The following is a 121,491-nucleotide window of genomic DNA, read 5'->3' on the forward strand; positions in this document are numbered from 1 at the left end:
CAGATAAGGACACTGAAGCTGGCAGAGGATAAGAAATATCCCCCAGCTCTAGCTGGTTTGGCTCAGTGGAAAGAGCATCAGCCTGCGGACTGAAGGGTCCTGAGTTCGATTCCAGTCAGGGGCACGTGCCCGGGTTGTGGGCTCGATCCCCATTGTGGGGTGTGCAAGAGGCAGCCAATCAATGATTCTTTCTCATCATTGATGTTTCTATCTCTCTCTCTCCTTCTCCCTTCCTCTCTGAAATCAATAAGAATCTATTTTTTTAAAGAAAGAAATATCCCCAGGGTTACATGATGGGCAAATTATAGAGCTCAGTTGGAACTCAAATCTATCTGACTCCTGTTTTGAAATGTACTCAGGTACATTTAATCAGGTATGATAAGAGGACAGACACACAGACGGCCTTTGAAAGAAGAGTTTATTACTCTCAGTTTTAAGAGGAGGGAGCATGCCATTCAGGGAGTCAATCAGATGGCAGGAGTGAGGGGAAATTATGGGCAAAAGCCTGCATTGAGCTTTCCAAGGGTAGTAAGAACAGTTAGATATGAACATATACCTGTCTGTTTCCACCTGTCATTGAGCCACCTGAGGGTTGGCATCATGACTGAGACATCTTTATACCTGTGGGATGTGACAGAGAAGGCACTTAACATTGTAAGATAGATGTGACTGGAATTCAGTGAGATGACAGAAGTGGGCCTGAAAAGGCTAGGTTCAGAATATTATTTGGCTTAAGAGAAAGGAATAGAGATAGAGGACTGATAAAGGTCCCCTTCTCTGACAGTACTAGACATAATCAAGGACAAGAGGGAAATTTCTTTCAAGATAGTGGCTGAGGAGTCTTGTTTGCACCTCCCTGGCCATAATAACTCACCAGTGGATTCCTTAATGTCAAGTGGTCTCTGGGCACACTGAGCCTGGTTTTATCAAATGAAAATACATCCCTTATTCTCTAGAACTTTCTGCCAAGACAATACTCGGTGAAAAATAAAAATAAAAGGATGGATGGAGATTAAGTAGGGCATCTTCTACAAATGGAGGAAGGAAACTAAGATTTTTTTTGCTTCTTTCTTCTTCTCAGCCATCCCCAAATAAGAGAGAAAAAGAAGAACTGGCTGAAAGCGAGAGTCCACCAGACACTGTCACCCATCTCTGTATCCGTAAGCCACCTTATCAACTGGGCAGATTGCTCAGGGTGTTCCAGTGGCCTCAGCTCTGAATACCAAGCAAGCAGCCAGGTGGCCAACTTCCTTCATACATTGAAATCTACTTAAGGAATAGGCAATGTTTCTTGTTTACTGTAAGATTTTCAAATCTCAGCTGATTACTTTCAGTTTCCTAATGCATTTGAAAGATTTTTACTCCAAAAGAGCTTGTTTATCACACTATATTTGCCATTATTCCTCCAAACATAGCTTAATGAGTACTCCCTGTCCATATTTTTAAAAATATAATGTAGTTCCTTAAGCCCACTCCTACCAGAGTACAAATGGAGGTCCATAGACATAGCATTTATTTGCTTTAAATATATTGTTATTGCTTTCAGAGAGGAAGGGAGAGGGAAAGAGAGATAGTAACATTAATGATGAGAGAGAGAGTCATTGATCACTGCCTCCTGCACACCCCACACTGGGGATAGAGCCCACAACCCAAGCATGTGCCTTAACCGGAAATCGAACTGTGATCTCTTGCTTCATAGGTCAACATTCAACCGCTGAGCCACACCAGCCAGGCTCCACATAGTATTTCAAGCTGCACATCAGGCTACCAATGTTAAATAAAATACAGTCTCTCCTTCTAACTTGGAAATATATCTCATATCCATCTGGAAGGCCAGGCTCCAATTCTAAATTCTCAGACTCTGTGAAGTTCCATGCAAAAACACGGAAGCAAAGGACTCAGCCCACTCCCCTTTCTCTGCTCACACCCCCACCCCCAGCAGCACCTTCACCATTTCCCAGCCCCTGGAGCTTGAGCAAAGTCTTCCATCAGGATGATGGGATAACTGAGAAAGATACACCCATGGGCCCTAGAAGTGGGCTCTGAGAAATTTGGACACAAAATGTCAAGTCTTACACAAACTATTCTAGAAGGGGAAGTAGGCACATCCCCATGGCACTGCAGACCCGTCACCCCATGGTGAGGAGCAGAGCCAGAGGAGAGCCGGGGTGAAACCCTCTGAAACCAGGTCCCAGGGCAAGGCCCCTTTTGTCCAGGGCTATGGGCAAAACTGGAGTCTGCATCACACAGATTACAATTTAAATCCTTTTGCATCAAACCTAACCAAATAGATTTAAACTACAAGAATTTTTTTTTTAAGCAGAGAAATACAGATCTCAGAGGTTGGGGATGAGCGACCTACTGCAACTTAGGACTGTCACAGCTAAAGCAAAAGGAAAAGACCTCAGTCAGGTGTTCTTAAAGCAATTTATACAAGTTCATTTGTTTAAGGAAACAATATTTTTCAACATGTCGAATTCCAGGAATATTTTATTGTGTTAGTATTACATAAAATTCATCAGGTGGTATATGAATTCCAAAAATGTAATACATTATATAAACAGAACAGTAGGTAATAAATACTACATTACACAATAGGCTGACTCACCGATATTCTACTTGGAGTTTACAGCTCCTCTCAAAGGCTAAGCATTATTTAACTGTAATAATTCCCAATCATATCCACTCAGATGATCAATTCTGTTTAATCACTGACAGTCCTGTAATGGTGGAAAAGGCTGGATTATTTTTGTTTGAAGCTAGTACACCAAGTCCCATCGTATGGTATAATTAAGAACAACTGTTTACTTTTTCTTAAATTCAACACCCCTCACCCCCACCTCAAAAGCTAGACATTAAAGTACTAAATATAATGATCCTGGTAAACCAAATTGCTATGTTCCTGGCAGCCCTTCCCTGCTGTTTCCCTTAAACATTTCTATCTGAAAAGATGAATAAAAAAAGAAAAAAGAAGAAACCTGGAAAATATACAGCTTCACTGCATCTTCCACCTAACCATCAGAGTTTCTGTCCAAGTGCTTTAAAAACACTCCCTCCCTCCTTTTCCTGTCCTTTTTTGGCCATTTTAGATTGTTACTTGCATTGTTTTAAGTATCTATGGGGCACACCATGCAGGATCATGAGAAACCAGCCCACTATTTTATATCCATGAGTAAGTCTCCCCAAATAGATGCGGGGGTCTTCTTGAGGACCTTCAGTCATCTTGGTTCACTCGGTCCCCTTGCCAGGACCTAACACATAGGAAATATGCAATTCATATGTTTAATAAGGGGTTAATATCCAAAATATTTAAAGAACTCTTAATATTTGATTCAACAACAAAAACTTAGTTAAAAAAAATGGGCAGAGGATCTGAATAAAGACTTTTCCAAGAAAGATATACAGATGGCCAACAGGCACATGAAAAGATATTGAACATCACTAATTATTAGGGAAATGCAAAACAAAACCACAGTGAGATATCACCTCACACTTGTTAGAATGGCTATTATTAAAAAGACAAGAAATAAGTATTGGAGAGAATTTGGAGAAAAGGGAACCCTTTAATACTGTTAGTAGAACTGTAAATTTGTGCAGCCACTATGGAAAACAGTGTGGAAGTTCTTTAAAAAATTAATAATAGAACTACCATATGATCCAGCAATCCCTCTTCTTAGTATTTATCCAAAGAATATGAAAACACTAATTCAAAAAGATATAGGTACGCCTGTGTTCAATGCAGCATTATTTACAATAGTCAAGACAGAGGAACAACTTGAGTGTCCCTCAATAGACGAATGGATAAGGAAGACCTGGTACATATACACAATGAAATACTACTCAGTCATAAAAAGGTGAAATATTGCCATTTGTGGCAACATGGATGGACAGAAAAGGACAAAAACTGAATAATTTCACTCATATATGGAACGCAAAACAAAAAAGAAAAGAATGAACAAACAAGAACAAACTCATAGATACATACAATAGCTTGGTGGTTACCAGAGGGCAAGGGGTATGGGACAGAAGGTAAAATAGGTAAAGGATGTCAAACGAATGGAGATAGATGCAAACTAGATTTTTGATGGTGAGCACGCTATAGAGTTTATGGATATCAAATTTCAATGTTGAATAATTAAAAATTATATAATGTTATTAACCATTGTTACCTCAATTAAAAATCTTTAAAAAGCAAGTAATGTACATGGGTCCTGGCTTAACACATTTACTAGCATTTAAATAGTTCCCAAGAAACAGCTTTTTTACGGGGGGTAGACTGCACACGCTAAAGTCCACAAACTTATCATTCTTAGGTATAACTACCAAATTTGATAAAATATTTGATTCACAGCACCTTCAGAAATTTGTTATAATGCAGTTATTTAGCCTTTGAGAACTGCTCCCACATAACTCAGCTGTTAATTCAACTGTTTAAATTTAAAGTTTAAAAATAAATTAGATAGTGGGCCATCATAAAAAAGTTTCATCTAGACTGTGATCAACATCTTCTTCCTTTTTATAATATTACAAGATACATTATAATCCATTGGTATTCTGCAGCCACTTGCATATCTCTTTTAAAGTACATTTTTGGCACAGCCCCACCAACTATCACCTTCTCCAAGTGCAAAAAAGCTGTTGGACCCAGAAACAGGCACATGAATAAATGAATAACTTAATGTAGGACAACAAATGCATTTTAAATCATTGGGGAATGAATGGACGATATAATCAAGGGTACTGGGACAAGTGCTGATCACAATGGAAAAAAATTCCCTCACAACTCATAGCATAACCAAAACAAAACAAAACAAAAACACCCTTCCGTACATCTTACCAAAAAGAGGTTGGGGATGGGGGAGTGGGGAATGGCAGATAAATGAAAGACCTAATTATGAAACGTTTAAAATACTGAAAAATATTAACTTAAGAGAAAATTAGGCTAAGCAAAGATCTCTAAAATGAGACAATAAATACAAACATATAGGAAACAGACTGACAAATTTGACTATATTAAAATAAAAACCTCATGTGCATCCAAAGACACCATTAATAAATGAAAAGACAAATACAGCCAAAGCTAGTCTCCTGATGGTTATAAAACATAATTAAAACAAAATGCTTCTGAGAAAGATTTCAGAAAGGCAGGCTGGGAGTAGATACTTGTAACTAATAAGCAACACAGGGTTATTATACATCATAGATCAATTAGAAAATAAAAGTTCAATAGCCAATGGACAGAAGACAGGTATTTTTCAAAATAGGAACACTGGCTGGCCAAATAACTTATAATAATATGCCCAGCCTCATTAGTAATCAAGTGCATGGAAATTTAAACCACAAAAAATTACCATTTCACACCTCCAGAGAGACAAAAATTTTAAAGTCTAACAATGCCAATTTGTTATAAGAATATTGGCAATGGAGCAACCTCACTTCTCATGCTCTGATCATAAGTGTATAAACTGGTACACCACTTTGGGAAGCAGTTTGGCAACACCTAATAAAGTTGAAGCCTAGAGAAGCAAATGTGTGGGAGGGTACTGGAAGAACTGGGGATTTTTGTTTTTAAAGAGTCTACCAGGAGGTGCCATTTATAAAGAAATTGCAAATTTAAGGCCAGGAGCAAAACAGTGGGGGGGGGGCGGTAAGCAGATAAGAAAAAGGATACAGTTCTAGGTCTCCTCTGATAAACTTTGCCAAGTACCCTTCTAACTTCTAGAAGTAGTAGGTCTAACTTCTGATAGCTTTGGTTTATTAGCCCTTCAAGTGCAGTAATGTTTTAAAGGAGTGATATTTTGAAATGAGCTCTTTGATGCATAACAAAAACCCACAGTGGCCCTAACCGGTTTGGCTCAGTGGATAGAGCATCGACCTGCGGACTGAAAGGTCCCAGGTTCGATTCCAGTCAAGGGCATGTACCTTGGTTGCAGGCACATCCCCAGTGGGTACTGTGCAGGAGGCAGCTGGTCAATGTTTCTCTCTCATCGATGTTTCTAGCTCCCTATCCCTCTCCCTTCCTCTCTGTAAAAAATCAATAAAATATATATATTAAAAAAAAATCCCACAGTGATGTTAACATTTTCCCAACTTCTCCACTGCTTTTCTCCAGTAGCATTATTGGAGCCTTCTGAGTCTTCCTTGAAGATGTTGACATTAGTCTTCTAAATTTTGAAGGCCTGCCTAGTCAAATGCATTCATTCCATGAAAGAGAAGCTGGCCATCATTTTTTGTTCATTTCTTTCTCAGTGCTAAGTTAAAACATAAAGTAGTCACTATGCTTACCGTTATGCTGAATGACCCGAGCCCTTGAATAAATCTCATTTATTGCTAGCCAAAGCCTCCTAACTCTTTTGAGCTGGGTCAACACACCTTACACCACATATTAACTGTGTGTTCCAAGCCTCTGTGACACTTCTCTTATCTGTCTCTTCCTGTGTCTGCATCATACTTCCTATTGGATTACAAGAGGGCAAATCTCCCTTCACTATGGTTATTTTAAATGTTTTTCTTGGCTATTCTTAGAAATGTATTGTTACAAATGAACTTCAAAATCACTTGGTCTAATTCTAAAAACTCCCTTGGGATTCTCTTTAGAATTATTTATCATTAGGAAGAAAGATATTGTTCTGATATTTTCATCCAAGAAATGCAATGTCTCTCCACAGATTCAAACTTCAGTTGCTGTCTTTCAATAGCTCTTCCATAGCCAAACTGCCAGATGTTATCTTTTTGATGATTTATGTTACAGTATGACTTTGATCATTTCTATTTTCATTCTGTCATTATTGAGTAATAACTCTGTGCCTGGTAAGCTCCGAGGATGCAAAGCTCAATAGGGAACGGTCCCTACTCTCCAAGAGCTTATGTAACATAAACATCAAACTTGAACCAATTTTAATACACAATTGGAAGATCGCCGAATCACCCATTCAATGAGTCCTTCCAGAACACATCAAGAACATCTAACCTGAGGTTGGGGGGACGAGAAGAGATAAACCAAAGAACTTATATACTTACTAGAGGCCCAGTACACAAAATCACACAAGATTCAGAGTCCCTCCTGCTGCCGCTGCGGGACCCATCAATGCACCTCCTGGTGACCGGTCGTTTGATCGTTCCAGCGTTCTGGCCACTAGCCTTTTATAATATAAACTAGAGGCCCAATGCACGAAGATTCGTGCAAGAATGGGCCTTCCTTCCCCTGGCTGCCAGCACCGCCTTCGCTCCAGCCTACAGCTGCCTTTCCACCTTCAAAGATTTCACCCTCTTAACCTAGCCGATGTGGCACAGTGGATAGAGCACCAGCCCACGGACTGAAGGGTCCTGGGTTCAATTCCAAACAAGGGCACATGCCCAGGTTGTGGGCTCGATCCCCAGTAGGGGACGTGCAGGAGGCAGCCGATCAATGATTCTCTCTCATCATTGATGTTTCTACCTCTCTCCCTCTCTGAAATCAGTAAAAAAAAAAAAATATATATATATATATATATATATATATATATATATATATATATATATATATAAAAGATGTCACCCTCTCTTTGCTAATAAGAGGCCATCTGTTGACCACTTCACTTAAAGTGCAATACAGGGCTCCAAGGTTCTGTCTTCCCACATTTGTCACAGTCAAGGTAGATAATTTGTGCTGCTGTCTCTCAGTAAGACAGTTTCCTCTTTCCTTAAATACCATGAATTCTGAACAGGGGGCATTAAGCACTCCTTGAATTTTACATTAAGTTCTGAAGTTAAATGTGTTAGATTGAATTACTGTTCCCAATTCTTCACTCCCCTGTCATTCATATGCTGGCTAGAGGCCTCACTGACAGAGCAGACTTCCTTGCCTCTCAGCCTTAGGCTTGGCTAAGCAATGTGCTTTGGCCAATGGGACAGTGACAGACATGGCACAGACAGAGGCTGAAAATGTGGATGCATCATTGTGCTTGCCCTCCTGCACTCTCATCTGTCACCATAACATGTCTCAGGCAGCCACTGGTCCAAGGGAGGTTGAAAGGCATGTGAAGCAGACTTAGACTCAACACACAGCTTGGACAAAGCCTAGCAGAGCCCAGCCTGTATCTGCTGAACCCCAACCAACTCATAGATGGGTGAGAGAGAAATTAACACGTACCGATCTAAGCTGTTGAAATTTCAGTCTTGCTCATGTTATATAATATTATGGCGGTAATAGTTAATAGATAAACCCTCCTCTATCTGCCATCTATTTGGAAGACGGTATGTATTAGTTTCCTGGGGCTGCTGTAACAAAGTACCACAAACTGGGTCGCTTTACACAGAAATGTATTGTCTCCCAGTTCTGGGGGCCAGGGTTCTGAAATCAAGGTGTCAGCAGGGCTGGTTCCTTCTGAGGGCTGTGAGGGAGGATCTGTTCCAGGCCCTTCTTCTCAGGCATTCCTTGGCTTGTAGGATGGCGTTCCCCCTGTGTATTCACATTATATTGGTCCAAATTTCTCCTTTTTATAAGGATACCAGTCATACTGGGTAACAGCCCACCCTAATGATCTCTCTTTAACTTGATCATCTGCAAAGACGCTATTTCCAAATAAGGAAATAAGGTCACATTCACAGGTACTGGGGTGGTGGTGGTTAGGACTTCAACATTCTGGGGTAGAGGACACACACAATTCAACCATAACACTATCCCAGATGTCTTTCTGGCAAGGGAGAGATAAGACTGGAAGGACCTGATGGCCTTTCAGTTAATGGAAAATCTAAGTTTATCTTTCCACATAGCTGTAGCAGGAATAAATATTAGGTCTTTCTGTCTTCCAAATGTTTGCTGTTTTACAAAGCACTTGTAGTAAATCACCTCTAGCCCTACTCTCTTATGCTTACTTTATAGCCTTTGCCTTAGTAAATCTACATTTACTCCTGCATGCTTCTATTTCCAGCAGCCCTGATAATACCCTGTTGCTTTGAGCTGGTATTTCATGCTGCTTTTTTTTTCTGCTGAAGAGGCTGCCCACATGTTCTTTCCCTCATACACTGCCCTTAATGTATCTCATTGTCTTCTCTGACCCTCTACAGAGGTTGTGGCCAAAGTGGCCGAGAAGTGCTACACAAAGCTGTTCTAGCACAATGTCAAAACTGAATCACATAACCTCTAATCTTTCCCCTTATTATTCTCTGTATTTTCAATAAATCCGAAAAAGACCCAAGCACAAATTGAAAATTTGTTCCGGTTTTACTCTCCACAGAAATAAACAAACTTACCTAAACCCGTGAAATCAAAGCACAATCCAAGCTTCAGTGAGTTGCATGTTTAGTTGAATAAAAAGCATAATCCCTTATCCTGGTGTTGAGAACCTTCTAACTGTCAAGGCCACAGGGTCTCCACAGCCTTTCAAAATTGCAGGGAGGACTCGAACATTTCTGCACTGCTCATTACTTCAAAGTCTCCACTAATTGGTTCCATCCACCACCAGTTTTGTCATTTTTCAAATGCTGGGGGGATAAAAGCCTTTGGGGGAGTATTGGGAGGTTAAAAATTGAGCCACAGATTAATGGTTTATCCAATTGCTTTTTAAACAAAAATCTATGAGGACATGTCAAAGCCTTGGACATCAAACACAAACTCATTTTAGCATTACTAGGCCAATATCTATTGCTTTGGAGGTCGCTGGTAACAATAAGTTGATATTTCAAACATTTCATGTCAGCAGTGGTTCATGCAACAGCTTTCTCCATTTTTCTCCAATACAACCCATATGATTTCCCAGGTCACTCTAGCTCGGTACTATTCAAGGCATGGTCTATAGACTGGCAACATCAATGCCAGCTGATTAGACTGTTAGAAATGCGGACTCCTGGGCCCTGCCCTAGACCTACTGAATCAGACTATTTTAAGAAAGTCCCCAGGTAATCAATTCCTATGCACACTCAAGTTTCAGAAGCACTGTCCTCGTGTTTTTTTATTCCTATTTCTAAATAGCAGGACAACTACTGTTCCAGCTGAACCTTTTAAAGTCCTCAGCCAGTTTTCTCATAAAACTAATTGAACAGCTTTTTAATGTGATCCTATGTTCAAATTTAAACTATCACAATTCAGCCCTGGCTGGTGGTGCTCAGTGGTTAGAGTGTTGGCACAAGCACCGAAGGGTCACAGGTTTGATTCCATCAAGGGCACGTACCTGGGTTGCAGGTACCTGCGGGAGGCAACCAGTCAATGTGCCTCTCACATCAATGTCTGTCTGTCTGTCTGTCTGTCTGTCTGTCTGTCTCTCTCTCTCTCCCTCCCTCCACCCCTTCCACTCTCTCTAAAATATAATCAATGGAGCCCAGCTGATGTGGCTCAGTGGTTGAGTATCAACCTATGAACCAGGAAGTCACAGTTCAGTTCCAGGTCAGGGCACATGCCCGGGTTGCAGGCTCCATCCCAAATGTGGGGCATTCAGGAGGCAGTTGATTGATGTTTCTTTCATGGATGTTTCTCTCTCTCCCTCTCCCTCTCTCTCTCTCTAAAAAAAAAAAAAAAAAATCAATAAAAACATTAAAAAGAGATTTATATAAAAAAGAAAAAACTACCATTCCTGTTCCAATTTGTCAATTTATACAATAGTACCCTTTTAACAGCATTTTTCCTCCAATACAGGGTCCAATGTAGGGTTAGGTACTGCATTTAGTTGCCATGACTCTTCAGCATCCTTTAATCTGGAAACCTGTTCACAGCCTTTTGTCTTTTTAACATTAATACATTTAAGGAATTCAGGCCTCTTGCCCTAGCTGGTTTCGTTCAGTGGATAGAGCATCGGACTGTGGACTAAAGGGTCCCGGGGTTCAATTCTGGTCCAGGGCACATGCCTGGGTTGCAGGCTCAATCCCCAGTGGAGGGTATGTAGGAGGCAGCCGGTCAATGATTCTCTCTCATCACTGACGTTTCTATCTCTCTCCCCCTCTCCCTTCCTCTCAAAAATCAATAAAAAATATAAAGAATGCAGGCCTCTTTTTAATAGAGCATTTTTCATTTGGGGCCTAATGTTTCCTCAAGATTACATTCAAGCAATGCAGTCTTACCCAATATTGCATAGCTGCTGATGGACCCTCCTGAGTACTAGAGGTGTGATGTCCATCTGCTCTTTGATTCTGATCACCTGGTCAAAGTGTTGCACAATTCCTCCATTGTAAGTTGACTTTCCTCTTGCAATGGGTCCTAGAGTTAATAATGCCCCCCTAAGGATGTCCACACCATACTGTAATTCCAGAACCTTGTTACCTTATATCGCAAAAGGGACGTTGCAGCTGTGGTTGAATTGGGGAGATTATCATGGATCATCCAGGTGGACCCAACAGAATCCCCAGAGGGGCTTACAAGGGGGATGCTCAGGGGTCAGAAAGAGAAGGCAACGTGACTGCAGAGGGAGAGAGATTTGAAGATGCTATGTTGCTGGCTTTGAGATGGAAGAAAGGGCAAGAGCCAGAGAAAGGCAGACAGCCTCTAGAAGCTAGAAAAGGCAGGAAACGGATTCTCCCCTGGAGCCTCCAGAAGGAACCAGCCCGGAGACACCTTGATGTGAGCCCTGCAAGACTTATTTCAGACTCCTGACCTCCTGAAATGTCAGAGAATAAATTTGTGTTATTTTAAGGAACTGTTTGCGGTAAATTTGTCTGAGCAGCAATAAGAAACTGATACGCAGCTCATAAGCAATCTGTGGGAAACAAAGCCACATAAATATGCTCCTTGTCAACATCTCCAAGATTTTTTCACCAGTGGATGATTTTTGCCTGATTCAGTCTTCACTGTGCCAACAAAATGCTAATTTTTCAACTGCAGCACTCCCTCCCCCTTAGCTAGTTGGTAATCAGCATTCTACAGTAAGCATCTTATCCGTTTTATTTGTCCCCCATTTTTTTGTCTATTTGTTTTCCATGCACCCTCATGACTTCCAATTTTCTTGCAGCCATTTACTAGTACAATTCACTACTACGGTTAAATATTTTAGTGCATAAATCTATCCTGGATTTACCCAGTTGGAGCCTAGGGCCAGGCTCAGACTAATCACAAGCATCCAGGATCAATCAGAGTCTCTTGCTATCACATCCCTCGAGCAGCCTTGCTGCCTGACCTGCAGGGACTGATGGGAACCCCAGCCACAGCCCACGGTAGGCCTGCGAGGACCAAATTGGAGCCCATGTGCAAGCATTCTGTCCAATGGGTGGGCCATCACCAAGGGTAGCTGACAGTGGAGCGCAAACAAACAGGAAAGAAAAAGAGAAGATACAGAAGTGGCTGGCGCCAAAATGGCGGCAGATCCTACACTTCCGGTTTTTTGGTCTGAATGTTGTACACAGGAGTTTCTGCTCCTCTTCAGGCCTTGGGTGCAGCAAGAAGGAACCCCAAAAGACTTGAACCCAAGTGAAGAGACTTCCTTCACCTACACAGTGCTGTCACTCATACTGGGACCGCAGTCTTGCTAGGGCACGGGGGACATTCTTGCTCCTTGATGCATGAAGATGCAGGTACATCTCCCTTTATCATCATAGGCTATTTCTCTTTTTTTAAAAAAAATATATTTTTTTGACTTTTTTTACAGAGAGGAAGGGAGAGGGATAGAGAGTCAGAAACATCGATCAGCTGCCTCCTGCACACCCCCCACTGGGGATGCGCCCACAACCAAGGTACATGCCCTTGACCGGAATCGAACCTGGGACTTTTCAGTCCGCAGGCCCACGCTCTAGCCACCGGTCAGGGCGGCTATTTCTCTTCTTGAACATGCCCAACTCCGTGTAATCTTTTCACACCAGCCTATTTCCCCCATGTCCCACTTGGAAAACAGAATTCTAAGAATTGGCCTTTACAGTGCACTTTAACTCCTAAGTGCCTACGACACACATAAAACATTAGACAAACAATCCTGGGCTTCCGGCTCTAGGATACACCTCTCCGGATATTGGAGGGCTTCTATCAATATGGACTGGACTGGTTCCGCTTGCTTTACCTGGGAGAGCCCCCGACTCACTGATTCTGTTCTGTTCCTGTGTAGAGTTGCAGAGGGGCCTGTTCCCTAATGCTTCATCATGAAGGGATCCCGCACAGAAATGATCACCACATCACTGGATGCTGCCAGGGGACACCATCTGCATTAATGAACTGGCCAGCGGATCTCCGGGACCCCAGCACAGGAGAAGAGCCTACTTGTCCAGTCACATTTATCATCTGATTTCCCAGGAAAATCACATCCAAAGAGTACTCAAATAGCTTTCCAAAAGCACGGAACTATTTTTTGCCCATGATCTATTTCTCATTTTTGAAATAATGAATAAAGCAGAAATTGGTGGAATGACTACACCAGGTAATTGAGATTTTAAATGATCCTGGCCGAGGAGAACGGATCTGCCAGTACTGATTTGAGGTTCTGACATCAAGGTGAAAAGTACCCAGCTACCGTGGCCCACCACCTAAATACTATGAAAGCAAAAACTATAGGTCAGGGGTTCTTAACCTGGGATCTATGGACAGAATTCTGTACATCCCTAAACTTGGATGGGGAAACATTTTTATCCTCATTTTCACTAACCACTCACTGACATTTTGCATTTTCTTTAAACATGAACGTAGGTGGCAAACCATGTTAGTATTGGCAGTACCTATGACTTTGTGTCATCATTTTTTCAGTTGCTACAGATCTTATAAATGTTTGTGCTCGTTACTACCTCAAAAATATGGTAGTCAGCCCGGCCGGTGTAGCTCAGCTGTTGAGCATGTGCCCAGGAGGTCACAGTTGGATTCCCGATCAGGGCACCATGCCCAGGTTGCAGGCTCCATCCCCAGTGTGGGATGTGCAGGAGGCAGCCGATCAATGATTCTCTCTCATCACTGATGTTTCTCCCTCTTTCTCCCTCTCCCTTCCTCTCTGAAATCAATTAAAAAATATATTTTTAATATGGCATTCAACCCACCACTAGATCCAGCTGTGTAACAAGTTATTAAGGCACAAATATTAAATCATAAATTTTTGAAAAAATATAACTTGTTTCCTTCTAATTATTTCTTCTTTATATATTAAAAACATGTTTCTGAGGAGGGGCTCACTAGTTTCACCAGGTTGCCAGAGTCCGAGGAGCAAAATAGGATAAGAAACCCTGATGTCAGCTTTCAGAGGGCAAATTCCAAATGCTGGAACCTAGACTCAAAATGGTTACTAGCCATGGGACCCCAGGCATATTTTACATTTTGACTGCTGGCCTACTCTGTGACATTAACACCGAATTCACAAAGCTAGTTTTAGGCTGAGCAACCTAATGTAAAGGAAAGTGGTTTATTAACCCAAAGCACAGGAAAGTAAAGATTATCTGATACAAAAAGACACTCAGCGACAGGATAATAGGAGATGATTTTCTCAAGGCCACACAGCAGCCCCCATCAAATAATGTGGCTGTGCACCGGCCAGTGTGGTTCAGTAGTTGAGTGCGTCAACCCAGGAACCAAGGGGTCCCAGGTTCCATTCCAGGTCAGGGCACGTGCCCAGCTTACGGGCTCGATCCCCAGTAGGGGGCATGCAGGAGATGGCCAATCCATGTTTCTCTCTCATTGATGTTTCTCTATCCCTCTCCCTTTAAAAAAAAACACACAAAAAATATTTAAAATATTTTTAAAAAATAAATGGTAACATTTTTTAAAAAATGATGCAACCCAACGGCAAAGTGCTATTCTAAGATTGGATAAGGCACTTGAACCACAATCAATCAATGAACTGCTTCCTTCACAGAGAAAGCCTTGTCACGAACAAAAAAGTTCAGCAGAAGTAAAAAAACAAGTGCTTAGAAAACAACTGAAGGACTTCACTTTTAGCAGAACTGCTCTAGAACCTCAAATACAGGCGAATCCTATATAATAAATAGCTAATATGCAAATTGTCCCCTCGACTGGAAGTTCGACCAGAGGGTGGGGCTAGCCGGCCAACCACCCACAGCCCCTCCCCAATTGGTCTTGATCAGGGTGGGCCTGCCAGACCCCACCCATGCACAAATTCATGCACCGGGCCTCTAGTGATATATGACATCACTTACACACTTCCTTCACCCTGTCCCACAACTCATGGGAACAGAATGAAATGTATCAATTTATTGAGAGCAATGCAAATTCTATGGTAGCAATAGCTAACGCAAGCAAAGAGGGGACTATTCAACTACATGGGAAACAGTAGCACATTTTCACTATGACATCTGCGCTGCTCCAGCCCAGTAAAAGCACCATCAACCAGCCTTCCTCCAGCCCAGTCACACCCCAATCACGTTTTTAAAATATTCGATCACACTTTCAAGAGAAAATAGCATTTTCTTTTTTTCTTTATATCTGCTGAGTTGGAAAGAATTTAAACTACAGCCATATTTCTTGTCTTTAAAAAAACTGAATATGCTGTGGTATCTTCATACTACAGCATATCCAATTTTATTTAAATGTATTTTTATTTATTTCAAAGAGAAGGGAGAGGAAGAGAGAGAAACATCAATGATGAGAATCATTCAACGGCTGCCTCCTGCATGCCCTACACTGGGGATCGAGCCTGCAACCTCAGCATGTGCCCTGACCAGAAATCGAACCTATGACCTCCTGGTTCACAGGTCGAAGCTCAACCACTGAGCTACTCTGGCTGGGCCAATTTTAGATTATAAAGGAGACTACAACACTATAGCCATTAAAGTGAAATAAGAGTGCTCAGATCTTATCACATTTCCTTAAAAAATACAGCAAAAGTGGACGTTGTTTTTAATTATCAGAATTCAGAATGTGCATGCTTTTCTTTTTAAAACAATCAGGCTAAATTGTCCTTTCTTCAATACGGAGAAATGGGTAGGGTCAGAATTTACCATTCTCACCCAAAGTAAAAAATATGTATTTCCATTCCTTTCTTCTTGCCCTACTACATTCCTTACTCTGCCCTGAATGCATCTTCCATGGCCTGGCACAACCTGATCCACCTCATTTCTATCTCTAAGCTCTTGGCAGGACCTGTATGTCACCAGATTTATCAGTGGATTGAGCCTTGGCCTCAAGCATAAAGCCATGCCCACGTATCAGTAAACACTATTTCCAGACACCAGATATACTTGGATTCTTTTCTCAAGTGGGAATCATCCCATTCTATTAACCCAAAACAGAATTTGAACAGTAATAGCAGCATTATTTTTTAATTTTACAGTTTACAGAGCCTTTGTAAAGCATTATAGAAGCATTTGAGGGGTGGGTAGGATTCTTAATTTCTATCAATGCCATTTTTAACTTCTCTAGGCACAAGGAATGTACTTGCTGAAAGCCAATCTAGTTCCAACATGATTTTAACTCCTCTTATTATATTACTGTTTCTTCTTCCATGACAATCTAATAGAAAGAAAAAAAGTAGGCACACACTCATTTTTAAAGACTATCTGCCAGATACCATAAACCTATCTTGTGAGGAAGAATGCTCTGGTTTGTCACTAATTCTATCTCAAAAGGAACATTGAATATTTCATTTTTAATGTTTTGCTTACTGTGAATTCACCATAAATGAACTCTATTGATAAAGCATAAACCTTTTGTTTTAAAACAACATAATTTAGTTGTAGAGGGCCCCCGAAGGAAGACACATGGGCATGTTTCCTATAATATTGTCAGCTGAACCTAAGGTGACTGGCAGAGCCGATCCTTGGATACACATCTAACCAAGATGGCGATGTGTTCTCAGCATTGACGCTTATCTTTGCTGCCCAGGTGTCGGGGAGTGGGTTTTATTTATTGTAAATCCAGCCAAGCACCAAGAATGAATAGGACTCCTCCCTCTGACTGGCACCGCCCTGTGGGAGGGGCCGAGGTGGAGCCACGCCCCCAGGTTCCTGACTGCTCCTCATGCCCACCAGCTGGCCTGTCCAGGACTGAGGTAACTTCCTGGTATATGGGAGTATAAATTAAACACGCAGTTCAGTGCTGGCGCTCTATTCATCTATCAGAATGTAGACGCCACACCCAGGCCCAGCTTTTCCCTCTATTTCTGTCTCAGTCTCGTTTTTCATTCTTCCTTAGCCCTCGTCGCGTTCTACTCCAGATTCTTGAACTCTCCCCCCACCCACCGAGTTCTCTCTTTCGGCGCTGGTCACGGGAAGAGAGAACGTACCCCCATACTCAGTGATATCTAATCAGCCAAGTCAACATACCCTCACCTCTGATGTGGGTTGTTTCCCACAAACACACCAAGCTAGTAGTTACAAGCACTTCCTTAGGCGAGTTCAAGTTGTTCTGGTTGCAGGTCTCTCTACAAACTATCATCTATTTGTGCATCCAAAAATCTTCCCCAAGCTTCACAGCAGCCATCCAAACTGATCTTTGTTTCCACATCTAACACACAAGAAAGATGGGGGACAGAAAAAAGCTTCTGACTTTCAACTTCACAGGAAGGCCAAATCTTTTCCTACCCTCAGGTCAATTTTATAATGAAGAACTGGTGAATGTAATAGGCTGTGTGTATCATTTACCACAATGGTAAATGGAAGTCATTACTACTGTTCAAAAAAAGGCCCTAAGGCCATCCTATTGTAAAGAGATAAATGACACGGGGAGTGATAAAAGAGAACTAAAAAAAGACCAGGAGACACCTTTGTTCTGTGCAGTAGGAAGTAAGAAAGAGGAGACCTAACTGAAATAAAAGAACAGACACATGAAATTTCTCATTTTTAATTTTAATCAAAGCATTGCTGATTAACTTTTTTTAACTTTCATAAAAGCACCAAATTTTAACCACGTAAGTCAATTCCTTTTTTGGGAAAGAAACACCATCAAGAACTCCCCTCCAGAATAAAACAGTGATATTCATTCCTCCAAACAACCAAATTCAAAGTCTACCAAAACAAAAACAAAAACAGCCCACACACAAAAAAAAAAGTAAAAAAAAAATCACATTCTAGGGTTCAGTGCATTTAGCAGCCTTTGCTATGCTAGCTAATCATCCTTCAGCTGACTTTCAAAAAATAACACCCTAGGTCATCAAAATATACATTTTCCATTTGCCTTTTTTTAAATTAAAAAATAAAAAAAGAAAACTTGAAGGAATTCACAATCAATTGCCTGACTCGTTTTGATGGCATATACAGCATGTGCAGGTCAGGAAGGCTATTTGTAGCACACATGATGAGGGGCTATTGATCTTCAAGGTTTAGCTTTCTTCCAAACAGTGTAAAATACCCACCTGGACAAGGAGTCAAGGAATGAGAACAGGTAATTCGAAGAACAGGTTATCACTTAAAATGTGGTGGACGAAAAGGGGCCACATGCTAAACTGCCTAACCCAGGAAAGGCCTTCGTGGCGGCCTTGCAAACTCAAGAGACCTAAAGTAACCACAAAGGATGGTCTGAAATGAAAACCTTTAATGAAAAAAGCAGCTTATAGTGGGTAGTCATGTCCTAGGCCAGTATCTTCCCCGACAAAGATCAACTAAGATCTTTACTGAGCCTATTGACTTTTTGAATCCAAGATAACTTACCTGTGAAATGTCAGGGCTACTCGTTAACTTCCCTTTTTCCGGACCCCTCAGGACACACCTATGGTTATTATCTTGCTATTTGTTGACTGCTAACTATCCTTTATCCACCTGTGTAAAGGAAGCATGTCTATCATTTTACTTTCTATCCAATCCCAGAGGTCTGGCGCTTTGCTTTATCCCGCCTCCCTACTCTATCACCAATGAATTTCACTTAACCCCACTTATGTCTCCTCCTTTGATTGTAATGTATAAAACAAGGTAAAAAACCCACCATTATAAGAGGCACTATCTCAATACGTTGAATTCTGCTTCCCTGCAACTGTCGACAGTATGGCTCAAATTAACTCACAAAATTCTTTACAGGTTTAAATGTTTTTTACGTTAACAATTTGCTGGCCTACAAAAATCGCTTAGAGCAGCAATTTTCAATCCTTTTCATCTCATGGCACATTTTACTAATTATTGAAATTCTGCGGCACACCAAAAACTATGTTATACTTTTTGCCGATCTGACAAAAGAAGTATCATTTCAATTCATTCATACCAGATGGCTACTGTTGTGTTGGCTGTTGTCATTTTTTTACTTGACAATCTAAGGGAAAAGAGGTCAGTGGCCCTGACTAGCCAGGACTGCAGGTTTTAAAAGTTCTTGCAGCACCCTGGCTGAAAACCGCTGGCTTAGAGCATTGAGGCAATGAGAATGAAGGCCTCTTCCATAACCCACTTGGCAGCCTGGACACTCACCAACCTATGACACTGAGTCGGGGAGGGGTGTGCAGAGAAAAGGTAATAGTGCTGCTTTCAAGATCTCTAAGATGTTTTAGGAAATTCTTACAAGGGTGGGAGGAAGAGACACAAACAAGAGGGAGGTGAGAAATGGAGTGGGGAGAATGTGGGAGGTGGCAAGAAGAGGAAAAAAAAAAAAAGGTGGCAGGAGGGAGAAGGAAGAGCCGGAGCCCAAGCTGAAGCCTTTTTTCCAAATGTTATCAACTGATTTCTCAAGTCTTTCTGTTAGGGGCAGAAATAGAATATTGGAAACTAATTATAATGATAAGAAATTTTCATCATGCTCTGTTAACCGTGATGGTTCTGTTCTGAGTAGAGAAAACACATTCTAACCTGGCAGGGAGTTGTACGCCCTGGGACAGGGGAGCTAACACCAGAATGCAGTCCATCCTCCTGTCCTGAGAACTGCCTATAGTTATGGAAAGATTTACAACCTCGTGGCTGAAGCAATCTAGTCCTGGAGGCACCTGCTCTTTACAACCCCAGCCTCTATTGCCTGTAATCTGGTCCAGGGGCACCGTGAGGCGCCTGCCCCCTGTGACCACACACCCCCACCCCCCCGCAGCCCCCATGACTTGTATGATTATCCCGTGCCCACTTTCCCATGCCTGTAATTCCTACTTTCCCACGTAATCTTTGCCCTTCTACCCAATATAAGCAGCTGGCTTATGGTGGGGGGCAGAGCAGATTTTTGTAGATGACCTGCTGCTCTCCCATCCTGCCAGCAGGATTGGAATAAACACTCATATATGATTCAGCCCTGTCTCTGCTGAATTGGCTCATGTAGTGACAGGCAGCTCGGACCCCTTGGTTGTCTGGTTGCATTTCCAGAGAGAAACACAGACCTGACTGTAAAAATGCTCTAGAGAAGAGCCCTGATGAAGGTGGATGGTTGGTAGGGGGAGAGGTGTTAAAGTCTGCCACAGGCAAGGAAGAACATGGCCCAGCAAGCACAGAGCACTCAAAGCATCCCAGGGAGGACCCTGCGGGGGGGGGGGCAGGTTATGGCCTCCTGTCTGTCAGAACCTGCCCCACCTTGCAGGCCCGGGCCTCACTGCAGGCCAGCAGCAATCACAGGAAACTCCGCCACCTCAAGAAAGCAATGCTTTGTCTGCACCCTCCAGTGTGCCTTTGAGGAGGAGGAGACCCATTATAAATTTCCAGTGACAATGCTCTCATTCTGGTCTGCCCACCCCCCAGTTCTTTTCTTATTTCTAGGGATTAAATTTACTAAGTGGCCCTAATAGAGAACACCAACGTTAAGTTTGAGACCCCGACATTATTTCTAGCTCTCGATTTCTATTGCAAATCAGAATCAAGTGTAGAAACTGATAGTAAAGTAGGATCATCGTAAGATAGAAGTAGAAGGCATGTCTTTAGTCTTTTTGCCGGCAACAGCTGGGGTTCTAAAGCTTCAATGTGCACGTCAATCCCCTGGAGGATCTGGCTACGTAAGGCCAGTCACCAGCTCCAGCTTTTCTCATTGGGCAGCAGGCCGGGTGGGGCTTAAGAATTTGCCCATCTAACTATTTCCCAGATGACGCTGCAGGGCTGGGGACCACCTGTCAGAACCAGTGGTGCCTGAACATGAAAACCAACTGGGAGCTGTAGCAGGCCACACGCCAGAATCTGAGGGCAGGACCCAGGAATCAGGATTGTTTTAAAGATCCCAGGGGCTTCCAATGTGCAGCCGCGCTTGGAAACTGGGGCCTCATATACTACAGAGAATTCTGTTTATTCAAAATGTTAAGCTGGCATGGGATTGACTTGGTGTTCTGATCTGGCAACACAACGATCAGGTCAAAGGATACAATTCCAAGTATGAAGGGACACAGACGATCTCCTTTGAGAATTCCACAGGACAATACAGGTGCCCGAGCTGTTCTTCATAGAGTGACAGGGCTTCTGTCAAATTGACACAGTTCCCCTAAATCAAAGAGAGAAAAGCAAACAATGGGATACTGGAGTCCACTGAGGGTCCCACTCATTTGAAGGTCGCTAATAAATGGGACCAATTCTAGCTTTTGGTAAAAGCTCGTCTTTGAAAATGAGATATGGTTTCTGTACTTTCAAAAATTGCCCTGAGCTCTATTTATAGATCCATTAGTTCATTCTTCTTCTACCTCATTTACCAAGCCATTTCAAATGATTAGAGGATGAGACAATACAAAACAAGTGAGACCAATTTCTCATTTAGGGACACAGCCTTTGTATCAACACCATGCAATAGCAAAGATTCATACACAAAACCCATTCAATGTAAGTTTTCCCAGTAGTCACACTGCGTTTAGAATAATGTGTCAAAAATATATTCTGGTGGGTGGCGGCAGATGCGGCCCCTTTCCCAGGGGGGCTGAGGGCCGGCTCCCTCTCCCGTTTTTTCCAAATTAAAAAAATGTGTGTGTGTGTATGTAATATTATCTGTTTCTAGAGGGCTTAAACCAGTGATGGCAAACCTTTTGAGCTCGGCGTGTCAGCATTTTGAAAAACCCTAACTTAACTCTGGTGCGGTGTCACATATAGAAATTTTTTGATATTTGCAACCATAGTAAAACAAAGACTTATATTTTTGATATTTATTTTATATATTTAAATGCCATTTAACACAGAAAAATCAACCAAAAAATGAGCATCACTGGCTTAAACTATGACCATCATAACAGTCTAAGATATTGGCATAGAACTATATTTACTCCCCATGCTTTCCCTGAAATTTGACTTAAGGCATAAGAGAGCAAAAGTTCATTCACGATAGATACACTAAGGGTATTGCCCAGTTCCAGTCCTTATCAAACATTTTCTCTTGACTTCATTGTTCTAAATTTTCTGCCTTTCTTGCCACCTCTGATCTACTTCACAAGCAGATCAGGGTGGTCAACAAATACAGTAGACATCTGCTAGGGGGCTACTGGAAAAGTATTTTATTCTGGACAATCAAGAATGAACAGTGGCCCACCCCTTCAATTTTCTTCTAGCCTATAACCTAGATGTAACATTTGGAGCTGCAGCAGCCACTGTGTGAGAATAAAAAAAAAAAGGTGAAGAGAATCAGAGATGCTGGCCAAGAGACATGGTAGAGCTGCTAAATGGATACCTCATCTGCATGGTTCTACAGCACTGCTTCTAAACTTTATTTTTTCATCACAAGTTGCCAACAGCAACTTTCTTTTTTCTTTTCAACATCCTGTTCTGAGGCTTCCTTGGCTTTTTCTGCCCAGATGCCAAAGATCTGGGCACTGGTGCGGGCCATGCAAAGACTGGTGAATGCCTTGAAGTTCTCTTCCTCCAGTGATGACCCTGACTTTCTCCTTCTTGTAAACATTCCTTATGGGCATGACTGATCCTGTCTGGGTGGCCAACTTGAGTTCTTCAGCAAAACTGTCTCCCTTCTTGGGGGCCTCGGGTTTACTGGGGAAGAGTATGAGCTTGGAGCGGTACTCCTTCAGGCCGCAGCACGTTGGCCTGCAGGGACTCCGTGGACTTGTTCTGCCTCCTCGGATCCACCAAGATCCCAATGGTCCGGGCCACCCTTTTTATGGATGCCAGTCACTCTAATTCCTCCAAGCTGAAGCCCCTGCTGGCTCACACTGTGCTGAGGTACCTCACTGTGGGGCATCTCTCCATGGACAGTATGGGTCTGGATACAGGGCATGCTTTGGCTTGCTGGGCCTTGCACTGTTGGATCCCACATGTGGTGGTTCAACCATGTGACAATGCACAGCTGCCAGACCTTGTGGAAGTGGGGCTTCAGGATCATGCCATTGTGGGCCCTCTCTGAAGGAGAACCAGCACTGGAAAGCAGTGGCTCTCAATGTTTAGTGTACACAGGAATCATAGGTGATCTTGCTAAAATACAAATTTTCAATTAGTAGGCTGGGGGTAGGGTCTATCATTTTAGCACATTATCTCCCCAAGTGCTTTCATAATAGACTTAGAATATAAGATAGGAATTTAATGCCACCTGTTTTCTTTCTTTTTTTGGCCACCTATTTTCTTTTTTTTAAACATATTTTTATTGACTTTAGAGAGGGAGGGAGAGGAAGAGAGAGATAGAAACATCAATGATGAGAGAGAATCATCAATCAGCTGCCTCCTGCAAGTCCCCTACTAGGGATCAAGACCACACAACCCGGGCATGTGCCCTTGATCGGAATCGAACCATAACTTCCTGGTTCATAGGTGAATGCTCCATCACTGAGCAACACTGGCTGGGCACCACCTACTTTCTTTTAACCACTGAAGTTCATAACATTCAGAGGGCTAATGAATGTATGTGCTGATTCTATTTCTTCAAAAGAATCTCACTGTCAATTTGCCAAAAAATAGGCATATACAATATAAGATGAAAATTATTCACAAGTTAAGACAGCCTGTGATGTAAGCATTTTTGAGGATAATCTTTCAAAACCAATCAACCAGCCAGCCATGGGCAAGCCGGTAGACAGAACTATTCTGAGAACTGGCCTTGGTGGTTTTAACTTAGCACATTCGCTCAGCATGACGTCATCCTTCAGTGCCAGCCAGTTTAGTAACCCATCATCTAGGTCCTGCAGTGGGATTTGGCCAAAGTGCCCTTGGCCAGCATATAATTTGGTTTCAACATCAAGTTCAGCATGAGAGCATATAAACACCACATGTGTAATTTAAGACTCACAAATAGAAAACACTGCCTGGTTGTTTTTAGAGCACATCACCCCTGGGGAAGCTGTAGAATAGAAATGCCACCGACATACACAGTTCAATGGTTTCCCTTGCCATCCTAAAATTGACACCACACTCTCTTCACAGAGGGATAACAGGAGAACCTCCTCACAGAGAATGTGGTAAGGAAATAGGATACTTTCAATTTGTTCTTCCCCAACACTGTCAAAAAGCAGCTTAAAAAAGAAAATAAACTCACCACAAATAGAGACCTACCCAAAAAAGTAACATGATGCATTCCACTTTCCTGTTTATTTAAATAGAACTACTTTTTTTAAAATTTTCTTAAGAAAGACACATGGGAAATGCAGAACAAAAATCTAATAGCAAAGAATTAAGCACTTATTAAGGATGAGAGAAAGGGAATAATGGGGCCATGGGGGGGGGGCTGCACTCCAAGGGAGTAAATCCCAATTCAGTAGCTTCAGTTCTAGAAAGTTCTCCTTGACTCATGTTAGATGTGGGTAAGTGAATCTTAGTTTTTTACTTTAGATTTCTGTAGTGCTTGTGTCTTTTCAACTTAACAGTTAGCATGTATTACTTCTGTAATGTAAAAAGCAGGTGCAAAAGTATACATCCTTAAGGACTCCGTTTTTATTGAGTTCAAAAGCAAGGAAAACTACACAATATAATGATTTAGTATATCACAAATATGTGAAACATCTATAAAGAACAGCACAGGAATAAAAAACCCAACAACACTAAAGGTAGTTTACTTCTAGAAGGTGGGCATGGATTAGGGAGGGATGGAGATGTGTCAGTGGTACTGGCAATGTCCAATTCTCAAGTTAGGGGAGTCAGAGTTTGCTTATACTTTGCATTATAATTTACATGAATGTCGCACACATTATCAAAAAACCTAGACTTAATGGGGAGTGGGGAATAAAGGGAGGGAGGCCAAGTCTCAGGATATGCCTCCTAGTCCTGTGAAAGCAATTCTCTCCCAGCTTCAGATCAGATCCCCCATCCAGCAGAGCCCAAATCCAGGCACTCCATGATGCTTTCCCCAGCTTTGTGGCACAATGACAAGGTCACAGCGACACCAATGACATTATGAACTCGGTACTGTGATACAAGCAATTTTAAGCAGAAACGTTTAGCTTTTGTCAATCACCAAGCAACAGGTCAAACAACACTTTCATCCCATCTAAACCTTACTCCAGTTCTTTTCTTTTTTCATCTTTATTGTTGAAAGTATTACATATGTCTTCTTTTCCCCCCACTGACCTCTTCTAATATGCCTCCACCCTCTGCCCCAGGCCTTCACCACCCCATTCTATTGTCTTACTCCAGTTCGAAGCAACACACTTGAGGAAGGGAGGTGGGTGTAACACATGCGGCCCACAAGGAATATTTTTGCAGCCCAGCCAATATAACGGTATGTAAGAAACATTTTAATAAAAATTTCGTAACTCTTGGGGGGGGGGTGGTAAGAGATCAACCGAAGGACTTGTATGCATGCATATAAGCATAACCAATGGACACAAGACCCTGGGGGGGCAGGGGGTGAGGGCATGTGCCAGGGGGTAGGGGAGGCCGGGGAAACATCAATGGGGGGGGGGAAGGAGACATATGTACTACTATCTGTAATAATTTAAACAATAAAATAAAATTTGCCGAAACCGGTTTGGCTCAGTGGATAGAGCGTCGGCCTGCGGACTGAAAGGTCCCAGGTTCGATTCCGGTCAAGGGCACGTACCTGGGTTGCGGGCACATCCCCAGTAGGAGATGTGCAGGAGGCAGCTGATCAATGTTTCTCTCTCATCGATGTTTCTAGCTCTCTATCTCTCTCCCTTCCTCTCTGTAAAAAATCAATAAAATATATTTAAAAAAAATAATAAAATTTTTTAAAAAATTGTACCTTAATTTTTACAATATCCTGTTATACATAATTATTAATAACAAACTACAACGTTTGCTAATGACTGATGACTAGAATCGTGTTGCATTCACTTCCCTTATGCATCTTACACATAGGCGCACCACTTCTCTCCACTAATACTAGCAGCGAATATTTTAGCAGTCGATGACCACATCATCAGTCTTGGACTGACCTGTTTGGTGTGCGCAACAGGAAATATTTCACTTTCGGAGAACAAGAAAAATAGGTTTATTTGAGTTATACTTATTAAATTTGTGCAGTTATTCAGTGTCTGATAAGTTAATGTTCAAGAAAAAATATTAATTTTTATTAAAATGTTCTATTATTTTATGTTAACGATGACTCACTTATTTCAGCCCTTTGTATTCAGCATGTCTCTATTGAAATAAACCTACATTTCTATGAAAATTGAAGCTTCTGTTTTTTTGAGGCCCGCATAAACTTAAATTTGTTTATTTGGCTCGTGTTATTGTTAGCCTATGAGTTGGACATGCTTTGGTGTAAACCAAGGGTGTCTTCTGAGCTTATCACCTGGCAGTAAAAAAAAATATTGCACTGTGGCAACTATATCAGTACATCCAGAATCAAACCACCCTGCACTCTTGACTTGACCACTGCTTCTTCGAGGGCCTACAGCCTCCTTAGTCCATGTATGCCATCACACATTCAACCATTTATCAATCCTGGGTATGATCAAATGAGATAGCCTGGCATCTCTAACTGTAATGAATGCAGGGACAGGAAACATGTCCTAATATAGCTTTTGAATTTCTTGGAAACTGGCACAGTCCTGAGCATATAATGTGATTTTTCATAAAAGTCAGTTGGCAAAGGCAAGTTATCAAGGCCTGGATCATTAATATTTAATGAATGGGCCATGGTGATCTATTAAGGTAGTGTTTTTATTAATCCTCCGTATTGAGATATCAATTCTCCGAGAAGGCAGTCCACAGGACAAATATTCTCAATGAAAGAAAACAGTTCCACTTTCCTCCTAGCTCCACTTGTGAAAGTTCCCCAACTCACTGAATGTGGGTTGCTTTTATAAGAATAAGCTGACTTTGAGCAGGTTTCATTGTAGATTTCCTATAAAGGGGGAAATCACAATCTCTGTCTCCATCTCGTGGCAGCAGCTCATACTACAGCCAGAGCCCAAGGTTGATAAATCCAGTAACAAACAGAATACAAAAGCTGATTAATTCCCAATAGATGCCAAGTCGGCTATTTACAAACTTACTGCTTCAAAGATCATAATCTAATTATGTTGTTCTATCCTTACCAGACATAAATTGCATGAACATGCATTCACATTTCAAAATAGAAAATGCTTATTAAGAGTTAGGGGGGTGGGGAACAGTTAAGAAGCCTACCTGTGTAAAATATTTCCCATCCTGTTTCAGTACTTTCATGGAGAGATCAAGAATCAGTCTGAGAAACTCCCATGTGGAATCTGGATGTTGAAAAATGTAGGTTTATTAAATATGGGTTTGCATGCATCAGAAACAAAATGCATCAATACTCAACAATACCAAAGAAAGAGCCTTGAGCTTAAGACCCAATATTGGAGAGCTTATTAATCAATGAAAATGTATTCTCACTTATCTATACTAATAAAATGGTAATATGCTAATTAGAGCGAACATCCATCCGGACAAAGCCACAGCGGCCGCAAGGGCCTAGATCAGGGGTCCTCAAACTTTTTAAACAGGGGGCCAGTTCACTGTCCCTCAGACTGTTGGAGGGCCGGACTATAGTTTAAAAAAAAAACTATGAACAAATTCCTATGCACACTGCACATATCTTATTTTGAAGTAAAAAAACAAAACGGGAACAAATACAATATTTGTATTTGCATGTGGCCCGCGGGCCGTAGTTTGAGGACCCCTGGCCTAGGGCCACCACGGGAGCGGAGGCGGGGCTGCCGCCACAGGAGTGGGAGCGAAGGCGAGGCCACTCCTGCAGGAGCCCCGCTGCTGCCTCCTTTCCTGGTCCCGGCGCCACGCCTCTGCAGAGGTTAGATGGGGTGCGACCTGCTGTGCCTCAACCTCCCACAGCCCTTCCCCCAGCCAGCCTGGCCCAAGATTGCCCCCTGCCCACCAGTGGGCAGGGGGCAGGGCCAGCACTAAGAAGCGAGGGCCTACTGGCTGGCAGTGGCAGCAGCAGTGGGGTGATGGGGTGCTGCCTTCCCATGATCGGCCTAGTCGCCTCCCACAGAAGGAGGCCTGACTGCAGCTTAAGCCTGCTCCTCATCAGTAGGACATCCCCTGATGGCTCCCAGACTGTGAGAGGGGGCAAAGGGAACTGAAGGACCCCCACCCCCAGTGCACGAATTTTTGTGCACTGGGCCTCTAGTGAATATATAAATTGGGTATCTTGTACACATGTGCACATACCCAAGTGGGTCAAAAGCAAATGTGCTTTACTTAGCACTGTTCTCACAACACCAATAAAGATTCGACACAAAAGGCAGTGGCTGAAATCTGCAAGAGGACAGCTTTAAGTAAGGGGGATAAGCAGCAACATCCCAAGAGAGAAACTGCAAAGGTCATCAGATAGGGATCCAGCCTGAAAACTCAGCAGGAAGACAAGGTTATAGAAAAATCATTAACACTCAAACCCCAACCCAGCAGTGCTTTCAAGCCTGGGGTTTGAGAAAGGAACCGTCTCTGGCGTTGTTTAGGCAGGTCACCAGTTTGTCCCATTACAGGTTAAAAATCACCTAGGGCAAATTATCAAACAAGCTAATGTATTAGTGATGTAATTATGAGTCATTTTATTTCATGTTTGTTTCAAATGACAGTTAATTTGCTCATTTAGGAACAGGACAGGATTTGACCAAAGCCAAATACAGCCCTCTTTCCACCGTGGACCTCAGTTTAACTACCTTTAAAAAAAATGAAGACACTTAACTAGATAATCTCCAACATCCTATCATTCTCACATGGTGCCAAGAAAAACATTTCCATGAACATTTCCGTTCTTGTGGTTAAAAACAAAACAAAATCTACCTTCTTCCGGAGATGTGGAGATTGGAACAGCTGTCAAATCATTAATCACATAATCAAATTCTCTCCCTTCTTTGGCGTACCTCTTCAGTACCGGAATACAGTCCTCTACTAGAACCTTCCAGAAAGAACAGAAATAATGCGGGTGAGCCAACACATGTGGAAATAGTTAAACACTTGTAGAGGAAGAGGAAAATTCAAGCTGGAGCTGACATCCCACAGCACCTGCCACACAAATAAAAATGACTTCCACCCATGCCTATAAGAACTAAAATTCAGTGCTTACTACATGTTTCATGTGCCATCTCATTTTATCTAAACAACTCTGCAAGTGCTATCATTATCCCTGTTTTACAAATGGAGAAAACAAACTCATGAGGATACAAAGTTTATGCAAAGGCACCCAGTAACAGAGCCAAGAAGTACACCTAGAGTTATCTGAAACCCTAATCTATATCGCCTCTGCTACTATCTGTATTTTCTTCTACTTTTAGTTTTTCTTCTACACGAGTACTGAATAACTTCATTGTCTATTGATGTATTTTTGCACTTTACTCCAAACTCTTAACCTAAGGTTTTTCAATTTCCTCTAACATTTATGAGTACTGACGGTAATAAAGCCATGTAATACATACCAGCTCCCAAAACAGAGTTATTAAGGAGGTAAGTATAGCAGCTAAGAGCTGGAATTCTCATCGAGACACTATAGTAAATTCAGGAACTGAGTTTGGGGGTTGCCTTATCTTTGAAGTGCTGGGGACACATCTGGCTCTAGGCAACATCCTAAACTAGGCAAGAGTTATTCCCCTTGTCTTTCATTTTTCTAGCTGCAAAATACGTATTTGTGTAAAAAAAAATCACAAATAACAAATAAATCAGAAATCAAGGTTAGCCTGGCTGGTGTCGCTCAGTGATTGAGCATCAACCTATGAACCAGGAGGTCCCGGTTCAATTCCTGGTCAGGTCTCCATCCCCACAGGAGGCAGCCGAAAATGATTCTTTCTCATCATTGATGTATGTTTCTTCCTTCCTTCCTTCCTTCCTTCCTTCCTTCCTTCCTTCCTTCCTTCCTCCCTCCCTCCCTCCCTTCCTTTCTCTCTCTCTCTCTCTCTCTCTCTCTCTCTCTCTCTCTCTCTCTCCCCCCCCCGCCCCCCGCTTCCTCTCTGAAATCAATAAAAATATATTTTTGTAAAAAAGAAAAAAAAATCTACCTTGCCACAATTCCCTAAAATAATCTATTCCAGATTTGCTCTTACACATATACTCAAAGTCACATCTTTTTTTTTCTTAATTAAGGTATTACATGTATTCTTATCCCCCCTTTGCCCCCCCCACCCCCCCACTCATGCTCTCACCCCCCTGGTGTCTGTGTCCATTGGTTGGACTTATATGCACACACACAAGTCCTTTGGTTGATCTCTTCCCCTTACCCCCACCCTCCCCTGCCTTCCCTCTGAGGTTTGACGGTCTGATCGATGCTTCTCTGTCTCTGGATCTATTTTTGTTCATCAGTTTATGTTGTTCATTATATTCCACAAATGAGTAAGATCATGTGATATTTATCTTTCTCCAACTGACTTATTTCGCTTAGCATAATGCTCTCCAGGTCCATCCATGCTGTTGCAAATGGTAGGTGTTCCTTCCTTTTTACAGCTGTGTAATATTCCATTGTGTAGATGTACCATTCATCTGCTGATGGGCATTTAGGCTGTTTTTTTAATCCACTCATCTGCGGATGGGCATTTAGGCTGTTTCCAAATCTTAGCTATTGTAAATTGTGCTGCTATGAACATAGGGGTGCATATGTCCTTTCTGATTGGTGTTGCTTGTTTCTTGGGATATATTCCTAGAAGTGGGATCACTGGGTCAAAAGAGAGTTCCATTTTTAGTTTTCTGAGGAAACGCCATACTGTTCTCCACAGTGGAATGTCACATCTTTTAAGGTAACTAAATCTTATGGTCCTAATCTATCTATATAAAACCCTAATATGCAAATCGACTGAACGGTGTAACAACGGTTTGCTATGACATGCACTGACCACCAGGAGGCAGACACTCAAAGCAGGAGCTGCCCCCAGCCCGCAGGCCCCCACCGGCAGCAGCAGGGAGTGGGGCTGGCGAGCGGGTGATGCCAGGCCAGCCTAGGTGGGTGCGAGCGGGGGACCCAATCACCCTGCCAGTCGCCCCACAGATGGGCCCTGATTGCCAGCCAGATCTAGGGACCTTACCTGTGCACGAATCTCATGCACTGGGCCTCCAGTGTTTTATAATGTGCTTCACTTAATACATCATTTAACTGTAACCATGCAAAAACAGTAAAGACACTAACACTAACACCCCAGCTGCCTTCAATCTATTTATCAATCCCATTTAAGTGCTTAAAAAATCTCAAGTTTTTTCTCTGTGCTCATAAAGATTCTTGTAAAGTCTCACCTGCAAATAAAAACAAGTGCTTGTTCTTTTGTAAAACTAGGATCACACACATTGTTCTAAACTTGGAAATATTTACCTAGCATCATTCCAGGTAATGATGTTTGTAAAAACTGTATCATTCCATTAAAATGTTCTACACTTATCATCTTTGAGCCTTGGCCTCTACAAATACAGCCATAATAAACCTCCATAATAAAGTATAGATGTTTTTCTGTCTGTGGGCTGGATGTTCAAACACGGGATTGCTGAGACAAAGGCATGTGCATTTTAGTTTTTAAGGCAATTCACACTCCAATCATCAATGCATGTGAACAACTATTTCCTTTCATCCTTCCCAGCATTGGCTGTTGTCCCCCTTCTTCTATTTGTATCAAATCCCTTGCTAATATTTTCACATGAACTTCTTGTACCACCAATAGGGGTGAACATCTTGTCTTAAACGTTTTCAGGTTATTGACTTCTGCCTTCTGAGAAGTACCAATTCATATGGTTAAACCAATATCACATGATCTCACTCATTCATGGATAATAGAGACCATTATAAACTTTTGAACAATAATAGATACAGAGGCAGAGCTGCCTCAAACTGGTTGTCAAACTGCAGCAGGAAGGCCAGGGAGGGTTGGGGGGCAGGAGGGACGGGGGTAAGAGATCAACCGAAGGACTTGTACGCATGCATATAAGCATAACCAATGGACATAGACACTGGGGGGTAGGGGAGGCCAGGGGATTGTCAAGGGCTGGGGGGGAAAAAAGGACACATATGTAATACCCTTTGTAATACTTTAAGCAATAAAACAATTTTAAAAAATGTTGTAGGGTCTCTTTATATATTAAACGGATTAAGTCCCTGTCCTGTTTGTTAGCAGTATTGTTTTCAGTCTGCCTTTTGGTTTTGTTTACAGTATTATGTTGTCATTTCAATTGCTGAGGTTCTTGTCCTTTTTAAAAATGTTTCCCAACTCCTAAACTTTCCTATAAATATTAGTTTTATTTTTGTTTTTTAATATATTTTTATTGATTTCAGAGAGGAGAAAGGGAGAGGGAGAGATAGAAACATCAATGATGAGAGAGAACCATTGATAGGCTGCCTCCTGCACACCCCCTACCGGGGAATGGGCCTGCAACCTGGACTTGTGCCCTTGACTGGAATCTAACCAGGGACCCTTCAGTCTGCAGGCTGACTCTCTACCCACTTAGCCAAACCAACTAGGGCCATGTATTAGTTTTTATAGAGAGAGCTTAAACCATCTGAAATTGATTTTTCTATGGCTTCTAAGGTTAATTAGCTTTGTTCTCATGCATATACTAGTATACAGTCCATGATGCCAGCATCACTTATTAAATCAACTCAATCTCCTTTACCCAAGCAAAATGATTAGTAGAATGAAGGAATGGAGTGAAGAAACAGAATGAAGAAATAAAATGGAGTCACTATGGTCAAGCTGCTAAATTATCAAAATAAAGTAAGCTGAGGCACAAGTGACTGTATTCTTGCCTTAACTATCCTAGGAACTAAAACTTCTGAACTTCCCAGTCCTGCGTCAATGCCTGCATACACATCTGCTGGTTGTGCATCAATACCTGCACATACATCAAACCCTCAGATGACCATATGAATGACCTCCAGAAGAAATTATTCCATTGTCCAGATCACGGGACATGTGAAGCTTACCATCCTGAACCGACTCATGGGCTAAGAATGCAGGATGAACTCTACTTAAGAATGTACTTTTGCTATAAAAACTCTCAGCTTTTCTTTCTGCTTTGGAAAACTTTTGGCATTGCCTACCTGAATGTCCCATTTGTAAACCCTAATACCCTTGAATAAATCTCATTTATTGCTAGCCAAAGCCTTCTGACTCTTTTGAGCTGAGTCAACACACCTTACACCACATATTAGCTGCATGTGTTCAAGCCTCTGTGACACTCCTGTTATCTATCTGTCTCTTCCTGTGTCTACATCATACTTCCTATTGGATTATAAGAGGGCAAATCTCCCTTCACTACAGTTATTTTAAATGTTTTTCTTGGCTATTCTTAGAAACTTATTGTTACAAATGAACTTCAAAATCACTTGGTCAAATTCTAAAAACTCCCTTGGGATTCTCTTTAGAATTATTTATCATTAGGATGAAAGACATTGTTCTGATATTTTCATCCAAGAAATGTAATGTCTCTCCACAGATTCAAACTTCAGTTGCTTTCTTTCAATAGGATCTTAACGTAATTCTTATCAGTCTCACAATACTCCGGATTTGTGTTAAACTTATTCCTAGGTATTTAACAATTGGTTACTACTCTAAATAGGATTTCCAATCTACCCTCCACCCCAATTTCCATTCAAACTGTTTTGTGGTTAGCATAGCAGGAGCTTTTAAGTCTGCCTTTCTGCAATCACTTTACCAAATTTTCATGAATTCAACTAGATTTCTAGATGAGTTTCCTAGATCTTCTAACCAATTGGCAAATAATTTCTTTCTATATTTATATTCTTTACATTTTCCTGCCTTACTGAAGTACGTAAAGCCTCAAAAAGAATGCTGAATAAAGGGAATAAGCATCCTCACGCTAGTTTTAGAGGAAATGCCTTATGTATTTTTCCCTTATGGATGAGAAAGGGGCCACATACTAAACTGGACAGGCTCAGGGGAGGCCTGTGTGGCTGCCTTACGAACTCAGAGACCTAAAGGAACTACATATAAGACGGTGTGGAGTTAAAACTTCCTAATTAAAAGCAGTCATGGTGGGTAGTCATGTCCTAGGCCTGTATCTCCCTTGACAAAAGTCAATCTTTACCTTAACTGTGCCTGTCGGGTTTTTTTTTGCATCTACCATAACATACCTTTGGAATGTCAGGGTAATTTCTTTTTTTTCCAGACCCCTTCACTGCACCAGAGCAGAGGCCACAAAACCCCTCATTGTTATTATCATGTTGTTAACTGTTAACTATCCTATACCCACCAATGTAAAAGAAGTATGTTTTACTTTTTATCCAATCTCAGAGATTCTGCCCCCAGTTTTACTTTACCCCACCTCCATAATCTATCACCAATGGATTTCATGTAACTGTGCTTATGCCTCCTCCTTTGAGTCTAATGTATAAAGTAAGGTGCAAAACTGCCAAGCTCCAGAGCAGTTTCTCAATCAGTTGAGATTTTGCTTCCTGGCAATTTTTGTCAGTATGGCTCAAATAAGCTCATAAAAATTCTCTACTTGTTTGACTCTTTCTTGAGCTGATACCACCCTATCTAATAAAAGAGTAATATGCAAATTAACCATCACTCTGTGACAAAGATGGTGGCACCCATAGCAGCCGGGGCAGGACGCTGGCGGCATCACTCCGGCAACGTGAGCCCAGCAGGCATTGCTGTGGTGACCCGGAGCAGGCAAGCGCCCAGCAGTGCCTGCTGGCAGTCACCCTGGCAATCCGCAAGCAGGCAAGCACTGCCCACAGGCAGCACCCAGCAGGGCCTGCTTGCCCGTCGCCATGGTGTGGAGCAGGCAGGCCCCGTAGAGAGCAGAGAACCACGGGGAGCGGGCCTAAGCCGTCAGTAGGACATCCTCTGAGGGCTCCTGGACTGGAGAGGGTGCAGGTCGGGCTGAGGAATCCCCCTATCCCTCCCCCCCCCCGTGCACAAATTTCGTGCACCGGGCCTCTAGTCTTATATAATAAAAGGCTAATATGAAAACAGACCGAACGGCAGACCAACCAACCGGTTGCTATGACGTGCGCTGACCACCAGGGGACATGTGTGGAACATGATGTGTGGAACATGGCAGGCTGTCAGCGCATGGGAGCAGTGGCAGCGGGAGTGGGGTTGCCGGCAGAGAGGGGACCAGGGGCCGCGGCAGGAGGGGCCGGGCAAGGGTGCAGAGGATGGGCCGAGACCCACCCCTGTGCCCACCGTAGCCTCGCGGCTCACAGTTCCTTTCAAGGTGCACAAATTCATGCACTGGGCCCCTAGTTTAATACAATATTATCTTTAGGTTTCTGATGGTTTCTATTATGTTTAGGTAGCTGCCCTTCTTTTGCAATTTTATTTTACCTAAAGAAATTTCATTACCCTTTGTGAGAACATCGATGGACCTGGAGAGCATTATGCTAAGTGAAATAAGCCAGTCAGAGAAAGACAGGTACTATATGATTTCACTCATATGTCGAATTTAACTAAACTACCAAGCAAAATAGAGACAGACACATAGATAGAGAGCAGGCAGACAGCTCTGGTGGGGGAAGGGAGGTTGGAGGGGGTTAGAGTGGCTGAGCAAAAAAGAATAAAAGAGAGAGAGGCCCTGGCTGGTGTGCTAAGTGGTTAGAGCACCAGTCTGCGCATGAAAGGGTTTGATTCTAGGTCAGGGGCACATACCCGGTTGCCAGTTTGATCCCTGCCCTGATCAGGGTGAGTGCGGGAGGCAACCAATCAATTTGTCTCTCTCGCATCACATAGATGTAGATGTTTCCCTCTGCCTCTCTCTCTCTCTCCCTCCCACTTACTATCTAAAAAACAACAACACACACACATAAAAAAACAATGGGAAAAATATCCTTGGGTGATGATTAACAAAAGAGAGAGAAAAAAAGAGAAAGAGAGAGAGCGAGAGAGAGAGAGAGAGAGAGAGGGAGAGAGAGAGAGAGAGAGAACTCTCATGGATATGGATAATAGTGTGGTGATTACGGGGGTAGGGATGGGGGTATAAGAGGGCATAGAGGGGATAAATGGTGATGGAAAAAAATAAAAGAAAATTTTAAAATATTTTATAAATACTTCTAAGCCAACTGGATGTCATAAGACAAATATTTTGACTTTTTTTTTAAATATATTTTATTGATTTTTTACAGAGAGGAAGGGAGAGAGATAGAGAGTTAGAAACATCGATGAGAGAGAAACACCGATCTCCTACTGGGGATATGCCCGCAACCCAGGTACATGCCCTTGACCGGAATCGAACCCGGGACCTTTCAGTCCGCAGGCCGACGCTCTATCCACTGAGCCAAACCGGTTTCGGCTATTTTGACTTTTTAAAAAAAGAATTACTATATATTCCCAAATACTTTAGCATCTATTAATGTCAATTATTTTCTCCTTTAAATTATTCATATAATAATGTTGATTTCTTTAAGATTCATATTTTTACATTTATGAACTAAACTTTCTTGCACATAATATATGTAAGTCTTTAAATAAAGTGTCAGATTTAACTTACTACTATTTTATACTTGGAAATCTTGCCCATACAGAAATCGGCTTTTAGTATTCTTTTTGTACTATTTTAATGATTCTTTTATAAGTGCTTTGGAACGCTTACTATTTTCTAATAAAAGGTTAACAGAGTAATTTTCTATTTTTCAGAAGACAAACAGTTGCAAGGTCCTGGGGATCTGTTGATGGTAGAATTTTAATGCCTAAGGGGCTTGTCTGCCGCTGCCAGGGAGACCAGCAACCTCCACCCCTTTAGAGCTGGGAAAACTGTGTGCCTCAGAAGAATTGTACAGGCTTCCCCTGCTGGTTGTTCTGTTCCAGAAAGAAGGCAGGGGAAAAAGGATATGTTCAGGCAAACAACTTCCTCAAGAGCCCAGCAATTTCAAAAATACTACTTTCCCCTTCTCTAAAATGTCCAACTGTCTGTGTCACCTTCTGCCTTCAGTGCTCTGCCCTCAGATGGATTTTCAAGTGGAAAGGTTTACTTCCCAGGCCATTAGTAAATCTTCCCATTTATATATGCCCTTCTATATATATATATATATATATATATAACAGCCTAAGCCAGTGGTCAGCAAACTCATTAGTCAACAGAGCCAAATATCAACAGTACAATTGAAATTTCTTTTGAGAGCCAAATTTTTTAAACTTAAACTATATAGGTAGGTACATTGTTATTAACTTAATTAGGGTACTCCTAAGGCTTAGGAAGAGCCACACTCAAGGGGCCAAAGAGCTGCATGTGACTCGCGAGCCGCAGTTTGCCGACCACGGGCCTAAGCGACCATTATGACCGAACTACTGGAACAACCGGTTGACCAGTCACGATAACACACACTGACCACCAGGGAGCAGACACTCAATGCAGGAGCTGCCTCCTGGTGGTCAGTGCATTCTCACAGTCAATGTCCTGTGGCCCCTCCCCCCAGCCAGCCAGCCCACCATAGGCCTCAATCACCAGCCAGGCTGAGGGACCCCACCTGTGCACAAATTCGTACACCAGGCCTCTAGTTAATTATAACAGTGCACAAATCCACATGCACAACTCCACAGTACTGCAGGTTTGGGTTGGGGTTCTGTTTCATCTTTTCCTTAATTCATATAAGGAACTAGGAATCTGAATCACTCCTCTAAAATTACCCTATAACTTTGAATAAATGTCCTTCAAACTCTAAGTTTAATCTTCTTCATCCATAAAATATAAATAATATCCGCTTGGTACACATGTGAGCATGCAATGTTAAGACACCCAGGGCAGAGGGCTTGGCTAACAATGCAAACATTATTTGTTAACAATGGTAACTTTTAGCTCATTGTGAAAAAATCTGTCATGCTCTGAAGAACCTAATTCCCCACCCCTTTTAAACTTTCACATAGTATAAGTAAAATGTGTATTTTTTCCTCTTGTCCACAAAACAGTCAAAACTGCACTGTAATGTGGAAATAATTCCTATCTCAGCTTAAAAAATTAACATGTGTGTACCGTGAAATCAAATTTGGATGCACACACTTTAAGGACAATGGGATGGGGTAATTTATATATCAACAAACTGAAGCTCTCATCTAAAATGTCTATACATCTAGAGTTACACAAGATTTTTGTTCAAATAAAGTATTTGCTTGATTATATTGTTCTAAAAAGTACTGCAGATATGAACATCAAACATGCATCCTAAAATATAATACAAAATGTATCCTACAAACTGTAATGATGGGTGGACTTGAAGTACAGTAGAATTTAGGACAGGAACCAGTTTGCTTAGCAAATTCCCTCTGAAAGACCCAGACACAGAGAGATTATCCAGGGTAGAGAGACAAAAGGTGGTGGTTGTCAGGTCATAAAATGGAATTAAAAAAAGAATGAATGAGTGTTATTAAATTCAGAAATTATAGTTATTTCTTATTGTAAGTACACTTCTGCCCTAAATATAAATCTACATATAACTCACAAAGAGAATGAAGGGGACCAGAACATGCCACCTCAAAATGTGTTGCATTGGCATATTGACTAGAGAGGCTTTCTCTGAACTCCCCTTATCTGCCTAAAGACAGATCCTCCAAAAGAAACTCAACTGTCATCCATTCCCCTCCCCAGAGGATTCAAACAGGAACATTGCCTCTTAGCACAGGAGAGAAGATTAACACTACGTGGACTCCAACAAAATGTCGCAAACTACCTTGCCTTCTATCTATTCTTCTAAGGGCCCATCCGTCTTTCCGAAAAGTCATTTACTCTCCCCTTTCCCTATTTAAGACTACAGGCCTAGTGCACAAAATTTGTGCATGGGTAGGGTCCCTAGCGGCTGCCGGCTGGGGCCTTCTTTCATTACGTGCTGCCCCCTGGTGGTTAGCGTACGTCATAGAGAGCAATCGAACTCCCAGTCGGTCAAATTTCAGAGTGGACACTTTGCATATTAGGCTTTTATTTATATAGAAGATGATATTTAAGCCTAAATTCTAAAGCTACCTCTGTGTTACTCACTTTTCTCTTGGGACCTTCACATACATAAGAGGGATACATGCCAATAAACGTCTGTTTTTCTCTTGTTAATCTGTTTGTGATTATAGGAGTCTCAACCAAGAACTAGAAGGGTAGACAGAAAATTCTCCTCCCGTACAAGATGATATATTTATCTTCTTAACCAGTTATACTTAAAGTTGTTTTAGGAAGGCACAATTCAGATTAGTTATATTATCAGTTCACTTAAAAACATTATCTGGAAAACACAAGTACCTGATAGCAGTCTCCTTTAAGATTGTCTAAGACATCACCACATGTTTTTCGCATGTATTTCTTACATCCATCAATCACCATTTGGTCAATGTTCGGAACAGGTTAAGGAGAAATTTAGCCAGAATTTAAACATATCAAAGAATTCTGAAATAGTAATACTTTTTTAAAAAGGTTAAGACAAACAGAAGTTTTATAACATTCATTTATGTATCACAAGTTAAAAAAGATGAGTAAGACAATGATTATATTTTTGCACCCAGGACATTCAAAAAGAAATGAATTTTTTTTTTCTTCTCATAAAGAAGCTATTTTGGCAACTGCTGAGTAGACATGGTACCAAAGTTGCTTGTTTTTTCATTTGCAACTAGATTATCTCTGCTTCTTTGTTGCTGGCCACATAAAAAGGCTATTGGTACTAAATTGTAATGTTTGTTCAAGGCACTCTTTATCACACATTTCCCTCATAACATTAACTGGACTCATGAGACAAAAAGGGAGGAAGAAAACAAAAGCAGCCCATTGAACCTGATTCCATATAAAAAGGATATCTCTACCATAGTGACCATCTTTGGTTTCAGTTTGACTATTTCACATAAAATGCCCCCATCTCCACCTCCTAGAATCAGCACGTCTTTGCCAGTGTAATCTTCTTTGCCACTGCCCATGATGGCCCGGGTATACGCCAAATCACTCTCCGCCAGATCTAGGAAGGAAACAGACCCAAATTGGTGACTCTACCCAAACCCACACACCACCTGACTCACACCCCTCTCGGAAGGGCTGGATTCTAGCCCAAGATGTTTCCATTTTCAATTTTTAAATACAGTCGACAACGCATAAAAGTAGTTTTTTGGATTGTGGATTTTTCATCGATCCCAATACAATACATTACACACATAGATGACATACATGTCTGCATTAGTCACTCAGAAAAAAACTTGGTCTTAAGGATGTACTGATATGAATTATTAAAAGCAATTATATCTTTCCAGATGAAATAACACAACATCTAAGAGTTGCTTCAAAATATGAGAAACAGCCCAGCCAGCATGACTCAGTGGTTGAGCACTGACCTATGAACCAAGGAGGTCACAGTTCGATTCTCAGTCAGGGCACATGCCCAGGTTGCAGGCTAGATCCCCAGTGTGGGGCATGCAGGAGGCAGCTGATCAATGATTCTTTCTCATCATCAATGTTTCTCCCTTCCTCTCTGAAATCAATTAAAATAATGAGAAAGAAAGTGGACTGGGGTTTAGGGGAAACAAGACTGGCCAGGAGTCAATAACCATTGACACTCAGTGGTGAGGGTATTATGTGGGTTCATCATACTACTTTGTCTACTTAGATGTGAGGTTTTCCATAACAAAAATATTTTTGTAAATAAGCAATTATATGCTTTTGGAAATACAATCCAAATACTCAATACTAAGAAATTAAGAAAAAAGAATGTAGAGACAAAGTTTTCCTAGCTCTGCTGTAAAACACAAAGGCCCAATCTACAAGTGAACACAACAGAAATGTTCATTTCAAAAACACCAGTGCCAAGGACAAACTTGGGCAAATCCACAACAGTGATATTTGTCAGGAAAACAACATAATCCAACAGTCACTTTAAAAAAAATTTTTTTTAATATATTTTTATTGGTTTCAGAAAGGGAGAGACAGATAGAAACATCAATGATGAGAGGGAATCATTGATCCTTGTATGCCCCCTACTGGGGATCGAGCCCACTACCTAGGCATGTGCCCCTGACCAGAATCGAGCCTGGGGCCTTTCAGTCCGCAGGCCGACGCTCTATCCACTGAGCCAAACCGGCTAGGGGCCAACACAGTCACTTTGTTATACAATTGGGGTAGGGCTGGAATACTTACTAACATCCCCACTGAGGATGAGAATATTTCCAAACTGCTTCGAGTGCAGAATTTTAATGTTCTGATAAGGTGAATCTTCATCATACACCACTTCATCTATGTCGTACTCAACCAGGCGGCCGTCAGCAGTGGGCCAGTACCTGTCAATGGTCCCCCCTCGAACTATGGGTGGTAATCTGGAAAAAAAGGGAGACAAGAATGAGCCTTGTAAGAAGGCCGCTTATGGTGAGCCTGCCTTAAAATTGGACTTGGGAGCAAGAGTGTGCGGAAGCAAGCCACATGGCTCCAGGCTGACTCCTGAATAGCACCCACAAATCTAATGCTTGGCCTTTTAGGTTTAACCAACATGGCCACCAAATCTCCACAACTGCTGGACATAGGACTTTACTCTTTAAAAACCCTCCTGGCATGATTTAAATTTTCCTAATACAGTGGGGCCTTGACTTAGGAGTGTCCCGACTAAAGAGTTTTTTGAGATACCAGCTGTCTCTCGGCCGATTTTTTGCATTGAGTTGACAAAGTAATTTGAGTTAACGAGCTCGGTCTCAGAACGAATTAAACTTGTAAGTCAAGGCCCCACTGTAAAAAGTTGGAGAAAATGGCCACTGAGGACATCACACTTTACCCCGAATATGTCAGCAGGGATCTCTTAAGATGGCCTACTTAACTACATGGCCATTATCACATTCCTGCAAAGTGCACATGGACGTAATACCACCATGTAGTTCAGAATCCATCCCCGAGTGTTTCCAATTGTACAAATAATGTCCTTTATAGTTGTTCTGCTTTTGAACGAAGGATCATACAATGTATTTTGCTGGGTTTTCTTTTTTTTCCTTTCTTAGCCTCATTTAATCTAGACTAGTTTTTTTTCCCCCCTTGACATCTTTGGAAAAGTCCAGACCAAGTACTGTGCAGAAAACTCCTCAGGTGGGTTTGCCTGATCATCTTCATTAGAGTCAGGTTGACATATATCCTAGAGCAGCGGTTCTCAACCTGTGGGTCGCGACCTCTTTGACGGTCGAGCGACCCTTTCACAGGGGTTGCCTAAGACCACCCTGCATATCAGATATTTACATTGCAATTCCTAACAGTAGCAACATGACAGTTATGAAGTAGCAACGAAAATAATTTTATGGTTGGGTCACAACATGAGGAACTGTACTTAAAGGGCCAGAAGGTTGAGAACCATGTCCTAGAGGCACCACAATAGGGACAGGGGTTGTGTGCTTGTCCAATTATAGGTGATGCTAAGTGTGGCCAATCAGTTGAAGTAGATGGCACCAGATCTGTCCATGTGCAAAGGTACCTTTCTGTCCCTTTAAAATTACTAAGCAAGCTGTGGGGTGATCCTCCCAAGCTGGGTAAGGTCCTCATCTCCCAAGAAGCCTTCACCGGTGGCTTTGGCATCTACAAGGTCCTTGCCTGAACCTATTATTACTAGAGTGGCTGCAACTGATGATTTTCTGATTCCATTATTGCAGAAGTATTCAGTCCTTCAGACAGGGTGAGTGTACTAGAAACCACCAGCAGAGGACACTAAGAGACAGGGAAACACAGACCTGGAAAAGGGGCTTGGCAAATCTAACTGGAATACAAACACAATGACAACTCATTGCACACATGGCACAACCCGTCGCCAAGTCATGTGTTCTCGGACAGTGGTGTGTGATAGCAAAACAGCTGCAGACACCTCAAACGCCGGGAGATGCGGCCTCTGACTTGCTCCAATGAACTTCTTTTCTCTCCCCGCTCACCTGCTACCCAGAGTCCAGTCTGGACCTGTTGTAAGTTAAAGAGGCTTCTCATGGGGAAATAGTCAAGGACACTGAGATTTACAAAATCAAGTTCCCATATACCAGCCGTGGGCAAACTACGGCCCATGGGCCGAATCCGGCCCGTTTGAAATGAATAAAACTATTGAAAAAAAAGACCGTGCCCTTTTATGTAATGATGTTTACTTTGAATTTATGTTAGTTCACACAAACACTCCATCCATGCTTTTGTTCCGGCCCTCCGGTCCAGTTTAAGAACCCATTGTGGCCCTCGAGTCAAAAAGTTTGCCCACCCCTGGCATATACTCTCATTTAACGCTAACCGCTCCTGATTTACCACTTCATCTTTCAGATAAACAAATTCAGCTGTTGGAATGTTAGGCAGGATCAGACATTTTTCTTGTAAAATGTGGAGCCCCAATCAGGACACCTTCCCCCATCCCAACAGCAGGCAAATAGGACTTGGGGGAAGCCTCTTCCTCCACCCCTGGCTGATGGTGAGGAGTAGCCCCAGCTTTCAGGGGCAGAAACCTACCAAACCTACCTCCTGGTTGACAGCCAGCCAGCCAGCTATCGGCTTTCACTGAATTATGGGCAAACCCACTGAAAATAAACAATGCCCAATCTCAGTGATGTCAACAGTACCTTGGCTAAGGTTGAGCCTCTTTCCTTAACTACAACACAGTGGTTTGTAAAGATTGGCAAAGAAACAACAAGGATCTGCAGCACGATGGGGAAGGCATTACCGCGATGAAGTACTCATCCTACCGGGACTTGCATTTATCTCCCCGTGATGGGCTACAGGGGATACTCTGGAAGCCTACAAAACTCTTGTTCCAACCATCACTGCTGAAAATCAAAATTGGATGGTAGAAAAGTCAGGCAGACCCTGGCCAGTGTCGCACAGTTCACCGAGCATCATCCAGGGCCCAAAAAGGTCACTGGTTTGGTACCTGGGGCAGGGCACATGCCCAGATTGTGGGTTCGATCCCCGTCGGGATGTGTGCCGGAGGAAATTAATTGATATTCGTTCCCGCCCACCCCTCCCTTCTTCTCTCAAATCAATAAAAATATTTTTTTAAAAAAAGAAAAGAAAGGCAGAATACGCCCTGGGCCTCAGGTACGGATGTGTAAATTGCAAGAATTATTTGCAACAAAACTGATGTGAGCTTGTTTTCCTGTTCTTTTTCTTTTGGAAAGTAGAATACAAAAATACATTTTCTAAAAACACAAAAACAAAGACGACAACAAAAAAACAGCCCTAACTGGTTTGGCTCAGTGGATAGAGCATAGGCCTGCAGACTGAAGGGTCCTGAGTTTGATTCCAGTCAAGGGCATGTACCTTGGTTGCAGGCACATCCCCAGTAGGGGGTGTGCAAGAGGCAGCTGATCGATGTTTCTCTCTCATCGATGTTTCTAACTCTCTATCCCTCCCCCTTCCTCTCTGTAAAAAAAAATCAATAAATGTATATTTTTAAAAAAAACATGGCTTCATAGATGAAAAATTACATTTACTTCATTGCCCATAGGGGAGTAATAATTTCAGATGTTCCTGAGTTATTTGTTAATGACTCTCTAACAATGTCATTCCCGGGAGAGAAAAGTGGCAACATCCTTTTCCTTTTGAAGTCAATAACAAAGGGCCTACCACAAAGTATTTCCAACCACCTCTCACCTCCTTCCACCCTGATTTTATGAGGAGACAGAAAAACAGTGACCTCCACCCTGATTTTATGAAGAGACGTAAAAACAGTGACAAGCAAAAACAAATTCTGCATTTCAAACTGAACATCTAAAGCCTAACTTCACTATCCCTTTAGAAACTCCTGGACCAGAAAGACACAAACGAACCAGACTTCTCATAAATGCTGAGGCCCATAAATGCCTTCCATCTGTTTCCTTCTTCCCAGAATTAACTCCGATAAAAATCAGACCAATAAAACTCAGAGGCATTTTGAAGTCGGCCAATCCATCATCTCCAAGTTTAGACATTTTACAACACAGTGGGAACCCGTTCAATTCAAATGGCTGTAGATAAGGAAAACTCTTAGAAATGGGAAAAGATAACAAATCCAGAAAAGAGCGTGGGTGTGGATGTGTTTTTTAAGGATGGGGAAGGGGCTGAGAACACATAAACTGAACTTGGCATTCTGACAGAAATAAAAAAAGCGGGCAAATTCTACACTGTGCCATGTTCTTTTCACTTGCAGTTTCCTGCTCTCTGCCCCACCAGAGACTAAACGCCTTCCTAGTTCTGGTACATGGCCCTGGAGCCTTCCTATGGACTGATCACACTTAGCATGCTGAGCCACTAAGTACTTAAACATCCTAGCTCTTGCCAATAAGGATTCCCTCTCCTGGAAAGGGCCATGAACTACAGAAATCTGTATTCTAGGTGCTTCCATCAGTGATGGCATGACCTTGGTGAAGTCCCTCTATGTCTCTGCATCTATGTGTTGGCCTTTATGAGCAAGCCTCCTAACTTTTGGGGGCCTGATAAGGAACCACCCAGGCAGGCAAGAGCAAACTCCTGAGAATGACTTGCTGTAAATCCATTAATTCCCAGGACCTACCAGACTCTATCCGTTCTAATAAATGTTGACACTATAGCTTCTAGCAAAGCTCTTAACATCTGACACCTCTGGCAAATACCTCTGCGCTGTCCAACCTGGCAGTCATCAACCATTAGCTATTGACATGAGCGGAGTGAGACTGAAGAACTGAACTGTTTCTTTTTATTACCTTAACTAGAGGCCCGGTGTGCGAAAATTTGTGCACTGGGGGGGAAGGAAGGGGATCCCTCTGCCTGGCCTGTGCCCTCTCACAGTCCAGGAGCCCTCGGAGGATGTCCTGCAGGGAGCGGGCCTAAGCAGTTAGTCAGACATCCCTAGCACTGCTGCGGAGGCAGAAGAGGCTCCCACCACCACCACTGCACTCGCAGCCGGGAGCCTGGCTTGTGGCTGAGCCGAGCTACCCCTGTCCCAGCGCACTAACCACCAGAGGGCAGCTCCTGCATTGAGCTTCTGCCCCCTGGTGGTCAGTGTGCAATTTGCATATTACACTTTTATTATATAGGATTTTAAAGAGCCACATGGGGTGTAGTGGCTACACTCCTGGACAGGGAAAGCTGAACTGTCTTCATTACCATTTGAAGAGAACCTACCTGTGGCTGCTCAGGTGGGTGGCCTCTTGATTCTTAGTACCTTGCAAAGACTTCTCACTTGCAAATTTTCTGTCACCCCACCCTGTCATAAATCTCTTAACTGCTTCATTCTACTCTGGAGCCCAGAACTCAGATCAGAGACAGGCGCCCTTTTCTCTTCACTGGACAGAAGGGGGGAAGTTTCCTCGCTCCCCTTTGACTGAGGCAGCAGCCTCACCAGGTTCTCTGCTCTCCAGAGTTTCAAGCTTCTGGGACTCACTCCACATCACCTTTGTGCCTTTGTCTCATTTTATCCAGCATGTCTCTCTCGCAGTCCGCGTGTGTGTCCTTTCATGTCTTGTTTTGGTGTGAGGGGCCACCAGCTCAGTCTACCATGTGGCCAGAAGCACAAGCTGACTTTGATCTGTGCCACATCTTTAGCAGACACAACTCAGGGACACCACCACCTTCCCGATTATTGTATCACTTAACCCAACACAAAAGGACATTCGGGAGTGGACTTACCGCTTCACCCGCCCAGTAGTGTCCTGACTCAATTCTTTCATTCTTTCTTCTACTTTGTTCAAAAGCTGCGATTAAAAGAAATCAAATCAATGGGCTTCTAGAATGGGCTGAACGGAACTGCTGCTAAATGACAGACCAGGAACTTCAGGCTGTGTTGACAGAGCTATGTGAACTGGCAGGTACCCAAATACACCTGTCCTCCCCTCCCTACAGCAGCCTCCACGGGTTCTGCATCCCACACCAACCAGTCCCCGTGCTGCTGACCTAACCTCCGTCTAAGTTACCAAGAAAACAATGGGAAAGGGGGAGGCTCAAGGGTAATGCAGATATAACATCTTGACTAAAGCTTTACATTCCATTCGCTGCGGTGCACAGGAAAATCAGTCCTCAAGCTCAAGGGAAAAGTGGCAGCCAGGTTCCTACAAACAACTGAGGATCAACTATTTCTCTTCTAAAACCACTCACTGCGGAGGAAGGAACGTCTACTGTTCACTGGGAAGTCAGCAATTAAGTGAAATCATTTTAACATTATTAAACGGAGCAGGCTTTGGGACCCTCAAATATTTGAGTAAATAACTGAAAAACCGACACTGTCAACTTCTTTGCCTTCTGCATCGCCGTCGTAACTCTGAAGGTCCAGCAACACCAATCCATGTGGGTAAATTCTCAAATTGGCAAAGCTACGAAGAAAAGCATAATTTTAAGTTTAGGAATTGTATCAAAAGGGAAAAAAAAAAGATGTCAATTCTCCCCCCGCCCGCCCCCACCCAATTACATACTTAACCCTGTTGCTTCCTTTTTAGAGCCACTTAGGGACAGGGAAGCCACCAATCATTCAGGAAAGATTTAGAGAGAATCGCCAAATACTAAGGTTTTCAAAACAGGTTCTTGGGCCCAGAAAGTCATTCAGTAGCCAGTTCTGTGAATCTGATTTTTAAGAAGCTTGCCCAGCAAGTGATTCAGCCAGGTCTAGTGACCACTGGGAGGGAGGGGCCAACTAGGTTCTCCCCATTAACCTTCAGAATTCAAACAGCGCCATATACATAACACATATGGACACAGAAAAGTGTGGTGATAGCCTGAGGGAAAGGGGGAGAGGGGATGTGGGGCAAGTGGGGAGGTAATGGGCACAGAAAGAGACTTTGCTTAGGGCGATGGGCACACAATGCCTTGCGCAGCTGATGCTTTGTTGAGTTGTTCACTTGAAACCTGTATGGTTTTGCAAACTAATGTCACCTAATAAATCCAATTTAAAAAAAGGAAAAAGAAAACCAGAGCTGGTTATTTCCAAATGCAGGCAGGTGGTGATTAAATTCGCTAAGTTCAGGGTCAGCACACTCCCTGCAGCCTGCAAACCAGATCCAGCCTGCAGCACGTTTTAAAAAGCCTGCATTCGAAACAGGGTTTTTACGCTTTTAAAGAGAGCGTTTCTTTTAATCAAAGGAGAATATGCAACAGAGACTTTATGTGACTCCTAACAGAAAAAGCTTTCTGACCCCCAGTTCAGTGGATCTGAGCAGCATTTCTTATGAAATAAAAATGTGAGAGTATCACATGCATTGACTTAATTATTTGAGGAAGCATTTTTTCAATTATACTGTGTATTTGTATTATATATACGCAGATGTGTATGTGACTATGTGAAGGTATTTCTTACTATGAGTCATGGTTAAACACATATTTGAAATATACTAAATTAGAAGATGAATTATGTTCAGACAATAGGCAATGTGCTTGGATGTAAAACTAAATGCAACTAGTTAATTTTCACCCTCAGCCCTTAGAGGGCCTCAAAAATCAAGTTCAGGCCCAGGACACCACACATGCATCTATACCTGAATGAGCTGATTATCATCATCTCCCTCCCCCCCCAGCAGCACAAAGGAATGGGGTCCTTTAACCACCTGGGTGGTTATAGCAGACTCCTCTGCAAAGAACCAGGATAACACAGAGAATGCTGGAGGGTGGGGTGCCAAGCACCAACCGTGAGGGATTAAAACCAGAAATAAAAAGAAGTTACCAATGGGGAATATGGAGGACATATAAAAAGGTGGCTGGGGACCAGGACCTTGCATGGCCAAGGGGCCATTAACCAGAAGCCAGGCCAGAAGCAGGGTATGGAGCTGCAGTGCTTCCCTTGAGCAAGTGTTAGGATGGTGGTAGGGAGCGGGGAGTGAGGTTTCGGGATGGGTACCCATGGATCAGGCACCAGGGGGATGGGTCCCAGCTGACCAAGTGAAAGAGGAAGACCAATGGAGAGAATATGTCTTTAAACTAAGCAATGCTTTTAATTTTTTCTGCTTATAAAAGCAATTTCCAAACAGCTCCTATCACTCGAAAACTCTCTTCCAGGAGGAATTCTAAGCCCCCTGCATGGCTGAAATTGGTGTCTAGGGGAGAAGCTTCAAGAACTGCAGTAGCGAGGGAGGTGGGGCCAGCTGCGAAGTCCCCTGAGGAGATGGTCAGAGATGCAAGGCTTCACTGTCTGAATTGCTGTGATCCCCAAAGGATGGACCGCAGCAAGGACAGTGAGAGATGGTGGCAGGGAGGGTAGAGAAGAGAGGCCAGGGCGGAGAGGGGCTGCATATGAAAGCGTGTAGGAGCTGGAGAGTGCAGTGACAGCTCAGACCACTGCTTCCAGACTTGCTGGAAACGGGGCCAGACCATGGACATGATGGAGAGCAGAAAGGGATGATTTCTGATCACCCTTGAGGAAGAAGTAACTTTAGATGCATTTGAGGTATCTGCTAAACACATTATGTGGAGGTATGCTACATCGTTAGAAATACAAATCTGGGCTTGGGGAGAGAGGGGTGAGGACATCTTTGAGACGCATCAGGAGAGGGAATGCCAGGTACCGCCATAAGGGTGGACCAAGTATACATATAAAGAGAATAATGGAAGGGGAGGTGGCCTCAAAACTAAGTTTCCCTCATCTCACAGCACTGTCTTCTGGGCCTCTGTAAACCGAGTTGAGGGGGTATCTTTTTTTAAAATATATTTTTATTGATTTCAGAAAGGAAGGAAGAGGGAGAGATAGAAACATCAATGATAAGAGAATCATTGATTGGCTGCCTCCTGCATGCCCTGTACCGGGGATCAAGCCCACAACCTGAGCATGTGCCCCTGACCAGGAATCGAGCCATGACCTCCTGGTTCAACCACTGTGCCACAGTGGCTGGGCAAGGGGGGTGTATTTTAATAGAAAAACCAGAGAGAGAGTGTGAGACATTAATGAAGCCACGTGCAATTCTAGGACTCTGTATCCATTGGGGGAAATGGAATGAAAGCCATCAAAAATACCCAGGAGTTTACCTTTTTAAATTAAGAGTGCAAATTACTAACAATCTACAGAGCATCCTAAACCAGTCTAGATATAGTGCAAACCTAGAGTTAGGAAAATACAAAAGCTCGATGCACTGGCATCTTCTGTTACTGGTCACGTGTTAATTTAGGTTCCCTTTCTTAGTCTCAGAACACATTGACTTTTCATCTACACTTTGATTACATGAAGTCTTGATAGTCTGTAAGTTTAAGGGAAAACAAAACAAAACACGTGAACTCTTGGATCTCAGGTTCCTGTTAGGCTTCTTGTAGGCGTCCTCATCCTGCATTTGCCAATGGTCTGCATTAATAGGTGATCACTTAGAACACTGGTACCCACAGTGGGGTCAAGTCACCAGCAGCATCCGCATCCCCTGAGAGCCTGCTGGAAATGCTATATGGCAGCGGTTGCCAACCTTTCGGACCTCGCGGACCACCAGTTGGAGACCGCTGCTATATGGGGTGCTTCCCCAGACCTACCACATCAGAAAAACTTGGACAGGGGCCTAGGAACCTGTTTTAACCAAGTCCAGATCACTGCCTACCAGTCCACACTGCTTGTGCTGTTCAGGGCTTCTAGGCTACACAGCAAAATCACCTTTGGGGCTTTGGAGAAACACTGACACTCAATGGCCTCAATCTGGGGGAGGGGGAGAGAGAGTGAGTCCCTGAACATGGAATTTTTTTAAAATCTTTATTGTTGAAAAGTATTACATATGTCCCCCCCTTTCCCCCACTGACCTTTTCTAGCCCAACCCTGCCCTCCCTCAGGTCTTCACCACCCTATTGTCTGTGTTCGTGGGCTCCGCATATATGCACACAAGTTCTTTGGCGGATCACTTCCCACCTACCCACCCTCCCTCCCCCTGAGCATGGGATGTTGTGGAAGTGCTCCCAGGCAATGCTGCTGTGCAGGTTAAGGCCAAGAAGCACTGAATTCTAGCCTCCTCTCAAAAACTGTCAACGAGGGGGGAAAAAATCCCTGGACACCACCACCCTCTACCGCCCTTCGAACCCCTCCCCATTCCTGAGGTGCTCAGAGGGAAAGAGGAGCACTCTGGGCCATCTCACCTGCCGTTTTTGTTTATGTAGGTCGCTAAGTAGCCGTGGTCCTGCCAGGTGTGCACCGACTCGGTCATCCCCTGCTCCTGGAAAATGGACTGGAGGCCTTTTAGGATGGTCTCGCTGTCAGCTAGAGGAGGGAGAAGGCAAGGGGGTCAGGTGAATCCCGTTCAGAAGAAAAGCCAGCAGAAATGCAGTTTGACGACTGAACTTTATGAGAAAATCTGAACAAAGGGTAGCCGGAGTCACTCATTTATCCCATTTGTCATGAGCTATAAAGATTCTCAAGCCCTAGCTGGTTTGGCTCAGTAGATAGAACGTCAGCCTGCAGACAGAAGGGTCCCAGGTTCGATTCCGGTCAAGGGCACATGCCCAGGTTGTGAGCTCAATCCCCAGTAGGGGGTGTGCAGGAGGCAACCGATCGATGATTCTCTCATCATTGATGTCTCTCTCCTTCTCCCTTCCTATCTGAAATCAATACAAATACATTGGGAGAACCAAGATGGCGGCATAGGTTAACGCCGGAGTTTGCTGCTTTGAACAACTACTTCAAAAGTGAAACCAAAAAACGGAAGGGACATCACCCAGAACCACAGGAACACTGGCTGAGTGGAAGTCCTACAACTAGGAGGAAAGAGAAACGCATACGGACACTCAGAGGAGGTGCAGTGCTGAAGTCAAATTCTGAGGTGCGGAGTGCGCGGAGCGGGCTGGCGTTTTCAATCGGGAGGGAGTGGCAGGCTCTGAGCACCAGATCCGGGCGAGTCTTTAGGGATCCAGACTCAAACGGCAGAAGCGGGACTGTCTGGCTTCGGTCAGAGCGAGTGCAGCTTTCTCTCCGAGCTTTGCAGCGGGTGCTGGGACTCAGAGAGGCAGAGCCCCTTGGGACAGGACTGGGAGCAGCCATAACTGCTCTCTCCGGCCCACCCTGTTGATCCTGTGCGACCCGCCCCGCCCAAGCCCTGCACAGAGGCATTTGCCGGATAGCCTCAGGCAAAGGCATTTGCCGGATAGCCTCAGGCAAAGGCTAGATTAGCACCTCCCTAGAGGACAGAAGTTCTCTCACTGCTGACCCAGCTGATTCTCATAGCCACTTGGCCTGGAGGTCAAACCCTCCCTGGAATTAGCTACAACAATCAAGATTTATCTATAAGACTGCGAACAAAGACCACTAGGGGGTGCACCAAGGAAGCATAACAAAATGCGGAGACAAAGAAACAGGACAAAATTGTCAATGGAAGAAATAGAGTTCAGAACCACACTTTTAAGGTCTCTCAAGAACTGTTTAGAAGCTGCCGATAAACTTAATGAGATCTACACGAAAACTAATAAGACCCTCGATCTTATATTGGGGAACCAACTAGAAATTAAGCACACACGGACTGAAATAACGAATATTATACAGACGCCCGACAGCAGACCAGAGGAGCGCAAGAATCAAGTCAATGATTTGAAATGCGAGGAAGCAAAAAACATCCAACCGGAAAAGCAAAATGAAAAAAGAATCCAAAAATGCGAGGATAGTGTAAGGAGCCTCTGGGACAGCTTCAAGCGTACCAACATCAGAATTATAGGGGTGCCAGAAGATGAGAGAGAGCAAGATATTGAAAACCTATTTGAAGAAATAATGACAGAAAACTTCCCCCACCTGGTGAAAGAAATGGACTTACAGGTCCAAGAAGCGCGGAGAACCCCAAACAAAAGGAATCCAAAGAGGACCACACCAAGACACATCATAATTAAAATGCCAAGAGCAAAAGATAAAGAGAGAATCTTAAAAACAGCAAGAGAAAGAAACTCAGTTACCTACAAGGGAATACCCATACGACTGTCAGCTGATTTCTCAACAGAAACTTTGCAGGCCAGAAGGGAGTGGCAAGAAATATTCAAAGTGATGAATACCAAGAACCTACAACCAAGATTACTTTATCCAGCAAAGCTATCATTCAGAATTGAAGGTCAGATAAAGAGCTTCACAGATAAGGAAAAGCTAAAGGAGTTCATCACCACCAAACCAGGATTATATGAAATGCTGAAAGGTATCCTTTAAGAAGAGGAAGAGGAAGAAAAAGGTAAAGATACAAATTATGAACAACAAATATGCATCTATCAACAAGTGAATCTAAGAATCAAGTGAATAAATAATCTGATGAACAGAATGAACTGTTGATTATAATAGAATCAGGGACATAGAAAGGGAATGGACTGACTATTCTTGGGGGGGAAAGGGGTGTGGGAGATGTGGGAAGAGACTGGACAAAAATCGTGCACCTATGGATGAGGACAGTGGGTGGGGAGTGAGGGCGGAGGGTGGGGCGGGAACTGGGAGGAGGGGAGTTATGGGGGGAAAAAAAAGGAACAAATGTAATAATCTGAACAATAAAGATTTAATTAAAAAAAAAATACAAATACATTTTTTAAAAAAAGATTCTCGACCCTGCAAGGAGAGGATACAGATTATCAGGTAACACAAAAGAACAGAGTTAATTTAAAGATCCAGAGATGAAATCATCTTGGATTATCCAGGTGGGTCCTAAATCCAATGACTTACTGCTACTAGTATACTTTGGGTTTACCATCCCCGTCCCAGTTCAGCAGAAGTATGCCAGGCCTGAATGTTTATTTCTGGCTGTCACCACCGCCTGGTCCACATGGGCACTGAGTGTGCCGGTCCTGCCATTGACACGAAGACCAGGCCATTTTGGCCACTGTCCACTTTGCCTCATATCCACCTAATTCCTGACCTGGGGGCTCTCCCGTTACCCACCCTGCTCCCAGCTCTTGGATAAGACTCCAGGAAAGGGGAGCCAGAGCTGAAACAACTGCCCAGCATCACTTTTCCAGAATCATGGTTTTAAGGAGAAAACCAAAGACATGAGCTCCACTTTTCAGTTTCCAGAACATCTAGACCAGTGGTTTGCAATCTAGCTACACATCAAAATCACAGGGGGAGTCCTAGCCCATTTGGCTCAGTGGATAGAGCGTCGGCCTGCGGACTGAAAGATCCCAGGTTCAATTCCGATCAAGGGCACATGCCTGGGTTGTGGGTTCGATCCCCAGTGGCGGGGGGGCGTGCAGGAAGCAGCTGATCAATGATTCTCTCTCATCATTGATGTTTCTATCTCTGTCTCCCTCTCCCTTCCTCTCTGAAATCAATAAAAATATATTTTTAAAAAACATGGGGGGAGTTTTAAAAATTCTAATGCCACATCCTAGCCAGGGGTAGGCAAACTTTTTGACTCGAGGGCCACAATGGGTTCTTAAACTGGACCGGAGGGCGGGAACAAAAGCATGGATAGAGTGTTTGTGTGAACTAATATAAATTCAAAGTAAACATCATTACATAAAAGGGTACGGTCTTTTTTTTTTTAGTTTTATTCATTTCAAACAGGCCAGCGGGCCATAGTTTGCCCACGGCTGTCCTAGACCAATTAAATAAAAATTTGGAGGTGGGACTCAGGCACCAGCATTTTTTAAAGATCCCAGGGAAATTCCAATATGCAGCCACAGTTGAGAAGCACTGATCTAACCACTAGATACAAAAAAAGAGAAATCCCCACAATATCCAAACTAATTATACTCGAGTCACCAAAATTTCAACCTTCATGCCTGTCTAGGAGCATGTAACATGACCAAGCAAAATGTACTTGACTCTATCAGGGTTCCTCAACTGGGGTTGACAATATGGTTAAATGACTGTCCTATCCCTCCACAGGACTTTGGTAAACCCAGCCATATCTACTAAATGTGAGTAGCCGCCCCCCCCCCCAATGGGAAAAAAAGGCCCCATTCCTCAATTGCCCAGGGACAGAATACCTTGAAAACGACTAGGTGCTCTACACACAAGTGAAAATGAGCCTGGGTCAGAGCATACCCAACTTTGGCAACACAAATGGCAATGCCATAAAATGCCTACAATTCAGAAAATTCCAAAGTGGATTCAAATTCTAAAGGAGGATAGAACCACCAGCTTTCAAGTAGACATTGTAAGACAAACCAGGCTAATAAAATGTTGTTCAGCAAAAGTTCTTAGAAAACTCTGGCCAGGCAAGAATGATTCGTAATAACTTGCGTAGGACTCAGAGCCTTCTAAAGTGTGCAGAATCATAGGCGCCTATCCCAGGGCAAAATGTGTCCTTTGTCCCCTGGAAAACTCCATGTCCCCATTTCCAGATCAATGCCCACTCTGTGTGCGTTTATTCAGCAATAACTTTAACTTGGGTGCGGAGGAGGGGGGTGAAGGCCCAAGTTTCATCTCCCTTCTTCATTTTCTCACAGGGATCCATTTATTGGCCTAAGCGAATGAACCTCAGTCCTCTGACCCTGATCATCAGCTCCAGATGCCCGAATCCCAAATCTGTACATGCATTAGTAGCCCAACAAATTGAAGGATTCTTGTTGGATAAAAACCTAAGACACCAGGCACCCTGGCAAAAAGGCGGGAAAACATATTTGTTATAGCCCCACTTCTTCAGCTTTAAGAGGCTAAAATGCTTTAACCCTCGTAACAAAGTGGATTCCATTAGACTAGAGCAGGGGTCCTCAAACTTTTTAAACAGGGGGCCAGTTCACTGTCCCTCAGTCAGTTGGAGGGCCGGACTATAGTTTAAAAAAAAAACTATGAACAAATTCCTATTCACACTGCACGTATCTTATTTTGAAGTAAAAAAAACAAAACGGGAAGAAATACAATATTTGTATTTGCATGTGGCCCGCGGGCCGTAGTTTGAGGACCCCTGGCAGAGAGGCTGCCCTTGGGAAATAAGCAATCCAGAAAAACTCTTGACTCTTTCCATCAATGGCCTTAACTTGCACCTTGAAGTCTTTTTTCAATTTCAAACACTTCAACTAAGCCCTGACCGGGTAGCTCAGTTGGTTACAGTGTCATCCCTATACACCAAGGTTGTGGGTTTGAACCCCGGTCAGGGTACATAAAAGCATCAACCCACGAATACTTAGCTAAAGTGGAACAACAAATCAATATTTCTCTTCTCTCTCTCTCTCTCTCTCTCTCTCTCTCTCTCTCTCTCTCTCTCTCTCTCTCTCTCTCCCCCTTCCTCCTTCCTTCCATCTTTCTCTCTCCCCCTACCCCCCCTCTCTAAAATAAAAAAATTCAAAAAACTTCAAATAAGACAACTTAGGATAAAAGGTGTGCAGAGTTTCTTTAAACTACCCAATCCCAGTCTCTGCCTTACTGGAGGCCACTCTTTCCGCAGGGCAATCAGACTGCACCAAGCCACCACCAGTCTGCTGGGATCAGGGGCCAGAGCTACACTAGGCTCACCTGTGAAATTAGGGGGATTAGGGGGTAAGAATAGACAATTTGTGGCCACGTTCCTTTCCGCTCTTTCTCTCACACATTCAAGCAGCTTATGAAACTAGGAGATGAATTTCTATTCTTGTCAAGCTTATCTTTAATTATGCAGGCTGGAAATTCCACCGCCAAGGCCTCCCTCAGCACCCCCCCCCCGCCCCCTACCCCCCTTCCGTTTCTTTGTCTCCTAGGTCTCTCTTCCACAACAGCTCAATCTATTTAAGTTCCATGGGGTGGTTAATTATCCCATCACTGCACCGTGCCCAAGTCGTGAGGCCCAAAGCCCAGCCACCTGCCAGCCCATCTCCCACTCCCCAGACCCTGATGTTTCCAGAGCCCTGTACCGTCCTCCTACCTGATTACCCACTCACTCTGGTCGGCCTCCCACACCTACACTTCCCCTTTAAATCCAGGTCAGAGGGCCCTTCAGTGGACAGGGCCCACCCCCACTCCATCACCTGCGTGAGCAGCTCATTGCAAGAGGAAGCAAAGACACAGGTATCCTTTCCTCAAATCCCGAGACTGATGTCAGAGCACCTAAAAGCCAGACTTGGGCTGTGCAGTTTCTCTTCCCACATAAACCAGCTTTCTGGTTTTCTTGATAGGCCTCTGGACTCCAATACAGTTAGAAATCATTCAAGTATCTGATTCAAAACTCCGCTCGGAGGGCCTAATCTTGACAGTGGGCGGTAGATACACTGCATTGGTCAAAACTCCAAGAACTGTACACTAAAATGCACTCCATGTAAATTATATTAAGTTAAAACAAAAGCCTGTTCTAGGGTTACCACCATGACTGGCTTAACCCCTCTGAGACTAACAAAAGAGTACAGCATTCCTTTTGGGCTCCCTCTCACCCAAGCAGCTTGCTCACAACTGCCTAAGGCTTAGAGAATATCTTCTGAACTCCCCAAGGATATGCTAGGTATAATCAAAAACATGAATGTTGACTGGCAGTGAGTCCGGATCACTGAAATCAAATGATATACAGAAACAGTCTTCATACTTCACAAGAGCTTAAATTTAAAATGACATTAAGATTGCTTTAATTTTTGCCCAGCTGGCATAGCTCAGTGGTTGAGCATCAATCTATGAACCTGAAGGTCATGGTTCAATTCCTGGTCAGGGCACATGCCTGGGTTATGGGCTTGATCCCCAGTGGGGAGTGTGCAGGAGGCAGCCTATCCATGATTCTCTCTCATCAATGTTTCTATCTCTCTCCCTTCCTCTCTGAAATCAATAATATATATTTTTTTTAATTTTAAAGATTGTTTTAATTTTTAAATTTTAACCTAGTGTCTGTGTATCAGGAGACTTCTCACACATTCAGAGGCCCAATGCATTTCCAGGGATTACAGTGAAGGTCAAGCAGATGGTTTCCTCAGGCCCGTCTTACTTGGACAGCTTGGTCTTATAGTCCCACGTCCAGTTCTTTATGTAAAGCAGCAAGATGATTAATCTCGTTGCACAAAACCCAAGCCAATAGGAATGTTCAGAACATGATTCATAATAATCAAAAAGTGCAAATACCCCAATTGGCCAAAATGTTATAAATGGATAAACAAAACATGTTATGTTCATACCTTGAACTATTCAGCAATAGATGAAACACAGCACTGACACACACTGCAACATGGATGGCCCTTGAAGACATGACCCTGAGTGAAAGAAGCCAGTCACACAGGACCATATACTATATAACCTCATTTATCTGACATAGCCAGAAAAGGCAAATCCCTAAACACAAAAGGCAAATTAGTGGGTGCCAGGGCTGGGAGGAATGGGGATAATGCCTAAGGGGCACAGGTTTCTGTCTGGGGTGATGAAAATATTCTAAAATTGTGGTGATAGTAGCTTGACTCTGAGTACACAATGGATACCAAAATTCAGGAATGCTTAAGGGCCTTATATAAAACTAGAGACCTGGTGCACGAGATTCGTGCACTGGAGGCAGGCGGCGGGAGGGGTCCAGGAGACCTCAGGGAGCAGGCCTAAGCCGGCAGCCGGACATCCTTAGCACTGCCGTGAAGGCTGGAGAGGCTCCCACCACTGTGCTCGCCAGCCATGAGCCCTTTGGGAGCACACTGACCACCAGGGGGAAGCTCCTGCGTTGAGCGTCTGCCCCCTGGTGGTCAGTGCACGTCATAGTGACCGGTTGTTCCGCAGTTCAGTCCATTTGTATATTACCCTTTTATTATATAGGATGGTGTAGCATTGCATTTAAATTATGCATATCCTTCCATAAGCTTTACATCATCTCTAGGTTACATATAATAATATAATGTAAATGCTATGTACATAGTTGTTATACTTTACTGTTTAGGGCAGCAATTTTCAACTGGTGTGTCACAAGAATTTTTAAAACATGCCATACCTGACTATTCAGCCAGGGGCACTGACCTCTTTTCCCATAGACCAGTGGTCAGCAAACTGCAGCTCGCGAGCCACATGCAGCTCTTTGGCCCCAGGAGTGTGGCTCTTCCACAAAATACCACGTGCAGGCGTGCATGTACAGTGCGATTGAAACTTCGTGGCCCATGCACAGAAGTCGGTATTTTGTGGAAGAGCCACACTCAAGGGGCCAAAGAGCCGCATGTGGTTCACGAGCCACAGTTTGCCGACCACTGCCGTAGACTGTCAAACAGAAAAATGACAACAGTCAACACATCAATAGCCGTCCAGTGTGAATGAATCAAAATTATACCTGTTTTTGGCCCAACCGGAGTGGCTCAATGGTTGAGCATCGATCTATGAACCAGGAGCTCATGGTTCAATTCCTGGTCTGGTCAGGCCATATGTCTGGGTTGCGGGCTCCATCCCCAGTGTGGGTGTTCAGGAGGCAGCCAATCAAGGATTCTCTCTCATCACTGATGTTTCTATCTCTCTCTCTCCCTCTCCCTTCCTCTCTGAAATCAATAAAAATATATTTTTAAAAAATTGTATCTATTTTTTGTCAGATCGGAAAAAATATATAATACTTCTTTTGGTGTACTACAGAATTTTAGTAATTAGTTTGTGTGTCATGAGATGAAAAAGGTTGAAAATCACTGGTTTAGAGAATAATTCCAAGAAAAAAGGTCTATCCATGTTCACTCAGGAACAATGAACTTTTTTCAAGTATTTTTAAAATATATTTTTGCCCTGATCGGTTTGGCTCAGTGGATAGAGCATCGGCCTGGGGACTGAATGGTCCCGGGTTCGATTCTGGTCAAGGGCATGTACCTTGGTTGCAGGCACATCCCCAGTAGGGGGTGTGCAAGATGCAGCTAATCGGTGTTTCTCTCTCCTCGATGTTTCTAACTCTCTGTCCCTCTCCCTTCCTCTCTGTAAAAAATCAATAAAATATATTTAAAAAAATAAAATAATAAAATAAAATAAATAAAATATATTTTTACTAGAGGCCCAATGCACAAAATTCATGCAAGAGTAGGCCTTCCTTCCCCCAGCCGCCAGCAACGGCTTCCCTCTGGCACCCAGGACCCAGGCTTCCCTAGCAGCCCCGGTTTCATCCAGAAGGTCGTCCCAAAGGATGTCCGGAAGGACATCTGGTCTAATTAGCATATTATGCTTTTATTATTACAGTGGGGCCTTAACTTACGAGTGTCCAGACTAACGAGTTTATTGAGATACCAGCTGTCTCTTGGCCGATTTTTTGCATTGAGTTGATAGAGTAATTTGAGTTAACGAGCTCCTTAACGAGCTTGGTCTTGGAACGAATTAAACTCGTAAGTCAAGGCCCCACTGTATAGATTGCTGATAGTATTACAGATATTTCCCATTTCACCCTTCTTTATCCCCCTCTTCCCAGGCCCTATTTAACCCTCCCCAAGGTCTTCACTACCCTATTGCCCATATCCATGGGCCATGCATATAAGTATATAAGTTCTTTGGTTTATCTCTCAAATATTTTCTATCTGCAGCTGGTTAAATCCAAAGATGGATAGGGCTGACAGCACTGAAAAATCACTGAAATGTACTATTATACTTCAAATGGGGGAATCATATGACATTTGAGTCATATCTCAATAAAGCTATCCCCCCAAAAACCAAATACATAAGCTGCACTTTTAGATTCTTGGGTACTGTGAAGTAACCAAAGCAAGAGAAATTTCCAGAAGTGGGTTTCTTCCCTGTAATCAACCATTAGCCAGGCCTAGGCACCAGATTAAAGGGGTTTCAAGGGATGGTCTTCCTACCCATCCCCACCAGTCACCATCCATCTCCAAATAGCAAGTGTCTGAGTGGCTGCTGTGTACGGGCACTGTCCCAGGTGCTGTAGATGACTTTCCTACCAGTGCCTCAGTTCAATCACAGCAGCAAAGTACAGCATGGTGACTATCCTATCTAATAATAGACAAACATGGTAATTGACCATACCTTCGCTATGCCTCCCTCCCATTGGCTAATCAGCACGATATGCAAATTAACTGCTAACAAAGATGGCGGTTAATTTGCATACGTAAGCTCCAAGAGGCAGAGGGAAGACTGAAGGCAAGCCGGGGCAGCAAAGACGGAAGACTGAAGGCGGCTCCAGCTGGAGCGAAGGCCTGGGTCCCGGGTGCCGGAGGAAAACCTGTGCTGGCAGCCAGGAGAAGAGAAGGCTTTTTGCACGAATCTCTTCGTGCAACAGGCCTCTAGTCCTATATAATAAAAACATAATATGCAAATCGGCCAAACGGCAGATCGGTTGCTATGATGTGCACTGACCACCAGGGGGCAGACACTCAATGCAGGAGCTTCCTCCTGGTGGTCAGTGCACTCCCACAGGGGGAGCGCCACTGAGCCAGAAACCGGGCTCACGGCTGGCAAGTGCAGTGGCGGTGGCAGGAGCCTCTCCCGCCTCAGCTCCAGGTAGGCAGTAAGAAGCAAGGGGTTCTGGACTGCAAGCCCCAGACTGTGAGAGGGATGTCTGATTGCCAGCTTAGTAGGTCTGATCCCTGGGGGACATCCCCCAAGGGGTCCCGGACTGCAAGAGGACACAGGCTGGGCTGACGGACCCCCCCCCCCAGTACACAAATCTCAAGCACCGAGCCTCTAGTAGTTAATAACACTATATTGTATATTTGAAAGCTGCCTGGAGAGTGGATGTTACAAGTTCTTATCACAAGATAAAAAATTGTAACTGTGTCATGATGAATGTTAACTCACTTATTGTGGTTATCATTTTGCAATATACGCAAATATCAAATCACATTGTACACCCGAAGCCAGTATAATGTTAAATGGCAATTTTATCCCAAAAAATAAACTTACAACACTGAGGTGGGGCTGCAAAATACAGAAAGGGACAATGACAAACAATATGGAGGGCTTATTTTCAGAGCAATTTCTGATGTTCATTGAGAAGACAACTTTACCAGGAAAAAATAACTATAGAAAAAAAGAAAAAGGCCCACTTAAGTTAGATTGGGAGCCATACAACCCGACACAGAGGTAACCAAGTTCTTTCTAGGCAAATGTACATTCAGGAAAACCATATGGGACTGTTTGCAGTACCAGCACAATGACCACTTCTTAAAACTCACATTCCAGTACACTTGGCATATTGTAAATGTGCTGCTAATTATTTCACAGCTGGGCCTTCCCCTTCCCGCTGCAGGAGGGCAGTTAAAGGGGCATTTCCCATCATCCCCAACACTGACTGGAAAAGGGACAGGAGCCTCGTTCTACATTAAAATAACACCAACCCAGGGATTCCAGGAGCCAATCTTCCTACAAAATTAAAGGAGGGTTTATAAAAATATAATTTACAATACACAATCCTAATCCATCCTTAGTTTGGAATCCAAACACTAATACAGTACCGTACCCTCTTCTTCCTGCTAAACCTGTTTCCTCCACAATCCTCAATCAGCACAGAGAGGGTGGCACCTCCATGGAGTTGTCAAGTGGCTCAAACTCTACGGTCCTCACATTCTTAGTTAAGCCCATGTGAGAGGCTAGCCAAGAGTTAAAAATAAGGCACAGGACCCTAGCTGGTTTGGCTCAGTGGATAGAGCATTGGCCTGCGGACTAAAGGGTCTCGGGTTCAATTCCAGTCAAGAGCACATGACCAGGTTGCAGGTTCGATCCCCAGTAGAGGGCATGCAGTTGGCAGCCGATCAATAATTCTCTTTCATCAGTGATGTTTCTTTCTCTCTCTCTCTCTCTCTCTCTCTCTCTCTCTCTCTCTCCTCTCTCTCTCCCTCCCTCCCTCCCTCCCTCCCTTCCTCTCTGAAATCAATAAAAATTTTAAAAAAAAACAGGCACAGAGGCCCAGCTGGCTTTGGCTCAGTGGTTGAGTGTCTACCTATGGGCCAGGACGTCACAGTTAGATTCCCGGTCAGGGCACATGCCCGGGTTGTGAGCTCAATCCCCAGTGTGGGGCAAACAGGAGGCAGCCGATCCATGATTCGCTCTCACCTTTGATATTTCTATCCCTCTCCCCTCTACCTTCCTCTCTGAAACCAATAAAAATATATTTTAAATAAATAAGGTACAGAAAGGGGAGATTATGCAAAAACCTGGCTTTCATTTGGGAGGGGAGGTAACAGTTTGTGATCAGGAGATGCTAACACCGGGCCACCTGCCCTCTCCCAGAAGGAATCATTCGAGCAACATAAGGCATGCTCGGACTCCATGGGCTAAGGGACATCTTTTCAGACACGAGGAAGGAGTAAAGTCAGGCCAGAGCTGTGCAAGAGAAAAGGGGACAATCACCCAGGGAGGAGGCAGAGACAAGGTCAAGGCCATAAAGGGCCCTCTCTAGGGACTTCATGCATCCCAACAGGAAGAAGTGAAAGGTGTGACAGAAAAGCAGGCCCCGTAGCATCATAAAACGGACATGCCAGTCGGCAAGAGGGGACGTGTAGGGCTTGAGGTTAGAGAACAGGAGAAGACTTAAGGTACCTGAGCCAGGAAATATGACCAGCCCTTACCTTTAGTTGAAAACTGCCATCTGGAGTCCACCATGAGGTGTGAAAGGGGTCCCAGCTGCTACCTGCCACCTCTCCCTATACCAGTGATGGCGAACCTTTTGAGCTCGTTGTGTCAGCATTTTGAAAAACCCTAACTTAACTCTGGTGCCGTGTCACATATAGAAATTTTTTGATCTTTGCAACCATAGTAAAACAAAGACTTATATTTGTGGTATTTATTTTATATATTTAAATGCCATTTAACAAAGAAAAATCAACCAAAAAAATGAGTTCGCGTGTCACCTCTGACACATGTGTCATAGGTTCGCCATCACTGGGCTATACCCTCTTGTCACAGGGCAGCGGATGAGAACAAGTTCCAGGCTGGCCTGAGGTCAGACAGCAATGGTTCCCTTCAGCTCGACCCAGAACAGATTTCTTTCCCAAAGTAGTAACTGTGGGACTGCTGCTTTTCCTATCCAGGGAGGAGCACTAACCAGTAGCAGGAATATCCAGCTCTCTTCCCACGAACTTTAGGTGGACAGAATCCTTCACAGGTCGGACCTATGACCATTTATGTTTCCATAAACAATTCTAGGGTTTCTGCCAAGTTTCTATGCCGGGCTGTGAATCAAAAATAAAATAGCCTGGCCTAACTGGTTTGGCTCAGTGGATAGAGAGCTTCAGCCTGCAGACTGAAGGGTCCCGGGTTCGATTCCGGTCAAGGGCACATGCCCAAGTTGCCGGCTCTGTCCCCAGTAGGGGGCTTGCAGGAGGCAGCTGATCAATGATTCTCTCTCATCACTGATGTTTCTATTCTCTCTCTCTCCCTCTCCCTTCCTCTCTGAAATCAATAAAAAATATTTTTAAAAAATAGCATTTCCAGCTCTAGCAAGTTTGGCTCAGTGGATAGAGCGTCGACCTGCGGACCAAAGCGTCCCATGTTCAATTTCGGTTGAGAGCATGTACCTTGGTCGCAGGCTCCTCCTAGGCCCGGGACCTGGTAGTGGGGGTACATGCAGGAGGCAACCAATCGAGGTGTTTCTCTCACATCGATGTTTCTCTTTGTCTTTTCCTCTCTCTTCCACTCCCTCTAAAAAAAGATCCATGGAAAAATATCCTCAGGTGAGGATTAATGACAAAAAACAGCATTTGCAGAGATAAAGGAGTTTGCACTTTGTGATGTCAGATTTCACCTTTCTATCAGAGCTGATCCTGAGGCGCCGGCACTGTCCCTTCTGACTTTGACCAGGGCTGACTCAGCGAAGACATTCAGAATGGACCTCCGAGATTAGTCAGCACCTAGAGGGCACTGGACAATGAAGCGTGACCACAGAACAGCACAGAGATGAAAGACAAAGGACACAAGTCAGAACTCAGACACGGAGCGGGGCCTGTGAGCAGATGGATTCCAGATGAGAAAAAGGCCATGCGGGGCCTGGGAATCCGTACTGGTAAATTTTTGCAGATGGCTCTGAAGCAGGCCATGGGACTTCGCGAAAAGGCAGCGCGGGGCAAACTTGTTCTGTAAAGGGCCACATAGGAAAGATTTCAGGCTTTGCAGGCCAAAGCAGTTCTCTGTCACAAATGTGTGTTTACATGTGTTTTACCACCCTTTAAAAATGCCAAATTTATTCTCAGCTGGAGGCCCATACTAAAATAGGCCAGAGAGCAGGATTTGGCCCAGGGCCTTAGTTGGTTGACTCCTGGTATAAAGTGTTTTCAGCTTTAAATTTCTAACCAATAGGCATAGGGACACTTTTAGCTGTAATTCTACAACCTGAATTTCCAGAAGCGATGTTCTTAAAATCTGAGGAATATTATTAAATGTGGGGAGGCGGGGGTGGGGGTGGGGACCAGCTAATAACCTACATAATTAGGACCCCAGCTTTTTTTCAAAAAATCTATTTTTTTTTTATTTCAGAGAGGGAGGGAGAGATAGTAACATCAATGATGACATTATTGATCGGCTGCCTCCTACACACCCCCTACTTGGGATGGAGCCAGCAACCCAGGCATATGCCCTGCTGGGAATCGAACCGTGACCTCCTGGTTCAAAGGTCAACACTCACCCACTGAGCCATGCTGGCGAGGCCCCTGCTGTTTTTTAAGAATACATGGAAGTGATGTTAGCAGCTAACAGAAACCCCACACTACAGATTGAGAATATTTAAAGTCTCAACTCACTAATCTGTGCTCCTACTTCAAGAACCTAGAAAAAGTAAACCCAACAGAGAGGATGGAAATAATAAGGATAATAGCAGAAATCAATGAACTTGAAAAAAATGAAGCAAAAAGATTTCTTTGAGGGAAAAAAGTAATAAAATAGACAAACTTGAGCAAGACTGACAAAAAAAAAAAGTGAGAGAGAAAAGGCACAATTGCCAATATTAGGGATAAACAACAGAGATCACTACAAACACCAAAAGGATAATAAGGGAATACTGCAAACAACTCTACACAAATAAATTTGACAAGTTGAGAAGGAAATGGGCCGATTCCTTTAATTCGCCAATATGAAAGAGATAATCTGAACAGCCCTCTAACTAACAAGGAAATTGAAAGTATAATTTTTAAAACTGAAAAAAAGAAAAATCTCGAGGCCAGATGGTTTCACTGGAGAATTCTACTAAACATTTAAAAAAGAATTAACACCAATTCTACATAATCTCTTCCAGAAAATAAAAAGGGAGCGAACTCCTCCCAGTTCATTTTAATGAAGCCATTATCCTAACACAAAACCACAAATGACCCCAAAAGAAACTTCCAGACCAGACCAATATCCGCCAGAATTATAAACACAAAAATCCTTAACAAATCCTGGGCAAATCCTTGAAATCCTTAACAAGTAAAATTTCCACAACATAAAACAATAATTAGCCCTGGCCAGCCTGGGTTTCAAGTCCAATTCCCAGTCAAGGGCAACTACTTGGATTGCAGGTTTAATTCCCTGCCCCAACCAACTAGGGCACCTGCAGGAGGCAGCCAATAGATGTGTCTCTCTCACATCAATGTTTCTCTCTCTCTCTCTCTCTCTCTCTCTCTCTCTCTCTCCCCCCCTCACTCTCCCTCCCTTCCACTTTCTCTAAAAATCAATGTAAAAACTGTCCTCAATGGTGAATAATAATAATAATGATAAGCAGCCATTCCAGGATTTATTCCAGGTTCAATATTTTTAAAGCTCCATGTAATGCACCATATTAATAGGCTACAGAAGAAAAATCACATGATATTAAATGATGCAAGAAACGTTATGTGACATTCAAAATAAAACTCACAGAAAAATAGAAATAGCCCTAGCTGGTTTGGCTCAGTGGATAGAGCATCAGCCTGTGGACTGAAGGGTCCCTGGTTAGATTTCTGTCAAGGGCACATGCCTGGGATATGGGTTCAATCCCCAATAGGGGACATGCAGGGGGCAGCCGATCAATGATTCTCATCATTGATGTTTCTGTCTCTCCTCTCCCTTCCTCTCTGAAATTAATAAAAGTATTTTTTTAAAAGAAAGAAATAGAAGGGAACTTCCATAACTTGATAAAGGTCCTCAACAAAAACCCCACAGCTAGCATCATACTCAATGGTAACAGACTGAATGGTTGTGAGGCAAGGATGTCCACTCTCCCTGGTGTTATTTAATCCTGTAACTAAAGTAGCCAGCCAAGTAAGCCAGAGAGGTACAGAACATGCCCAACATCACAGTGGTGGTACAACCAGGATTCCAACTCAAGCTGTCATGCTCCAAAATCTAGTACTTTTTAAAAATATATTATTTTATTGATTTTTTTACAGAGAGGAAGGGGGAGGGATAGAGAGTCAGAAACATCGATGAGAGAGAAACATCGATCAGCTGCCTCCTGCACATCTCCTACTGGGGATGTGCCCGCAACTAAGGTACATGCCCTTCACCGGAATCGAACCTGGGACCTTTCAGTCCTCAGGCCGACGCTCTATCCACTGAGCCAAACCGGTTAGGGCGAAAATCTAGTACTTTTAATTAAGACATTGCGTTGCCTTCCCTAGTTATACATGCAACAAGAACATGGCTTATTGGTCCCGTACACTAAACATCAACAGTGATCATCTACTGGTGATAGGATTCCAGATCTGGGTTTCCCCCTACCTACATCCTATATATAGTCTAAAACGAGTAGCTTTTAAAGCAAACAAATTTATGTAAAAAGACAAATGCATGAACCATTACTTGAACAGCTTCTGCAGTTTCTTCAAGTAAACTGCCAGGTCTTTATTCAAAGAAAAAAACACACACACAGGAAATCCACTAACAATTTAACATTCACAAAATGCTTTGGAAAAAAAAAAAAGTCCTATCATATTTTTGCACTCCATACCAAAGGGAATCAACTGATGGTAAGCCCTTTTCTCTCTCTCCAACTTAGACTAAACCCACTTAGGAACATCAAACATTTAGACAAACACACTTATAACCCTCTTCCTCAGAACTCTCAACCAACGGTGCCACATAAACCAGCTGCAGCATTATGTAGTTCAAAAATTCCAGTTTTAAACTATTTCTAAAACCTACACCACTACTGCTTCCCAAAGCGTGACCGAAGGCCCGGGTCCTGAAAACCACTCTAAGAAAAAGGGGTCGCATTTTGAACCAAGTTTGAGATGCATTCTATATTCACCTCTAGAAATTCAGAAGGCCCCTTAGCCTATCAGTCTGGCTTGACCACTATGATCTGCAGTCCTTCGGAAGAGACAATTTGGTGAAATATAACAAGATCCTAGAAACTGGTCAGGGTTCTCACTGCAGAAATTCCCATTCTAGAAAAACAAAATCATGCCACACAAATCCAATGAAGTCATATTTTAAAAATCAAAGTGTCTTTTTAAAATTCTGCTTTACTAACTCAAAGAGGTCCTTTATATAAGTAGATCAACCTTCACATCACATGCCCACCCCAATTCTTTCTGCCTCTATCTTTGCCAGCAGAACTTTCCTTGTATTTCTGTACGTTAAATTCACACCTCTTTATAACTGAGCATCTTTATCCACTGGCACGATTTCAAGGTACTCAGCCCTAAGTATTGCAATTAGTGTTACGTATTCTATGTACCATTTGACACGCTTCCAAACATTTTATTGGACATCCCACCCAACAACACAGTGTGTGGGATTTGGGTATCGTTAGAGCCTTCATGCAAAGACAGAAATTAAGGTGTAAATGAAACTACCTGGCGGGTCAAGTCAACTCAGGAATCCAGAGCATGCTACTTGCGGGCTCATACCGGCTCCTTTTGAGTTTGCGGCTTAGCACATAAATGCATTTGATCAAAACTATGCACCAGCTCAGTGGCTCCTTCCAGAACACAGAGGACAGTATCCGTTTAACGAAATCCAGGCCCACCACAACTTAGGGCCCCACAGTTGTTTTTTCTGGGGTCTGGAAAAGTGCCTACTTGTAAGGGTTTAAAAAGAGCATTTGTGCAATGGTTTACATACTTGGTTTGCAGATCCAATTGAGGAGGTTTCCCAACTTCTCAAAAGAACTGAGCCTGTAATTAAACGACCATGAAATGGTGGTTGGAGCCGCCGGGCACACCAGCAGGCTTAGGTTACAACTGCAGTGAAATGGTGGATTAAAACGCCCGGAAGCTCCAAGGCTGCAAAACCTAAACTCAATAATAGCTTCGTTGAACACATTTTTAAACAGACACCCAACCACAATCCAGTAACTTTCTAACTAATCCTTACCTACCAAGGGTTAGTATAACCGTGGTGGTCTCAATTCCAATCCTAAAGCCTTACCCGGGTGTCAAGTCTGACGCCAGAAGCTCTAAGTTTTCAAAGCTATGAGAGACCAGAGCACTTCAGTCTGTCTCCCAAGAAGGTAGCAAAGACCTGAGAGCCCATTCAAACAGCCAATTTCATTATACAATTAAGGGGATTCAAAGAAGATTCCAAATTGATAACTCCTCCGCTGCAAAATAAAACCGCCCCCTACCCCCCAAAAACCCACCAGACAAACCATTAGACATTGAACTGGAAAGCTGCTCTCCAGAAACATCACAGGCAGGGCTTCAGATTACAGTACTTGAAAACATGCCTATCTCTTGTCAGCTGGGCTGGGGATCATCCCTAATGCCTGGATTATGGAGTTAAGAATTGATAACAGCTGTCATCCCCTCATGTAAAACACTAGAGAACTACCAAATAAGAACTAACACAAACCATTTTATCATATTTGACCTCTGCAGACTTCAAGGAATGGGTATACGGTTGGAACTACACTCGAAAGTGAATCGTGGTTCATAAAGAAAATTTTTTATCGATTATAGAGAGAGCGAAGAGGGGAGGAAGAAAGGTAAGAAAGGAGGGAGGGGCCGAAACCGGTTTGGCTCAGTGGATAGAGCGTCGGCCTGCGGACTGAAGGGTCCCAGGTTCGATTCCGGTCAAGGGCATGTACCTGGGTTGCGGGCATATCCCCAGTGGGAGATGTGCAGGAGGCAGCTGATCGAAGTTTCTCTCTCATCGATGTTTCTAACTCTCTATCTCTCTCCCTTTCTCTCTGTAAAAAATCAATAAAATATATTTAAAAAAAAAAAAGAAAGGAGGGAGGGGGGAGAGGAAGGGGGAGAGAGAGACAGAGACATCAATTTGTTGTTCCACTTAGTTACGCATTCATTGTTTGATTCTTATATGTCCCCTGACCGAGGATAGAACCAGCAACCTTGGCATACTGGGACGATGCACTAACCAACTGAACTACCCAGCCAGGGCCTATACAAATTTTTAATGGCGAGCTCACAAAACGAATTCCCAGCAATGTGCAATTATTCAGCCTGGAGTCAAATAGAGCATAATCGGTGCAATTAAGAATTTATTGTAGCCCTGGCCAGTGTAGCTCAGTTGGTTTGAGCGTGTCCCATGCACCAAGAGATCTTCGGCTGGATTCTTCATCAGGACACATGCCTGGGTTGCAGGCTCAATCCCCAATAGGGGGCATGCAGGAGGCAGCCGATTGATGTTTGCCGTTTTTCTCTCTCACTGATGTTTCTCTCCCCCTCTCCCTTCCTCTCTCTCTAAAAATCAGTAAGAACACATTTTTTAAAATAAAATCTATTCTGTTGAACACAATGGACCCAGAGACATAATAGCATGGAACAGACTGACGAGGGGAGTGGAAGAGGCGGTGGAAGAGTAACCAAAGAATGTGTGTATATGTGAGTGTGTGTGTGGGTGTATGTGTGTGTGTAATATATATATATATATATATATATATATATATATATATATATATATATATATATATATATATATATTACACACACACATGTGTATATATATGTGTGTGTGTGTGTATATATATATATGTATACATATATGCACATGGTGGGGGAGGGGAAGGGCAGGGGGCTAAAACGGGTCAATGGGGGGGGAAGGGGGACATCTGCAATACTTGCAACAAGAAACGTAAATTGCCCTAGCGGGTTTGGCTCAGGGAGTAGAGCGTCAACCTGCGGACTGAGGGGTCCTGGGTTCGATTCTGGCCAAGGGCACATGCCTGGGTTGCGGGCTCGATCCCCAATGTGGGGCGTGCCAGGAGGCAGCCAATCAATGATTCTCTCTCATCATTGATGTTTCTATCTCTCTCTCCCTCTCCCTTCCTCTCTGAAATCAATAAAAATATATATATTTTTAAAAATAAATAAATAAAAGAAACGTAAATTTAAAAAAAAAGAATCTATTGCAGAGTTGGCGGACAGCAGTTAAAAAAAATCCCCAAAAAGCCAAAGAGCATGTTAAATAAAGGCAGACTCCAATGCGGGCCTCCCCGCAAACAGTCCACAGTACATTTTCAAATACACTTAAGGTCCCAGAGAATGAATACCTAAAGGTCAAACCCCGCCTCCCCCAAAGCTTTCAATTCTGAGTCCAGGCTACTTGGGGGGAGCACAAGGAGTGTGAGACTGAAGTGTGTGTTCAGGGATGAGAACTGGGTAGAAATGGGCCTTGTAAATGCTGATAAGGAAAATAAATAAATAAATAAATAAATAAATAAATGTTGATAAGGAGTTTGACTTTATCTAGAGGACAATGAGGACGCTCAAGGGGGTTCTAAAATGGGTAAGGGGAAAATGATCCGTTGAGTTCCTGATGACCGAACCCTTCCTCAAAATGGAGACAAGTAGGGAGATTGTGGCCAAGGACTGGAGCCAGGAAAAAAAGTGAGCAAGGAATGTGAGAGAGTGTAGTGGTTACTTCAAGACTTGCTGATTGCGGTTGAGGTGGGCGGGTGCCTCAAATGCTTCTGACACAAGGGGGTTTTTTGTTTTGATTTTATACACAGGGGGAAAGAGGGAGGGCGGAGGGGGAGGGAGAGAGAGAGAGAGAGAGAGAGAGAGAGAGAGATCAACCCGTTCCCTCCCAAATGTGTCCGGACTAGGGATCGAACCCACAACCAAGTATGTGCCCTGACAGGGAATCAACCCTCCACCTTTCCATTCAGGGTGCACAGGCAGATACTCCGCCCAACCCGGCAGGGCAAGGGTTTTGTTTTGTTTGTTTGTTACGTGCATAGTACAGTATATATTTTTTTAATCCTTATTCCTGAAAGTATTCATAAGTCCCCCTTTTTCCCCCCATTGACCCCCTCCAGCCCGCGCCCCCCCTGCCCCAGGCCTCTACCACCCTATTGTGTGTCCAAGCGGTTATGCAAAAAAAGGGTTTTATTTTTATTTTTTTATAAATATATTTTATTGATTTTTTACAGAGAGGAAGGGAGAGAGATAGAGAGTTAGAAACATCGATGGGAGAGAAACATCGATCAGCCGCCTCCTGCACATCTCCTACTGGGGCTGTGCCCACAACCCAGGTACATGCCCTTGACCGGAATCGAACCTGGGACCTTTCAGTCCGCAGGCCGACGCTCTATCCACTGAGCCAAACCGGTTTTGGCAAAGGGTTTTACTTTTAAATGAGGATTTTTTTATGGCAGTTCACCTACTTAATCAACATCAGAACTACTGAGAGAAAACTGGTTAAAACCGGCTAATTCTAGGAACTCTGTCCCCTCCCAAAGTATGATTCAATCTAAAGTGGAACCCTAGCGGGCATTTTCCCACTTCCAGGCATCCCTCCCCAGGCTTAATTGTTAAATTAAAGTGGGGAGGAGGGGTGTGTTGTTTATCATAGTGTGTACAAGGGTTCATGATAATGCTGAGAGGATAAGGGGAAAGCTTTTTCTACTCTTGAATAACAAAAACACTTGATGAACTTAAAACTGGATTGTTGAGGTAGTAACTTACAGCTATTTTAAACACCAGATGGCCATATACTTCCACCAGAAAGCAGCTAAACAAATACAAGGCAGCACTAGCCGGTTTGGCTCAGTGACTAGAGCGACAGCCTGCAGACCAAAGAGTCCTGGGTTGGATTCCGGTCAAGGGCACATGCCCAGGTTGCAGGCTTGATCCCCAGTTGGGGGCGTGCAGGAGGCAGCCGATCAATGATTCTCTCTCATCACTGATGTTTCTATCTCTCTCTCCCTCTCCCTTCCTCTCTGAAATCAATAAAAATATATTTTAAAAAAAGAAAAAAGAACCAGGGGAATTTTGCTAATGGTGTGTCATCCCACTGACTGCTACAGCCATAGTTAGAACTTTCAATGGGGTTCTCTACTCCGGCACTATTGACAGTTTGTGCTGCCAATGCTGGGGGCCAGGAGGCTGCTGTGCACTGTAGGATGTTTAGCAGCATACCTGCTTCTCCCCAGCTGTGACAACCAAAAATGTCTCCAGATACCACCAAACATCCCTGGGGGTGGGTGAAGAGGGGGACAGGGCTGCAGAGAATCACTGCCTTAAACTGAGGCTTCCCAGTTGTTGAATTATCAAAGGTTTTGGAATCAAACAGACGTAGCTTTGAATCCCAGCTACCCACCCCACCAGTAAGAGGAAAACTTCAATGGGCCCCTTGATTCATCTTAAAATGGAGATAACAAGACCTACCAAAAAGTTGTTGTGAGGATTACATAAAGTAATTTGCAATGCAATGCCTAGCCAAGAAGGCATTTCATAAATATTAGCTTTTACATGTTCAAAGAGTTGTTTTGAAGAACAACCAGGGACTTCCACTTATAGCTCTGGCCTTGAGTGGAAACAACCTCCTTAAAAAACAAAACAATATACAGAAATGGCAGTCCGGTTCTCTCTAGCTCCTAGAGCAGCGATTCTCAACCTGTGGGTCGCGACCCCTTTGGGGGGCGAACGACCCTTTCACAGGGGTCGCCTAAGACCATCGGAAAACATATATAATTACATATTGTTTTGTGATTAATCACTATGCTTTAATGATGTTCAATTTGTAACAATGAAATTGGGGGTCACCACAACATGAGGAACTGTATTAAAGGGCCGCGGCATTAGGAAGGTTGAGAACCACTGTCCTAGAGGATCTGTACCTGAGTCCATGGGCTCCCAAGAGGCCAAGAGACACACTTCAGGGGGAGGGGGGCAGTGAACTTGGATGGGAAAAAATACACGCCCTTACTTTTTATGAATCAAGATTTATCATGTTCTTCAATTATACTGCTAAAAACACACGTTGCCAAAACCGGTTTGGCTCAGTGGATAGAGCGTCGGCCTGCGAACTGCAGGGTCCCAGGTTAGATTCCGGTCAAGGGCATGTACGTTGGTTGCGGGCACATCCCCAGTGGGAGATGTGCAGGAGGCGGCTGATCGATGTTTCTCTCTCATCGATGTTTCTAACTCTCTATCTCTCTCCCTTCCTCTCTGTAAAAAATCAATAAAATATATTTTTTAAAATAAATAAATAAATAAATAAATAAATAAAATAAAAACACACGTTATCAACTACATCTGGCCATTGTCACCAATAAAATCACAGGTTTTCTTACCACATCACCACTTTTATATAAATTTTCTCCACTCTACTTCGAAATTATGGCCTGCTGCTAGGTCATGTTATTTAATGTGTTACTAAAGAAGCACATGTTACTATGCCACATATTTTGTTCTGTTTTTTAATTTGCAAGTTGCATTTTAAAGAATTGGGTTCTTTTATACCTTTAAAATTCTTGTTCTGAGAAGAGCTCCACAGGCTTCCCTTATGAGGGTGTCAAAGGCACGAGAAGTTAAGAACCCCTAGCCTAAACCTTCCGTTCTTAATTTATTATAAACAAGATTTTTATGATGAAACAAATTCATGAATGAGTGATGCAGTCACTTTTTCCCCTGCTATATAAAGTATAGATCAGTGGTCCAAAAGACAAACTTGGTTTTCCCACTCAGGACTCATCCTCAATTCTAATTAATGTAAATATGGGCCTTCTTTTCCCCTAATGGACTTGCGCTAGCTTTCCACTTTTACCATAACACCCATAGGGCCCACTTAACCAGCACTTATCAAACATCTATGATGTTCCAGAACCGTTTCCAGAATACAGACCCTAGAGATCTGCCTTCAAAGATGCTCCCAGCCTAGGGGGAAGATGAACATCAAAAGAATTGATAGACCTTCCAGGGCTAATTGGCCAACCAGAGACTGTGCTCTAAAAGGGCACCTCTGTTTACCTGCATTCTGGCTGCCTAGCACGTACAACTAGAAACAAGCAAGGTATCCTCCACCGGTATAGAGATCCTTAAACTATACAAACACAGAACATGTTTATCCTTGTTATCCTCTCAGCTTGAGAAATCACAAAATGTTTTCTGGGCTCAAGAGTCCTCAGAGTCCAGTACTTCACTTGCAAGATGACCAAAGATGAGCCTTTTTTTTTTTTTTTTTTTAGCAAACATTAAAGTTTCCGGGTTACCTCATCAGCCAGCATGCTCAAAAGGCATCACCAGGCCCAACTTACCAGTAAAAGTGCCCTTAGTGGCCAGTGGCTGCTGTGTACTCCTGGCTTGCACTGGTAACCAAGTTACATGAAATCACAGTAACGTAACTCTATATGCTTCAAGCTTAATTCCATTAAAATCACATCATAGAACTGTAGGATTAGGGAAAAATACTGACAAATGGGAAAGAGAACATAAATCAAGGCTCCACAGGCTTTGACTCACCCTTGAGTCACATCCAATACTCGTGCCAAGAGTCGTGTATTTGGACTCATTATTATCAATTAAATGTTTTTGGAGACCTCACAGGTGGTAGATCTCTCATAAAGTGCCCTTTAATGAAAACCAAAAGAACTGAGAAGAGCCTGGTCTAGCCAGGCCCCTTTGTTTTACAAGTTTGGATACCTACTGACAAGAGAGGGTGACATGCCTCCCTCCCATATCAAATGATGGGGGGAATACAATAAGAATCAGGCTTCTCTTACTGCCGAAACACTCATGTAGGGATTCAAGATCTAACATAGATGCATGCATACACACACATCCCTTCCTTAGAATTATTTCTTTGTAGAATGTTCTTCACCGTGCCATCAAAACTTTCTCAACTTAAAAGATTAGCAGAGCAGGCTGGGAATTAAGAATAAATGGCTGGGAATACGCCTCGATCTTTTTTACTTTATTTTCTTTTTGCACAACTCAATTATTTAGATGTCACTTTCACACCTTGCCAACTCTGAACCTGCCAGTTTCTGCTGCTCCCTTCCAAAGTGCACATCCATGGTTCTCTCTTCCTCTCTGGCCAGTGTCAGGCAATGTTCAAGTTCTCTCCCTTTTTCTTCATACAGTTATGTGAAGGTTTTCCCCCACTTTTACAACACAACACAGAACCAGCCATCATTTCAGCAGGCAACATCCGAATTAAACTGAAAGCCTAGAAACTCATGCTAAATACAGGTGAGTGCTCACAGGTGCTTACCACAGGGTAACCTCACCTCTTGGCAGCTAGGTATTCCTTCCTCCATCCTCACTCAACCTCCTCACCTCTAAACTGAGTATGCTACAGCCTGGCCAGTATGGCTCAATGGTTGAGCATCGACCTATGAACCAGATCACGATTGGATTCCTGGTCAGGGCACATGCCTGGGTTGCGGCCTCGGGCCCCAGTGGCTGGGGCTTGCAGGAAGCAGCCAATCAACGATTCTTTCTCATCGATGTTTCTCTCTCTCCCTCTCACTTCTCTCTGAAATCAATAAAAATATAGGTATTTTAAAATATATATATAAATAAACTGAGTATGCTACAATCTTCACTATCAGCTTTAGCTGGCAGGGTGACTACTCGACAAAACCTTAGCTATCTCACACCCCACCAGCTACATTCCCCAATCACCATTTTACCTCTGGATTCTTCCCAGCAGTCTCCTTTCCCTCCGTCCTCACCTAAGAAATGTGGGAACTAAAAAAAGCTTTGTTTTCTCCAGGGCACTTCCAGACCACCCAAATACAATGAGATTACTTAGCAACCTGTAGTGGTTTATGGCAACTCCCTTAATATTAAAAGCCCTATGAAATCTGCACTGTTCTCCCGCCACCCCATTTTCTTTTTTTACCAGGGGGGAGATGAGACTCAGGAGGAGAAACAAGGCCAAAGTCACATGCAGGGCCAATCATGAAGGGCAGGGCGCAAACCTAGACCTTCCTCCAGTCCCCACTTTATTAAGTCTTGTCCCTTCGAGAGATCCATTCATTTGGGGGAGAAAATGCAAAGTAAGTACTCAGAAGTTCGAAAATCGGGAAGAGAACGTGAGAAAGTCAGTGTTTTCAATGGTAACAAAAAGGGCTGATCCATCCAATTCAAGGAAAACACTGAAAAAGCAGGATATGGACGAGATGCTCCAAGGGGCATACGGGAGGGAAGGGCAGATTGCAGTTTACAGCTCCCACAGGTTTAAAAGCCATCAGAACACCAGGCCCGCAGTCCGCCCCCTCCCCCCATGTTAGAAGCACGTCCTACCTAGACTCTAGTCTAGGTCCTAGAGAAAAACCTGCAAAATACCACTCCCCATCATAATTCCCGCACACGGTTCCTATTTCCTCAGCCCTCGGTTCTGGTCGCCTCTTGGTCTTCTAAGCCTCCCGCGCCTAGACCTCACTCCCCCGCCCCCCGCCCGCCCCATTCAACACCCCACATAATAATAATCGTTTCCTTTTCCCGTCGCCGGTCCCTTTCCGGGGGATTCATCTCCTACGCAGTCGCCCAAGAATTCTGCAAGCGCGGAACGGTCCTTCCCCAGCCCCAGCTCCCGCGAGGGGAGTCCCCATCCCCGCGGGGGAATTTACCCGCCGCGGAAAACAGGAAAAGGTCACGCGGGCGGCCCCGCGCCATCCACGCCTCGCTCCGCCGCCGCCCCTGCACCCCCGCCCCATGGCTGTCCCGCCCGGGGGGGTGGGGGGGGCTGCTTGGCGACCCGGGCCCCAGAGGGAGGCTTGGCTGGGAGGAGGCACCCGGCGCGGCCCCTCCAGGCCCCGCGCTGCGGCCGGGACGGAGCGGGGCGCGATCGGAGCGCGGCCTCCCCCGCGGCCGCCGGTGCACATGGTCCCGCAGGGCGCATTGTTCGGCCGCGGCGTGCGCCTCGCCGGGCCCCGGCTCTCCGGGCGGCGGGGGCGGCGGGGCAGGTGGCGGCCGCGTGTCCTCACCTTTGGCGCCGAGCATGAAGTCGAGCGTGCTGTGCCGTGCTGCTGCCATAGTGAGGCGAGGCCCTGGGCCATGCCTGGGGAGGCGGCCGCGGGAAACGGGGGGTCCGCGCGACGGCTCAGCCAGCGGCTGGTGGGACTGCGCCGCGCCGGGGAGGCCGAGGATAGGAGGTGGGAGGGGCCGCCGGGAGCCACCCGGGGCGCAGGGGCGGGGTCGGGCCCGCCTCCGGGAGGGAGGAAGCGCGGACGCCCGCAGCCCCGAACTTGGAGCGCAGGGGTGAGGCCTCGCTAAGGCGATGGTGGAAACGTGGGCGCCGCGCTCCCCGGCGTGCGTCACCAATGGCCGCGCCCCGCGCCCAGGATCGGGCGGGCGCTCCCGCCATCCGTTAGGTCACCTTAGGTTTAAACAGCGCAGCATGACTTCCGGGGGGCCCACCCGCTCTGCTGCTCCCAGACCAGCCCCCCCACTCCCCAGGCCAAGGCCCCTCTTATTTCCCGGCCAAGTCAAGAAAATAAAATGCTAGGATCCACCCTGTAGTCTGAAAGTACTGCACTGCCGCCTTTTTCTTAACTCTTCCAATACTGCAGTTAAGCCCATTAGAAATATGATGGCCATTCTTATTAGCCAGGGTTCGCTTTGCATTCCAGGACCGACTAGAAAAACACCTGGGCATCTTAACCACGTTTTTATGCAAAATGGGAATGGGGGAGAAGCAAGTGACGGGATAGCTGTGGTTAACGTTGATCTGGGAAATTACAGGTTCTAGAACTGCGCCTCCATCCCTGATGCTCCGATCCTTGGCAGTGAACCTTTCCGCTCCGCGTTTGTCTTTGACTTTGGTGTGGCTGGTGTTCAACAAGATGTGGTAAAGGAAACAACATCAATGGCTGTGCATTAAAGCTCTCCTTTATTACAGTGACAAAATCACTGGGCAAATGCCTCCATCCTGCCATCAGTCTTTTGTGTCTGTCTTGCCTCTCGGCATGTGAATTGCTCTTCTGGCTGGACAAATTTTAGATCAGTGAAGTCTCATACCTCCACAAAACCAGAAGAACCTAGTAATTAAACTCATCTCTCCTGCAGGCAGCCACTAGTCCTGTTTTGCTGAATCTTTCACCTTTCTTTCTTTCTTTTTTTAATCCTCACCCGAGGATATTTTTCCATTGATTTTTAGAGAGAGGGAAAGACAGGAGGAAATATCAATGTGAGAGAAACACATCGATTGGTTGCCTCTGCACGTGCCCCGATCAGCACCCAGGGGATGAACATGCAACCTAGGTACCTGCCCTTGACCAGAACCCAACCCAGGACCCCTTGGTCTGCAGGCCACCGCTATATCCACTGAGCTAAACCTGCTAGGACTATCCTTCACCTTTCTACAAGAACTGGGCAATGTCTTCACAAGTTTCCTTCAATACACCATTCTACTAAGAACTGAATCCCCCTTTTTTTTAAATATATTTTATTGATTTTTTACAGAGAGGAAGGGAGAGAGATAGATAGTTAGAAACATTGATGAGAGAGAAACATCAATCAGCTGCCTCCTGCACACCTCCTACTGGGGATGTGCCGGCACCCAGGTACATGCCCTTGATCAGAATCGAACCCAGGACCCTTCAGTCCGCAGGCTGATGCTCTATCCACTGAGCCAAACCGGGTTCAGCTGAATCCCCTTTTTAGCACCGCATTCATTTTTCCCCACCCACAGCCACCTGTTGGCTCTGCGTGTTTTCCTTTCTTCTGTGGTTCCCAGGTTCTCAATTGCCTGCAGCTACTCTATCTCAGCTTTCTGTCCTTCAGCCTGCAGCCCCTACTTTCTTCCTGGGATACTCAGTTCTGGCTTTCCTCTGGAGTCAGGTTACTGGGAACACAAGTTGTCCTTGGCCACGTTGCAATGGCATTGTGGCTCCACCGGTCTCGTGTGTGCCTGTCCCCACTCGGCAGCAAGGTGGGCCTCTGGGGCGCCTGACCTGTGCAGTGGCGCCTTGTCAAGGGCTCAGAAGAGCCTGTACTTGGTTTAATGCTCTAATTTTTGAACAAGGAGCCCTGTGTCTTTGCTTTGCTTTGGGCCAGTAAATTATGCAGCCAGTCCTGCTCAGCAGCTTGTGTCCTGCTGTGCTAGGGCCTCACCTTGCAGAAGCAAAATAGACGGAGGTGAAAATCTTTGAGCTGCTTTGCCCCAAACGAATCGGATAGCCATAACAAAAGCGGAGTTTAACAAAAATGCTTCATGATGTGCAGAACATCGGAGATCAATGGGCCTCTATATGGAACTGACGTTGGGGTAGCTTTAAGAATTATCGTAAGGATGTCCTCAATGCATGTGTCACCTACCCATGACACAATCCTGGCAAGGTTGTTAAAGGTAGGACATGGACAGGAACCAAGGGATTGAGGCCTCTTTAAATCCCCTCCTGAACTATGAGTACCTATTTGGATTCTGGAACCTGTTCTCATTGCCTGGGTTTTATAATCTAGGCCCCGGGATTCAAGGTTAGTTACAGGATGAATAATCCCTTTGTTTATGGAATTGCTTATGTTACAGTTTCTGGAAATTTCCAGAATCCTGCAACAAAAAACCAGGAGAGACCCAGCTACAGCCTGCATTCTGGAAGCAACCTCCTAACCAAGAAGATCTTGGCAATGGCGAAAATGTGGATGTCATGGATCGGTGTCCTCTGGACCCACCTCATCCGCTCTTGGCCAAAAGGGAGGCCCGAGGCAGAGCAGAGCAGCCCCTGCTGCCCTGGAGCAGCCACACACTTTCCTGTTGAACATAAGCAATCCCCCCAGAGTAGCCACATCAAATAAGGCCATCCTCTGAGCAGCAGGGGGCAAGCCAAAAACAAGACCACTCCATGCCCTAACTGGTTTTGCTCAGTGGATAGAGTGCTGGCCTTCAGACTGAAGGGTCCCAGGTTCAGTTCCAGTCAGGACTCGATCCCCAGTAGGGGGCGTGCAAGAGGCAGCCAATCAATGATTCTCATCATTGATGTTTCTCTCTCTCCCTCTCCCTCTCTGAATTCAATAAAAATATATTTTAAAAAAAGACCACTCCAGAATCATGTCTGAACATAGAGAACATGTGAATGTGAACCTTGTCCAACCACAGACATCACCAAACACCCCCTAATCCTGGCTAATGAGTGACTGCTGCTTCTTTCCCCATCACAGCCTCTGTCTAGTCTTCCCTGCTTCCAGATGGCATTGATTAAGGCACCCAATCATGGAATTACCCTGCCCCCAGTCCTGAGCAATGCCGGCTCCCTGAAATGCTCCCCCAAACACCTAATACGGGCCAATCCTACATGTGGTCCTACCTGACACCCTCTTACTGTGATGCCCCACGGTGCCCCAAGGTGTGCGTTCTCCCTCGCTGCAAGGAGAAGAAAGCCTGCGTGTTCCACTCCAGGTGTGTTCCTGGGGGTGTGTGACTAGAGGGCAGTGCCAGTAGTGACTAAAATGAAGTCAGCGCTGAAGGTGAAAAAACCATAGGTTTAGTGCCAAAACTCACACTCACAAGGACCCATCTGCTTATTCAGCCCAACTTGAACATCTGCAACAGAGTTGTTGTGTTTTTATTGATTTCAGAGAGGAAGGGAGAGGGAGAGAGAGAGAGAAATATCAATGATGAGGAGAATCATTGTCAGCTGCTTCCTGCATGCCCCACACTGGGGATGGAGCCCGCAACCCGGGCATGTGCCCTTGACTGGGAATAGAACTGTGACCTCCTGGCTCATAGGTCGACACTCAACCACTGAGCCCCACCAGCTGGGCTGCAACCGAGTTTTATAAACTCTGAGGAGGAGCCACACTGTCCTGCAGTTAGCAATAATAACTACCAACCGGGAAGAAGGAAGTCAAAACGGGAAAGATCCCTCTATTAAAAAGGAGAAGGTGGTGGTGGCAGAAGCGGGGAGGCAAAGTGCTAACTGGACACTGTCCCAGGCTGTCAGATCCCAGAGGCCAGTCATGGTGCTGCTGTCCCCAACCTTCCTTGTGAAGAGAGGTAAGGGGCTGGCAGCCACTAGCAGCTGCACCTGCCATCAAAGCCAGAACTTTGTTTTACTGTTTTGTTTTCTTTGCTCTTTCACCAGTCCACTGGGGACCCTTGGAGACGTTCTGCCTCCCTGCCCACTGCATGCAGCTGTGATGAAATCACTTCCTTTCTTTAAAAACCTGGCCTCAGTTATTAGGGTGAGAATGGTTGACAGAAATCTGGATGACTCCCCCGCCATTTTGCAGATGAATGTGGGCTTCACCCAGCTAGTTAAACACGATGAAATTTCTGATTAAGAAGAGTGTGTAACTGAGAGGGGCCTGGGATATTTGGCACAGTGTTTCCAACTGAGCTGCACACTAGATCACCTGGAAGCTTTAAAGCCTACCCCTGCTTGCACCCCAGCCCATGAGGTCCAGCCTGGGCATCAGCCTTGTTTAAAAAACAACAACAAACAAACAAACAAAAAAAACAGCCCTAGCTGGTTTGGCTCAGTGGATAGAGAGCCAGCCTGAGGACTGAAGGGTTTTATTCTGCTCAAGGGCACATGCCAGGGTTGCAAGCTCAATCCCCAGTGGGGGGCGTGCAGGAGGCACCTGCTCAATGATTCTCTTTCAACATTGATGTTTCTATATCTCTCTCCCTTCCTCTCTGAAATCAATAAAAATATATTTAAAGGCTGAAACCGGTTTAGCTCGGTGGATAGAGCGTCGGCCTGCGGACTGAAGGGTCGCAGGTTCGATTCCGGTCAAGGGCATGTACCTTGGTTACGGGCACATCCCCAGTAGGGGGCATGCAGGAGGCAGCTGGTCGATGTTTCTCTCTCATCGATGTTTCTAACTCTCTATTCCTCTCCCTTCCTCTCTGTAAAAAATCAATAAAAATATATTTAAAAAAATATATATATATTTTTAAAAAAACACAACCCTGGCCAGTGTGTACAGTGGTTAGAATGTCAGCCCATGAACCAAAGGGTCTCTCATTAGATTCCTGGTCAAGGGCACCTGGAATGCAGGTTCATTCCCTGGCCCCAGTAGGGGCGCATGCAGGAAGCAACCAATCGATGTGTCTCTCTCACATCGATGTTTCTCTCTTTCTGTCCCTCCCTTCCTTCCACTCTCTAAAAATCAATGGAAAAAAATATCCTCCAGCAAGGATTAACAAAATAACAAAAACAAACAAGTAAAACAACAGGAGGTGCCACTGTAAAGCCACAGGTGCCACTGTCAAATCAGGAAGCCGTGAGGCCCTAGCTGGTTTGGCTCAGTGGATAGAGCATAGGCCTGGGGACTTATGTGTCCCAGGTTTGATTCTGGTCAAGGGCACATGCCTGGGTTACAGGCTTGATCCCCAGTGCGGGGGGGGGGGGGTGTAGGAGACAGCGGATCAATGATTCTCTCTCATCATTGATGTTTCTATCTCTCTCTCCCTTCCTTTCTGAAATCAATAAAAAAAAACCCACTTTTTAAAAAAAAGGTGGAAACAGCCAAATGTCCATCAAGTGATGAGTGGATAATCAGAATATTATTCAGCCTTGAAAAGGAATGAAGTTCTGACCCAGGCTACAGCACAGATAGACCTTGAAAACGTGCTGTGTGAAAGAAGCCATTTGAAATGTCCAGAATAGTTAAGTCCATAGAAATGGAAATCAGGTCAGTGGTTGCCAGTGTCCAGGGAGGAGAGAAGGGAGGTGACTGCTTGATGGGAATGGGTTTCCTTTTGGGGTGATGAAGATGTCTTGGAAGTAGATACAGGTGGTGGTTGCCCAACATTGTAAATGCAGTAAATGTCAGTGAATGTTTTACTATAAAGTGGCTAATTCTATGTTATGTGAATTTTTTTTCATTTTTATATATATTTTATTGATTTTTTACAGAGAAGAAGGGAGAGGGATAGAGAGTTAGAAACATCAATGAGAGAGATCGATCAGCTGCCTCCTGCACGCCCCCCACTGGGGACGTGCCCGCAACGAAGGTACATGCCCTTGACCGGAATCAAACCTGGGACCCTTCAGTCCGCAGGCTGACGCTCTATTCACTGAGCCAAACCGGTTCGGCTGTTATGTGAATTTTACCTCAGTTTTTAAAAAGCTTGTAGCCAAACCAGGTTTTCAAGGTAAAGCTGCACAGAAATTTATTAAGTGAATTTCATCACCTGAACTTCCTCACCTGAAGCAAATGTCAAATAAATGCCTAATGGGAGGGAGTTGACTAGAGGTGTGTGTGGGGGAAATCGGGGGCGGGGGGGGGGGGAGCAAAATTGAAGGCTGTTGGGAAACCAGCCTCATGGTTACCGTTTTCCCAGAGAAAAACATTCTTTAACCTCAAACACTAACTTCTTTAATCCTTACGACAGCCCCAAAAGGTGGGTGCACTTATTCCCATTTTACCAACGAGTCAACTGAGGCGCAAAGAGGTTAGGAAGCTAGAAAGCGGGAGAGCTGGGACTTGAACCCAGGCAGGTGGCTCCAGAGTCGGGCTCTTCACTCCTTCATGGCGCTGCCTCTGCTAATCCTGGCTGTTGTCTCATACTGCCCCCCCTTTTCTTATAACTCCCCAAAGCCAGGTGTGTGAGTCTGCTGCCTCCCACCAGCAGGCGCCCCTCCCCATCAGGAAGTGTGACCCTAGAGAGGGTGTCCCACCTCTCTCCTCTCTGGAGCTATTGCCTGTCTTTATCAGATCGTTTCTGTGGTGAATTCCTACCCCCTTCTTACTAGCTGTGCGACAGTGGACGGGTTCATCAATCCCTCTGTGCCTCCATCCCCCCTCTGTAAAATGAAGCTCATAACAGTATCCACCTCATAGAGCTGTTGTGAGGATTAAATGAATAAACATATGATAAGCACAGAGGGCAGTATCTGACACATGACATATTTAAATATATTTTTGTTATTGATTTCAGAGAGGAAGGGAGAGGGAGAGAGAGATAGAAACATCAATGATGAGAGAGAATCATTGATCAGCTGCCTCCTACATGCCCCACACTGGGGATGGAGCCTGCAACTCAGGCATGTGCCCTGACCGGGAATCGAACCGTGACCTCCTGGTTCATAGGTCGACATACAACCACTTGCCATGCTGGCTGGGCCACATGACACATTTGATCAATGGGAGGTAGCTACAATGATGAGAATGTTGATATTATTAAGGCACACCCTACCCTAGGCACCAAGCTCCTTCGGGACTCCTGATTTTTCACCCTTGCACTCCCATTGCTTGGCACCATGCCTGGCATAATGTAGGCCCTCAACATCTGTGTCTTTACAGATGAACTGAGAAATAGAACATCAGGGTCGACACTCCAAAGACCCCAAGAGAGACCGAGTTCTCTGAGATGAGATCAGGTGTTGGGGGAGGGAGATGAGGGTGGCCACCATCCCTTGTGACTTCCCACTCTGTTCCCCATCATATTTCTGATCTCCAGGGTGCCAGGCAGTCCACAGCCCATTCAGAAGGTCTTTAAGAGTTCATTGGTAGAATTTTCTGGAGGATTATTTAAGAAAAGTAAGTTAGCCCTAGCCAGTTTGGCTCAGTGAATAGAACATCAGCCTGCAGACCAAAGGGTCCCAGGTTTGATTCTGGTCAAGGGCACATACCTTGGTTGCAGGCTCCTCCCCGGCCCGGTCCCTAGTCGGGGCTCATGCAGGAGGCAACCAGGCGATGTGTTTGTCTCACCTCAATGTTTCTCTCTGTCTTTCCCTCTCTCTTTCACTCTCCCTAAAAATCAATAGAAAATTATCCTTGGGTGAGGATTAACCAAAAAAAAAAAAAAAAAAAAAAGGAAAAGAAAGAAAGAAAAAAAACCCCCCACATAATTTATAAAAAAGGCTTTCCTCAAGACATTTCAAGTCAGTACTCCAAGTGCCGGTCATAATCTTCATTTGTATCCCTGCTGGCCTTTCTAGAACTAGCATGTAGAACAGAAAAGGATGACAAGTCAGTCCCTGCCATTACTCTGCAGACTCTCCTCACCCACAGACTCTCAGTGCCCTAAGACACGTCCACCCACCCCCAAAGGGTTCCTCCAGTTTAAGAAAACCTGACTTGGAGGGAAGATTGGAAGGCTGAAGCTCCATCATTCAGCCCTGAAAAGATACCACGCCAGCCTTTCTTAAGAGAACCTCCACTTGAGCCTTTTTACAAAGCCCTCATTTATCCACATAAAATGCTATCCAGCCCACCCCACTTCCTTTTTCCCTCTCATTTCTGGCAAAGAATGGCACATTACAGGGGAGGGAGACTTGATCGTTGCAATGCATTACCTAAGTGTCCCAAGTAGTGACACAATCAAAAGTGCTACCAAAGCAAATAATAGAGGGTGTTTTGGTCCCAAAAGCAATGCCCTGGCTTCTTGTTTGAGTGCACCATTTAGTTTGAAGATGCAACTAAATTCTCAACTGTCTGTGCTAGTTAAATATCTATTTTCGCACAAGATTGATTCCTTTCTTCTGCAGTCTCTAGAGGAGCAGTTCACAGAATGATTAGGTGCAGGGCCTTTTGTTGGCCAGCCTGGATCCTTATTTTTTTTTTCAATTAGCAATAATAGCACCTCGGATAAACCTCATTGGCTCTGATACTGCCACTGCGCAAAGTTTGGATCCTTATCTTGATTATTCCATTTGGTTGCAGGTAACCTTTGGCAAATGATCTAATCTTTCTACATTTCTTCATCTGTGAAGGAAGTATCATAACAGCACCACTTTCTTTTTCTTAAATAAATTTTATTAATTTTTTACAGAGGGTTAGAAACATCGATGAGAGAGAAACATCGATCAGCTGCCTCCTGCACACCTACTACTGAGGATATGCCCGCAACCAAGGTACATGCCCTTGACTGGAATCAAACCTGAGACCTTTCAGTCCACAGGATGATGCTCTATCCACAGAGCCAAACCGGCCAGGGCAACAGCACCACTTTCATACAGTTATCCTGAGGTTTAAACAAATTAATGGAAGTCGAGTACTTAGAACAGTGAACAGTGCCTGGCACATAGATAGCCCCGTGGAAGTATTTGTTATTACTGATGAGTTAAGACTGATATTTAACTGGTACTTTCCTCTGCCCAGTCCAAATGGTGGGTACCTGGGGATTTAGAGGTCAACTCCAATTTCAGTAACCATTTCCCTACAGTAGAGCTAAAAGATTTCCAAAGCCCACGGAAGGTTCACCGATCTTAAAATGTCTTTGATACAACTCAACAGTCAGAGATAGTCCCAGAAGCTGACGGCAGTGGGACTGGATGTGAGCCACCATTTTGCACTGCATGGCAGCACCATGCTTCTCACTGACCGGACCCTTAGGGTTCTGCCCTCGCCTGAAACACTTCCTTTCTCCAGTGGGAGGCCCATAATGGAGCATTCAAGACCCAGCTCAAATGCCACCGCAGCCCAGACAGAGCTGATCCCTCATTTGCTTGTTCTGTTCCCACAGCACAGCAGTCAGCTGTATAGTGAAGAACTTCCCCCTTTGCATTAGTGGCAGCATGCTAATGCCCTCAAACTTGACCTGTATTTCTCGCCAGCCAATACGCCTTCCTTAATGGGACTAAAACCCAGAAAGTTTGAGGGAGCAACCCAAGGTCAGGTGCTTGATAGTAAAATGAAGGCTTAGGGACCAGGACCATGATGCCCCAGTTCCTAGGCCAGGGCCCTTTTCTCTGTCCTTATGTCCCACTTCCATTATGGAATGTCCACTAGGGGCCACAGTACTTGTAAAGTACTGTGAGCTCTTGATATATGTCATTTCTAAGCCTCCCAACCCAGAAAAGGTGTTTTTTTCCTGTTTAAAGACATAGAGACTAAGGCCAAGCGACCTGCTCAAGGCCACAGGGCAGTCTGAAGCAGAGCAAGGCTTAGAACGTGGGTCAGTCTGACTCCAAAGTCAGGAGAATTTCTAATCTATCATGTTGCCGCTCCGTACTGAACATGAGAACAGGGGGCAAAAAGGACTGAATGGTTCATTTAAAACACACTCATCCTACATGCAGACAATTGTTGTTTTAAGGAAAGAGTAGAAGAAAGAGAGAGATTACATGTTGGCATGCAAAGGCAAAACAATATTTTTTTTTCCTGTTCCTGGATACCATTGCAGCTTCTTCAAAGCAAGTGAATTTATGCATGTTGACACAGCTCTTATTTTAAACTCTTCTTTGGCTCAGCGTCTTCCTCTTGGCATCACCAGTTCCATGACTCCCCTCCTCCAGTCTCTGAGAATCTGCCTAAATTAATTATGCAGCAGTTACTGTTAAGATTCACACCACACATGATAATTCAGTCCTTCCCACTAACCCATAGTTCCTTCTGGTTTTAGGGCCGATTACCTAGCATGTCAGCATGTTAATCATAAGGGTCTTCGACTTTAAGGAAATATGAATATTGATATTTTAAACATATGTTCATTGGGGAGCACCTTTCTAGTTGCTAGATAGATGCTGCCCAATTTATGATTCATTTAATAAAGCCAATTAGATTTTCAAAAATATAATAAAAATATGTTCATTGCATCAGGAAGTTTGTCCTTTAATAATCTGAAATCACATTTTTTTCTAAATTATTTACAAATATGTAGTTTTCTCATTTTTGCCTGAAATAGATAGTAGATACTAGTATATTTTAATCTGAGTATACCTATTGACATAAAAGCTCCATAAGTGAAAATGAATGTATGTTATTTTTAAAAATATATATTTTTATTGATTTCAGAGAGGATGGGAGAGGGAGAGATAGATAGAAACATCAATGATGAGAGAAAATCATTGATCGGCTGCCTCCTGCACCCCCCACACTGGGGATCAAGCCTGCAACCTCCTGGTTCATAGGTCAATGCTCAACCACTGAGCCACATCGGCCATGCAAATGTATGTTATTTTAAACTTGCTTCCTTAAAAAACACCAGGTTATTGCACTTTGGCTGTTTGCAACTAATGAAAAATCATTTAGAGACTTCCCATTAACATGCTTGTGCAAAAAAGAAAAATGCACTGCAATGCAAGATGCCTGCCAAATGGGAAAAATAAAGCTAAAGAAAGTTCCGTTGTTGTACAACTAGTAAGATCTCAAATCGGTCCAAACCGACATCATGTGCCCCTACTATGATGTATTGAGAAGGACCCAACATCGCTTCTGTGGTCTTCTTGCCAAAAATGTACAACCTGAACCTAATCCTGAAGAAACATCAGACAAACTCAAACTAAAGGACCTTCCACAAAATGAATGGCCTATATTCTTCAAAAAAAAATGTCAAAGTCAAGAAATAGAAAGAAAAGCTGAGGAACCATTTCAGATGAAAAGAAACTAAGGAGAGCCCCAGCCAGTTTGGCTCAGTGGATAGAGCCTTGGCCCACGGACTGAAGGGTCACAGGTTTGATTCCTGTCAAGGCTATGTACCTTGGTTGCAGGCTTGAGGCAACAAATCAATGTTTCTCTCTCTCTCTCTCTGGCTCTCCCCTCCACTCTCTCTAAAAATCAATAGAAAAATAAAAATTATTTTTTTAAAAAGAAACTAAGGAGATTTTACAAGTACATCATAATGTGTGATTCTGGATTGGATCCTGGACCAGGAAAGAAAAATTGCCATAGGAGTCATTATGGGGACAATCGACAACAGTGGAACAAGGACTCTTGAGTAAACAATAACTTGTAGCAACGTTAAAGTTCCTGACTTTGGTCAGTGTACTGTGATAATATAAGAGAATGTCCCTGTTCTTAAGAATTACACGCCAAAGCATTTGGGGTGAAGGGACATAATGTCTCCAACTAATCCATGCTTTGGGGAAAATTATATATGCATGGGTAAATTAAATAAGAGAGAGTGACTAACAAGGCTACAGGACAAAATGTCAACAATAGTTGAATCTGGGTAAAGGGTGTACAAGTGTTCCTTGTACACTATTTGAAACTTTTATGTGTGTGCATTTAAAATTAATATTGAACAAGAGCAGTGAGCCTGGCTGGTGTGGCTCAGTGGTTGAGCGTTGACCTATGAACCAGGTCACAGTTTGATTCCCAGTCGGGACACATGCCTGGGTTGTAGGCTCGATCCCCAGTGTGGGGCCTGCAGGAGGCAGCCGATCAATGATTCTTTCTCATCGTTGATGTTTCTAACTCTCTCTTCCTCTCTGAAATAAATAAATTTAAAAGGAGCAGCGAATGTATAGAAAACGTAAGATGTTAAAAAGGAGGAAGAAAAGCCATGCTTCTGAGGTGTGTATGACACAATGGAGTCTAAGACATGTTTAAATGTCTTGGTAACAGGCAAGCTTGACTTCAGGGAAACAGTCAGCCTTTGAAAGTGCAGAGCAGAGGAAAACAGGAAGGTTGCCTTTTTGATACTTTCAGCTCTTTGTTCACAGGCTTAATAAAAAACCCGGAGGTTAATGCGTTATCCAGCCCCATCACTCACTACCAGGCCTCCAGGTAGCAGCTCACCTTTCCTAACAACTTTGACACCCGAATGCAATGCCTGTCTCATCCACAGTTTCGGTTTCTTTGTGGGAGATTTGGCCAACACCCTATCTCAGTTCCTTAAACTATTTAGCTCCAATAATTCTGGATGCTTGTGGCAGGCTGGGGGCAGGAGGCAGTTCATGTAAAAGTCACGGCCACTCAGAATATGTGTAGCGTGCCCATTCTTGGATCATATCAAAGTATACCCTTCGCCCTTTAAATAGTCCTTCAGTCTGAGGACCACTCTATTTCCTCCTCACTTTATCACTCACCTCATTTCTGTCCTCTCCTCATAGTTGGTTATCACATCCTCAAGCCCTCAAACCCTCATCCTTTGTCCCTGCAAACTCCCAACCCTGGATCAATTCAGACTTTTGCCTCCCCACCAAATCTTTCTTAAATACATTTGGTCATTTCCCGGAACCCCTATTCTATTACCTAAATTTGGGCCTTTATTCATTCTGTCCTCCACAGTAATAACTGGCTCCCTGCAATTCATGCCCCACAGGCTTCAATAGTCATCTTTCCAGAATACAATTCTAATGATATAACAACTCCCCTGCTACAGCTCTTCAGTGCCAATTGCCTACAGAATGAAGTTCAAATGCTATGTATGGCTTAAACACTTCTCACAATCTGACCTGAGTCTTCTTTTTCTCATGCAACTCCTATTCCTCCAAAGACACAGGTTCTAACCCTGCTAAGTTTCTGCAAGGCTCAGACACATCATGGTTTTCACTACCCAATGATGTTAAGAAAATTACCCAAAATTTGGAATTAAGATTATTTATTAAATAATAAAAGGATTACTCCATGCTCTTTCTTTGTTGTGCTGGAATATTCTCAAATAAGTACTCCTATGAAACCTAATACAGAGCAGTGCTGTCCAATAGAGCCACATATAGTAGCCACATTAAAAAATGAAATAAAAGCCCTGACCGGTTTGGCTCAGTGGATAGAGCATTGGCCTGCGGACTGAAGAGTTCCGGGTTCGAGTCTAGTCAAGGGCATATATTAGTACCTTGGTTGCGGGCACATCCCCAGTATGGGGTGTGCAGGTGGCAGCTGATGGATGTTTCTAATTCTCTATCCCTCTCCCTTCCTCTCTGTAAAAAATCAACAAAATATATTTTAAAAAATGAAATAAAAACAAGCTGGAGAAATTGAGGTTAATAATGTATATTATTTTACCCAATATATTCAGAGTATTATCCTTTCAATATGTAAAAAAATTATTAATGAGATATTTTAGATTCTCTTTTTTATCCTAAGTCTTTGAAATCCAGTATGTATTTTTACCCTTATAGCATATCTTTGGATGTTATATTTTAATGAAAAGTATTTAATCTCTATTTAGATTTCATAAAATTTACAACTGAAAAAAGTAAGATTACATACCCAAGTTGTCTTAATATACCTAAAAGTTTCCCATAACTGAACTAAGTACCAAAAAATCATTTTCCTGTAATGTTTACATCCACACTGACAAAACTAACTTTAAAAGAATTGATTTTGAAGCAAATCATGTCAGTTTCAAAACCACATTTGTACAAGTTAAATTCACTCATTTATGTCAACTCAGTATTCTTTTTTAAAAAATATATATATTTTATTGATTTTTTACAGCGAGGAAGGGAGAGGGATAGAGAGTTAGAAACATCGATGAGAGAGGAACATCGATCAGCTGCCTCCTGCACACCCCCCACTGGTGATATTCCCGCAACCAAGGTACATGCCCTTGACTGGAATCGAACCTGGGACCCTTCGGTCCGCAGGCCGATGCTCTATCCACTGAGCCAAACCGGTCAGGGCTCAACTCAGTATTCTTAATGTTAAATTCAAAGAAGCATTGTGTTATTTGAAAAACAATTCTAGATTCATCAATATAAACAAAGCATTCTTCAAAGTTTACTTACAATTTTTACAGCCAATATACCTAATGTTGTCTATTATAATTACAATCTTCTGCATATTGTTTCATGTTAGAAAAATGTATAAAATCAATATATTTTTAAACATATATTTCTTTATTGATTTCAGAGAAGAAGGGAGAGGGAGAGAGAGATAGAAACACCAATGATGAGAGAGAATCATTGATCAGCTGCCTCCTGCACACCCCCTACTGGGGATCGAGTCCACAACCAGGCATGTGCCCTTGGCTGGAATTGAACCTGGGACCCTTCAGTTCTCATCCACTGAGCCAAACCGGCTAGGGCTAAAATCAATATTATTGATTTAAATCATGCAACGTTTCAATTTCAACATAAACTCTTATACCTATCTAGCTAAATCATAAATATGCTTTTCCTTTCCGTAGAGCTTCACATCTATCTTATTCATATGTAGTGTGCTATCCATAAGAAAACATGTAAATCACATTGCCAGTTTTTTAAATTAATGGATATTTGGCAAACACTCCTTTTGTTATTGTTAACTGCACAGTAAAACTTTGTAAAACTTTTTGTTTGGCAACAAACAAAAGATCATTACATTCATTGTCTACTTCTTTCAACAGTTCCATAAATTGGTGATGAGTCATAAAACTTGTACGTATATGTTGAACAGTTTTAACAATCGTTTCCATGATGCTTTTCAGAAAACTGAGCACAAATATTTTCAGTGTGTATCATAAGTAATATGAAGTCACCAGAAAAACATCAGTCTCTTGTTTTAAAATTTCAACAGATCCAAAATCTTGACTTAACAGCTGGAGCACCATCCATCATGATAATTTTTTTTATATCCAACTAAGGTTCTTCTTTGACAGATGTAAAATAATTAAAAATATCTATGCTATTGCCCTAGCCAGTTTGGCTCAGTGGATAGAGCGTTGGCCTGCCGACTGAAGGGTCCCAGGTCCAATTCTGGTCAAGGGCATATGCCTGGGTTATAGGCTCGATCCCCAGTAGGGGGCATGCAGGAAGCAGCCAATCAATGATTCTCTCATCATTGATGTTTCTATCTCTCCCTCTCTCTTCCTCTCTGAAATCAATAAAAAAAAATATTTAAAAAAATCTATGCTATTGTTTTTGGGGGCTATGAATTGGCATTTATTTGTAAGCATGGCAGTCCTTTCAAACAAAATATACCCAAAATACTAACTAGACAGTGTCCTATATCACATGAATCATCCAAATTTAAGAAAAGTACTTGCAATTTTTCCAATTTTAAATCAATTAATCTTAGGTACTGTTAGAAAGGTTTGGTATTGTACAGGCAATTATTTTGTGTTTTAATTGAAGATCTTTCTCTTTTTTTGTAAAATATAGTTTTTAGTATTTTCCTTATAATTTTTAAGTAAAATTTCAATAAATGAAATAATTTCATTTACTATTGCCATCTAAAACTGGTTTTCTTTTATGTGCAGGAATTCAAGCCCTTTTCAAAAGATTTTTAAATTAATTTTTGGAGAGAGGAAGAGAGAGAGAGAGAGAGAGAGAGAGAGAGAGAGCGCAAAACATGGCTATGCTGCATATTTTCCACTGGGCTGACAGGTGGGGGCGGGGCAGCGTTTTGGTGCACAGAAAACACCCAACCAACTGAGCCACACAGGCTAGGGCTCAAGCCATTTTAAAGCTGGCCAAAGTTCCAAGTTCAGAACTTATCATTTTTTTTAAACAATTTTCATTGGGCATTCAATTTTGAATGCAGGTATCTAATTTTACTATTCTCATCAAATTCACTCTGTATTTGCTGAAAATCTTCCGTAATATTGTTCACTTTATTATCTTTAAATGATTTTTACACATAACTTTTTTTTGGTCTGCTGCAGCAAATTATATGAACTTTACAACATACTTCTTCCAATGACTTTGTTCCCCCCCTCTCCTGCTTCTGTGTACTATTAATATCTACATCTCCACTCAATTCTGCCTCAGTTGTATGCCTTCTATTTTTTTTTTAATTAAATCTTTATTGTTCAGATTATTACATTTGTTCCTTTTTTTTTCCCCCCCATAACTCCCCTCCTCCCAGTTCCCGCCCCACCCTCCGCCCTCACTCCCCACCCACTGTCCTCATCCATAGGTGCACGATTTTTGTCCAGTCTCTTCCCACATCTCCCACACCCCTTTCCCCCCCAAGAATAGTCAGTCCATTCCCTTTCTATGACCCTGATTCTATTATAATCAACAGTTCATTCTGTTCATCAGATTATTTATTCACTTGATTCTTAGATTCACTTGTTGATAGATGCATATTTGTTGTTCATAATTTGTATCTTTACCTTTTTCTTCCTCTTCCTCTTCTTAAAGGATACCTTTCAGCATTTCATATAATCCTGGTTTGGTGGTGATGAACTCCTTTAGCTTTTCCTTATCTGTGAAGCTCTTTATCTGACCTTCAATTCTGAATGATAGCTTTGCTGGATAAAGTAATCTTGGTTGTAGGTTCTTGGTATTCATCACTTTGAATATTTCTTGCCACTCCCTTCTGGCCTGCAAAGTTTCTGTTGAGAAATCAGCTGACAGTCGTATGGGTATTCCCTTGTAGGTAACTGAGTTACTTTCTCTTGCTGTTTTTAAGATTCTCTCTTTATCTTTTGCTCTTGGCATTTTAATTATGATGTGTCTTGGTGTGGTCCTCTTTGGATTCCTTTTGTTTGGGGTTCTCCGCGCTTCTTGGACCTGTAAGTCCATTTCTTTCACCAGGTGGGGGAAGTTTTCTGTCATTATTTCTTCAAATAGGTTTTCAATATCTTGCTCTCTCTCATCTTCTGGCACCCCTATAATTCTGATGTTGGTACGCTTGAAGCTGTCCCAGAGGCTCCTTACACTATCCTCGCATTTTTGGATTCTTTTTTCATTTTGCTTTTCCGGTTGGATGTTTTTTGCTTCCTCGCAATTCAAATCATTGACTTGATTCTTGCGCTCCTCTGGTCTGCTGTCGGGCGTCTGTTTAATATTCGTTATTTCAGACCGTGTGTGCTTAATTTCTAGTTGGTTCCCCAATATAAGATCGAGGGTCTTATTAGTTTTCGTGTAGATCTCATTAAGTTTATCGGCAGCTTCTAAACAGTTCTTGAGAGACCTTAAAAGTGTGGTTCTGAACTCTATTTCTTCCATTGACAATTTTGTCCTGTTTCTTTGTCTCCGCATTTTGTTATGCTTCCTTGGTGCACCCCCTAGTGGTCTTTGTTCGCAGTCTTATAGATAAATCTTGATTGTTGTAGCTAATTCCAGGGAGGGTTTGACCTCCAGGCCAAGTGGCTATGAGAATCAGCTGTGTCAGCGGTGAGAGAACTTCTGTCCTCTAGGGAGGTGCTAATCTAGCCTTTGCCTGAGGCTATCGGGCAAATGCCTCTGTGCAGGGCTTGGGCGGGGCGGGTCGCACAGGATCAACAGGGTGGGCCAGAGAGAGCAGTTATGGCGGCTCTCAGTCCTGTCCCCAGGGGCTCTGCCTCTCTGAGTTCCAGCACCCGCTGCAAAGCTCGGAGAGAAAGCTGCACTCGCTCTGACCGAAGCCAGACAGTTCCGCTTCTCCCGTTTGAGCCTGGGTCCCTAAAGACTCGCCTGTATCTGGAGCTCAGAGTTTGCGACTCCCTCCCGATTGAAAACAACAACCGCGCCCTCCGCCGCCAGCCCGCTCCGCGCACTCCGCACCTCAGAATTTGACTTCAGCACTGCGCCTCCTCTGAGTGTCCGTATGCGTTTCTCTTTCCTCCTAGTTGTAGGACTTCCACTCAGCCAGCGTTCCTGTGGTTCTGCGTGATGTCCGTTCCGTGTTTTAGTTTCACTTTTGAAGTAGTTGTTCAAAGCAGCCAACTCCGGCGTTAACCTATGCCGCCATCTTGGTTCATCATAGTCTATGCCTTCTATTTTAATTGAAAAATTAGTCCCTACTTATTTTTTATTTTAAAATTATTTAATTATATTATGATTTCAAGTATAAGAAGTATTTCCATTTAGTTACCAGTTATGATTTATATGGGTATGACGGTAAATGGTGCTGTCTGAATAAAATGTTCAAATAAACATAAACACATTTATTTTTATCCTCACCCTAGGATATTTTTCTTTTTAAAAAAATATATATTTTATTGATTTCAGAGAGGAAGGGAGAAGGAGAGATAGAAACATCAATGATGAGAATCATTGATCAGCTGCCTCCTGCACACCCCCTACTGGGGATTGAGCCTGCAACCCGGGCATGTGCCCTGACCAGGAATCGAACTGCGACCTCCTGGTTCATAGGTCAATGCTCAACCACTGAGCCATGCTGGCCGGGCAAGATATTTTTCCATTGATTTTAGAGAGAGTGGAAGAGAGAGGGAAAGACAGAGAGAAACAACTATGTGAGAGAAACACATCGATTAATTGCCTCCTGAACAAGCCCGTTCGGGCCTGGGCTGGGGAGGAGCCTGCCACCAAGGTATGTGCCCTTGACCAGAATCAAACCCAGGATATTTTGGTCCATAAGGGAATGCTCTATCAACTGAGCAAAACCGGCTAGGGCTAAACGCATTTTAATGCTAAAAATTTGAATTGACTCAATCCATTAACACTAACTAGAGAAATAATGAGTTTATGTCTAATACTGGAGATGACTCACACAGTTGACACACATAGTATAGTACAGTACAGCAATATCTATGAGATGCAACAGTTAAAGTGAAATGTAGTTCTACCTAAACAATAAGGTTGAATTTAATGGGAAAATAGTTTACACTACTTCAATTTTCAATTAAAATTAAAATTGAAATGAAATGAAATAAAATTAAAAGTTCAGTTAGTCACACTAGCCTTTCAAGTGCTCAGTAGCCACATGTGGCTAGTGGCTGTTGTACTGGATAGTGCAGGTCTAAAGAAATTTAGCTTGAACTTACTAATTACTATTGATTAGGCCCAGACTACGAAGTTACATATTTACACGTTAACTTGATAAGATTGTGAGTGATATTTTTTGTCCTGTAGAAATGCAAATGATTTCTACCTGAAAAGGCTAACACTGATAGTTGCATTTGTATTTAACTTTGTAGCTTAATCAGCAATTGCATTCCATCTTACTATCCTTCTATATAGTGCTGCCCTTAAATTTGATGTCATAGGAGAACATTGGATGATGTAGAGAGATATTCACAAAGTATTATTATGTGAGAAAAAGCAGGTCACAAAAGAAAATATACAGATTGGTCCCATTTTCATATATTTATAAGTATGTATGTTCTAGAAAAATAGGAAGGAGATAAACAATGATACTTACCATTGCCTATGGGTGGACTTACATATGATTGTTAAATAATATCCTTTTTTGATTGTCTTTATTTTTTAAAACTAAGAAAACTCTCATAAATATTTTGTAATTTTTTCTCTCTCCATAATATACACATATTTTATAATTTTTACTTGGGTTAACTTCATGAGGCTTTTCTCACCTCCCTTTTCTCTGTTCCTTTAAAACTCAGTGCCTTGCTCTGAAACAGTTTAGCAACACTGGGGGTCCCAGGTACTTGTCACATTACTCAAGTACTTCCTTTAAAAAATGATGATGATGGTGATGATATTAACATATATGTATAGAAGACTGGAATCCTCTACTTGAAATATCATTTCTTTTCTATAACCTGAAATAATCATGTCTTTTCTGTACCTATGCTGTGTTCTTTCACCTGCTTACTGAGATTCTGTCTCTTTTTTTTGGCACTTTCCTGTGAATAATTTATTTTAAAATATTTCTTTATTGGTTTCAGAGAGGAAGGGAGAAGGAGAGAGAGACAGAAACATCAATGATGAGAGAGAATCATCGATCGGCTGCCTCCTGCACACCCCCACTGGGGATTGAGCCCGCAACCCAGGCATGTGCCCTTGGCCGGAATCGAACCTGGGACCCCTCAGTCCGCAGGCTGACTCTCTATCCACTGAGCCAAGCCGGCCAGGGCCTGTGAATAATATTTTGATGTGTCTAAATTGTGAATAAACTGACAACGCCTCTTTCTTTCCAATCTAGGCCTGGCATAAAGGCTCCCTCAAAGAAGGGTGGTGAGAAAGAAGTGGGCCATTCTGCCATCAATGAGGCAGTGACCAGATAATACACCATGAACATTCACAAGGGCATCCATAGAGAGGGTTTCAAGAAGCGGCCCCTTGGGCACTCAAAAAGATCTGGACATTTGCCATAGAGAAGATGGGCACTCTAGATGTGGGCATTGATACCAAGCTCAACAAAGCTGCCTGGGCCAAGGGAATAAGGGATGTCCCATACCACATCCAGGTGCAGTTGTCCAGAAAATGTAATGAGGATGAAGGTTCACCAAATAAGCTCTATGTGTTGGTCACCTACGTACCTGTCACCACTTTCAAAAACCTACAAACGGTTTGTGTAGATGAGAACTAACTGTTGATTGTCAAATAAAGTCATTAAACCTGCAAAAAACACAGACAATGCCTTATAAATAGGACAACGAGGACAATAAACTCAGCGCATATTTATTTCTATCTGTGCCTGCCACCCACCCTGAGTTTTAGAATTCATTGTTTATCCTTCTCTTTCCCCTCTAGCCTGTGAGCCCTTGAAGCTGGAGATGTTTTATTAACATCTGTGGTTCACTGCCTAGGACAGTGATGGCGAACCTTTTGAGCTCGGCGTGTCAGCATTTTGAAAAACCGTAACTTAACTCTGGTGCCGTGTCACATATAGAAATTTTTTGATCTTTGCAACCATAGTCAAACAAAGACTTATATTTTTGATATTTATTTTATATATTTAAATGCCATTTAACAAAGAAAAATCAACCAAAAAAATGAGTTCGCGTGTCACCTCTGACATGCGTGTCATAGGTTCGCCATCACTGGCCTAAGATAAGACCTGGCATATGACAGGAAGAGTGGGCATGCTATAACTATGTGAGGATTGAATGAAAGAATGGGAATCCCATGTATTCTTTTTTTTCCATGCATGTACACACTTAGGCCCCTACTATGTGGCATTCATCCTAGAACAGTGGTCGGTAAACCGCGGCTCATGAGCCACATGCGGCTCTTTGGCCCCTTGAGTGTGGCTCTTCCACAAAATACCACGTGCAGGCACGCACGTACAGTGCGATTGAAACTTCATGGCCCATGCGCAGAAGTCGGTTTTCGACCTGGGCAAGTCTATTTTGAAGAAGTGGCGTTAGAAGAAGTGGGGGTACGTTCGCTGAGGTTGACCCCTCAGATTGAGGACGTTTTTGGCAAAGGCCAGTTTAGGAGTACCCTAATTAAGTTAATACCAATGTACCTACCTATATAGTTTAAGTTTAAAAAATTTGGCTCTCAAAAGAAATTTCAATCGTACTGTTGATATTTGGCTCTGTTGACTAATGAGTTTGCTGACCACTGTCCTAGAACATCTATAAGTCTGGGATATAAGAGGACCATGATTTAATTGAATATGATGAAAGCAGAATTTAAAAGACATGAAACCAAGAAGACAACATAGACCTGACTAGTTTTATATAATGGGACATTCATCCTAGCTACGAAACAATCGCATTACTGTGAAATTGAGAAGCAGTGTCCTTAATAGACTTCTTTCTCAGTGGGCACCGGATCCTAACTTCATCCACAAAGCTTAAAATAAAAAGACTGCTCTTTGCTTTTTTCTTTTTCCAAATCTCACAATTTGAAGATCAGAATCACAAGTTGGCAAACCTACAGAGTTCGCAGCATTCTGTTTTAAGCAAAGATGCTGTGAAACTACAAATAGGATCAAGTGTTTTCATCACAGCTGGATTTCCAGCTTCTCTCCCATCTATGGAGCCCACCCGCTGGGCAATCAGCCAATAGGTGCTCACCTTCTCTCTGTATTCTTGTGGCATGAAGGCAGGTACTTCAACAGAGAAAATGTAACTCGGAAGCAGGGTTCCTCTATTGTTGTTGCTATGGTGGGCTTAAGCTCATGTAGCAAGAGTCACTAAAGAAAGAAGATGAGACACCCCACAGATTACTTATTCATTATAACGGAGCGACCTGATAGATAAAACCTTAAGCAAATGATCCAACTTTTCATCACTGATAATGGGACAAACTGACATCAAGTGCCTTGTGATGCGATATCATGGTGTCTGGTTTATCCATTGCTGCATGATAAACCACCGTAGAATTCAGTGGTTTAAAATAACAATTGAGAGGACCTTAAAAATTAAATACAAACACATTAACTGAAGTGTTTTTTCAAATAACATAATCACATTGGGGAGGCGGCATTAATCCAAGTAATTTGATACCCAGAATTTGGACTGCATACCGTTTGGCTAAAGCATTCTAATACTAAATATTGAACTATAGTAAGAAAGCTTGTTTTGCATAGGCATGAGTTTGCAAGCCTGAAACTACTTTCTATGCATTCTAGGATTAAGCAAATAAGTAAATAAATTGTGAATAATGGAGTCCAGGTTTTCCACTGTTGGAGAAGGTAGTTAGAATTATGGAAAGAAGGCAGAATAGTTTGAACACTTCTGGGTCCTGGCCAGGTAGTTCAGTTGGTTGGAGAATCGTCCAGATATGCTAAGGTTGCAAGTTCAATCCCCAGTCAGGACACAGACAAGAATAAACCAATGAATGCATAAGTTGAACAAGAAATTTATGTTTTTTTCTATCTCTCTCTCAAATAAATAAAAAGCATCAAAAAATAAATTTAAAAAATAAAAATTTGTTTAAAAAAGAAGATAAAATGTTACCTGCAACTTATTTTCAAATGGTTCAGGAAATATAAGAATAAACTTAAAATACGTGTGTGTGTGTGTGTGTGTGTGTGTGTGTGTGTGTGTGTGTGTGTTTGGAGAGACAGAAGCAACTGTGGTAAAATTGTCAATCTTGATGAATGGTATAGAGCTTTTAATGTGCTATTCTTTGAACTTTTCTGTGGTTTAAAAAATTTTCAAAATAAAGAATTGGAGATAAAAACAGAAGAAGAGCATTTCTTTTTTAAAAATACATTTTTAATGATTTCAGAGAGGAAGGGAGAGGGAGAGAGAGATAGAAACACCAGTGATGAGAGAGAATCGATTAGCTGCCTTCTGCATGCCCCTTACTGGGGGATCAAGCCTGCAAGCCAGGCATGTGCCCTTGATCAGAATTGAAGCTGGGACGCTTCAGTACACAGGTCAATGCTCTATCCACTGAGCAAAACTAGCTAGGGCAAGAAGAGCATTTCTTGGAAACATTTTCCTCCTAAATCCTGTAGTTATTTATTTATTTTTAAATATATTTTTATTGATTTCAGAGAGGAAGGGAGAGGGAGAGAGAGAGAGAGAGAAACATCAATGATGGGAGAGAATCATTGATAGGCTGCCTTCTGCATGCCCCTTACTGGGGATCAAGCCCACAACCCAGGCATGTGCCCTTGACCAGAATCGAACCCAGGACTCTTCAGTCTGCAGGCCAATGCTCTATCCACTGAGCCAAACCAGCTATAGCCACATTGTAGTTATTTATATGATCCCCACATATATCATAGAATCTGAGAATCCTCAGAGTTCATCCAGCCTAGTGTTTATTAAACTAGTAGGGGCCCAGTGCACAAATTCATGCACCTTGAAAGTAACTCTGGGCCATGAGGCTGTGGTAGGCACAGGGGCGGGTCTTGGTGCCCCCACCTGGCCCCTCCCACCACGGACCCCGGTTCTCTGTCTGCTGGCCGTCCTGCTCCCACCAGCCCTGCTTGCACCTGCTGAAGGCGTGGAGCGATTGGAGCCGGTGCCAGTAGTGGGTGTGAGTGGGGCCAGCACCATCAGCGGGTGCAAGTGGCAGCTGCTGCCCCAATCACTTCTCAGGAGCAGGGGGAGGTGGAGAAGCTTTCAGGAGTGATCGGGGCTGGCAGCCACCACTCGCACCCACTGATAGCACTGAGTGATCGGGACAGGTGCCAGGCACCAGCAGTGGGTGCGAGCAGGGGCGGCGCCAGAAGCAGGTGCAAGCGCTGGGGTGGGACTGCAGCACACAGGTGCAAAGATTTTTCAGTAACCACCAGAGGCTTGCCCCCAATGACAGGGACCAGCCTTGGTCTGGCACCCCTGTTCGCCTGCTCCACCATCCCGCCATAGGCAATGCCCTCCATGTTCCATGCATGCCCCCTGGTGGTCAGCACACATCATAGCTACTGGTTGTTTCCCTGTTCAGTTTATTTGCATATTAGCCTTTTATATAGTTTGGATTGTAACTCAGTCCTTGGCCATAACTAGCAGGGCACTGGCCAGCATTTCTTTGAGTGGAATGGAATGGCAGAGGACAAAATAATGTCAGTGGATTCCATCACTTAAGAGAAGTCCATTTTGGGGAAAGTTGTTTGAATCACATATATGTGTATGCATGCCTTCTGCATGCCCCTTAATTGGTAAATTCCAATTAAAAAATCTATTTCTTACCATGGCTCATGCTCAAAATGGTTGAAAAGATTCAACTACCCAAGACTTCCAGATGATACCAGTTTAATTCAAGGCTGGGCATTCTGTTCTTCAAAAGGGCATTTTCAGATACTTCTTTTAATATATATTGTTATTACTTTATTATTATTATTATTATTATCATTATTATTATTATTATTAAAATGACCCAAATTTCAGAGATGTAATAGCACATGGATGGAGAGGCACAAGAAGGGAAGCATTATATACTCAAGAAGTATACTCCATATAATAATCTAATACATGACCAAGGCGGCATCATAAATTAACCATCGAGACATGAATTCAAGTTGTTTTGCCATATTTAGTCAATTATTTGGTTTAACAAATCTTTTAGAGCCTGACTCCACACCCTACAAAATGTATTCTTTTAAAAAGTCAAATTAAAAATAACCAGAATACAATTCAGGTGAATTTGTATCCCAAACCAATAGTCAACATTATTCTTTTTTATTTTAAAAAAAATATATTTTATTGATTTTTTACAGAGAAGAAGGGAGAGAGATAGAAACATCAATGAGCAAGAAGCATTGATCAGCTGCCTCCTGCACGCCTCCTACTGGGGATGTGCCCGCAGCCAAGGTACATGCCCTTGACCGGAATCGAACCTGGGACCCTTGAGTCCACAGGCCGACGCTTTATCCACTGAGCCAAACCAGTTAGGGCTTCTTTTTTAAATTGAGATATAATTGACATATAGAATTGCATTACTTTCAGGTATACAACTATATATATAAAATATGGATACTTCCTATTGTTGCCACTTATTCAAAAATTAATCATGTTGTCTTTTTTCTTGTTCTCGGTAAGGTGCATGATAATTTACTGAGATACTAATTTAGGTTTTATTCTTATACTAGAGGCCCAGTGCATGCACGGGGGGGGGGGGTTCCCCTCAACTCAGTCTGTGCCCTTTCGCAGTCCCCCTTGGGGGATGTCTGCCTGCTAGCTTAGTCCCTTAGCGCTGCTTTAGAGGTGGGAGAGGCTCCCGCTGCTTCTGCTGCGCTTGCTAGCCATGAGCCTGGCTTCTGACTGAATGGTGCTCTCCCTGTGGGAGCACACTGACCATCAGGGGGCAGCTCCTGCATTGAGTGTCTGCCCCATGGTGGTCAGTGCATGTCATAGCAACTGGTAGTTCCACCGTTTGGTCGATTTGCATATTAGGGCTTTATTATATAGGATCTCTCCTCCCCAAGGCCCTTTGCACCAAGCAGGACTTAGGGACCAGGGACACTGTGCAGAAAGCAGAAATGTTTTTAAAACAGTTCTTTAGTACTCTAGAAGAGAATTTCTTTAAAATTTCTTAGCCCCTTTGAGTAGCTTGGCCATCTTTGTTGTTCAGAATGTAAACTGGTTCAGGAGGACTCCTACTATCAGCTCTGAGTTCCCCAGTGTCTTTTCTGCTACAATTAAAGATTATAGTCAAGCTGGGCCAGCATGCCTCAGTGTTTGAGCATTGAACTATGAACCAGGAGGTCACAGGTTTGACTCCCAGCCAGGGCACATGCTCAATCCCCAGTGGGGGGCGTGCAGGAGGTAGCCTATCAATGATTCTCTCTCATCATTGATGTTTCTGTCTTTCTCTTCCTCTCCCTTCCTCTCTGAAATCAATTTTTTTTAAAAAAGAATATAGTCAAGTGCCCTACACACAAAAAAGCAACCTCCCTTTTCTAATTCTTTGTTTTTAAGCCCAAGCTCCTTGAGGAAAGTATGCTGAGTTGAGAGATGACAATTTTATAGACTCCATCAATGGTTTCCTTTGAAATCATTTTACATAATTCAGATAAAAGATTCTTCACCATTAAAATAAAGAGATTAGACTAAGCCAGGGATTCTCAACCTGGGTTTAGGAGATCAGTGAACTTGAAAACCATTTCCTCTCCACTTTCACTGATCTCTAACAGAAGTGTTTCCTTCATTGCAAATATAAGTATCAAACTCTGGTCATGTTAGCAGGACCTATGCCTTGTCACTAATAGAAATCACAAATACTTTCATATCACATGACAATTATTGCTATCTTAAAATATAATTCATACTCATTGCCACTTAAAAAGCATGGTAGTTATTAGACTGCTGCTAGATCTTATTATTTAATAGATCAAATAGAGAAGTACATGTAGCACACATTTAATACCTTGGTAACCATGTTTTCATATAATTGATTTCCTTTGTATTCTTATTTATGATGTTTTATACATTCAAAAACAACATTTTGAAAAGCCAAACTGAAAGGGCCCCTGGGCCCTTAAAAAAATGTGTTGAGCTCTTGGACTGAACACTATGAAGTTGTCAGCGCTCACACTGGTGTGTACACACTATTTCTTTCCATCCCTCTGGCAAAATAGCTCACAGCTTAGATAATTAATTATCTCTGTGACAAGACATTTTGATCATTTTTTATCTGCCCTCAAGTACCACCACCTAGTCCACAAGCTGAAACAGCCAAACCTTTAAACTCAACCTTTCAAACAAACCCTTCTTTAGAAATCATTCTTTAATACTTTCACTGCAAAATGTAAGAAAAAGCCCCCGAAACAGAACCAGGAAGCCCATCTTATTCCAGCTCTGCTGTCTAATCCTGGGAAAGTCATTTAACTTCTCTGAACCTCATCTGTAAACACAGTTAGATGATCTTTAAAATCTCAAAGTTCCCTTCTTGGTTGTAAAATTCTATACTTCTGAAATTTTCTGCCCTTCTGCTGGGTGTGTCATTTATTAGTATTTTAATTCACTCATTCAGTTATCAGATACTGAGGTGGGAATAACTAAGCAACTAAGGTAGAAGGTTCTGGGAAAGTTTTCCAATGAGTCATATTGGAATGGTTTTGAAGGCTGAGTAGCAGTTCACTAAGTAAGGAGAGGACAAGGACATTCCAGGCAGAGAGCACTGCCAAGGCCCAGTGGGCTCAGGGCCCACAGCACACTGAGGGGCTTGATATAGGTTCAGAGGGGACTGGATATATACTGAGTTTAAGCTCTTTGGCTTATAGGAAACGGGAGGAAGTGGCATGGTCAAGTTTGTGTTTTGAAAAAACAGTCCTGAGAGCAATGTAAAGTGTAAGGGAAACCAGAGAGCTCAGTGAAAAAGGAACATAATGCAACATTTAAGATAAGAGATAATGAAGCCCTAGTTGGTTTGGCTCAGTGGATAGAGCATCAGCCTGTGGACTGAAGGGTCCCAGGTTCGATTCCAGTCAAGGGCACATGCCTGGGTTGTGGGCTTGATCCCCATTAGGGGATGTGCAGGAGGCAGCCAATCAATGATTCTCTCTCATCATTGATGTTTCTATCTCTCTTTCCCTTCTCTTCCTCTCTGAAGTCACTAAAGATATATTTTTTAAAAAAAGAGATAATGGAGACATGAGCCAAGGTACTGGCAATGGGAATATAGAAATGAATGGAAAGAACGGCAGGAGACGGCCTTTAAGAGAAATTGGGCGTGGTGACGAAGGAAGAATCATTGGGGACCCTAGTTTAGGATAACTGAGTGAAGGGTTATATTGAAGGGTGTGGAGTTCTTAATAAGAACAGGCAATACAAGAAAAAGAAAAGGCTCTCTGGGGAAGAAAGCTAAGCTTTGAAATGTTGAGTTTGAGGAGCTTGCTTGACCTACAGAGAGAAATTCTGGCCAGCTCTTAGAAATATGGGCCTGGAATTCTGGAGAAGGGTATGCCTGGAGATATAGAATTATAAACATCACACGAGGTAACTGAAGCCATTTCATCGGCTTCCCCATTACCACCATCTACCTGGTCCTTCTGCATTGCTTCATCTTACCCAGCTCCTCAAATCCTGACCGCTAACCTTGCTATTAAGGCTTACAACAACTGCTTCCTCCTCACTGCCACCTTCCCAACTCTCCTTTGTGTTACTCCATAACACATCTATGCATTAGGGTACAGGCAAAATTGTTGTTGCAAAGGAACCCCAAAGTACAATAGTTTATATATGATTGGAGTTTCTTTCTTCCTTATATAATAGTCCAGGGCCTGCAGGGCAGCTCTGTTCCATGAGGACATATAGTAACCTTGGCTGATGGGCAGCTCTGCCATCCTCAGCATCACTGTTAGGGCCCAAGGAATTGTCCCAATTATTGCCATTTCCAAGCTGGTGGGGGAAAAATCAAGGCAAGCCGCTTCATCTTTAGGGAGATAAATACACATCAATTCTATTAACATCCCTTTGGTCCAAACTTGATCATAAGACCACACCTACCTTCAAGGGAGATTTACCCAGTATCTGGCTGGAGTCTCTTTGAGTCTGTTTTGTTGTTTATTTTCCCTAGTGGCTCTTGCTTATGGTTTTCTGTTTCTCATTAAGACTTTGTGTGCTGGACATTATACATGAAAAAATATTTGTAGAAATAATTCAATGCCTAGGTTGATGTAATCTTCCTCTAAAGATGTTCTTTGGTTTTTTTCCAGGATTACTTTAGTTCAAGATCAAGATTTGAAACTTTCTAAAGGAGCCATTTCTAGTTCACCCTTACTCCTAATAGGTATGTGCATATGAAACTTGGAATGGTTTACTGGGTCTCCACCCTTATCATGCCTTGATTTGACTCTTGTCTCCCTAATCCCAGGAGGTTGCTAAAAAGACAGCTCACCCTGTCAATTATCTCTTCCGGACTAGCTAATGACTCCAAGGCAAAACGGTCTAGTGTGCCAGGCTCATCCCCTGTGGATTTCCATTCTGGATCTCATCCTAGTAATTTATCAGATTTTTTGTTAGCTTTTGATACTGCACTTTTAAAAAGATGTTTAATACATTATGTTCAGCAGAAAGGTTGATCTGAACTAGCTAGTGTGCCATTACTAAATTGGAAGTGTTACTTCTTTATAGTTCCTAGAACAATGTTTCTCAAGATTAGGTTCATGGACCGTGTGCACCAACGTCACATGTCACGTTCGCTAAACATTGAGATTCCAGGGCTTCCATCTCAGACTTCACTCAGAAACCATGGCACTAAACCGCAGAAATATGTACTTTTGATAGGTTCTCAGCCTATAATTATGAAGATTTACATTTGAGAAATTTTGCCCCAAAGCCTACATCAGAATTCTTAGCAATAGGTATTAAAGGGAATTTGATTTGAATCTTGTCCAAAGGGCAGATGAAAACAGAACATATGCCTCAGTCAGAATTTGGTCAGTGTTTAAATCTGTCTCCTCTCTGTTTGAAAACAAAAATCCTCCTTAAGAGAAGATTATCCTAACAAACAAAACTCCTATCTAAAGCCAAAGTCTAGCCCTGTCACATTCACCTGTCTCAGGAGTAGCATTTGTTTTGATCAGTCATGGATGGCAGGTACTTCATGTGCCTGTTATTCACTAAAGAAAGATTTGATAAAGAAGTTAGGTTTGCCCTAACCGGTTTGGCTCAGTGGATAGCGCGTCGGCCTGCAGACTGAAAGGTCCCAGGTTCGGTTCCAGTCAAGGGCATGTACCTTGGTTATGGGCACATCCCCAGTTGGGGGTGTGCAGGAGGCAGCTGATCGATGTTTCTCTCTCATCGATGTTTCTAACTCTCTATCCTTCTCCCTTCCTCTCTGTAAAAAATCAATAAAATATATTTTAAAAAAGCACAAGAAGTTAGGTTACCCAAAGGTATCTTGACCCCAAATGCACCGGTAAATCCAATTATGAAATATTAAAAAAAGAATATGTGAAGCTGTATCTTTTATAAAATGCTGGTAATTATAGATAGTAAGGTTTCCTCCCAATATTATTATTTGGCAAAATAAAAATGCTAACACTATGTTAGTCTTTAACATGATTTTGAAGTTTTACTGGTCTAAAAAATCTGTAGATTTCAGAATCATTGACTGAACAGCTACTCAAAGCCACTCCAGATTCCAGTATTCAAAACATTCAGCCTGCCTGCTAAAGTTTCTGAAAATAGCTGGCTAATCTGCATTCCACACTGTCAGGAACATGATTAATTATCTATTTGGATTAGCCAACAGAATCTATGTTCCCATGTTTCTGTGACACGGTTACTTAAATTTCTTAGCTTTGGTCATGCTTTTGAGTTACAATGCTTTCTCGAATGTTTGTCTTTGCTTTCTTGCAGGGGGAAAAAAAAACATGGCCAAGCGGTCTGTGAGCAACACCTTTAGATTTCTCATTCTGCCCTAATCATGCAGGGTCTTAGATTTCTTCAGCTTCTAAGGACAAGCTTCGTGTGAGTTCTGGTGTTTTCCAAGGCTGTATAACCTTGATGTGGAAACATGCTCATGTTACACAGAATAGACTTCAATAGAAAGGTTCAGAAAATGGACCTTTTTAATCAGATGATCTTACTCTCTACTCAGAAAACGAAATTCCATGGGGAAATTGCTCATCAGAGCAGGCTTTGTTCCTTTATAATATTCGTTTTCTTTGATTTCTCTCTAACCAAGAGGATACTTCAAAAACCATGTGAATAGGGAGGATGGTATTACAAATGAGCTGTTATGATGAGATTTTTAAAAAATCTGTCTTGGAAAGTACTGTCAGTTGGAAAGTGGTTTCCATGTAGACGGTGCCAAAATTCCTTAAACTTAAGCCAACTCTGAGTATGCCTTATCGATGAAATAATGTTTGTCACTTCAGTAACCAAATAGGCAAGGATACATTTCATGGGTGATGGTAAACTACGTAACCTATGCCGATTGAAAAATAATTATCACACGCCTCTATGGCTTCATTTAACCATATGGTTTCATTAAACCATTAATTTGCTTTAGTAATGGAATCATTTAGGCCTAATTAAATCTATCTAGATTATGATTCTAAGGAACAGGTAATTTGTGAATAATAAATATCTCTAAAATCTCTAGTTTTGGAACATCATCACAATTTCACATTTTTAAAGATAGCCATTCTAAGGCAGAAACCTGGACTTGCTTTAAACACCCCCTCTATTATTTCCCTGGGGTCTTTATAAATTCATCCATTCCATCAGTTCTCACCAGCCTGGGTTGTATGTCTGTCAAGGTGGGTGGGATATATGCAATGTTTGATTATGTTAAGAAAAATTACCCAACACTTGGAAACAAGGCAAAAGGGTGATTGCTTGTCCTTTCAATGTTGGACTAAACTTTATTAAAGGCCTTTATCTAACAGGCCCACCCAAGGATTCTTCGGCTCTCTAGCGGAATGCCCTGCTGCCTAATTAAGGCTCAGACATGTTAACTTGTCCTGTGCAAAGGAAGAGATAACCCCAGAGGTTATGTTTGTATTTTTTTTGGTTGTTTTGCTTCTAATTTAACAAACTTACTTCAGCATGTTTTCCCTTTTTGAACATATAAATTTGTCTTTTTCATTCTCTTTGTACCAGATTTACTATACTGCTGGTTCCCTCATTAATGCAGAAAACCTGTGACATGTACTCAATCTATATTTTCATTAGGCTTGTGTTTTGAAAATTATACTGTGTCAGTATGAAGAAGAGACATGTCTCTCACAAGGCACCAAAGAAAATGAATCTCATTACTTTAGTTCATCTAATTTCACCTCTCTGGGGAACACGTTTTATAAGAATTAAACCAATGCATTCTGCTTCCACCCTTTAAATCCTATTTCCTGGTAACCTTCTGACAGATTCATCAAGCTTATTGTCCCAGGAAAGAAAGGACAGGCAGGTGCTTCCCTGAGCAGAGCGGCCATTCATCAGTCAAAGCTGATTTCCTTGATCCCTTTTTAAGAAGACAATGTACATAAAGCCCAGGCTTTTTTGGGAAAAGGGATTTCTAAGTAACAAAGCTTCCTTTTTAATACATAGGCCCTGTGTGCAGAATAGAAAGGAGGCCCCCCAGGCTGTAAAGAAGAGAGGGGAAAGTGTCCCCCCACTTTTGGACTCAGCTGTGGGGAAAAGAGAGGGGGAATGGAGTCTGGGGCGGGGGGGGGGGGAGTGTTTCAAGACACAATTGTCCTGATCTCCTCCTTCCAGGTCAAAGTACTAGGGCAGGAAGTATGTTAGCTATGCTGTTGGGCAAGCTGGGGAGAGTAGGGGGCAGATGTGGATACTGCTTTTCTTTGGGAAGATTAACATCTGCCCTTTGCTACTATGAGGTCTCTAACCATACCTCTCCCTCCAACTTCCAGGTGCCTTCTTGGAGAGCACCAGAGGGAGGGGCAGAACTCTTACCTGTTGAGCACTTAACTGAGTCATACAAGTAAAAACTTTAAAATTACAAAGACATTTTAAACTATGGGATTAAACTGAGATTAATAAATTGGACTCTATCTTGTCCCCTCCCCGAACTTCTACCTAGAAGATGGGAGCTTGTAAGGCAAATCAAAGCAGACTTAGTGAAATAAGAAAACGACATTTTTAGCACAGCTGAGTATAATGTGAGTAAATTAAAAAGGTTTCCACCTATGTATGTATTGCATGTTCCTCTTTTTGCCAAACACACTCAACAAATGCATTATTACTTTTTGATTTCACAAACAGCATTATTGTATTTCCTTGTGATTTCTGGTCTCTACCTGACATATCTGTATGCTTTCTACAACACTTATATCTAACAAGATCAAGATGGCTACAGACTCCATTAGCAGGTACCAGAAGTACAACCACTTGGATCATAGATTTGTTCACGAATCCTTAGAGTTTTTCAAATATTTGCTTACTATATTTTGAGGCTGTGTTATTAGGTGCCATTCACCAAATATATAATCTGTTCTGCATACTTTCTGGGCCCCTTTGGGTTGGATTAGGACCATAGAACTAATTGTGGAGCATTTCACTGCCAATGTACAACTTTCCAGAGCTCTTTTTCCCTCTGATGTGACAACTGGCACAGTTTAAAATGTTGGCTTCTGAGTCCCTATGAGAAGCGGAGCTTCCAGATGACCTGTGACGGACATGTAGCATGAATAGGAAAACATTGTGTTCCTTGGGCTTGTTTGTTACCACAACAGAGCTTAGCCTCTCCTATCTGAGACAGGTGTTTTAATGAAGTGAAGTGATTCATCCAAGATATTTCTTCTAAAGATGACACCGCATCGTGTTTTCTTCTAATGGCTCATCTCTTTGTATGTGAATGTTTTTTCATAGTAAAAAAATTAGACAATTAGGTGTTAACCTGCCGGGAGCCGGTCCATCCTTGCTGTTTCAAGGGACCTGGCATATATAGCATACGGTTCTTAATATGTTTGCTCACCTTCTTGGCACTGTGTTTTAACCAAGGTCACCTCTCTGAGAAAGGTTGAATCCCCAGGTAGGGATTTTCCCCTGAAGTTATGGAGGGAATAAAACCTCTTAACTAAGTGCCAGGTGGGTAATTAATCATTTTAACTACGAACAATCATGCTTAAGCTACATAATCTTTACTCCCTGGAATGGAGATAAACGCCCTAACCTTTGGAATAGAGATTGATAGGATTGGAATCAACTGGTATAAATACAGATGCAACAAGACAACAACAGACAGAATTCAGAAGACAGACCCAAGAGAGACAGAACCTAGGCACAGAACCTACACAGAACGTTCTCTAGAAACAGAAGAACTTTGCCGGAGAGAACATGACAAAAGATCCTGGACTGAACCTGACTATAGAACATGGCAAGAGAACCTGACTATAGAACATGGCAAGAGAACCTGACTAGAACCTGGTGACGGAACCTGGCTGGAGAACCTAGCAAGGGAACATGGCCACAGAACCTGGCTGGAGATCCGAAGCAGAACCTCTCTGGAGATCGAGACCAGAACTTGGCTGGAGATCCTGGCTAGGCTGCTGATCAACTGAACGCTGTCTCCGTGTCATTCCTTCTTCGCCGACTCCGTCTACGCCTTTGGGAACCCCTGGATCTGCTGGGGTTGGACCCCGGCATTAACCTAAAGATAAAAAAGTCAAGGTGAGAGGCAACAAGTGTTTATTTGAGATCCCAAAAAGTAACTATTCTTAGCACTGATTCAGATACCCAAATAGTGTTCCAATTAGAAAGTGAAGGTGAAGGATATTTATGAGAAAGAGAAGGGGAATAATTGTATGAATAGAAGGAAGGAATTTCTATGGGTGTTAAGGAAGAATTTCTGTAAGTGCAGATAAGCTAGTGGGGAGGAAAAATAATTTTCCTTCCTCTTACCTTCTAAGTTCGTCTGGCTAACTAATAATCCAAATCTCTCTATATAAAAGGCTACTATGCTAAGTGTCCCTCTGACCACCCAACCAGTTGCTATGATGTGCAGTGACCCCCAGGGGGCAGATGCTCAATGCAGGAGCTGCCATGACACGCACTGACCATTTACAAAGAAACGGCACCACAGACCTGGTGCCAACAAAACAACACTTAGCTTCCCCCAAGTGGGACACAGGCCCTGTCACCACCCCAAAACAACAGCCCACCAAATCGCAGCCAACGCTGCTGAGACCCCATGGTGCGAAATGTGGCCCACAGCTCAGCCCAGTCTGGAAACAGTTGCTGTGGGCACCGGGTAATGACGTCATGTAGCAACTCCCGGCATCCTCTCACTAGCGACTAGCCTCCTTGGAGTTTTTTCAGCCCAGGAACACAATTTGCTTTACAGCCAGATGCAAACATTTCACACCTTAACCAAATGTCTGTGAAGTATTTTCCCATGCCTCATCTCATTTGATCCTCCCAGAAGTCCTGGAGTAGTTAGATAGGAGACTTGGTAGAGTCCTATTTTCTTTTCATTAGCAGGAAAACAGAAATTTAGAAAATTTAGAAACTTGACCCGATTGAAAAGTAGAAATGGGGGAGAAACCAAGATGGCGGCATAGGTTAACGCCGGAGATTGCTGCCTCAAACAACCACTTCAGAGATATAACTAAAGGACAGAATGGACATCATCCAGAACCACAGGAAGGCTGGCTGAGTGGAAATTCTACAACTAGGAGGAAAGAGAATATCATACCCAGACTCAGAGGAGGCGCAGTGCTGAAGTGAAATACTCAGGTGCGGAGTGCGCCCGCGGAGCGGGCTGGCGGCGGAGGGCGCAGTTGTTTTCAATCGGGAGGGAGTTTCAGACTCTGAGCTCCAGATCTGGGTGAGTCTCTGGGGACCCAGACTCAAACGGGAGAAGCAGGACTGTCTGGCTTTGGTCGGAACTCGAAGGCAGCTTTCTCTCCGAGTTTTGCAGCGGTTGCTGGGACTCTGAGAGGCAGAGCCCCTAGGGACGGAACTGAGAGCAGCCATAACTGCTTGCTCCGCCTGCCCTGTAGATCCCCGGGGACCCGCCCCGCCCAAGCCCTGTGCATAGCCATTTGCCAGATAGCCTCAGGCAAAGGCTAGATTAGCACTGCCCTAGAGATCCAGCACAGAAGCTCTCCCACTGCAGACACAGCTGACTCTCATAGCCAGTTAGCCTGGAGGTCAAATCACCCCTGGTATTACCGACAACAATCAAGGCCACTAGGGGGTGCACCAAGAAAAGATAAAAAAATGCGGAGACAAAGAAACAGGACGCAAATGTCAGAAATGGAAGATATAGAGCTCAAAACCACACTTTTAAGGTCTCTCAAGAACTGTCTAGAAGCTGCCGATAAACTTAGTAAGGCCCTCGAAAAGACTGGTGAGACCGCCAATAAATGTAGCGAGATCCTCAAAAAATCTAATGAGACCCTCGATGTTGTGATAAAGAACCAACTAGAAATTAAGCATACACTGACTGAAATAAAGAATATTATACAGACACCCAACAGCAGACCAGAGGAGCGCAAGAATCAAGTCAAAGATTCAAAACGCGAAGAAGCAAAAAACACCCAACTGGAAAAGCAAAATGAAAAAAGAATCCGAAAATACGAAGATAGTGTAAGGAGCCTCTGGGACAGCTTCAAGCGTACCAACATCAGAATTATAGGGGTGCCAGAAGATGAGAGAGAGCAAGATATTGAAAACCTATTTGAAGAAATAATGACAGAAAACTTCCCCCACCTGGTGAAAGAAATAGACTTACAGGTCCAGGAAGCACAGAGAACCCCAAACAAAAGGAATCCAAAGAGGACCACACCAAGACACATCATCATTAAAATGCCAAGAGCAAAAGACAAAGAGAGAATCTTAAAAGCAGCAAGAGAAAGAAACTCAGTTACCTACAAGGGAATACCCATACGACTGTCAGCTGATTTCTCAACAGAAACTTTGCAGCCCAGAAGGGAATGGCAAGAAATATTCAAAGTGATGAATACCAAGAACCTACAACCAAGATTACTTTATCCAGCAAAGCTATCATTCAGAACGGAAGGTCAGATAAAGAGCTTCACAGATAAGGAAAAGCTAAAGGAGTTCATCACCACCAAACCAGGATTATATGAAATGCTGAAAGGTATCCTTTAAGAAGAGGAAGAAGAAAAAGGTAAAGATACAAATTATGAACAACAAATATGCATCTATCAACAAGTGAATCTAAGAATCAAGTGAATAAATAATCTGATGATCATAATAGAATCAGGGACATAGAAAGGGAATGGACTGACTATTCTTGGGGGGGGAAAGGGGTGTGGGAGATGCGGAAAGAGACTGGACAAAAATCGTGCACCTATGGAAGAGGACAGTGGGTGGGGAGTGAGGGCGGAGGGTGGGGCGGGAACTGGGAGGAGGGTAGTTATGGGGGGGGAAAAAGAGGAACAAATGTAATAATCTGAACAATAAAGATTTAATTAAAAAAATAATAAAAATAAAACATTGGTCTATCATACCACTGAAATTTAAAAAAAAAAAAGAAAAGTAGAAATGGTGGACCTTGAAAATGACTTCAGGTTTTCTCACTGCACAGAATATAGTCAAACACTGCTGCAGTTAAATATTTTACCCTTGTTTCTCCCTGCATGATCTACAATAATAATCTGCTTTGTGTTGATATTTACAGCTGTGTTGCTGACAATTACCTGAAAGAGAAGTTGGGGTGTTTCACTGGGCTGGAAAAAGTTTAACTAAATCAGAAAGCAGGTCTAATTAAGCAAGTTTATTCTACAGTGGGGCCTTGACTTACGAGTGTCCCGACTAACGAATTTTTTGAGATACCAGCTGTCTCTCAGCTGATTTTTTGCATTGAGTTGACAGAGTAATTTGAGTTAACGAGCTCCTTAACGAGCTCGGTCTTGGAATGAATTAAACTCATAAGTCAAGGCCCCACTGTGTATCTATAAAAGGCTAAGTTGGATCTCCTCCTCCTCCCCTTTTAAAAATTAAAAAATAAAAAGGCTAAGTTGACCCATGCATGAACAATACATATAAAGCTCTCACTGGCACCAATTGCACATGTGTGTTTTGATCTGTCATTGTCGGTAGTGAATTTGGTTGACACTTCTATTATAGAGAAAGGGTGAATAGCGATATTAAAATATTTCTTCTAATTAAATTTCTTTCAATGTGCATGAATCCATGCACTGGGCCACTAGTCCTATATAATAAAAGCATAGTGTGCAAATTGTCCCCTCAACCGGTAGTTCGTCTGGGAGTTCAACCAGGCGGTGAGGCTGGCCAGGGGAAGGGAGGGAGGCCCTGGCTGGCAGCCAGCAACCACTAGAGACCCTACCAGAGCATGAATTTCGTGCACTGGGCCTCTAGTATATATACAAATAGTTAATCCTCACCTGAGAATATTTTTTCCAATGATTTTTAGAGAGAGAAGAAGGGAGGGAGGGAGAGGGAGAGAGAGGAATCCATGTGAGAGAAACACATCGATTGGTTGCCTCCTGTACTCACCCCAACTGTAGTAGGGATTGAACCTGCAACCCAGGTATACACCCTTGACCCTTCAGTGCTCAGGTCTATGCTCCAACCACTGGATCACATCAGCCAGGGCGTATTCTGTTTTATGTTTTAACAAAAATATTTTCCCATGTTATCATGTGTTCTGTAAAAGCATTTTAAAAATTATATATATTTTTAATTGATTTCAGAGAGGAAGGGAGAGGGAGAGAGAAACATCAATGGTGAGAGGGAATCACTGATTGGCTGCCTCCTGCACACCCCCTAGTGGGGTTCGAGCCCACAACCCAGGCATGTGCCCTTGACTGGAACCAAACTCGGGGACCCTTCAGTCCGCAGGCGACGCTCTATCTACTGAGCCAAACTGGCTAGGGCGAAAAGCATTTTTTAAAAAAATATTTATTTATTTGTTTGTTTTTATAAAAGCAATTTTTAATATTTTGGACATAATACTGAGTCAAGTTAGTCATTTTAATCTATCCATTCCACTATTTTGATTGTTGGACAGTTAGGTAGTTTGCTGTTATTCAATGGGGTAAAACACTTTTAGGAACATTCCTTTATAAAAAGCCTAGTATATATTTAGGATGATTACTTTAGGATAAATTCCCAGAAAAGAAATTACTGCCTTGAAGGCCATAGAATTTTTGAGGTTAGTTGATAAATAGTTGAATTGCTTTCCAAACTAGTTATATCAATCTACATTGCAATGTGTCATGTCTTATCATGACAAATTATAGGCTATATTAGAACAGTCTCATGGACTGCAGAATAATCTTCTTTAGAGATCTTTGAAAAGAACATAAATTTCCTTCTCTATGTTCCAGCCCAGACTTTCAAAGACATAAAACAGGTTTGCCAACTCTCAATAAAAAAAGAAAAGACATTTAAATTACATGCCCTAGCTGGTTTGACTCAGTGGATAGAGCTTCGGCCTGCAGACTGAAAGGTTCTGGGTTCGATTGTGGTCAAGGGCACATGCCTGGGTTGTGGGCTTGATCTCCAGCAGGGGGCGTGCAGGAGGCAGCTCATCAATGATTCTCTATCATCATTGATGTTTCCATCTCTCTCCCTTCCTTGCTAAAATTAATAAAAAATATATATATATATATTTTTAATTTTGTTTTATTGCTTAAAGTATTACAAAGAGTATTACATATGTCTCCTTCCCCCCCCCTTGCCATTCCCCCTGCCTCCCCTACCCCGCAGTGTCTTGTGTCCATTGGTTATGCTTATATGCATGCATACAAGTCCTTTGGTTGATCTCTTACCCCACCCCCCAACTCTCCCCGGACTTCCCGCTGTAGTTTGATAGTCTGTTTGAGGCAGCTCTGCCTCTGTATCTATTTTTGTTCATCAGTTTATAATGGTCTTTATTATCCATAAATGAGTGAGATCATGTGGTATTTTTCTTTCATTGACTAGCTTATTTCACTTAGCATAATGCTCTCTAGTCAACCACAGACAGACTGACTTTCATGCTCTCAGTACGGCACAGATGCTGAAAATGGTGGTTTTTACCTTCTATCTTAGGTTTGGATGGTGACTTTCTTTTTTTAAAAAATATTTTATTGATTTTTAACAGAGAGGAAGGGAGAGGGATAGAGAGCTAGAAACATCCATGAGAGAGAAACATCGATCAGCTGCATCCTGCACACCCCTTACTGGGGATGTGCCTGCAACCAAGCTACACGCCCTTGACCGGAACCAAACCTGGGACCCTTCAGTCCACAGGCCGATGCTCTATCCACTAAGCCAAACCAGTCAGGGCTGGATGGTGACTTTCTTTCCAAGTCAAATGTTCTGACATTATCTCTACACACAAGGTAAGTCTCTATTCTATAGACAGGGAAATATTGGGGCACAAAACGTGTTTTTTTTTAAAGTGACTTTCTTATAACCATATAATTTATATCAAACTCACACATATGATCCACACCTTGGGGAAAACTCTTTGCAATGTTAGTAAAGTTCAGATTCACCACTGGGGCAGGGACAAATTTCCCTCTACCTTTCTAGGTTCTTCTGGCTGGTCTAAAAATCAAATAGACATAAAAGAGATTAGCAAGAGAAAATTAACAAATTTAATTACATATGTACATATAGTGAACCACACATACATAAGAGGTTCATAGACAGTAAGGAAAAATGAGGTATATATGGCATTCTCAGCTAAAGATGAGGTAAGATGCCCGGGGCTTCAAAGAGGAGAAAGGTTGGTATCAGGATATCAGATGTTCAATAATTAGAAGTTTGCTCTTTAGCTGGGTCCTAAAAGTTATTTCTGGTGATAATGTTTATTATGGGGAAAGCCCCACTTTAAATTCTTTAAGGCAGGGGTAACAGTTAGTCTTGAGCCCACAGGGTCTTGATTCCCTTCAACTCAAATCACATGTCACAATGGTACATCTTGGGGAGGCATGCTCTAAACCCCTTCACCTTCAGTCAGACCAAATAAGCAACAATTTAAAAATATATATATTTCTGCTCATTTTAGAGAGGAAGGGAGAGGAAGAGATAAAAGCATCAATGATGAGAATCATTGATTGGCTGCCTCTTGCATGCCCCACACTGGGAGATCAAGCCTGAAACCCAGGCATGTGCCCTGACCAAGAATTGAACCATGACCTCCGGTCATAGGTCGACACTCAATCGCTGAGCCATGGCTGGGCTAAACAACAATTTTTTTTATTTTTATTAAAAAGGGAGTTCCAGGGAGGGACTCCATCTAAGTTCTATCTCTGCATGAAAGAAAATATTGTAACATCTAAAGAAGGAATTTTTAATAGAAAACAAATAATACATACTACCTAGACTTCAACCTAGTGTTGCAGTTTATAGGGATCAATGCTTCCCCTGAGAAATTGTTGAGAGGACTTTAAAATAATGATCTAGTCTTTTCTTTCTAGGAATTCTAATGAAAAAGAACCAGTTTGTGTTATATTTTAAACATCAAGGTGCTCAGTGTGGACCAGTTTCTCAACCCTGACACTATTGACATTGTTCACCGGATCATTCTTTGTTTTTTTGGGGGGGGCTATGCATTTAGGGATGATTAGTAGCATTTCTGGCCTTTAATTACTAGATGCCACTGGCACCCCTGTTGTGATAATCACAAGTGTCTCTAGACATTGCCAAATGTTCCCTGGGGGATACAGTCATCCCAGTTGAGAACCACTGGTATGTTACATATGGTATATTTCATTCTATTTAATAAGCTCTGGTTATACCCAAATGAATGACAGATGGAAAAGATGGAACACCTGGACACCAACAGTCTTTAACATATACTTTTCATGTTAATTTCATTTTTCAATAATATTGTAACATTTTGAGAAAAGTGTATTATCTCAGCAAATAGTGGGAGAGTAAAATTGCTAAGCACAGTGTATCAAATCTGTAAACCAAATGTGTAACTTCCTTCCATATAAACTGCAGTAAATATAAATTTTAATGACGATAGTTTTCTAGCAAAATGGGTTTATTCATTATGTAGTTACCCGTGAATAACTATATTTTATCACCAAATGGCTTTTTCTGTTTTATTAAGTAAAATGCAAGGTCACCTGTCTGAGTTTTCTAAGGTGTTACGGAAACAATTTCAAAGCTGCTTTGCTTATGAATTCTACTTTCAATCTGGAAGATTCACATGGCATTTCAAATAGGACAACTTAAAACCCTCATTACAATCAGAATAAATACCACATTTGAATTAAAATCCTTAAGAAAAACCTTCACTAATAAAGATTGGCAGTCTTATCTTTGCCCTTAAATTTAAGCCAATTATTTTTCGATTCTATTCTAATTGTGTCAATAAATTTGGCCAAATTTTCCCCTGCTCCCCCCAACATGTATCTTCACTGTTATAGCATGTCCTTCTTCTTACACAATAAACAACTCTTTCCAACACTGTAATACCTGAGGTGTTGCTAGGGCAACGCTTGGGGCTCTATCCTGGAGCCTCCATTTATCCCAATGTTATTAGGATTTTCTCATATGCTTATGCTCCATAACATGCCCTCCCAATATCTGAGGGAAAATTAGTAAATATTTGGCATAACATAGTTTTCTCCTGGACTGTATTTAAAAATCTCCTTAGGTCAGTTAAGATACCTTTAGTTGTGAATAGCATTCAACTAAAAACAGGGAGTTTTATGGTCTTGCCTAACAAGAAGTTGAGAGGTAGGTAGGTGGTCATCCCAGGCTAACCAGTGGCACCGGTGAGCCAGACTTTTTTCATCCGTGTAATGTTGCCAGCCTCAACACATTCACCTTTGTCTGCCGCTTAATGGCTGCGATAAGGCCTCCACAGCTCCCAAAGCCTATGAAAAAGACAGGAAGGAAGAGGTGGGAAAGAAAGTTCTTGAATAGCTTGCTTTCATCAGGATGGAAAATCTTTCTAGAAGGAGTGCTGCTGAAAGGCTCATAGACCAGACCTGGGCACATGGCCAGCCCTACACACAAGGAGAGTGGGAGAGAGAGTATCTGGCATTTTTAGCATCTGTTATGGGGAACAGACCTTGCTAGAAGGGAAAAGAGAAAGATAAATGGCTTTTGGGTAGGTAACCAAAAGTGTATGCCAACTCATATTTTAGGAGACTGCTCCTCAGTCAAAAAACCTGTGATATTACCAATGTTCTAAGAGCACTCTAATAGCTGCCTCTTCTCTGTATCTCCTGTTTTGATTTGAAAATTTTAATTGAGCTTTAAACTCAGCCAGATTGGCTCAGTTGGTTAAGATCGTACTGTGCACCAAAACGTTACTGGTTCGATTCCCAATCAAAGCACATAGCTAGGTTGCAGGTTCGATCCTGGTCAGGACACGTACGGAAGACAATTGATCGATGTTTCTCTTTTACATTGATCTCTCTCCCTCTCTCTCTGCTTTCCTCTCTCTAAGCATGTCTTTGGGTGAGGATTAAAAAGAAAAAGAAAATGAGCTTCAAGAAACCCAATTCAGTATGAGAAAAAATTATACCACATAAAACTAGTAGGTTAAGGTTATTAAGTAGGTTGCTAAAATAAAAGCCGGCTTGATTTCCATTTAGTAGGGGTAATCTTTTAAAATCGTGTGTATTGGGGGGATGAGAGCATGAGTGTGTGGGGGGGAGGTTGGGAGTTAATGGGGAGATAAAGACACATTTGTAATACCTTAACCAATAAAGAAATTAAAGATTTAAAATAAAATAAAATCGTGTGTATTGCTTTATCTCCACAGAGATCGCAATGTAAATAAAGATGCCCCAATGGCATTTTTGCAGACACACCAAGAGAAATCAGTTAGTAAGTGTAATAACTTTGCTTTTCAGGTTGCATTCAGTTATTTCATACCATTACTTTAAGGAAAC

At 43.0% G+C, this 121,491-nt stretch overlaps 1 protein-coding gene, 1 long non-coding RNA gene, 1 other non-coding gene and 2 pseudogenes across 4 annotated transcripts; 1 reads left to right on the forward strand and 4 right to left on the reverse strand.

The window, feature by feature from the left end:
- Positions 1 to 17,657: 17,657 nt before the first annotated feature.
- SMS (spermine synthase) lies at positions 17,658 to 78,028 on the reverse strand. Of its 2 annotated transcripts, XM_059680471.1 has the most exons (11): positions 77,652 to 78,028; positions 50,929 to 51,049; positions 47,123 to 47,213; positions 46,534 to 46,598; positions 41,092 to 41,267; positions 39,779 to 39,922; positions 39,220 to 39,320; positions 28,852 to 28,966; positions 27,214 to 27,293; positions 21,072 to 21,187; positions 17,658 to 18,179 (listed from the first exon to the last, which is right to left on the reverse strand). In XM_059680471.1, exons 1-11 carry the CDS (start codon positions 77,698 to 77,700, stop codon positions 18,140 to 18,142), a joined length of 1,098 nt encoding a protein of 365 aa, XP_059536454.1. In that variant the 5' UTR covers positions 77,701 to 78,028; the 3' UTR covers positions 17,658 to 18,139. The 2 variants fall into 2 exon arrangements, with proteins under 2 accessions (XP_059536454.1, XP_059536453.1); XM_059680470.1 differs by lacking the exons at positions 27,214 to 27,293; positions 28,852 to 28,966 and having other exon boundaries at positions 77,652 to 77,939.
- On the reverse strand, positions 21,892 to 27,095 carry LOC132224671 (large ribosomal subunit protein eL13-like; annotated as a pseudogene).
- An 8,068-nt stretch (positions 78,029 to 86,096) lies between the features above and the next one.
- LOC132225308 (U4 spliceosomal RNA) lies at positions 86,097 to 86,242 on the reverse strand. Its single transcript, XR_009450836.1, has one exon. It is a non-coding gene; the product is annotated as a U4 spliceosomal RNA (small nuclear RNA).
- Positions 86,243 to 86,410: 168 nt separating this feature from the next.
- On the reverse strand, positions 86,411 to 121,181 carry LOC132224207 (uncharacterized). Its single transcript, XR_009450624.1, has 5 exons — positions 120,416 to 121,181; positions 118,068 to 118,177; positions 116,138 to 116,242; positions 99,863 to 99,981; positions 86,411 to 87,866 (listed from the first exon to the last, which is right to left on the reverse strand). It is a non-coding gene; the product is annotated as an uncharacterized LOC132224207 (long non-coding RNA).
- On the forward strand, positions 93,553 to 98,576 carry LOC132224672 (large ribosomal subunit protein eL31-like; annotated as a pseudogene).
- Positions 121,182 to 121,491: the final 310 nt, after the last annotated feature.

The sequence above is a fragment of the Myotis daubentonii genome, chromosome X (genome assembly GCF_963259705.1).
Source record: "Myotis daubentonii chromosome X, mMyoDau2.1, whole genome shotgun sequence".
NCBI lineage: Eukaryota > Metazoa > Chordata > Mammalia > Chiroptera > Vespertilionidae > Myotis > Myotis daubentonii.

Coding starts and splice junctions, on each gene's coding strand:
- SMS (XM_059680471.1), bottom strand. CDS start 77,700: ATGGCAGCAGCACGGCACAGCACGCTCGACTTCATGCTCGGCGCCAAA. Junction 46,599..47,122: donor AAGGCAAAGAAGTTGACAGT/GTCGGTTTTTCA, acceptor TTTTAATCGCAG/CTTTTGAACAAAGTAGAAGA. Junction 28,967..39,219: donor TTAAAGGAGACTGCTATCAG/GTACTTGTGTTT, acceptor TCTTTCTGGAAG/GTTCTAGTAGAGGACTGTAT.